This window comes from Peromyscus eremicus, chromosome 16_21 (genome assembly GCF_949786415.1).
Source record: "Peromyscus eremicus chromosome 16_21, PerEre_H2_v1, whole genome shotgun sequence".
Lineage (NCBI taxonomy): Eukaryota > Metazoa > Chordata > Mammalia > Rodentia > Cricetidae > Peromyscus > Peromyscus eremicus.
The window spans coordinates 8818954-8962003 of record NC_081432.1 but is presented as its reverse complement, the minus strand read 5'-3'; the positions used below and the strand labels follow the sequence as shown (position 1 = coordinate 8962003).

The window sequence follows — 143050 nt, the reverse complement described above, 5'->3', positions numbered from 1 at the left end:
TTTTCTGACGGTCTCGAGGGGTCATGACCCACAGGTTGAGAACCACTAAGTATAGACGGCCCAGATTTAAGCCAGGCATGAGAGGATAAATGTTCTAGAGTAGGATGTTCAGAGGGGAGAGGGACAGCTTCCAGGACTGGGGGGTGGAATATACATACACCTTCTGCTTTGAAGGGAGAGGCCCCAGGGGAGAAAAGGAGAGGAGTTTTGGAAGTAGACGGTATAGCCCAGGTAGTGTATCTGATGCCACTGAACCATGCACTTTAAGATGGTACATGTCCTGTTCTCATATATATATATATATATATATATATATATATATATATATATATATATATATATATATATATCAGAACACCTTAATCCCAGCACTTGGGAAGCCGAGGCAAGTGGATCTCTGTGAGTTCAAGGCCAGCCTGGACTGCAGAGTGAGTTCCAGGACAGGCTCCAAAGCTACACAGAGAAACCCTGTCTGGAACAAAAACAAAAGCAAACAAAGAAGCAAAATAGCCAAAGCATAATTCTGTAACATTTTCATTATAAAAATGCTAAATTCTCACAGGCGGGGCTAGAGAAATAGCTCAGCAGTTAAGAGCACTGGCTGTTTTTCCAGAGGATCCAGGTTCCATTCTCAGTACTTACATGGCAGCTCGCAACTGTCTGCAACTCCAGTTCCGGGGAACTGGTGTCCTCTTCTGGCCTCTGCAAACACTAGGCACACAAGTGGTATACACACACACACACACACGCACGCACGCACGCATGCACGCACACACGCACAGAAATAAAATATAAAATAAAATCTTAAGCAACAACAACAGAATCTCACAGGCACACATACGGAGTTGGTGTAAGCTATACCACACTGTAACAAGCAGGCAGCTTCACTGGGATCACACACATGCCAACCCTGCTGCATTATCTCAAAGTGAAGTTGAGGAACCGTCCATCGTTTCTATTAGTGGTGTGCCTCTGAGTGGAAGGCGGCTAAATAATTTAAGTGTGGAAGGTCATGTAAGGATGTCAATGTGAACTTGAAGTGGTTTACAGGATCAGTTAGAGAGTTTGAGGATGGCTGGTTTGTTTGGTCAATGTTTCCTGTTAGCTATTTGGAATTCTTGAGAAATTAATATGTAAGAAAATTTAGAACACTACAGGAAGCTAGTTCCCATTAAAAAGCCTACTGATAAGAAGTAGGCAAAGGCAAAGAGCCAGAGCCCAGAGTCTCTGAGAAAACTGCCTTGAAAACTTGCTTAACCAGCTGAGCTAGGCTCAAACAATTAGTTGGCGAACATTCCAGGATGTATGTGTGGTGACAGCAGTAGAGACACATAACTTCCCTGACCACCATATGGGCCATAAAAATGTGTGTGACAGAACCATTCTATCACACCCCAAATTCTGGCAACCCTGATCCCCATCCCAACAGCACTTTGTTAGGTTGTCATACTGGTGGTAACAAGGTGTCCCTTTGAGCTTGGCTTCTTTCTTCCTCATTGATGTCAAGATTGTGTTCATCATTGGCGGTGAGGGCTGGGGACGTGACTCAGTTAGTAGAGCATTTGCCCAGCACACAGGCCTTGGGTTCCATGCCCAGGGCCATATACACCAGATGGAGTCGCTAGCATATGCCTGAAATCCCAGCACTCGAGAAGCAAGAAAATCAGACACTCAGATCATTCTTGACTACGTAGCAAGTTCTGGGCCAGCCTGGGCTACACATGCCCTGTCAAAATAAAAAGGAAGGAAGGAAGGAAGGAGAGGGAGGGAGAGAGGAAGGAAGGAAGGAAGGGAGGGAAGGAGGGAGGGAGGGAGGAAGGAAGGGAGGGAAGGAGGGAGGGGGAAGGGGGAGGGAGGGAAACCTATTATTGTGACTGAGGGTGTTTAAGAAGTTCCAGCACAGAAGTTTCACAGAGGAGTCTGCCACTGAACAGATGCGAGGCTCAAACCTGCCACTTCAGCCTGGTGGTGACAGCATGGAGCCTGAGGAAGTTCTCGGCAGATGGCACCAAGGTCAAGGACAGTGACAGCCGAAGACACTGCAGAGCCAGGATGTGTCTCAGAGCTGTTCAGCCTGCCACCGGGGCTGTGTGAACGATCCTGAGTGAGGGAGTCCTGCGGACATGTAAAGTTACCAGCAGCTAACGGTGACTGCGCCTCTGAGGCAGGGGCAGGGGAGAGTGAAAAAAAGTAAAGACGGCAGCCTTAAAACTCTATCAGAACAGCAGAAGGGACACTGCTAGTGTAAGACATGGTGGAGAAGGGTCTAGTTCAAGGCCAAAGCAGAGAATCCTCACGGCTTGAGGGGTGTGGAGGGTTAGGGTTCACGCTGAACCTGCCCCACAGAGCCAACTCATCATTCCCCGTGAACACATTTGTAAATTTCCAATGTCAAGGTCTGATCTCTCCCTTTGTTACTTTAAGGACCTCAGTTCTCATGTTCCCAATATTAGATCTGAGTTTTTAAGTGCTGCTCATCTGTTGTTAATTGTGGTGGGTTATTGTCTCCAAACTCTGCATTTTTTTCCTAACTGGAATCAGGCATTTGGTTTCTGCTTCCGAGGTCACCCGGCCCTGAAGCTTTGTTCCTGACTGGGAAACGGGAACCATTGCTCCTGCGCTCTGCAGCTTCAGAGCTGCAGCTAATTCCACATGGGAGACAGGGTCTCACTCTGCAGCTCAGGCTGGCCCGGAACTCACAGCAATGTTCCTGCCTCTGCCTTCCAAGCACTAGGATCATAGGCATTTATGTCTTCAAAGGCTGTCCTTGGGCTTCTGACAATGTGGGCTTATTTCCTTTAAACTGTTCTTGTGTGTGTGTGTGTGTGTGTGTGTGTGTGTGTGTGTGTCCACACTGAGGCCAGAGGTTGATGTCCAGTGACTTCCTGGACTGCTCTCTGCCTTGTTTGCTGAGACACGCTCTCTCACTGAACATCAGTTTGGCCAGCAAGCCCCAGGGATCCTCCTGTCTCAGTCTCTCCTTTGATGGGATTACAACTGCTTGCTGCTGTACCCCAGCTTTACACTGGGGATGAACTCAGGTAAGGGAAGGGGGGGGAGGGAGGAGGAGGGAGAGGTAGGGAGGGAGGGAGAGGGTGTTGTACCTGTGTTGCAAAACCCCTAGAGACCAAGGAGCCGGTTTCTGATGCAAGCACACAAGGGTCTTTTTATTGTTGGGTTCGAACCTGGGCCACTGCCTGGTGGATGGAGAGAAATACTGTGGCAGCCCCAGCTCAGGGGTAGGAGGGTTTTTAAGGGAAAAAAAAACAAAAACAAAAAACATAAGCCGGGAATTACATTACATGTCTTGGCTGTATTATTTATTAAGCGGTGCAATGTTAAGTGGCACAATGTTATTTATTAAGCAGCACTGTTTACCATGAGAGAGAAGTCACAAGGCACAACAAAATCCACTATAACAGTTTATTAAGGGAAGGAAATAGAAGGGGTGTGTATGGGCCTATGGAATGTCCGTGCAGGAAGAGAGGGAAAGAATAAGTGGAACCCACTTTCATAGGTGTCCGCCCCCAGCACATGTGCATATGGGCTTACGTATCTGTGCCACGCATACCCTAGGATGACTAGGCATCTTGCCTGGCTACTGGACAGCGTATATGTGGTCATGTAGCTGGGGGAGTGGCTAGGAATTCTAACAGGCGATTTTTGGGATTGGGTAGAAGGGATATGGGGCAAGGTGATATTTTGAAACTATTGGGTTAGACTTTTGGCTCAAAACCACAACCTGCTAACAGGACTGATTATCTGGATGTCTGCAAGGGCCATAAACCTCGGACAAGATGTCTGCAGGAGCATCTGGATCTTGTTAAACTTTACTGCCCTGTATCTGTTGGAGTTGTCATGGCACATTCCTGAGGTTCTTCCTGGAACCGAGTATGGCCCCCAGTCACCAGGTGGTCTAAGATGGTGGCCCTCGGGGTTGGGGATTTAGCTCAGTGGTAGAGCGCTTGCCTAGCAAGCGCAAGGCCCTGGGTTCGGTCCTCAGCTCTGAAAAAAAAAAAAAGACAAAATAAGATGGTGGCCCTTCCCTAAGATGGAGTCTGTAAAGTCAAGTCTAGGCCTTCATATTGCCTTCACAAGGGCCCAGGACAAAATATGCTCAAGGGAAGATCCCAATGACTCCTGCCAGACTCTGCCTCCGGAAACTCCTGCCAACTCCCCATAGGCTATTAAGTCAGCGATCCATCAAAGGCCTCATCCATTGCGCTCTTGACTGTGGATACTGTGAGACCAGCTGCCTCAAACTCCTGTTGGCTTCTCCTCCATCATGATAAAAGCCGTCAATGAAGCGTGCTTTTGTGTGATTCATGCCAGCTGTGGCCTTTCTGACTAATTTCACACCTAACAATAGGACATGGTGAGTCCTGCTCGGCTCCTGAACCCTCGGCAACCACCACAACATCCTCCTACCTCTGTGAGGCCACCCTTCCCAAAAGGACAACTAACGACTCACCTGGTCTAACAGGAGCCTGGGGAGCTCAGCCCTCAGTCGAACTCAGGCTGGCGGCATCAGACTCTTGGGACTTTGGCAGCGGTGGCGGAGACCACCCCAAAGGAACGTGAAGGAGACAGAAGTGACGACCAACCCTCCTGAGGAGAGGAACATGAGAGCAGTCTAGCATCCACAGAGGCGGTCAAAGTCCTCTCTTAAAGACCGTACACCTGGACTTTTAACCTTTATACATGCATGTATGCATTTAGATATAGGGTCTCATGTAGCCCAGGTTAGCTTCCAAGTCTGTATAGCCAAGAGTGACCTTGATCCTCCTGCCCCCGCTTCCCAAGTGCTGGGATTATACCTCTGGTTTCTCATGACGCTGGGGACTAAATCCAGGCTCTGGTGCATACTCCGTAAGCACTCTACCAACAAAGCTATATTCCCTGCCTGACCTTTGCCTTTTAACTTGATATTTTCATCTTGTTTGAAATTTTCTAGGCATTAAAAAGACAGGAAGCCTCCTATTGACTTACGATATGGGGTTGGGGATTTAGCTCAGTGGTAGAACGCTTGCCTACCAAGCGCAAGGCCCTGGGTTTGGTCCTCAGCTCTGAAAAAAAAAAAAAGAAGCCTAAGTTCTCTGGGTACCAAGGAGGGTCATTAGGTAGTCAGAATGTTCTGCCAAGAGACACATCTCTCTCGAAGGCAGGGTGTTGTCTTTCACAGGGTGGAAATGCTCTACAGGATTTGGATGTTATCACATCCTTAGCTGGAGGGTTGGTATGGGCCAGAGCCTGTTGGGCTCAGCGTACCTTCCAGGAGCTGCATCTGTTATCTCCGGCAGCTGTAAGGATGGCAGGTGAGAGAAAGGGTTGGGAGTTAATAGTTATTCTAAGTTCTGGAGATAGATAAGCCCCAAGGTAATTTGGCTTTAATTTTTTTTTTTTTAAATTTATCTTGAGACAGGGCCTCACCGTGTGGTCTCAGCTGGCCTCAAACTTGTGATCCTCCTGCCTCAGCCTCCCGAGTGCCTAGAGAACTTGGGTATCTTAGTCTGCAGCTTTCCAGCTCTCTCACCACACCGCTCCTATCAGCCCACACAGCGCCTATCCAGCTGGGCCTCTGAGGTGCACTTCAGTGCACACTCTACCTGTGAGCATTCTAAATGAAACATTAGAACGATTCTCCCAGTGTCGAAGCTGCCACACAAACCACCCTCAGGCAGGGTCTATTGAGGAATACAGAGCGGTTCAGGAGCAAGATACCAACACAAAGAGGAACTTAGTGAATGAGACCGAGAGGACCAGACAGTGCTATTCAGGAGACACTTACTTACACATATGGCTGGTCTGAGGATCCACGGAGGGGTTCTGCCCAGGGGATGAACATGACCGGGAGCCTAGGGGCCTCAGAGTAGAGTATCTCGGCTGTTTCAATGCTTCTGCCTGCATGGCATGCCACAAGGGTTCCATGGCAGCTCCTTGGGGTGAAAGTCCTGGGTGGCAGAACATTCTGGCCATCAAGTTTTTGGAAGCATAGAGCGGTAGGAGAAGGGCCTGCCCTTGACCATGGGGACTACAGGTGATGGCGACCCCACAAACATGAAGTATAGGCAGGTCAATGTCAGCAGGGTGATCCAAGTCTCCAGCTCAGATAAGACCACTGGGCAGTTGGCAGGTCCCCACCTGGTGTCTGCTGACCTTCCCTTTCTTCCCTGGGGCCAAACTCCTCTTATCCTCCCTGACCTAGGCCCCAGGGCAGGGACTGTGGCCGCCCAGCGCTAGTATGGGGGACATTTTGGGCATGCTGGCCCACTGGGAGCCATGTTCTGACATCTTCCGGGCCTGTCTCTTTTCAAAGATCCCAAAAAAGCAAGCTGATACCGCTTGACCACGAACCGGTGCCGTGGATTTCCTCAGGGGAATGGGGAGTGGCCAAAGAGGAGCGTCCCAGGCTGGGATGGAGCCTCCGTAGGCTCAGCAGTATATACATGGTGGGGACTATGGGGCCCAGGGCAGAATACGGCCAGCTGGCTGCAGGGGCTGTCTCTGCTGGGTGGTGACAACCTTCGGAAGGCACAGGGATGATGTGGATGCAGAAGTTGCCCAAAGAAGCAAGATTGGAGTCAAGAAAGCCCTGGGCCCAGATGGAAGAGGAGGATGGAGGGGGCAGCAGAGCCTGGCCAGATCAAGACCTCACTTCACAGAGAAAACCAGCACCGGGTGGAATTTCCTGGCCTTCTCCCCCAGTTCCTCCAGGCAGCTGCAAAACCGAAATGGCCAATGCCATCTGCAGACATTGGGGGTTCGAATAAGAATGGCCCCATAGGCTCATACGTTTGAATGCTTAGTCACCAGGGAGTGGAACTATTTGAAAGGACTAAAAGAAAGGTGTGGCCTTGTTGGAGGAGGTATGCCACTAGGGGTGAGCGTTTGAGGATTTAAAAGTCCATGCCAAGCCTCCAGTCTCTTCCTGCTGCCTGTGGATCCATATGTGAAACTCTCAACTACTTTGCCAGCACCATGGCTGCCTTCCTGCCCTCATGATGCCCTCATCCTCCCTGCCATGATGATAACGGACTAACCCTCGGAAAAGTAAGCAAAGCCCAATTAGATGCTTTCTTTTATGAGTTGCCAGGGTCATGGTGTCTCTTCACAGCTATAGAACATTGACTAAGACACCACCATAGAGCAAGGGGCATACGGGGGAGGGGGGCTGTCCCCTCCCCTCCATGCTGGGGGTACCGGCCTGGGCACAACTGCAGAGGACAATCCCAAGGCTTGACCCTGCTGAGACCCGGAAGAGGACTGGCCCCCAGCAGTGGGTTCTGAAGCAACAAGGAACAAATCCAGCCTGCGGTTGTCCCAGCTCTCCAATGGGCAGATAACGTACCAAGCACACAAAACACTCTTCACACAGCCATCTGCACCCACCTACTGCAAGCTTCAAGAGTCAGGTACCCAAGGGGACACTCTCTCGGCATCTCACGACCCCACACTGATGAGTTAATAATAATAATAATAATAATAATAAATAATAATAATAATAAAAACTGGGAAAGAGAGACGGGCAGTGGTGGGACGCAACTTTAATCCCAGCCCTCAGGAGGCAGAGGCAGGTGGATCTCTGTGGGATCGAGGCCAGCCTGGTCTATAGAGCGAGTTCCAGGACAGCCAGAGCTGTTTCACAGAGAAACCCTGTCTCGAAAAACAAAGCAAAACAACAACAACAACAAAAAAAAAAAACTGGGAAAGAAAAAGGAAATTTCAAACTCATTCTGGCCACTCACATTCCTGATGACGGTTTTGCAAACCGCGTCGGCGGCCACACCAGCCCTATCACGGTATGAAAAGAGCGGCAGGTGTGGTGGTGAAGGAGGCTCACACCAGCCACCCTTCAGAGAGGGGCTTTATTAAGAGAGTGCTTTGCGGCTGTGATGGCTACCCCTGGTTGTCAACTTGACTACATCTGGAATAAACTAAATTAACCCAACAGCTGGGGACACCTGTGAGGGACTTTTTTCTTAATTAATCGTTTGAAGTGGGAAGACCCACTTTTAATCCTGATCTTCTGAAGTGGGGTGATACACTTTTAACCCCAATCTTTCGAGGTAGGAAGATCCACCTTCGATCCGGGCCACACCTTCTGCTGGCGGCCTATATAAGGACACGGGACAAGGAAGCTTGCTTTCTTTGCCTGCTTGCTCTCGCTGGCAAGTCCATTCCTGCACTGGCATTGGAGACTACTTCTTCAGGATTGGGGTGAATACTGGAGCCCAGCTGAGACAGCCTTCTGGACTGAGCAACTACTCAGTTTTTAGACTTCCGTTGGGAGACAACCGTTGTCGGATTAACTGGACCACAGCCTGTAAGTCATTCTAATAAATTCACCACCCCCCACCCCGTGTGTGTGTGTGTGTGTATGTATGTATGTATGTATGTGTATATGTACATACAGGCATTGTGAGACCATTATGAGAGGCAGCCTGAAGTAAAAGTATGGCAGAAATCCACCAAAGCAAGATGTTTGGGGTGAAGGGCTTTCCAAGATACCCTCATCAAAGGGATATTCTTTTTTTTTTTTTTTTTTTTTGGTTTTTCGAGACAGGGTTTCTCTGTGTAGCTTTGCGCCTTTCCTGGAACTCACTTGGTAGTCCAGGCTGGCCTCGAACTCACAGAGATCCGCCTGGCCCTGCCTCCCGAGTGCTGGGATTAAAGGCGTGCGCCACCACCGCCCGGCCTTCTTATTTTTTTATATCTTTTGGGGACTGGATTTGTTTCCCCACCACCCCTCAGCCAGTAGAGATCTGTGTGTTCTCAGCAGGAACTGTCCGTCCTTCCTCCTAGGGGCCAAGGTGCAGGAGGGTGTGGTGGCTGCGTATGATCTGTCAGTGACCAGCCTCTTAAAGTGGAAGGCCTATGCTGTTGTGTGACAAGACTTTTCCAGGGAACAGCAACACACCAGATAGGATGGATAGGGTCAGACCAAAGTATGGGTACCACCAAAGTCCAACTTGGTGAGCCAGTGAGTTTTATTGGGGTTACTTTCAGTAGGGTAGGTGAGGAATCGCTTACAGGACCAGAAGAGAGTGGCATCACCAAAGTCCACCCCAGTACGGGTGACAGCTCACAAAGCTGGAACCTGGAGCCCACTTGGAAGCCTGCAGGCAGCTCAACGGATTGGAGAGTGTCCTTTCCAAGTGATTCTGGTCTAAACCTCTTCCAGGCAGCTGGGATGGGCAGCTGATCCGTCTCAGAGTTGTCTTTGCAGCTCAGTTTCCTTTCGTCTGAGGTGGGTGGGTGGGTGGGGTACGACCGACACCTCTCTGCTTTTATTGCTTACTCTGGTGGGGAGGGGCCTAGTGAATCTGGTCAGTTTCAGGGACTTCCTGAAGCTAGTTGGAGTTGTTTACCTTCCTGCTTAAGGAGCTTCCTGCAGGCTGGAATGTTTAATCTTGGAGGAAACTGCTACACATCACAAGCTCACACACGCTGGCACAGTGCACCTGATGTGTAAGCACATCCCACATGTGTGGCAGTCCTCCTTCAACAGAGCTGTTATGAACAGACTGCAGCCTACACAGACATTCTAATGATGCGGATTCTGTTCAAAGCAAAACAGCAGTGACAAGAAACCCAGTGTTTAAAATTGCCGTGTTTTAAAGTCGACTCTTCCCTGTTTGACTAAAAGCATATCTAGTACAGTCTGGGGGTCTTGATTGGATTCATCTTCTCTGTCAGTCAAAGAATTAAAGGGGAGATCTGGAGGGCAACAAAGAGCAGAGAGAAACCCCAAGCACCACAGACTCAATCAGCAGATCAAGAAAGGCATTTCTGGGGCATGAGGAAACACACACATACACACACACACACACACACACACACACACGCAGCACAGAGAAAAAGACCCTCTGTGTTGTAGCGTTCGAATCCACTGGGAGAAACCAGAGACAGCCTCAGTTCAGATTTAGATGAAATGAATTTATTCTTACTGCTAGCAGGAGGACAGCAGCCTTACAGCCACACAGCATGGGGATTTAAGGGGACATCAGAAAGGTGTGTATTACAACTGTCCCTGGAACCCACAGCCGGACAGGAAACCTGTTCTACTCAGCTGTTTCTTATTTTCCCGCTATATAGTAATAAAAAGACCATTTCATCCCTTTCCCATAGCGATAAGCAGATCTTACGGAAGCAAAGACATCTCTTAATGCCTCACAGGCCAATATCTTCTTCACCTGCAGGCCATAGGATCTCCCAGGTATTCCAGAGCAAAGGGTCACCAGCCCTTAAGAGATGCCTGTCTCCATATTATGTCTCTTGAGTCATCACGGGGGACCTGGGTAAATTAGTCAGGTCTGAGCACTCTAATGACCAGGATAGAGCAATTCATTTCTGGGCAGGTAAAAACTCAGCGCCATCGGGATAGGGCTGGCTGTCACGTCCTCACACTCTGCAGAGGGGAATTCAGAAAGCCATAAACCCCAATTTCTTCCCGAGGGCTGGGGGTTTTGAAGCCTCTGTAGAGCTCCCCCCTCCCCCTAATTTAGGGTTGGTCAGTTTGAAGAAAGCTAGGATGGTTAACTGGCCCAGAACTGTTATGTGTCATGTCTTGGTCCAGCCTTGAACTCGTTGAGCCAGTACATCAGCAGGGGGCCGGCTAGCGGGAGCCGGAAGTCCACATAGCCTTTGTTTTAAGCTATCAGGCTTTTGTCTCTGAAGAACCAAAGCACCTCCATTTCAAGCAAGCCCCTCACCCCAGCTTGAAACAGGCCTGAGTTTCAAAATTCTCAGAGCTTCTAACATAGGTCCCAGGACAAAGTCAGGATGTATGAAGAGCCATCTGGTAGCAACTGACTAACCATAGAATGCTCCAATGCCGGAGATGGTCAAAGTACAAAGTCAGGATGTTTGAAGGACTATCTGGTAAAAATTGATTAACCACAACATGCCCCAATGCTGGAGGTAATCTATAAAGTTTGACAAACAACCGGTTAAAACCACAAAGTAAGATAACACAGAAATTCTGAAAAGCCCCTAAAACTTGAGCCAATCAGAATTGTACCCATACTATCACCCCTAAATGATGTAACCTTGTGGTTTTTGCCTTTAAAACCTGAGCTTACAGGCTGGAGAGATAGCTCAGAGGTTAAGAGCACCGACTGCTCTTCCAGAGGTCCTGAGTTCAATTCCCAGCACCCACATAGTGGCTCACAACCATCTGTAATGAGATCTGGCACCTTCTTCTGTATACATAATAAATAAATGAATCTAAAAAACCTGAGCTTGCAGAAGGGCGGGCACCTCCTCCAGCCTCTACTGTGTTGGATGGCTTGACGAGGTCCCTGCCATGGCTTGAACTGATTCAATAAACCTTACTTTTGCATTTCGGTGAGTTTATGTCTCTGGTGGTCTCTTTGGGGGTCTCACACCCAGGGCACAACAGTCTCAAGTCAGGAGAATGAGGAAGACAGCCATCTTGGAAATTCACTACCTTTATTACCTGGCCACAGCTCCTCTCCCTGTCTGTCTGCCTACCAGGGGGTCTGTCTAACTCCTAGTCTCTCAAATCAACATCCTCAGAGATCTCAATCACTTGGAAGATAAAGCCTAAGAACCCTTGAGACAGTATTTTAGTTACAGTCAGGTGCTTTATATAAAATCTTTTCTTATGAGATCTATTTTTCACTGTCTTACACAATTGTATCTTACATTCCAGACAGGTTATTTTTAGGTCCAAAGGGAACACTCCAAAACAGGGCAAGCCCACTGACTTGCCTAAAATGACAGTCTTGGTTCAGCTCAAGCTGGACTATAGGATTGCTGGTGGCACTCACCTTCATCATTCCCCAAGAACCTGTGAAATGGGTTTCTGTCTACCAGGAAGAAGCACGATTGAGTTGTCCCTGTGGTGCATACCAAAGAAGTGGCACCTCTAATGGAGTCTTCATCGTGCTAAATCCGATGGTTACTCATGTGTCATAGAACATTTTGGTACAAACTGTTACAGGGTGTCCACCAGAGATGACTACTCAGACACAGTCTTTATTCCAGCCAGCTAGGACTACAGTAAGATGTTGGGGACCCAAGTGTAGCCCTGAGTATTTATACCAAGGAGCTTTTAAAGGCAAAGACTACATCTTGGAACATCGCTCTTCAGCTGTGGGGGAGGTTTGTACAAGCAAGCAGTTTTACAGAAGCTAAGGTAAGTTAGCTGGGGCATCTTGGCATCTGGTCCTAGAATAGAGTTGGTAATCTTCCATGGAATTCTTCATCAAGGAGATCAAATTCTAGTGAAACTACCTGAGGCCTGAATAAGTCAAATCATATGGATGGAGCCTTTATTTCCCGCTGGTGAGGTTGTTCTAGGCGGAATATCGGGAAGCAGCCAATTCCCTCAATTTGTTTTTAAAGGCAAAAAATCACAATTGTGATGTATACAGAAAGGCAACTCTGGACATCTGCAGCAAGCAAGCATTTACAGAAGTGGAGAGACAGCAGTTAAGTGGTCAGTCAGCTAACCTTTAAGTCAAGGTCATATTGTATAGGAATTTATGGCTGTTCTATGTGACCAGAAACCAGTTTACCCAAGATAGCTTTAGCAATTAAAGTGTCTTAGGAATACTTTCAAGAGATGGCATAATCAGCAGCTCACTACTCTTGAACATGAAATGGCCTCAGCAAGAATACAAGATGGGGACTCTGCACTGCCCTTCCCTGTCACATTAAGTGAATGTCAACTTTAACCACACAACAGAGAAACTGAATCTAATATTGCCTTTTTTTGTGAATACTGCTGGTTTTATCTCTTAAAAAGTTAATTTTATAGCTGGGCAGTAGTGGTGGCACACGCCTTTAGTCTGAGCACTCAGGAGATAGAGGCAGGCAGATCTCTGAGTTCAAGGCCCACTTGGTCTACAGAGCGAGTTACAGGACAATCAGGGTTACAACAGAGAAACCCTGTCTCAAAAAAAAAAAATTTATTTGTCTATTGTGTGATCACGTAAGTGCGTGTGCCACAGCATGCACGTGGAGGTCAGAGGACAACTTGTGGGAATTGGAGTTCTCATTCACCATGTGGGTTTCTGGGAATCAAGTTCAAGTTGGCAGGCTTGGCGGCTTGATCTGCTGAGCCTCTCACCAGCCCATAAGCTTGCTCCTTCCTTCCTTCCTTCATTTTAATTTAATTAAATTAATTAATTAATTTATTTATTTATTTATGTATTTATTTATTTTGAGACAGTGTTTCTCTATGTAGTCTTGGCTGTCCTGGAGTTCACTATGTAGACCGGGCTATCCTCAAACTCACAGAGATCCTCCTGTGTGCTTGGATGAAAGTGTACCACCATACCTGGCTATCTATGTATTTTTAAGAAATCAAAGTTTTATTAAGAGGAACAGTAACAAACTCCCTAAAGCAGAAAGGGGGTTTACCAAGTCAATCGCCTTAATTAGTTCAGATTTTAGTTAGGGTCAGGTCCAAAGGGTACCCCACTCCCACCCCCAACACACACACTTAAAAAAGGGCAGCCTCCTGACTCATCCAAAGTTGAGTCTAGGCCCAGCTCTGTAAAGATGTGCTGCTTTGCCTGCCTAAGGCACCTGATTGGTCTAATAAAAAGCTGAATGGCCAGTAGCTAGGCAGGAAAGGGATAGGCAGGGCTGGTGGGCAGAGAGAATAAATAGGAGGAGGAATCTAGGCTTGAGAGAGAACGAGGAGGAGGAGGAGGAGGAGGAGGAGGAGGAGGAGGAGAGAGAGAGAGAGAGAGAGAGAGAGAGAGATAGAGAAAGAGAGAGAGAGAGAGAGAGAGATGCTATACCTCGGGCTAGCCAGCCAGGCAGCCATCAGCCAGACATGGAGGAAGCAGAAGAAGTAGGACATACAGAAAGGAAGAAAAAGAAACAAATGCAATGGCCTAAACGGCTGGACAGAACCAGAAATGAAAGACAAAGCCAGGAGCCAAATGGCAATTGCTAACAAAGGCTCAAAAGGAGCACCAAGTGTTACCGGACTTGGGCAACCCCTACAAGCCACGCTCCGCCACTATCCTAGATAAGCACATTCAAAACACTGAATTAATTGTGAGAAGCCCCAAGCTGATGGGAAGGCAAACTGGGAGGTGTGCCGATTGGGGAAAGCTCACCAAGAGTCAGACTTCCTCAAGAGTCCAGAATCCAAATTCTCATCTCCTTCACAGAGTGTGCGAAGACAGCGAAGTCCTTGGGATAAAGTGATTCGTGCTGTGGGATGATCTTTTGGTACTCTGTGACTATGTATTACTCTCATTGGTTAGTACTAAAGCTGTCTGGCCTATGGCAAGGCAAGACAAGGTTAGGCAGGACAATCAAACTGAGGACTTCGATGAGGAGGGGCAGCATCAAGAGAGACTGGAGTCAGCGGCCCAAGAAACAAGATGCCAGAAGACCCGTAAAGCCATGGCCATGTGGCAATACACAGATTAATAGAAATGGATGAATAATTTAAATGTAAGAGCTAGTTAGTAATAAGCCTGAGTTACTGGCTGAGCATTTTGTAATTAAAATAAGCTTTTGTGCGTTTACTTGGGACTGGGCAGTCGGGACAGAAAAAGTCAGCCTCTGTTTACAGACTTGAGCAACCGCGTGGACTCTTCAGTTTTTCCTCTCCACCTGGGGCCAACTTGCTGACAAATTCTTTTCTCCCAGCCCCAACTTGCCAAACTGTCATCAGACTTGTTAGGGCCACAACCCCCCACAGACCAGCACCGGGCAGTCAACCTCGACAGGCCAGTTAGAGAGACAAATCACAGCGGGAAGCAGAAAAAAGATCCGATCGGTGTAGTCACATTGAGAAGGGGGACAAGGAGGTCCCGCGGCCCTCTCCCACCTAGTCCATCCTTGGGATCCTGACATCAGGTTTAGGTTTAAGTAGAAAATGAGACAGCAAAGTGTGGGTCAAGGTGTGGTCCTGCCCATCATCACGGTCGGGACTCCAGCCCTTCCTGCAAGCTGATCTGAAAAGTTGTCCACATGGTGTGAAATCTCTTCCTGGCAGACAAATTCCCTCTGACTGGCACCAGGCTTCAGCCTTTTCCTCCCCTCAGCGTGAGATTCCCGGGGAAATTCCATTTCTTGGGGTCTTTGTCTCTGAAGGGAGGGGCAGTGTCTCCTCAGAACATCTTTTGAAAACACACACACACACACACACACACACACACACACACACACACACACATACACACATGATCCTATCAGGAGCAGAGTGTGGAACAGAGGATCTCCCCTGCCAGGTACAGGTTATTTTGGTTCTATCATTTCATTCTATGGCCTCCAGTCTTGCCTTTTCAATGGGAATATTTTTTCTGTGCCATTGACTATGGAAACCTGTAACTTTCAAGACATGTTTGTAATAGGTGCTCACAGAAGAGACTTAGGACTTTTGGTCATTGTTAGAATTGTTAATTAAAGACTACTGTGACCTCTAAAGTCAGGCTAAAGGTATCTTACACTATGAGATGGGGATTGTAGGGTCTAGGTAGAATGCTATGATTTAAAGCAATGTGGGAGCTGGTAAGATGGCTCAGTGGTTGGGAGCACTGGGTGTTCTTACAGAGGACCAGTGTTCAGTTCCCAGCACCCACATGGGGGCTCACGACCATCTGTAACTCCAGTTCCAAGAAATCCAACCCCTTGGCCTCCACAGGCGAAGCACACATGAGGTACACAGACAAAACACCCATACACATAAAATAAAAATTAAAGTGATGTGTTTTGGTGTCTGATTGACAAGAGGTCTCGGGAGTCGTGAGGACCAATCTCTTTGTCGACTTAATGAGATTTCGGACGACCCTGGAAACACACCAGGGTCAGTGAAGGCTTTTTCAGAAAAATTTAAAGAGGTGGGAAGGCCTACCCTGAATACGAGTGACACTATTCTACAGGCTGGAGCCCTGGACTGAATAAAAAGGAGAAAGTGGGCTGAACACCAACATTTCCCTCTCTGCTTCCTGACTCAAGGAAACAGGACCAGCCCCCACCCTCTCCTGCTACCAAGCTTTCCCCACGATAGACTACATCCTCAGAAAGAGCCAATACTCTGGGAAGCCAAACCTTTCCCTCCGTGAGTTGCTTCTGTTAGGTAATTGTCAGCAGTGAGAAAAGCAGCTAACAGAGCCAATGAGATTCCCGTTTCTGGGGATGAACTGTGGCAGCTGTCAGGAGGATGGTCAGAGGTCCCACAAAAGCCAAACTTAGGGTTCTGGAAGGCCAATGTGTTACGGTCGTCCAGGCAACAGAAAAAAACACACTTGGCTTTGTGACCTCTCAGACTCTGTACTGTGAACCTTCCTTCCTTCCTTTAGAGGATAACTCAGAATTGATTACTTCAGGCTGGAGGTGACTCAGAATACGGACGGGGCAGGAAGGGGCTGGGAGTCTGAGTGGAACTTGTAGGACGACCTTGGCAGAGGGACAGTCAGCAGAGACAAGGCGTTTTCTGTCTTGCTGGCAACGGCGGCGTTCTGTGGGCTCACACACGGAGGCCACGCTGGCCACAGGGTTAGGGTTCTGCTCTCCATTCACAGTTAGTCCACTGGGGTCGGGGGAGATAGCAGTGGGCAAGCCTGAGGACCCGAACCCGGGCATGGTGGCACAGGCATCTAATTGCAGTGCTGGACAAGTGGAGACAAGCAGACTCGTGCAGACTCTGGGGCTCAAAAGCCAGCCAGCCAGCTAGCCAGCTTAGCCTCCCTGGCAAGTTTCAGACCCATGACTGTCTTAAAAAAAAAGAGGGGGGAGATGTCATCTGAAGAATGATACATGAGGCTGTCCTGCCTCCACATGCATGTGCATCTAGGTGTACTTACATACACACAAAATTAAAGTGGTCCATTGAAATGTAGCAAGGTGGTGAAAGGGCGGGAGGAAGGAAGGAAAGAAGGAATTCTTTTCAAAAGAAAATGGTTGCATGACCAAGTAACCAGCTCTGCATCTGCAGGGCTGCCAGGAGCCCTCCTGAGCCCTCCACAGCCCCCCTCCTACTTTGCTGCCTTTCCTCACATGCCTGGCGCTGCCCCCCCCTTCCCCCCCTCCCTCTTCTGGCCACCTGCTCTGGGGCTTTCCTCCTGGTTCTGGCTCTGGGGTTTCCAGACCACCAACCCTTGAGTGATTTCCACTGTGGCCTGGTTAAGAAATTGGCAAAGAAATCCAAGCCAGCCTGGTCTACACAGTGAATTTTTAGGACAGCCAAGGCTACAGAGAGCTACTCTGTCTCAAACAAAACAAAACATAGTTACCCCTTCCTTATAAAGCCCCAACACGAAATAAAGTGCAGTTCTAACAAAGTCATCCCCGGGGAATCAATGAATTTGGGGGGCTTACTTACAGAACATAGGTGACCCCAAAGCAGGAACACTGGGAAGTCTACACCCGTCATGGATGTTGGCTTCCCCATGGCTTCACAGACAACTCCCTTTCAATAACCTCCTTGACCTGGATACTCTAGAACCTTCCAGGGCCACGTGCAATTAGGGAAAAATTACATACAAATGGCTGGGGCTGAGTAGCTGGAGTCTGAGGTGAGTGTCGAAAGACCCTCCCTACGCCCTCCTTCTCGGAGGAAACATCAGCAGTCCCTGGGCCCTACTGAGTCAGGCTCTTGCAAGCCGTCAGGGGTGATCTGATGAGAATGGTGGCTGCCATTTTCTTTGCTCTGGAAGACTGCATCCTACAACACCACGCACCGGCACCGGCACCGGCACCGGCACCACTGTGCATTCCCACAGGAATATGGGGGAGGGAGCCAGGGCTGTTGGAAGCATGAAAGTTCACAGGAACCCGAGAGCTAGCCAGGGATCTGGGGAGGCAGGGAGGGAGAGGATCCCCTTACCTAGGTACCTCAGGCTCCAGGCTCCGCTCCAGCTGGCAGACACGCCGGCCGCTTGTCCTCACAGGTGTGGAGGAAGGCAGGGCCCGGCCATGTAGGAGTCAACGGGAGGGTGCAGCACCATGCAGCAGGCTCTGCCCCTGCCGGCCGGCTGAGAGGTGCTCCTAAGCTGTACCCAGGGCTGGGAAGGCGACTGTGTTGGGAAACAGGGCTTTCAATGGAGTTACCAGGAAGTGCCCCCCACCCCCACCTTCCCGGAGAAGCTGGGACACCATGCCCACACTTTTGTCTCTGCAAGATGAGGAGGCTCAGAGCATAAAAAATGGCTGGCCATGTACAAGGCTTAGGGAACTGGAGGAATTCTGGGAATACCAGCATCTGTGGGGTGCAAAAAAGACAGAAGGAGAGCCACCAGGCCCCACCAACATTGTGATCTAGACTGCTACTGCAGAGGGCCCTCTCCACTGACCAGAGGCTGGACTAGGACATCGTGATCTGGGCAGTGGGGATGGGATAGGTGGGGGAGAAACATCCTCCTGAAGGAGGAGCTGGTGGGAAGGGCGTTAGGAGCAGGGACTCCTCTGCCTCCTTGGAGAAAGTGGTGTGGGGCCCCCAGGCGTCCCCACCAGCTCCGGAGCCTCCCCTCCACTGCGGTTTCCTCCCGGCGATCTGGGACCGACTTTCTCCCCACCCAGGGAAACTCCCGCACTGGCCTGGAAACCCCTTGCAGGAACACACTGTGCACCATACATCTGGCTGGCACCGAGAAGTGAGGGAGGGGTGACTGCTCCCTGTGCCCACCGGCCCTGGGTCTGGCATCTGGCAAGATGGCATCTTCTCCACTCCTGATCCAGAACATTCAAGTGAAACTGGGGTGGGAGTGTGGGGGGGGGGTTCGTAGCTGGTATCCACTCTGGGAGTTCTCTAGGGTGGGGACAGGAAGCGGCCAAGGCTACAACTTGTTCCTGACCTGTCCCCGGATGGAACCAGTGCTGACAGAAGCCTAGATAGAAACTTCACAAGGGGGCTGCACTTTCTGGACCACCCCTGTTCTGTCACACGGCACCTGTGACCTGGGAGTCACACCTGTCCCCTTCGGACTTGGAGCTACAGTGTAGCCTCCTGCCTGGCTTTGCAAACCCAGCAATGAGTTGAGGATGAAGATGAGTCTCTTGGGTCCAGAAAGCAGGAGCTCGTTTGTGGAACACCATAGCATACTTCTCACCACACCATAATGGGTGGGGTCTCAATTCAGACCTCGTGTCTGGAACCTTCTCTCAGCCTAACAGAGTCACTGGGAATGCCACAGTCTAAGTCCCCCACCCCTCCCTCATCGGACAGCCTGTTTTCTCAATGAGTGCGGTGCTGCACACAGTAGGCTCAGGCTCCTAGCCTCACCCAAGTCTGGATTGTGGCAAAGTGTCAGTTTCATGAAAGCTGGAGGTGTCTCCGAGACCATTTGCTGGTCATCAGTAAGGACTCTGGTGTAGTGGGTAGCCATTCCAGCTTTGATCTGGAAGTTCCAACCCCCATTGAGACTTCGGCAACTGTCACGCCTACAAGGCGGGGCCAAGGGAGGCACCTGGAGATCTGAGATCTGGATGGGCGCACTCACTTGGTTCCGGGACCTTGGACGGTGAAGGTGGGCCAAGCAGAGCTCCAGAGAACACCGCTGGACTGCGATACACCTTCCCCAGACCCCGCGACCTACCTATCCCTTAACTTATAAGTTACGCCATTAAATAAATCTCCTTTTAACTACGTGGAGTGGCCATAATAATTTCACCAATACTCTGGGAACCTCCTCTGCCTCTGTCATACCCAGAAAGGGGGGGGGCTGTGAGAATTAGGACAAGGATGCCTTCATGATCAGCCCTGTATGCTGCCCTGAGGTCCTGTCCTGAAGACATATGTTGGTCCTGCGCATGCCTCTGCCGGTGCCAATCTAAGAATACGCACAACTGTCTCAGAAACTGTGAAGTGCTTGGGAACATCGAGAAAGCACCCAACTCATCAACCTTTCCAGGTTTAAAAAGAAGTGCCATCCGGGCGGTGTTGGCACATGCCTTTAATTCCAGCACTCGGAAGGCAGAGGCAGGCAGATCTCCGTGAGTTCAAGGCAAGCCTGGTCTATAGAGTGAGATCTAGGGCTGGAGAGATGGCTCAGCCGTTAAAGGCTAGGCTCACAACCAAAATAGAGTGAGATCTAGGACAGGCACCAAAGCTACACAGAGAAACCCTGTCTCAAAAAAATGTTCCTAATGCTGCGACCCTTTAATACAGTTCATCATGTTGTGGTGAGCCCCAATCATAAAATTATTTTGTTGCTACTTCATAACTGTAATGTTGCTACTGTTATGAATTGTAATGTAAATATCTGATCTGCGACCCCCAAAGGGGTTACAACCCACAGACTGAGAACCACTGGTCTACAAGAATGTTCGCTGGGTCTCTAAAGGACACGGCCTTACTCTGCTGTTTCCTCTGTCCCTCTCTACTCTCAGCCAAGCCCACGAGGCTCATCTTCCCAGAGATGGCATGATCTCTCTCTCGTTTGTTAACCTGGCACTATACTGACCATCCCCCATCACTATACCCGGTCCCCCCTCCCCGCTCCCTACGCCAGCACCCCCAGAGCCCCAGGTCCTTTATCCACTGTCCCAGTATTTCTGCGTCATAAACCACTGTACCATGTAGCCATGGCTGAAGCACAAGGAAGAAGCGACTTTAGGTTAAAGAGGGGGTTAATTTACCCTTTGTTTCATCCCAAAGATTTGAGCCATATGGTTTGGATAACATGTCATGCTGAAAAAAACTGACAACCTCTGCCGATCAAGTGGTTTTAGCTTATGTAAGACAAATTCCTTTTGTGACGTTTTAGTTGGGCAAGAGATGCTTGAGTGAGAACTGGATGCATGCTAACACCTAGAGCAGTGGTTCTCACCCTTGCTAATGCTGGGACCCTTTAACACAGTCCCTCATGCTATGCTGACCCCCAACCACAAAATTATTTTCGTTGCTACTTCATAACTGTAATTTTGCTACTGTTAATAAATCATAATGTAAATATCTGATATGCAAGATACCCCACAAGGGGGGTTGTGACCCACAGGTTGCGAACCACTGACCTAGATGGATTTTTTTTAACGTAACCTTTCAGCCTAGAAATGAACAGAAGCTGTTTGTGCAGAGGGCAGTTCAGCAGGAAGAAACGGCCAGGCCAGGCTGGCTGAGCTTGTGTTCTGTCCAGACAGAGGAGCAGCAGCTTCAGGCTGCTCAGCACGCAGGGATGGAAGAGCAGCTGAGTCATCGGCCTGGCATACCCAGGCCTGGGTGATGCACCATGTGCCCAGGGCATAAGCAGGCAGAACTGGCTTACAGGGACCTTTGGATCTGTGCCAGCCGATCATGCCACAATCCTTTGGGAATTTAAAGGAAAACTGTGAGACTAATATGACAATAAGTTATTGACTACAAATTATTACAAATATTTTATGACTATGACAGGAACAACCTAGGCATGGCTGGCCAGGCACTGTGGAGAGCCAAGGCCGGACAGTGAAACCCTAGTGAGGTCTACCTCTCCTTGAGGCACTCCAGGAGCACAGAGAACCATTCACCTCCCCACATGTGATGGATGCCAAAGAAAATCAAACATAGCTGGGCACTGGTATGCGTGCGCTTTTAATCCCAGCATTTGGGAGGCAGAGGCAGGCGGATCTCTGAGTTCAAGGCCAGCCTGGTCTACAGAGCGAGTCCCAGGACAGCCAGGGCTACACAGAGAAACCCTGTCTCGAAAACCAAACCAAACCAAACAAACCCCCAGAAAATCAAACGTAACATTTCTATCCCTGCAGGAACGATGCTGAGGAGGCTGTCGGACTCCACTTCCCCACCAGAGAACCACAGGAACCCTGGTTGGGGATGCCTTCCTGTCTGAGATGACCCCCAGAGGTGTCAGCCTCTCTTCTAACGTCCTCCTTGTCTGAGGCAAGAGGATACTGCATGCCTCTGGTGCTTGAGGAAGTGGGGGTGTGACTGGCACATATCACAGAGAAGGAGGGACCACCAGCCTGCGGGCAGCAGTGATAACGGCCAGCATAGCATACTTCATCCATCTGAGCTCGACGTCACCACAGCAGTTCTGGGCTGGAGACTCTTCTAACACCCTCAGTGAGAAGTGAAGGAATCTGAGGCCAGTCAGGGAGGAGAGTTGGCCCCAAGTCCAGCAGCCAGAAGCAGGAGCAGAGGCAGAGTTCAGGCTGAGCCCTGGGCCCTGGTGCCAGCCCCACTTTCCAGCTGTTGTGGAATATTAGTTGAAGATGTGTTACATTTGTTTATGCTGTGGAACATTTGTTTAATGATGCAAAGATGCATTGCATTCTTTTCTGTTGCATTTGTTTAACTCTGTGAAGCTGTGCTTCTTTGCTTGTCTGAAACATCTAATTAGTCTAATAAAAAGCTGAATGGTCAATATGTAGGCAGGAAAGGGATAGGAAGAGAGAATAAACAGAAGGAGAAAAAGAGAGGATGGAAGGTTGAGAAAAGAAGGAGAAGAGGAGGATGCTGGGGTCAGCCACCCAGCCACCCAGTCAGACATGGAGGAAGAAGTAAAGAAGAGATAGACAGAAATAGAAGAAGGTAAAAGCCCAGCGGCAAAAGGTAAATGGGATAACTTAAGTTAAGAAAAGCTGGCTAGAAATAAGCCAAGCTAAGGCCGGGCATTCATAAATAAGAACAAGACTCCGTTTATTTATTTGGGAGCTGAGTGGTGGGACCCCAAAGAGCCAGAGGCCAAAGAGTAAAAACTAACCACTACACCCAGCCTTGCAGTAGGAAGCCTAGGAGTGTGGTCTGTCTTCCTCTACTGGGCTCTGCAGGGGCTTCCCTACTCCCCACCCCACCCCCACTGGCATAGGGGCTATCATCAGTGGTGCAGTGTTCTCTACTGGATTCCACAGAGGCTGAGAGCCCTCCCGCCCCCCACTAGGGCTGTGGTCAGTGCCCAGTTTGCTTTGCTGAGCAGGGCAGTCTCCCCCTCCAGGCTGGGGTGTTACAGAACTCCATCAAGTTCACTTCCTCCCGCCACCCGCCTTTATCTCATGGCTCAGGCTCCAATCTGGAGAAATAAAAGTCAGGCAAGTCCCTGCTACTTCCCAGGGAAGTCCCAGCAAAGTCCCCATTCCTACTCAATGTCAGTAGTGTGGGTAATTTTAGCCCAAGTGGGAAAGGGGCTTTCTTTGCTCTGAGAGGCTGGCAGGGCACACTGTCGGGCACATGTCCTCTGCAGGCTCTCCGGCTGCTGTCCAAGAGCAGCGCAGCCACGCCTCCAGGCAGTGGGAAGGTTTAGCAGAGAGCCCACAATGCCTAAGATGCACTGTGTATGTGTGGGAGCAACTGGACATCCCCTAAGCTGGCCCTCCATGATTAAACGGCACTAAAACACTCCCCTAGGGGAGAATGGTGGCTTATACCTGTAATCCCAGCACCAAGAGGCAGAGGCCACATGCTAATGAACTACAAAGCCCAATTATCTCTGGCCAGCTTGCCGCTGTGCCTCTCCAGCCCACTGGTTGTCACATGAGCTGTCTGAGGATACCAGAGCATCTGCCTCTTGGAGCAGGGCGTGCGCCCTTCCAGCCACCGGCACCTATGACAGGAAGGCAAGACCAGGAGCAATCTGGGGCGACAACATATGACTCGAGGTCTCCTAGGCTCCTGGCCATAACAAGGACTCAGTGGCAGGCCCCTGGCTGAAGACAGCAGCAATGGAGGAGCTTGGATACATCCACAGGTGATCTTGAAGGTCACACTGTCTCCTGGGGCTCAGCATCCATTAAGACCAATGGAAGACAGCTAGGAGGGAGCCTGCTTCTCCCTTCTTGGATCTGGGATCCTCCACAGGGCATCCTCCGCTGCCTGCAGGTTCTGTTCCTCCGTTTTTTATTTTCTATTTTTTTTTTAGTTTTTCGAGACAGGCTTTCTCTGTGTAACAGCCCTGGCTGTCCTGGAACTTGCTCACATAGACCAGGTTGACCTCGAACTCACAGAGATCTGCCTCCCTCTGCCTCCCAAATACTGGGATTAAAGGTGTGCACCACCATGCCTGGCTCTGTCCCTCCATTTCTGCTCTGCCTCATCAACCCCAAGGGTCCTGGCTTCAACAGGTCTGCAAGAAGTATGTCCCTGGGCCCTGAGGCAGCAGGGACAGACAAGAGAGACCCCATGGAGCCAGAACTGGGGTAATCCGACAAATCATTGTGAAGAAAGAGGGGAGAGGTAGTGGGAGAGACACCGAGCAGAGTGGTTAACAGCAGAGGAGGAATGGGAGGAGTTGAGAAGATCTTTTGAGACAGAGGGAATGATAGTATGAAGGTCCTGGGGCAGAGATGTTCAGTCCTAGAGTGGCTTAGGTCAGAACTCGAGAGCCAAGGTGGGGCAGGGGGCAACATACTCTTGGAATATGACCTGAGCTGAGTGTTAGGAGGCACCACCCCATGCAGAAAAAGCTTCTCCATGGGCAGGTCTCCCTTCAGGGCACCGGTCCTGCCAGCCAGTATTATCCCGTGCCTCCCGGCTGACCTGGAGACTCCACTTTCACACTCGGGGTTTCCCCAGAGCTGAGTCTGTGACAAGGAGTGTGTCTAGGAAAGTCCCTAGAGCCGAGAGCGAAGAAGGAAACTTCAGGCCAGGCCATGGTCAGTTGGACTGTGCAGCGATAGATGGGAGCTAGTTGGTGGTGCTGCCCGGGCACGCGCACCAGGATGGTCTGCAGCTGCCAGATGTTATGCTTCTCTCTGGGAGCACACGACCCCAGAATAACATTCCTTCCCCTTCCCCCTCACCGGACCCAGCAGCCTTCTAAGGTCCTCTCCTCCAATTTACTGGGGAGGGGCATGGTCCATAGCTGAAGGGCCAGAGGTAGTGGCTCCCTAGGGACTGGGGTGATGCTGTGAAGGGGAGGGAAGCAGGTATGTGCCAGAGTAGGAAGTGCCCTAACTGTCCTTCAGAAGCTAAGGAGGGTGATGCCAAGGCAACTGAGGGGCAGGGGGTCAGGGTCTGGGCAGCATCTGCCCACAGAGCCTGCCATGGCCGCAGAGGACATCACTCGTTGGGTCTGGAGGACATGTGCTCTTGCCTCTGGGCAGGGACAGAAGGAGGCTCAGTGGGTTGGTAATAGAAAAGCCTGAAGCAGTGGTTAATCCCAGCACTTGGAAGGAGCCAAGCGGATCTCTGTGAGTTCGAGGCTAGCCTGGTCTACAGAGTGAGATCCAGGACAAGTACCAAAACTACACAGAGAAACCCTGTCTCGAAAAAACCAAAAGAGGAGGAGGAGGAGGAGGAGGAGGAGGAGGAGGAGGAGGAGGAAGAAAAGCCTGAAACCAGGAGATACAGCTAGAGTCCATAAGGCAGAAGAGGATGTGAGGTCCCCTACCCCACAGGAGAGGTCTTACCTGTGACCTCAGCTAGGATAGCCTGATGTCGGCATCCAGCCCATTTCTCAGTAACTTGTGACCTCTGGAATTCCCACAAGCTGCTCTTCCACCATCTCTGGGGCACCCCATCTTCAGAATAAGTGGAAGTAGACAGGGCTGAGCCAGGATGGCAGGTCGGGTGTGGCCACATGAAAAGGGCCACAGGGATGGTGACTGAGGGCAGAGAGGGGGTTACAAGGCCAGACACCCAGGCTGTCAAAACAGGGAGATGAAAAAGTCAAAAATGAAAGGGCTAAAATAAGACGGAAACCCCCCACTCTATAAAGTCAGGCCCTGACTGCTTAGAGCCTGGCCCAGTGACTGCGATGCCTCACACAAAAACTAAGCCTAACCCCCAATGGCCCTGGTACTTGACCCCAAAGGGCCAAGACTTACAACCTCAGGATGGAGATGCCCTCTTGACCTCTATTCTTTGATGCCATGAATATGGCCCAGGAAGTGAGAACAGAAAACTTACAGCTGTAAAAATGGACCCATCCCCTCTGAGGGAGGCAATCTCTCTCTCTCTCTCTCTCTCTCTCTCTCTCTCTCTCTCTCTCTCTCTCTCTCTCTCATCTATCTGTCTGTCTACCTACCTATCTATCTATCTATCTATCTATCTATCTATCTATCTATCTATCTATCTGGAGTAGCTGAGTCTATCTATCATCTCTCTCTCTCTCTCTCTCTCTCTCACACACACACACACACACACTCACATTGCTTTCTATGTTTTTGCCATAATGTCTATCCGTTACTAACATTTTTGTATCTATTCTGGTCTGGTGAATACTTTTACCCCTGTGTCTTTCCAGCATGACAGACATCAGGAACCAGAGGCCACACGCAACTCAGACTGCTCCCCCCATCCCCCACTAGCCATGCTTGAGACTACGGGAAGCATGTCTGCACTGAGAGGCTGAAGGGAGAGGCTGTGTCTAGGGGTGTGTGCACTGGAATCTGAGTGTGCCTAGGGATGAAGTAGGGGTGCCGGGGCGGTCTCTCTTGGCCATTTTCACTACGGATCTGAGTGTGTTCCTTTCTGTAGGCTGGCCAAGGGTCCACAGAACCTCTGCAAGTAGAAGGAAGTGACTTACTGAGGCTGAGCCAGGACAGGGTCCCTCACAGGCTCAGGCACTTCCTGACGCTGCTGAAGAGGGAAGGATTCAGGACCAGAGGCTGTCTGGTTCAGCTCTACTCAAGGCTGCACTTGCTGTGGTCCCCAGAGACAACTTTGCGCACAGGAAATAGAACACAGTACAGGGGTAGGAACTCAGGGCTTCTCTCTGGGAAGGTTAGAAAGTTCTGGAATGGCTACACAGCTGTGTAGTGGCTCAGTGCCCACCAGACTGTCCACCCCCAAGCAGCTATGATAGACATGTATATTGTTACATTATGTATTTTTCATCACAATTTTAAAAAATGATGAAGAAAACAATTCTTTTCAGTAAAATATGGGGTGAACATCCAGCATTAGGAGCCATGGAGTCTGGCCTCAGTGTTGCCTCCCCCACCTACAGACTGTTTATGTGGTCATCTGGCAAGCTGGTGGGGGCTCCCAGGGGAAACAGGAACCACTTTTGTCGTGGGTCATGGGAGAGACAGCTTTTACTGCCACCCAGTCATCCTGAAATTCACGCCTACACTCAGCACTTAACACTTCCTAAATAGTCCTGAGACCAGGGGCCAGACTTCCAGCGACACTCAGCCAAACTCAAGAGCCGCAGCCCCGTGCCTGGGTGTCCAGAGGTTTGCCCTCCACTGCTTTCCCGGGGCACCTGCCGCATCCACCTGTATTTTTACAGGTTCAGTCCGTTCCATCCCGGAGCATGGCTGGTCAGGGAGCATGATCACTTGGTATCTCTGTCCACCTTGCCAACCCACTTTGGCACAGCTTTCTTCTGCTCATCTCCGAGAGAGGGGAACAGGGCCCTCCTGCCGTCTCAAGCCTACAATAAGGGCACTGTGGAGTGGCCTGCCTGAGCTGGGGTGTTGGTTGACACTAGTTCACTCCTGTCCAGGTTGGCTCTGTCACTGCAAGCCTGGCCTTGCCTGTCCCTCTAGCAGGTGCCCAACAGCGAGTTCGCAGGAGGCCATGGCTTAGAGTGAGCTCAGAGTGAGCTGTCGTCTGGAGGCCATGGTCAAGTCAGCTGAGGAGGCTGGATATGCACGGGCTCCACATGCCCAGGCTTTGGCGTTGAGGAGGCAGGAGGGGGTGGGGCTGAGCGTACCTTGGAAACTAGCAGGCTAAGGTGTCTTCTTGCTCAGCCCTTTGGGGATCCTTGCTTTGAGTCAGTCACACGAGAGCAGGGGAAACAAGTGACAGGCTGTTCTGCCACTTGCTCTCTGGTGAGTGACCACAGGACTTGGGGACGCCCTTCAGTGTCAACAGAGACATCTTGGCTGGGCCTGTGGCATTTCAGGACTTCAGAGATGGGATATGTCCTTGTATCAACCATCTGGTTCCCCTCTAGGGATATTTCTCCTTATTGCTGAGACGGAGAAGCTGAGGCATGCACAGCCTGCCCTAACAGCTGCCCAGAGGTCCCTTACTGAAGCGCTCTGGCCCTGACTACCAGGACAGATGGGGTGCTGTGCAGCCTCTGCTGGGCAGGGAGGCACCAGCTGCTTTCCCTCTAAGGCGAACCCTGTGGCAGTACTGTAGATGTTCTAGTGCCCCGTATTCAGAGGTACTTCCTGGAGAATGGCTAACTTCCAGAAGTTCCTGTGAGTGGGTCCCCCAGAGTGGGACTGGAGTTTCTGGGCAGGCTCAGGCAGCTGTGGCAGTTGTTTCATAACAGAAAAGCAAGTGTGTGGTCCAAGCTCAGCACTCAGTGACAGAGATTCCTGCCTGCTGTTGTGAGCTATAGACAGATACACTCAGGCCTGGCTGCCAACAGAAGGGATTTTGGTATGGCCGCCAATGCTATCAGAGGAGTTGACAACCCTGGGGCCTCTCCTTGCTTGGGCTCAGGGTTTCCATTGTACAGGAGGCTGCATTATTCAGGACAGCTGCAGGACAAAGATAGAGCCATTTTAATATATCAAGGACAGGGGGAATTACAACAGGGAGCTGGTGGGCTGCTGAAGGAAATACGAACAGTGAAGACACCCGGGTAAGGTCCATGCTGAAGGTGGGTCATGGACACAGACATCCAAGGTGTGCTGGGGAGGTTGATATCTCTTAAGGGTCTCGTTCTGAGGCCAGGGCTCTCTCTAAGCCGACCCAGCAATGGTCTTGTGATTCTGTGCTACATGGTCACATGCAGAAGCCCAGGGTCCAGGCTTCCTTAGGAGTATGGCTCAGAGGCTACAAGCCAAGTCACTTAACACCGTGGAGACCTGTCCCTGCTGCACAGATGCATGCAGGAGCAGAACAGCAACACAAGAAGGGGAGTAGGAGAGCTAGGTCCCCATGTCTGCAGTGGCTCTCCAAAGAGAAACGATTGCAAGCTGTCATGGTGGGGGTATACCTTTGCTATACAAGTGAGACCTTGTCACGAAAGGTCCCCCCAAGAGCATAGACTGTCAAAAAACAAAACAAAACACCCAGAACCAGGCATGATAAACCTTTTTGATTTGTTGGTTAGGAGAGTCTAATATACTTCCAAAAACAATATAGGCTATTGCTGTTGCCCTTGGCTGCCTCCCAGAGGTTGGAGGTAAAGTCTCTATTGATGAAAACACAATGCATTTTGGACACAGGACTTGGAGGATCCGAGATAAATCTGACCCTGAGGACTAGCTCTCCTAGTGCCAGAATGTGCTGTACGTACTGCCCAGGGAAGGAAGCAAGCAACAGTCCCACCCAGCTCTTATGCCTATAAACCACAATGACCAGCATAGTAAGGTATCTGTATGGGTACAATAGCGGCACTCATATCTGGGTGGTAACCAATAGCTCTCTAGTTAGACTTAAGGTTCGCTCAACTAGAGAGAAATCATGCCTGGTATTAGAAACCTACCTGGGGCTAGGGAGGTCATGGGTCATGGAGGAGAGCCTACTATTGCCACTTTACTAAGCCAGCGTATTTCCTAACTACATTCTAAATACTTAACCACAGATAAGCGCAGCGCTCCCCATTCATCAAAGATGCTTCTCTTTGCAATAGATGGAGACCATTACAAAAACCCAGAATGGATAGAAATGCAGGAGTAATTACTCATGAGTGCCCAGCCCCGATGGATACATCTACAACACAACCCTGGCATCTAAGGCATCTTAGGGAACGTGGCTGAAGAGAGGCAGAAAGACTGTAAGATGCCGAGGACCAGGAAGTCTGTTATGAGATTGTGTCTCCTAAAAGGACAGGGAAGCTTCGCTCTAGATATGTCAACAATATGGCCATCTATATGAGATCTGAACAATGACAGTATCTACAGACATGCTAACATGGAAGGGGATATCTCACAGGGCTCCACCCTAGACAAAGAACCACAGGCAACTAAGAAATGCTGAGAGTGGGAGAATTCATCTTCCCCAGAGATTATTCCCTTAATTGGCTATCTAATACCAACTGGTTAGCCCTGAACTCATATACATACAAGCAACACTAAGTGGACTCAGCAGGTTCTATTCATACATATACACAATTAATAACAATAAATAACAATGAAAGAAAATGAGACCATGAAACGAGGGGAGGGAACATGGGAGAGGCTGGAGGCAAGAAATGAGAGAAACAATATAATTCTATTAAAAAAAAAAAAAAAGACAAAAGCCAGGCCATGGTGGTATACGCCTTTAATCCCAGAGGCAGATGGATCTCTGTGAGTTCGAGGCCAGCCTGGTCTAAAGAGTGAGTTCCAGGACAACCAGGGCCATTACAGGAAGGAACCTTGTGTTGAAAAACCAAAATAAATAAATAAGAGGAGGCAGGGTGACAGCAGCCACCTACATCTCAGAGGGAAGTCACACAGGTACCCACAAGCTTTGAGCAAACACCCCACGAGAACTACATCATTCTGAAACCCAGAGTGAAGAAGAGGTGGTCGACAGCAGTGTGAAGGAGGCTGGGCCTGGCCCTGCCTCTGCTCACCTGTCCAGAAAGAGGCCAGCCCAAGCTCCCTGAGGCCCCAGCTCCCGTGGATCCAGAGTCCAACTGACCTCAGACACTCGAGGAAATGTCCTACTTCCCCGACAACACAGAACGGGGCGGGGCCTCTGTTAGAGCCCGCTGCCCTCTGTTCATGGCGGACTGGCCTGGGCCGTAAAGGGAGAGGTCGTAGAGTAGTGGGAGCTCACTGTAATGAGCTTTACAGACCCCCGGGGAGGCTGTGGGGCATTCTTGCCGAGGTCCAGGCCAGCTAGGTTCCCTGAAGGCCTCGAGGGAGGATCCCACTCCAACTTGACTCCTCATGCCCATGACACGTGCCCGTGTGTAGGTGGCTCCATCCTCCAGTACAACTACGTCCTTGATTACAACTTCTTCATTTCTCGGAAAATACTCTGAGGAGAAAGTCTTCAAGACCAAAATGTCCTTCTCAGCTCTGTCTTCACTAGGGAAGTTGCCCACTACTCCAGCATCAGCTATGACAACAGAAGCCCCGAGGGAGGCGGCGGGGATGGCTGTGGCCTCAATGGCACTTTAAGGGGGCACTGGGTCATGCACATCACCAAGAACAGGGAAGCTACCCCAGTGCATTCTGTGCAGCAGGTCTGTACACCAGGATGAGTACCATACGTTTTCTTCCTCTTACCATTTCCAGTAACTTGGTTATATCCTCTCCACAATCGCAACTTCATGCTGAACAGGGATGGGGAGCCAGCGGCTTGGGGCAGAGCTGCGGCAGGCCTTCTTTCCCTTCTCTCAGGCAGCTGGGGTCTCCAGCGGTTAGGAGACATCTGTTCCCTGCCCACTGAGATGCAGCACCTCCTACCTCCTAGCTCCAGAGTACACATCCCACTATCATCCAAGACATCCCAGCTTCCTGGGAAGGCCTCGAGGGGGCTAGAAGCCCCTCTTGGAAAGGGGTTTGGGGGTTGAGATTCCACTGGAGGTGATGGGCTGCAGGGCAGGGACAAACTCAAGTTTTGGGTTTGGTGCTCCGGGAAGACACTGAGATAGGCTGTCCTTTTTGGTTAAGAGATTTATTATGAGTTGTTAACATCACTATAAGACCACATGGCAGGAGCTCTGAAGAGTTTGGGGGCAGAGTTTCTTCTTGGAGGTTTCAGAGAAAGGGGAGGTCATGTACCAAATGATCGATGAGTAGCCCATAGGACATGCTTGCAGTCAGGTGTCTGAGTCTCACAAAGCTGCAAGGGAGGGGCTTGCGTTTGGGGGAGGGAATGTGACTTGAGGATGTAGGGAGACGAGGGGAGAAGGGGCCCATTTAGCTAATGTATGTCTATCTTATGGGGTGTGTCACCAGTAGGCCCCAATAGCTTGGAGTCTGGTAACCTAGGACCTGCATACAGAATTAGCTACGAGAGAGAAGAGGGACATGGTTGCAGATGGGTGTGACTTGAGCAGCCTCTCATGAGGAATCTAATCAGCTCAGATGCCCAGGGCGCGTCCTGGAAGTTTGGGAGTCAGAGTTTCTGGCCTTACCTTCAGTTTGGTGGTGTTTGATTTTGGTAGGTCACTGGGCCAGGGAACCGTTAAGAGGAAGCTGGTCTCTGTCCTGGGGATAAGGCCAGACCTAGGGTAGGAGGCACATGTGTGTTCAGACTCCTTCCCTTCCCAGTCAGGGAGGCAAGGTCCCTACTTGGGCAGGTGATCTGGGAGCCCTGGACCAGGGAGGATGTCTCACCCTCTGCCTTCTCCTGGAGTCACCAGGGTCTGGCTGCAGCTCCAGTCCAGCAGTGCACCGAGGGGTACAGAGATCAGGCTGTGTCCTGCTCAAAGCCACTCCACGATGAAGGGTACAGTGGCTTTCAGGCTGTCCTTCCCTGGGAGATCCCATACGACTGCCACTGCAGAGGAGGGATGGCTGCATTTGCTGGACACAGAGACACGACCTGTTTAGCACCACCCGTGAGGCAGAAGCAAGACGGAACCACCGAGGCTGGCGAGACGGCTCAGTCAGTAAGATGCTTGTTGTGCAAACACAAAGGTCTGAGTTCAGATCCCCAGCACCCATGTAAAGGCTGGCTGTGGCAGTGTGCACCTCAAACTCGGAGCTGGGGAGAGGCAGAGACAGGTCCTGGGGCTGGCTAGTTAGCCAGTTTAACCCAATTGCTGAGCACCTGGTTCAGAGACCCTGTCTCAAAAAATAAGGCGGAGAGCAGCTGTTCAGGAAGACATCTGACATTGACCTCTGACCTCCACACACATCCACACTTAAACACACATAAGCATGCTCAGCTACATGTGCATATACACAAAGCGCCACCTATAAACTTATAAACGCAGGTCAGGGACATATAAACACATGTCTGTGTTCAAAGCCCATCAGCAGGAAGGGTGCCAGCAACTTCATCTGGATCCCGGGAGGAAGACACTTAATGCTGTGAAAGAGATGGAGTGTCAAAGAACAGATAAGGAAAAACTTCCAGACTCTTCCTGGGGCTTCAGCTTAGCCTGGCCCTCACTATTTGTCACTGCTTACTCAAACTGTCTCTGTCTGTTTGGATTTTTTCATTTTATTTTGTGGTTGTTTTGCCTACATGTGCACCACATGTACCAGATCCCCTGGGGTTGGAGTTACAGATAGTTGTCACCAAGCACGTAAGTGCTGGGAATTGAACCCAGATCCTGTGGAAGACCAGCCAGTGCTCTTAACCACTGAGCCATCTCTCCAGTCCATCTGTTTGGCCATTGGACCTGATCCCATACCTTGCTTCCAAGGCTCAGTTCAACCCTACGACAGCGTGGCCACTCCCCACACAAGTTTGTTAATGTGCCACGATTCTTCTTATCTCTATCCGCCTCTGTCTCCATGAAGCCTGTTAAACTCCTTGAAGTCAGCTGCTGCTGCTTTGACCCTCTGCGGCCATTCTGCAATCCACACATCTGTGTGTAGGTTGAACCATTGTGTGATGTGTAATTGTGATCCAAAAGTTAACAGTAGTGATCAACACTGGAATGAAAGAGTCTGCCAACAGCCATCAAAAGAAATCAGGTCTACTTGGCAAACTGCTGCCAATAAAGCCAATCTAGCTGGCACATTGTTCTGACATTGTGCAAAGACACCGATGTGTCCCTCAATTTTTCTGGGGATCCAGTCCATGTGCTCTGCTTACTCGCTGTCAACTGTGTCTCTGGGGACTCATTTGATAAAGAACTGGTCTTACACTCTTGTCCCAAATAAAAAGAGCCCCTGGCTGGGAATCCCCTGTAAAGATCAACTTCCTCTCCAGACAGCGTGGTGACTGTGGCTGTCTCTCTGTCACCTGCTCTGTGGTCAAGTAGCATCTGCCCTGTTCTGGCCCTCCATAGAAACTTCTTGGTCAGGTGAGGGGTCAGGAACCATGGGAGGCTCCTGAAAGCATAGGATCCCTGCACACCACAATCCAAGTGTCCAAGCAAAGCCACACACATGCTGGCCTTCCCACAGGTGACCACCCTGCTACCCCCACTGCAGGCTACTGGGAGAGTGGCCTCCTTTCCCAGAGCTCTTTGTTTTCCTGTCCCTGATCCATTACCCATGACCCTGTCGCCAGCATCTAGCAAGCAATGCTGAGACCACCAAGACTTCTCTAGATAGTCTCTTTCTCCAGGACTGTGGGTGGGGTGAAGATGGTGGTCCTGTCTACCTTGCTAACTTACCTCGGGTCCCCTATGGGATCAGTCCTGGCCAAGCATACCTGTCTCCTCCTCCCACTTCCTTCTGCACCGCTCATCTTTCTTCTGTAATCCTATCACGTGCACTGGGAATCCCTCACCTCTCTGGACTTCTGAAGAGCGGGTGCAGAAGAGCTGGTAGATTCATCACCCTGCTTGGGATCAAGGCTCATATGAGGGAATCCCCATGGGCACCTGGGGGCCTCACAGAGGTGCCTTATGCTCAGATGATGCCCTTCGGAAGTGTCAGGTCTCTTCTGAATGTGCCCACATTCCTGGTTTCCTCATATGAGTACCTTAGAAGAGTAAACCGAAGCAGACCCAGCCACACAGAATGTGTGCAGAGCTGGGCATGAGGCCCGGGGGTGCTGACTGGTAGGGGGAAATCAATGCTGTGGCTGAAGCACCAGTGTGTGCTTTGCTATGGTAGCATAGCAAATGAATTCACAGCCTTGATCCAGACAAATCAACAGTCTCCCATGTCACATTTTGGTCCAAACAGGCTCAATGGTAGCTCCCAGACACTGTCTGGAGTCTTGGGGGACCCATGGAGGCCAGAACACAGCCTTTCTGTGACAGACCCCTGGAACTTCCTGTTTGAGGCCATGTCAGAAACACTAAAAGATGCTTAATGTGAAATATTTTAGTACTTCTGCTATTTGGCTCAAACCAGGAAGTTCAAGGATGCATGACACAAGACAGAAAACATTAAAAGAGCATTTAAAAAGTGCTGAAAGATGCTGCGATGTGAAGACCATCCCATGAGTTCCCATCCTTGTCTGGAACACTAACACTCTTCTCTTTCAGAGCCAGGAGCTAAGGACATACATGGTGCACACGTCTCTACAGAAGCTGCAAGCGGAGTTGAAGAGTGAGGGGGCCAACAGTCCTTCTGTGTGGTGGTTTCTTTCAGGAAGTGCTGGCCCTGTCACAGAGCTGGGGCTTGGCTCAAGTCAGCTGGGGAGTGTTGCTATGTCATCTGGTGAATCTGTCCACAGATAGGTCCACACAATCTAGGGGCTCCAGTGGCTCCTGAGAAACTAAAATTAAGGCCATGACCCAGCACCAAGGGCGTTCCTGGCAATGTCTGTCCTGTGAAGCATCCCAAACCACTGTCCTGCAGCCAGTCCAGGAATGATGAGTACCAGGCAGTAGATGGGACACAGCCTCACCTGTGAGGATCCAGGCACGGGCATTAGGTATAGATGAGGACCCCACTGAGGTCCCTCCTGTGAACCATGTGTCTCTGACATGCACCCCACTCATGCCTCAGTTCTCTTCTGTGAATGGGCTCATCTGTGTTCTCACAGAATTCTCACTAGAGACATCATGTCAAGCTCAGTGAATGTGACCTTCTCTAAAGGCAGATGGGACTGAAATCAGATTACTTAGGACTTGAGTCCTCTAAGAGGGGATATGTGGATATGGAGGAGGCCATGAAGATATGGAAGCCATGAGGGGATAGAATGATGAGGAAGTAGTGATGGTGAGTAAATGGAGATGATGAGGAAATAGAGATGATGAAGAAATGGAGATGATGAAGAAATAAGAGATGATAAAGAAATGGAGATGATGAGAAAATGGAGATGATGAGGAAATGGAGATGATGAGGAGATAGAGATGATGAGGAAATGGAGATGATGAGGAAATGGAGATGATGAGGAAATGGAGATGGTGAGATGGAGATAGAGATGATGAGGAAATGGAGATGATGAGGAGATAGAGATGATGAGGAAATGGAGATGATGAGGAAATGGAGATGATGAGATAGAGATGATGAGGAAATGGAGATGATAAGGAAATGGAGATGGTGAGGAGACAGAGATGATGAGATGGAGATAGAGATGATGAGGAAATGGAGATGATGAGGAGATAGAGATGATGAGGAGATAGAGATGGTGAGGAGATAGAGATGGTGAGGAGATAGAGAAGATGAGGAGATAGAGATGATGAGGAAATGGAGATGATAAGAAAATGGAGATGATAAGAAAATGGAGATGATGAGAAAATGGAGATGATGAGAAAATGGAGATGATGAGAAAATGGAGATGGTGAGGAGATAGAGATGGTGAGGAGATAGAGAGGATGAGATGGAGATAGAGAGGATGAGATAGACATCAAGAGGAGAAAGAGGCCATGAGGACATGGGGGCCACAGTCCGGACAGTGCTGCTCCACACTAGTGGATACCCAAGATGCCCTGCAATCACTGAGAAGGCCTAGGATGGTCCTCCACAGAGCCTTGGAAGGAGTTAGCCCTCTGACATTTCATTTAGGAGAATCAATCTGTAATATTGTAGGAGCCTATGATGCCAACATGCTCATCTTGTAGGTACGTGGCAACTGAATCAGTTAAAGTTCATCTGTTGCCTGTGAGCAACATGGGACTGGCAGGCTCCTGCGAGCCTAAAGGATCAGATGAGAATGTGAGCTAAACCTTGAGAGTGACCAAGGAACCGTGGATAGACCTGGCAGCTGGGGTGGAGGGGAACTGTGGATAGACCTGGCAGCTGGGGTGGAGGGGAACCGTGGATAGACCTGGCAGCTGGGGTGGAGGGGAACCGTGGATAGACCTGGCAGCTGGGGTGGAGGGGAACCGTGGATAGACCTGGCAGCTGGGGTGGAGGGGCTGGAAGCTGGCCCAGAAGGACCCAGATGGGGGACCCACATTCACTCAGCCCCCCATTTCTTCCTGTAATATGTCCACATCACTTACATCAGGAGTCAACACTGGGCTTTGAAGCTGGCAAGTTAGGGACAGAAAGGGTGTGCCATTTCTAGAGTACTGATTATCTGTACTCCCCCTTGACCCTCATAGAAATCTAGAAGTGGGTTCTGTGGTTGACACACAGTCCCTGGACTCCACTTTTCCCAAGTACCTCATACATGTCCAGACAGTAGCCTGAATGAGTCAGACACAACCCTTCCAAATGACTACCCAGAAAACAAATGTGAAAAGAGCCACTGCTACGTGGCAGGTTCTCTGCGGGCATTGCTACGTGGCAGGTTCTCTGTGGGCATTGCTACGTGGCAGGTTCTCTGTGGGCATTGCTACGTGGCAGGTTCTCTGTGGGCATACACCAGAGGCAAACAGCAGCCAGGTTGGAGATGTGTCACCACCTGCAAAGGGGTGCTCATGTTACCACACCCACTGGCTTCAGCTCAGGCCAGGAGGGGTGGTCTCAGGAGCAGAAGCCTCACCCCTATCTCCCGGAGACCCGGGGCACAGAACCCCAGGTGTTCAGTCACCACAAACAGCAGCCGTTAATTCTCTGGCAGCCTCTGTTTCTCCTGCCTTCTCAGTGCACAGTGGTGAGAGGCTTGTTAGAGCCCTGGCTGCTCTTGTTACCAGAACACCACCAATACATGCTTAGCTCTGAGGTGATGCTCTCTCCATCCCTGTCCCCACTCACTCTCTGCTACTCCTCGTAGGGGCTGAACAACCTCTGAAAGTGTCCGGCCTGGTAGCCCTGGCTTTCTTATAGTGCACTTTGGTCTAAGCAGACAATTCCTACTGTGGAACAACAGACAAATGGTTTTTGGGACAGAAGACAGCCTGGCCATTGTCTGCCATACCCCATCCTGTGGCCTACCTAAGAACATACACACATTTTTACTTACATCCAGCAAGCCAGACACCCATGTTTCCATGCCTGTAATATGGCACTAGGAACCATGCTTGCTGGCCTTGGATTGTAGGATCTCTCTCTCTCTCTCTCTCTCTCTCTCTCTCTCTCTCTCTCTCTCTCTCTCTGTGTGTGTGTGTGTGTGTGTGTGTGTGTGTGTGTGTGTGTGTGTGTGTTGTTTTGTTTTGAGACAGGGTTTCTCTGTGTATCCCTGGTTGTCCTGGAACTCACTCTGTAGAGCAGGCTGGCCTTGAACTCACAGAGATCCACTTGCCTTTGACTCCTGAGTGCTGGGATTAGAGGCGTGCGCCACCACTGCCTGGCTCCTGTGTGTCTTGGTTTGCTTTGTGTTGCTGTGATAAACATTATGACCAAAAATAACTAGGGTAAGGAAGGCTTGTCTTACCTAACACTTCAAGTGACAGTTCATCACTGAGGGAACCAGGGCATGAACTGAAGGAAAGACCACAGAGGAGCGGTTCACTGGACTCTTCCCAGGCTCATGTTCCACCTTTCTTACACATCCCCGAACCCCTGCCTGGTGGTGGCGCTACCCACGGGGCTGGGCCCTCCTACATCAGTTAGCAATCATGAAAACGCCCCACAGCCACGCCCACAGGTCAAGCTGGTGGAGGCAATTCCTCAGTTGAGGTCCCCTTCACAGGTGTGTCAAGCTGACAACCAAGATTAGCCATCCCACCCTGATCCACCTCTAACCAGGAGACCCCTTGCTGTCTCCTCTGGAACTCCCTTCCCCTGGCCCCTCCTCTGGTCCTCCCTCCTCCTGATTCTCAGTACCCAACCCCAATGGGTGAGAGCGATGTAGCCAGTGGGCAGCTGCTGGCAGTATACCCTGGCTCACCTGGGTCCCTTAAGTTCCCAGAGTTCTGCTTAGCCTGAGGCCTCTTCTCTCCATCCCACCATCCCATCCCTTTTCCTCCCACCACCATCCTGGATGGGCAGGTGTCTGGGGACCCGTTGACACTTGGCATGGGGCATCTGGAACAAGCACCCAGCTGCCTGGTCAGCTGCAGCAGTGTGTGCCGTCACATGCTGTGCTGGGACCCAAGGCTGAGCAGGAATGGCCCCCGGGGAACCACAGCTCATGGGGACAGATAGATCCAGAGACCTGAGATCAGCAGAGTGAAGGGAACCCATGGGTTTCCTGTCTAGGTTGCCTCCTGGTATATAATGTACTCCTCCCAAACTTGGTGGCTTCAAGTAGCTGTCTTTCCTCTGCTCGAGATGCTGCATGTCACCTAGGCGCTAACTTTCCCCAGCAACCACAGCTCCGCGGTCAGTCACTTGGCCTGCAGCATTGGTACACTCCAGCCTCTGATCACAGTGGGGCCTCAGGGTCCCAGGGCCTTGTCTCTTAAGTAGCCAGCAGGTCATTGGGCCAAAGTGAGAAGGAAGGAGATTGAAGACATGGCTGGTACTGCCAAGGAAGATTCAGGCTCTTCCCCACCCTACAGACCATCCCTTGACCCCCTCCCTCTCTTCCCTCCCAGGGCTGGAGAGCCAGGAGAACAGCACAGGCCCAAGAGGGAGTCCTGGGAGATAGATATCAGAGCCCCAAAGGGAGCCTTCGTTCTGTAGCCCTGAGGCAGCTCCAGGCAGCAAAGGCCAGGGCCCCATCCCAGAACTGGCAGAACTGGCCTGAACTGAGTTCAGGTTAAGAGCAGTCTCAGGACAGAAGACCTACAGCGAGACACATGGCATGCTGGGAGCTGAAGCCACAAAAACAGCTCTTCCCATCAGGCTCCAAGTGAAAATCAGCTGGAGGCCCCTCAATATCCTGCCAGGGGCACCATTGTGGGGACAGGTCAAGTGGGGTTAGAAGCAACAGCCTATACAGCTGCAGACAGTAAAATCAGCCCTCAGCACCAGAAAGAGGTATAGCTGGACCAGCACAAACAGAGAGCTTCATATGCTCACTGTAATGCACGCGCCTGTCCCCCCTCCCCCGGAGTTACACTAATCACTTCAGAGAGAGCCAACACCAGAGCCAGGAAGTATCAGGAATAAAGTGACCCTCCACAAGAATAAAGGGCTAGGGTTAGGTCAGCTCCCCAGAGACACAGCAATCCGTAGCATGCATGGATGGACACGTGCCTAACAGTGTCAAGCCATGAGGCGACGTTGACAGAACCACACAGAGAAGCAGATACACCCACGTGTAGTCAAGACTGCAGCGCCTCTCCAGCGGAAAGGAAGTCAGTAAGGCCAGTGCTGAGGTCAGCGTCGACCGCAGTGGGCAGCTCTGAGGACTGCGTCCCCAGTAGTAGCAGAAATGCATTTTTCTCTAGCTTTTAAGGAACATCCATCAGTACAGACCACATTCTGGGTCATAAACATCCCCGACTTAAAGGAATAGAAATCAGACGTGGTACATCCTCCGATGATCACAATGGAATTAAATTCCACAGTTGGAAAATCCCCCAAACACTTGCAGATTAAACAACACACTTATAAATATCACATAGGTCAGAGAATTTGGAGATTTTTAAAAACATTTTGAACTAAATGAAAATGAAAACAGAACTTAATGACAATTGTGGGATGCAGGGCAAACTGTGGCTTGGGGGGAATGTCTGCCCTGGAATGTGGGTATCAGAGAAGACAGAACCTAAGTCAGTGTCTCAGGACACCAAATAAAGGAGACGAAATTAAATCTAAAGTCAGAGAAGAAAGAGACCAGGTGGAATCAACAAAGCCTAAAGCTGGTTCTGTGAAGAGATCAATGCACTCATTCAGTTTCTAGCCAAACTAACGCCAATATCAGCAACAGGAGCGGTCACGATGGACTGCGAACACCACGCCCACAAACTGACAAACTGCATAAAATAGGTGAAATGGACCAACCCTTTTAAAAACACACCCTGCCAAAACGCATACAGAAGAGACGACAGTCTACAAAGGTTCCATCCATCTGTCTATCTAGGTATTTATCTATGTATCTGCCTAGCTAAGAAACTGAAGTTACTATCAACCTTCCAAACTGAGAGGCTCACTGCTCAATTCTACACTTTTGGGAGGTCATTATGCAATTTTCGACTCTCTCTTTTGGAAGGCAAAAGCAGAAGGAATGTGTCCTAGCTCATCTGTGAGGCCCACGTTTCCCTGATACCCAAAGCAGACAGACATTACAGAAGAAGAAACTGCACACCGTCATCTCTCACAACGACAGATGGCCAAGATCCTTAGCAGTGTTAACAAATACAAGCCAACACTGTATGAAAGGACTCACACATCATGACCAAGAGAGACTGCCCAGATGTAAAGAGCCGCTTCAACGCCAGGAATCTGGGGTAGGCCATCCACATCAGAGGTTAAAGAAGAAAACCACATCAATATGAGTGGTAGAGGGGACATTCCTCAGCTCAATAAAGACATCTGAAGAGCATGAACAGCTAACATCACGTAATGGTGAGAAAGTAGGCAGGGACACTACTCCTCTTCAATGGCACACTGGATATCCTAGCCAGTACAGTAAGGCAAGAAAAGGGGGGAAAACACCCAACAGATTGAGAACTCTCTTTGTAGATGAAATGATTATCTATGTAGAAAACCAAAAGGATGGGCGTGTGTGTGCATGTGTACACACAAACTCCCCTACCTACCTCTGCTGGAAGTAAGAAGCAATACAGGAAGGTTGCAGAGTATAAAGCCAATTGCTTTCCTACAGGCCAACAACAAACAGCTGGAATTTGAAGTTTAAAATACAGTAACATTGACTCTAGTACCTTCAGAATCAAACACTTCACTATAAACCTAACAGAATACATGCAAAATATAAGGAAAAAACACAAAACTTTGGTGAAAAAAAAAAATCAAAGATCTAAGGAAACAGTTAATTCCATGAGCTTGGACACAAAGGCTGTGTTTGTCAAGGTGAGGATTCTGCCGGTTTATCTGTGCACTTGACACAATCCCACCCGAAATCCCAGCAGCTTATTTTACAGTGAACTGGTTCTGTTCTGAAGTGTGTACTGAAAAGTCTACATGTTGATGAATGGGCCAAAAGAAGCAACAGGGCCTGACTTGGAGACCTGCTGTGACGTCTAGTCGAAACGATAGTGTGGTGGTGGCAGATGGACAGAGAGCCACGGTAAAGCACTATGCATCCACAGCAGACCCTTGGAAATACAGCCAGCTGACCTTGACCACAGGGTGGATGCAATACAGGGAGGCAAAGAAAGTCTTTCCAAGAGGTGGTGTTTGTGGATATCCACATTTTATTAGTTCCTTTTTTGTTTGTTTCTGGATCTAACACCATTTCCAAAAGCTTCTTAGGAGTTTATTTTGGCTCGTCAGTCCAGACAGGAAGGCATGGCAGTAGGCAGCCAGAGCAGGAGACTGGCTGGTCACTTTGCATCTACACTCTTGGGGCAGAGAGAACAGGAAGTGGGGTGAGGCTATAAACCCTCAAAGCTCCCCCCATGATGTACACCCCCCAGCAAGGCCGTATCTCCTAAAGGTTCTGTAATCTCCCCAAACACCACCAACAATTAGTGACCAAGCATTCAAATACCTGAGACTGTGGGGAATGTTTCTCACTCAAACTACAACATATGGGGCTGAAGAGATGGCTCAGTGGTTAAGAACACTGGCTACTCCTCCTCAGGACCTGGGTTCAATTCCCAGTACAAACATGGCAGCTCACACCTGTCTATAACTCCAGTTCCAAGGGATCTGACACCCTCTCACAGACATACATGCAGGCAAAACACCAATGCGCATGAAATAAAAATAAATTAAAAACAACAAAACCCACCGCATAATGCAAAAACAAACAAAAAGCCAAGAATATAAACATAGATCTTCTACCTTCATATTAGGTCAAATCGGGCTACAAACCTAAATGCACAATGCAAAGCTTGGAAAGCCCCAGTTGATGACAGAAGAGGAAAGCGAGATGATTTTTTTTTTTTTTTTTTGAGACAGAGTCTCACGTAGTCCAGGCTGGCCTCCAATTCACTATGCAGCCGATGATGACCTGGAATTCCTGATTCTCCCAATTGCCTCCAAGTGCTGGGATTTCAGGCATTTGCTGCCACACTTGGCGTATATGATGCTACAAATGTGATGTCAAGTACGTTGGAGTGATGGGTCCATAGTCAGGAGAGGACAGCAACAGAAGAACCAATGGGAAAAGGTAGTGTAGGGAGAAGTCCTCGGAAGCCCCGAGAGCATGCGCATTGTTAACATGGGCATGGCCATGTCAGGAATGCTGAGGCCTCAGTCTCAGAGGTGTGGCAGAGTCTTACCCAGGTGAGGACCAAGAGGGTTGGCAAAACTCTCCTTGGAGTCCAAACCTGAGTGTTCATGAATGATTGATCAGAATGTACACAAAGTAGCAAACGCAGCTTCCTCCTCACAGGTGTTTACAGCCTGAGACTGCCCGCCCACAGACGCCTGTGGAGACTAGCTAACCCTTCCCCCTGTGCCGTACATAATAAACAGGATGAGGTTCCTGCTGGCCGCAGACGTCCTCTATCAGAGTGTGCACACCCACACCGGACCCCAGCTTTCCTGTGTGTGTCTGCCCTTTCTTCCTTCTTTTGACACCCCTTAGTCAGGGTTCCAGGGCCCAGGCTGCAAGGGTCCAGAGGACGAGGTAGGTTCTCAGGGTGGCTGGAGCAGGTGGGGGTGAAGATGAGAGGAACATCTGGAGCAGGTGCAGCAGTGGGAGCCCCTGGGAACTCAGCACGTCCTCATTTTGAGACTTGCTTAGATGGAGGTACCTGTGAAGTAGACCTGGGTGGCAGGCGCCGTAGGGTTCCCAGGAGGGCTTCTGAAGGTGGTCAGGTGTAGGATGTAGGCAGGGGACAGCTGAGCAGGCCCTTGGCCTTGGTCAGCTCTGGGAACCTGCAGAAGGTCCTAAGGCTGGTCGGCTGTGCCCCCTGGTGGTGATACCTAAAATCACAGCCTTGCTAATGAGCCTTGTAGACCTGGGTTGGCATGTCTCTAGGGACAGGATTTATTCCAAGAACCTGGTCCTCAGGGGCATACTCTGTCACTCACCCTGGCTGCTTCCTTCTTGGTGGGTCCCGACCCCTTCCCTGACCTCCTTGTCCATGTGTCCACTCACACCTTCCAGGCTATCTGCCAACAAGCCCTTACCAACTCCATGAAGGCAAGGATCGTGGTCTCTTATCACATGGCACATGCCTGGCAGACAGTGGGGACTGAAATCATTTCTAGGAGCCAATAGCTAACTTCTTGCTTTAGGCCCCATTGAGGGCTTTCTCATCACCCAAGAGTACCGTTCAGCATGGCTCTACCTGGCCTCAGCTACGCACACCTGTGGTCTCCATCTCCTGTGAAGCTGGATAGTCCAGGTCAACATCTCAGGGATCTGGTTTATGCTGGATGTGCCGGGGAAGCACAGAGCGTTGGTCACACTTGGTCACTTGTGAAGTCAGGGAAGATGTGCATGGGGCCACTCTGAACCCGGCAGCACATCTGAGCACATGAGCAGAAACTGTGCCCACAGGGACCCAGTGCATGTAGCTACCAGCACTGACCTTTCCCTTGGGGGCTCTCTCATGAGTTCACTTCTCTCTCGATTACCTGTCGTGTATGAGAGACATGAGAAAGGGCAAAATCCAGGCAGCAGGTCACTCCTAAGCTCTAGCTCCACTTGTAGGCATATTATTACATCCCTGAAACACCTAAGGGCTAAGGATACCCAGGCCACCTGGTAGGGCCTGAAGTGGGCACGGGTTCTGGGGGCACCACCACCCTGTGGGGGTGCTCAGAGGCCATTGTACCCTTTTCTGCTCAGCTGGCACAGCACAGGGGAACAAGCAGCTGCCGGTCTGAACGTGATGGGGTGGACACTCCCTCTGTAGAAACACACCTGAGCATGCCGGCCCCTAGACACCCAAGGAGAGTAGGTGGAGGACAGAAAACCCATGGCCGTTGCTTACTGAAGGACTTGTTAGTAGACTGCTTACCTCTAGTTGGAGAAGAGGCAGACAAGTGCAGCAGCGACATCAACAGACACTCTGCCCAGGGGATGCCCAGGGGGGACAGAGGTGACTGATGTCAGCAAACACCCCAGCAGACACCCCCCCCACACACACACACACACCAGCTGAGATCCTGACAGCCCTAGTGCAGGTGAATACGTCACCAATTGTGGTGGGAGAAATATCGCGTGCACTCTGGGCCCTGCTGGAGAGAGACTGCTGACGAAAGCAGCCCAGCAGCCTGTAGCCAGGTGTGGTGCTGGAGCGCGGGAGACCCATGAGGACGCCCATCAGTGCTTACACCAGCCAACTCAGTACAGCCAGGTGGCCCGGCAGGCTAACAGGAGGCTGAAGGAAGAGTATCGGGGAGGTGGACGGGCAAGGCTGTGCTGTCGTCATCAGCAGGGGAACACACGTCACAGGGCGGGCGCTGCCACTCTGGGTGGCCTAGGGTGGACTGGAGCGGGCAGGACGCAGGGGCTTGGAGGGGGATTGCACTGGCTCTGTAATTCCACTGTGGAAACTCACGAGTTGTATGCATACATGAAGCTTCTACAGGTTCACTTCTGAGGACAGGGGAGGGCAGACCCAGGGGTAGGCTCTTCAGGTGCCCTAAAAGGGGGCTAGTAATGCAGGTGTCATGGGTGCATGCCATAGCTCCTGGTAAGAGGCCTACAGGCCCAGACCACCAAGAATTGTGGCCCCTGGAGGAATCAGTCTGAGAAGTAGCAAGGGCCACTCTCTCCATGCTGTAGGCCAGAGTGTGTCATCTGTAGCAGAGTATGTGTGTGAGTGTGTGTGAGGGAGGGCTGTTATGGAATAATCTTTTTATACACTGTGAAGATGTGTCTTTGCCAAGGCCTTCTGATTGGTTTAATAAAAGAGTTGACTGACCGGTAGCTAGGCAGGAGGTATAGGCAGGATGGCCAGACAGAGGATGCTGGGAAGAAGAAGGGAGGAGTCTGGGGAGTCCCAAGCAGACAGAGAGAGAAGCAAGATGAACATGACAACTGTGTCATGTGGCAGAGGGTAGATAAGAAATATGGGTTAATTTAAGCCGGGCGGTGGTGGCGCACGCCTTTAATCCCAGCACTCGGGAGGCAGAGCCAGGCGGATCTCTGTGAGTTCAAGGCCAGCCTGGTCTACAGAGTGAGTTCCAGGAAAGGCGCAAAGCTACACAGAGAAACCCTGTCTGAAAAAACCAAAACAACAACAACAACAAAACTTAAGTACCCCAGTCCATCTGACCCAGGATTGTAGAACATAAGTGCTTCAACCAGATCCTCTGGAAAAGGTGCGCTCGGACCTTCCAATGGGAACACACAAGTGAGGCAAGCCCCCCTCCACTGAAGCCCTGCTGCTGCCTGGGGCCATGGAGGGGCTCTGAGCTTCCTGCTGGTAGAAGGAGCTGGGTCAAGCCCAGCAGAGACGGAGGCAAAGCTCCTTCTTCAGGCAGAAAGCGTCTATGCTTCTAACAGAAAGGCACTCCTGTGTCCTGGCTGAATGGAGCCCAGACAGGCCGAGTGTGGCCCAGGCAGCGTTACTTCCCTGTGAGTTCCAGCACCTTCTTCACCATAGCCCCAATGCCGTCGTGGATGTGGTGGAGCGCTGTCTCACACATGAAGGCCGGGGTCGTGACCACCTTGTTTTTCTGGTCTACATGAGCTTCGTGCGTAGATGTTAGGGAAAATGCAGCACCGGACAGGACCACAGGGAACTGTGGGGAATAGGCCTGCCTGCCCTCACTCAGCCTTGCTGCTCAGTGACATCACACTAACGAGTCTGCACCTGCTGAACCGCTGTCACCCAAGGGGAACTAGCTTCTGCCTCACAGGTACTCAAGAGGAAGAAAATGTGACAGCCTGGGGGTGGGGTGGGGTGGGGTGGGGCAATGCCGGCATGCTGACCCCACATGGGGGGTAAAACTCACCTCGGCCAGTTCCAGTTGTGGAAACTGAGGACCCACTAGAGCAAGCCAGGAGCCCCGCCCACTTCTCCCATACTGGTCCTTCTGTGGTCACCAGCAACAGCTCCTAACCCTCCAGGCCCCTGAGTCCCACCTAGCCTACACTCTTTGGAGGCCACCTATCCTTGTGGGGGCCAGGCTTCCCAGCTATGTGCTCCAGGCTGAGCAGTCTCAGTAGGTGCAGAAACGTGGATCTTCCCTGGCCACGTGTGGAGCTAGCGTTCCACCAGCCTGCCTAGGGCATACCAAGCTAGCTCCACCCCATGACACTGGCTGGCCCTGTCTCTTGCCCAGGGGTTCCCTTGATGTAAGCCCAGCAAATATAATTCCTGTAGAGGCTGTCTGCCACGGGCACCCTAAACAACCAAATGAATGGGACCTAATGTGCTACCTGACACCACACTGACCAGCTGCCACAAAGGATATGGTCACACCCTTCACACAGTGCTTGGCACCCAGGGCTTTGATGGCTTCTGCAGTTCCAGCATAAGGCCACTTGCCACCTTCCTCTTGCTCGTGGCCCACGGTGACCTCGACACCTTTGATCACTTTGGCAGCGAGAACAGGTGCGATGCAGCATAAGCTGAAAGGTTGAAGAAGCTGTGTCAGCCCAGGGGGCCCACTGAGAGGGAGGACTGACAACAGTCTGGTCCCCAGACGGGGCGGCGTGGGAGTCGTCAGGCATCAGGACTTGAGCAGCCTGGGCAGAGATGGCTATGAGGGAGGCTGAGGGGTCTGGGAAGCCAAACTCTACACTGCCATCTGGCTGTCCACTGTCTAGATCAGCGGTTTTCAACGGGGGTGGGGGTGGGGGTGGAACGACCCTTTCATAGGGGCCACATATCAGATCTCCTGCATATCAGATATTTACATGACAATTCATAACAGTAACAGAACTGCAGTTATGAAGTAACAGTGAACGTAAGTTTATGCTTGAGGGTCACCATAACATGAGGAACTGTGTTAAAGGGTCGCAGCGTTAGGAAGGTTGAGAACCACTGGTCTAGAGTGTCTAGCATAGGTAACAGCCCTACATGACCTCATGACCCTGACAAGTGAGCTGCCCTGGCTGGACATGGTGGCATGAGTGATAATCCCAGCACTCAGGAGGCAGATGGATCTCTGTGAGTTCAAGGCCAGCCTGGTCTGTACAGTGAGTTCCAGGCCAGTCAAAGATATATAGCAAGACTCAAATCAAACAAAAAAAAGGTGAGCTGCCCTGACACACAGGAGGTGGGCAGCTGTGCCTGGTGACCATGGGCTGGGCTCACGTGGCTGCCCCACCCAGGGGCCAATCCCACCTCCACTGCACCCACCACACTCCCATGCCATCACTCCTCACAGGCCGCCGCTGGCCTTACTGGGTTCCAGTGCTGGTGGAGCTGCCACGGCATGAGCTGGCACGACAAAACCCTGCCATCCACCCTCTTGAACCTCAGTGTATCACCTACCCGATGGGCTTCCTGGCCCCATGGAACTCCTTCAGGACACGCTCTACTTCCTTGTTAACCTTACAGTCCTTCCCGTCCACGGCAAACGTGCTCCTGCCATGAGGAAGAGGCTTTGCTCAGGAGTGTCCCCACAATCTCTGAGTGGCCCCCTGGACACCAGAGGAGCTGCCCACAGTGTGGCCACATGCCAGGTGGACAGCCTGCTATCACACTGAGTGCACAGCTGCGGATCTAGCTTCTCATTCACCAGCCAGCACGGTGGAAGGCAAGAGGTGGGTGGCGAGTCTGTGACCGCACTCTGCCTTCAGAATCCAGGGGCAGCAACAAAAACAAAACCTCAAAAAGAGGGTTCCAGACAAAGAAACACAATTAGCCTAGGAGTAGCAGCCATTAGCACACTGACAGTGAGTGACATGAACAAGCGCCCCTGTTCTTCCTGGGAGTATAATGGCCAAAGGCGGCTGAGCAGTTCGGGAGTTACTACAATACCCCGAGAGATGGCCACCTGGCAGAGCCTAGAATTTCACATGTGTGTGCACCTTTGTGCCAGAACACAGCTTCCGGGCCCTCCAGTGCTGTGGCCTGGAGATCTGGCTCTGAGGGACCAGGCTCACCATCAGGTGTTACTTCTGTTAGCCAAACTCACCAAATCTTTCCACCCTTTAAACTCTTATCCCCCCCCCTTCTCTCTCTCTCTCTCTCTCTCTCTCTCTCTCTCACACACACACACACACACACACACACACACACACACACACACACACGCCCTTTTAGGACGCTGTGAAAAACAAGCAAGGCTACAGGTTACAAGTCACCTGAGCCACCGGGCTGACTAGTAACAGGACGCACAGCACCTTGGCCACCATGTGGAGGAGTCTACATCACTGTTGAACAGTTCTCAACTCGGCAGCAGACCACAGATAAGTACATCAGGCAAAGCAAGAACAAGCCCCTCCCACGCTGCTGGCAGCGATGAACACACCCATATACTTGGGGCTTCTCTAGAAGGCACACAAGGATGGCAGCGGTGCCTGGAACCACTGGATTCCCATCGTGAGCCTGACACTACTCACTTGCCCTGACACACGTGCACACACGAAGTCCATCACTTTTCATGTCGAAGGCTAATAAGCCAGCCACCCATGACCTCATACAAGCTGAGCCTCAGTCACCTTTCACCCACATGGGCCCACTAAGGGTTAGCCACCTGCTGCCACACATGCGTGCTGCATTTCAACGACAGCTGCAGCCACCATCTAGCATGGCGGTCTCATGGGTTCAAGAGCAGCGTCAACGAGGGCCTGCCACTCTTCTGCAAAGGTCAGGAAGACTGAAGATGGCAGCTACCTCACGGGCTAGTGGGCTCAGACACAGGTACAGAGGCTCACAGACTCCTCAAGTCACATGGAGACTCAACACCAAGAACCTCACGTGCTCCCGAGCCCACACTCCTAAGTGAACAAGACGGACCAGCTATGCCGGCAGACATGGCTTCTAGACAATCTTCCACGAGGCAGGAGTTGACAGGTGGAAGTCATGAACACAGCTCAGCTTTCCAAGAAACAGTGGTTCAGGTAGAAGGGGGAAAACCCCAGGGACACCCATGCCCTGCCATGCTGTTGTGAGGATGGGGCACACAGGCCCTCGGTTAGGGCTGGTTTCAGGACAGAGGGGGTGGGTGCTACCAAAGAGACTGGAGGTGTGCAGAACCTGGAGAAAGGGACATTTTGATGGCCCAACCAAGCAGTCAGAGGGTTCAGATTAAGAAAGCTGCATTGGTGACACTTCAGAGCATGAAGCCCTGTGTCCTTCCCTTCTGGAAGCAGGACACCCAGTGAAACACCTGGGGATACTGCAGAGCCTGCTCGAGGCTCTCCCTGACAACCAGCCGGGTGGCCACCTCTCAGACAGGGTCATGCTGAGGCTAGAAGCACAAAGACTTCCATGAATGCTCAAGAAAGAACCAACGGGAGCTGTGGAGAAGAGGACCCCAATGCAGAGGCTGTCACCTTCAATTTATTTGCTATTTCCCACAGCAACAGCAGCTCATATAGCAAAGCACAAAATGTTTTGTCTTTCCTGTTGCCACAGAGTGGAAGAGGGTGTCCTGCTTACTGCTCTACTGCTGTGAAGAGATGCTGTGAGCAGAGCAACTTAGATAAGAAGGCATGTTTATAGTTTCAGAGTGCTAGTCCACGACCATCATGGCAGGAAGCATGGCAGCAGGCATGCATGCACTGGAACAGTAGCTAAGAGCTTACATCTGGTCTGCAAGCTGGGGGCAGAGAGAGAGAGTGAGACAGACAGACAGACAGACAGTCAGAGACTGAGACTAGGTGGACCTGGTGTGGACTTTTGAAATCTCAAGGCCCACTCCCCAGTGATACACATCCTCCAACAACACCACACCTCCTAATCCTTCCAAAACTGTTCCACCAAATAGGGACCAAGCATTCAAACATAAGAGCCTATGGCCATTGTCATTCAAACCACCACAGAAGGAGGACAGCTCTGTGTGAGAACTGGCACTTGCAAGGACAAGCAAGCAGAGTTTGCTGAGACCTGACTCACAGCATGGAGGTCAGTAGACTGCCCAGCCCACCTGGACAGCTTCCAGGCACTGGAGTGCTCCAAGGAAGAAGCCAAGAACACCCCGCTGGGCTTGCCAAAGTGTCCCCAGTCCACCCCTTGTAAAAGAGTAGACACAAGTGTGGTCTAGACCCTTACACTTGGGAACGTACAGGTTTTTGGCAGCTCCAAAGCCTCCAGGGAATATGGCGGCATCATGGTTGGCAGCATTGAGCTGGGCCAGGTTGGTGATCTTGCCTCGGGCAATCCTTGCTGATTCTGCCAAAACATTCCTGGAAAGAGCACAGATGATACAAAGGATTAGTGTGTAAGCAGGGCCAGGACACAGGCACCACTGGGGACTCATCTTGAACACGGCTCACAGTCAGAAATGAGCATGCTCACACGTGGAGACCAGTGCTTCCCAATGAGCACATCCAGGCAACATCTGGAGACAGTGACAGAATTCTAGTGCCCTACAAAAACAACAAGCCTTGCAGGCTGGCCCCAGGATCAACACAAGGATACCCAAAATCTGGGGTCAGTAGGAACTGGAGGCCCAGCAAGTATGCACAGCAGACAGAATCCAGTGCTCCTCACCAGAATGGTTGTCTAGGAAACTACTTTTAAGGATGCCTGAAGCCACCTGAACATCAGACACAGCAGGAAGTTACTGCTACCTTATCTAGGTTGGTATAACAGAGGAGGAGGAGCAGATTCAGGGACCAGGGTCCTGGACTGAGAAGGAAATGGCAGGGATCCCAACAGGCAGCCTTGGCAGTTAAAAGTTCCCCTCCCTACCCATTCATTCTCAGCCCTTAAGTCACAGCCTTCAGGGCCACCCTGTAGCCAGGCCTCAGATAAGAAATGTTGTTGTGCTGGGCATGATGGCGCATGCCTTTGATCTCAGTACTTGGGAGGAAGAGGCAGGTGAATCTCTATGAATTCAAGGCCAGACTGGTCTACATAGTGAGTTCCAGGCCTCTTAGGGCCAAACAGATCCTATCTCAAAAAAACAAAACCCAAAACTAAACAAAAAGGAAAAGGTAGCTGCAAATTAGCTAAAGAGAACACACCGCCACACAGTGACTAGGAAGAACAGACCATGACTTTACATCCAGAGGAAGTACAACAGTGGCTACTGCCATTCCCGTAACACTCACTGGGAGGTCAGAGTCACTGTGCCCATGGCAGTGTATTCCCAGAACAGCTGGATGACAGCTGCTTTGAGGGACATATGCATAACCAAGAAGGCTATATGATAGAAGCTGCATGTGGGACTAGGGGTCCTGTATGGTCCTTCCCCTACCCATACCTGCTTTCACTCTCAGAAGGCTCTCCCTTGGTGTGGTCAATCACATGCATCTGAGGGACATCAGGAGCAAAGATCTGGACCTCAGCCCCACCTCGGCTCAGGTGTACCAGGATCCTATGAAGAGAAAATCCACAAAGGTGTCACTTCTAAATGTGTCCTCCAGACTCATGCCAAGATGATTTTACAAATGAATTTTCACCAAGTGCGCGGGGAGGGGGGGGCATTCCTAATTTATAGGACACCTTGCTGCTTTTATGAAGCCATGGCGGGCTCTAAACCAGTACCTACCACTTACAGACCTCTGCAAGGTGAGGGTGGAACCAGAAGAGCATGTAGGCATGTGTGTCAAGTGGTCTCTACAATTCATTTTACCAACTGGTGAGCGGAGGCGGCTGTTCATTCAGCAAGTGTTGCATTTTGGGTTCAGGGCCCCAGGCTGCTACCAGGTACTCTGCCTTCACCCAGGGCCCGGGTGGCATCTTTTATGTCTTGCCTGTGCTAATTATGAGTTTGAACTGATCACGATGTGAACCCACTGCATTTGGTTACGCTTCTGCCTTTTAAACCAAGAGAGCGTTTACATCACAAACTTTGAGGACTTACGCAGAGGCCTCGTGGATCTCGGTTCCGTCATAGACTCCGCAGCCCGACAGCACCTGCAAGAGGAGAGGCGCTGACGAGGACGAAGGGCCCAATACGAAATCACCAAGGGGAGAGGAAGGCTGAATCCCCTCAGGGGCCCACCCTGGGAAGGTAGCGGGTCGACCTCAGTCTGCGGGGAGCGAGCAAGGGGAGGGAGTTGGCCTGGGAGCCTGTCTGGGAGCCGCGCACTCACCAACGCCACCCTGGCCCCGGGCCGCGGTGCGGAGCTGTGAAGGGCTGCGCGCTGGGAGGGAGCATGGTGGCGCCCCGAGAGCGGTGCGAGCGCAGAAAGCAGCCTCGGCGCCACCAGAGCCCTGACGACAGCCATAGCGAAGGACAGACAGCAGTGTCAGGAGAGAAGCACACGGCACAGCGTTGCTGCGTGCGCAGTTGGGCGGAGTCGCTCCTGGCCAATGGAGGAGCGCGCTGCACGCCCTTTCCCTAGAGGTGGGCGGGACCACGCCTGCGCAGTGATCGACGGAGCACAGGCGCCGCAGCGCTTCGTTCGGGAGTGGACTAGCGGCTGAGCCCGGCCGCAGAACACGCCCCGTACCCCCCCAACCCCCGACCTAAGGGACCCATAAGAGGACTGCATCTGCCCAATGACCGGCGGAAAGTGGGACACGCCCCTCCCTGGTTTTGAGAGGCAAAGGCAAGCCTGGGCAGTTGCCAGCGTAGGTTAGGACTTTCCCGTGAGTGTGCTAGTGGCCGTGTCCCCGCCTGCCTAGTGTTTGAAGGGCACTCATCTTGGAGCAGGCCACCCCGACTGCCTTCTGCAGCTCCATTCTGTGCAGTCACCAAAAATGCCCGTGAACTGATTTTAACAAAGCGAGTTCCAGGAAAGGCGTAAAACTACACAGAGAAACCCTGTCTTGAAAAACCAACCAACCAACCAACCAACCAAAAACAAAAGAGGAAGAGCTGAGCACCTGTGCTTCCCTTTTCACATTTTTATTTGTTTTCTCTGTGTAGCCCTGGCTGTCCTGGAACTCACTCTATAGACCAGGTTAGTCTCGAACTCAAAGATCTGCCTGCCTCTGCCTCCTGAGTGCTGGGATTAAAGGCGTGGTGGCTGCAGTTGATGAAAGGCTTGTTACAGTTCAGTGTCCATTGGGGTAATAACCAGACACCTTTCAAAGTTTCACTTCTCCCTTGCCACTGTGAACACTGTCAAAGGTGGCCTGGCTTCTCTCAGCTCCTGGGGGTGATCGCCAGCATAGTGTTTGGAAATCAGCTGCCGGGTGCTTCTATCTTAACATGGCAGCCCTTTCATGTTTAGGAGACACATGAAAATAGGCCTGGGGTGTATAGCATATGTAGAAGCCAGGGAGCATACAGATGTGGGCTTGGTAGCCCAACACTTATTGGGAGCCATGGCAAAGATACTCAATGGAGCCAGGCGGTGGCGGCACACACCTTTAATCCCAGCACTCAGGAGGCAGAGGCAGGTGGATCTCTGTGAATTTGAGGCCAGCCTGGTCTCCAAAGCGAGTTCCAGGAAAGGCGCAAAGCTACACAGAGAAACCCTGTCTCAACCCCCCCCCCCCCCCAAAACCTCAATGGAGTGTCAGGCAATTTGCATCTGGCTGTCCACAGGGGTGGAGATGGGCTTGGTTACCAAGGAGCAGACCTATAGGTACTCCAAAGGGTGACTGAGCCCTGGTTCTGGTATAATAATTAAACTTGTTAGAGGTGGGCGATAGCTGAAGTATGGCTCAGTAGCACTTGCCCGTCATTCCCCGAGCCCTGTTCCACATTCAGCACCACATACACAGACAAAAGTGGTAAGGCTTCATAAAATTGTATTCACTACTGTAGATGGAAATCACAGGAGGGCACTAAAACAAGCCAGGGCGGCCAGGATCCTGCCCCTGGGCAGGCAGAAGTGCCTCCCCCACTATCCCAAGCTACACACAGAAACACTGCAGGAACAGGAAACCTGGTAACACCAGGCTGAGCTCTGCTTTCTCTCCACACCCACTGTTCAAGTCTGAATGGGTTCCAGGTGACCAGGACAGTGTCAGGTCATGGCTCAGCCTGAGTGTAACAGCAATGGCTCTAAGTGCACCAGGCGTCACACAGATCAATTCTTGTAGCCTGGACACAGAGGCCAATGGTCTAGTATTCCGGCATGAGAGTTGGGACTTGTGGGTCACTTCACTGGTGGTTGACTTGGTCAACCACATGAGCAGGAAGTATCAGTAAGGCACCACTCTGGCATGAAGGGACCAACTCCTCTCAAACATAACCTGTACACACTGGCACAGATCTGTACAAGCTTCCCTGGCCAGCCTTGGGTTGTCACATACACCCTTCTGGGTCAGCCCAGCACACTTTCTGCCTTGCTCTGTCTACATATAGATATCCCGGGCCACAGGCCTGAGCAGAGAGCCACTCTGATCTACCCTGCTTACTTAAAGACAATGTCTCACCCAGGACACATTATAAACGTCAGAAACTCCAAGTTGAGAAGTGAAGTCCTCACATTAAAAAAAAAAAGCTTTTCAACCTTAAGTTGGAAAAAAAAAATTCATTCTCAGAAGTTCATATTAAAAATATAAATAACTCTGACAGGAAGTTTGCAAGTCCACACTTCTAAAAAAGCATTCTGGGCCTACAGCATACATGTGCCCACTGTATCCATCCTGGTCCTGGACCTCAAAGGCTGGCTTGCTGCCTCAGGGCAGCATGTGCAGTCTCACAGGAAGTCCCGGCTGCAGGCTCTTGAGGCCTCTGGCATCTCTCACTTCCTGGGCTCGGCACAGTGGTCCCATCTCCATCGGTCACTCAGGCTGTGAGGTGGTGGTTCTACACCAGCATTCCCTCTTCTTCCTCTTCATCTGCAGCTCTCCTGAGTAGGTGCAGACTGTCATCATCAGACGTGTCTGTGTCCTCTTCTGTGTCTAAGGGTTCCAGGGTACGTTTTACGCCCCGCTGTTTGGAAATTGCCAGAGCGTACTGGATGTTGTAGCGGTTCCAGTCACAGCTGGGGACACAGGACATTAGGTCAGCATATGCATCTCACCCTGCCAGCAGGATTAGATGCCACTGTTCCCAAAAATTATCTCCTCCTTTCTCAGGCTGATTCAGTTCCTGCTGCACCCAGTGTAGAGAAACATCTGGCTGCTCTCCTTGCTGGCCCTTCCATTACAGCCATTTACAGAGCCAGGGGGCTGACTCTCCACATTCACAGGACCTTATCTCCCAGAGCCATGGTTAAGGGCAGAACCCAGTAGAAAGGAAAAGTTGCACCTTGCACTTGTGGGTGCTATGGCCATATATACAGGGCTGCCTCACAAATCTACACAAAGCCAGTAATGCCTAAGCCTTAGCAACAATATTAGACCAGGAGCAAGGCCTGGAGGAGGAGACGGAGATGCAAGAGTCTGTGGAGTCAGGGATGCATCGGCCAGGGAAAGGCTAGCTAAGCAGACCGCCACATCCTAGCATAACCACCTCCAACACCAGCCTTCCTCCAGCCAGGCAGGAAGAAAGGGCACAAGGAGGAAGGGCTTGCTCTAGACTCAGAAGCATTGTAAAGATAATCAGGAGGACTATGGGAACCACAGTGCCCAGGTGCCAGCCTCTCTCAGGGACCCTGTATGGAGAGACTAGTAGACAGGGATATTCTAAGCCTAGCTAGGACACATGGCAATTGCTCACAGATCACCAAACCACCTGGAGGAGGAGGCTGAGGAAAGGAAGGATGGATATGGGATTGTTCTAGCTAGCACTGTCCAAATACTGTAGTTATACACTGGCATCACCACCACACCAGCGAAACCTGCACACACTGATAGATCTCAAGAATCCAGGCTGCCTGGCAATAAGACCTGTGGCCACCTCTTACTGCCCAGAGGTGATGTGTAAATCCAGGCCAGGCTGCCTGGTCCTGCAATTGTGAAGTGTCCAACCCCAGGGTGAAGGGCTCTCACTACACCTCAGGCCTGTCCCACCTCCACCTGTCCAACTGTGGCAAGTGTTCACGGTGTCCTCACTTTAACGTCAGACACACCCACGGGTAATCATCACACTCAGATCCCACTGTGAATGGCAAATGGACTCAGTTCACCCAGCAGAGAGCAAACACACGCATCTCTAACACCAGGATATTTCGGCCCAAATCAGACACCACAGGAAGCAATCTTAACCAGAACCAGCTGCTTGAGTCCTGTCCTGCCCCACCCTGCCTTATCCTACCCTGCCCTGCCCTGCCCACCAACCCCAAGGCACATACAGCTTGGAAACGTCATCCAGATGTCGCTGGAGGCCCTTCTGAAGGAACTGAACTACAGGCAGCAACTGTCCCGCCCTGAAAAGAAGATGCTGTCAGTGTGTGTGTGCCGGGAAGCTTCCCTGTGGCCATGACCAAATGGCCGGGTGACTTGACCCACAGGAGAAGAGCAAGAGGGAACCCATTCTATACCTGGACTTCAGCCGCTGTCCATGTGACATAAGTAACTTCTGGGTCCATATAAGGTAGAATTCAAGGTGCCTAGATACTTCAAAGGAGGCAGCTAAGAACTCAAGTACCTTCTCTACATACAGCTCAGGAAGGGAAGCGCTGACAACATCAACTGCAGAAAGAAGAAAAGCCGCGATCAGTTGGCAAAGAAGTTGCCAGGAAGAATGGAGACATCCGGAGCTCCCCTGTACTAGCGACCAGGGCTGGCGGTCCTGGCTTACTTTCGTCCTGTGGCACAGCCTCCAGGACCTCCTGTGCCAGTTTCCTCTCATTGAGCCGGAAGGCCATGAGGATGGCCCGGGTAAACTCCCTCTGCCGTAGTGCCTCACGGATCCGCCCAGGCGTCACACTGGTGTCCAGCTCAAATGGGTCGAAGAGCATCTGGGCATCCAGAGAGAAGATGAGGAGCCCTTCTGTGCTGGTGGCTGCCCAGCAGCGCCCTAGGGAGCAAGCAGCAAAGGGACTCCCTCAACTCTGGGAAGCTCATTTGCCCCACTTCAGAGTCGACAGACTGCTGACAGGCACTCTTCCAGGGCTGTAACTGCCCAGCCAGAGCACAGATGCCCATTGCCTTGGCTTGTCCCAGGAGTCAGCAGGCTTCCCAGAACAGGGCAGACCCATAGCCTTGAAGGCCATAGTCTGTGCTGCAGTTGCTCAAGCTGCCCACACCCAAGGTGTGCCCACACACTGGGCATAATCAACAGTGGCTCTATCTTAGAAAAACCAAGGCTACAAAATTGTGTGACAGGACAGATAGGACAGATCTGGGCCTCACGCTGTGGTTCATGGACAGCTGGTCTACCTCCCAATATGGGAAGTGGGATACGGGGTGATCATCTCCGAATGTGTCTGACACAGAATGACAACACACCATACCTCACCCTGTCCGCTCCACTAGTGCTGCAGAGCACTGGTTCAGGACCCCAGACCTTGGCTATAATAATGGAACACACAAACCTGGCAGGCCTCGGGCCTAGGCAGACCCTTGAACACGGAGGGACAGAGGAAAGGTGGGAAAGGCACTACCAATAGCTGAGGTGCTGAGACTGCCTCTGAGGAAGGACATGTGGACTGTCAGCTCCTACCCCTCCAAGAGCAGGGCTTAGGATCCCACTATAGCTCATTATGGTGTGGATGGAATTTCACAGCTGTTCACATCAAGAACCACGGTAAACATGTGGCCAGTCATTTCCTACTCACAGGACAGCAATGCCTAGAGCCTGCCAGCAGCAACACAACACTGCCCCTACCCGTGGGAACAAAGGCCCTAACACCTATCAGAATTGGCACCTGCTTATGAGGGTTACCCAGGCTCACCAGTGGGAGAGAAGCGCAGAGAAGTTACCCTGATTTCAGGTTTGAAGTGTCTAGAACTCATATCACCTGAGGAGGAAAAACAAGTGTGCTTACTTGAATGCACTTTTAGGCCAGCCTTCGGGTCCACTGTGCTGCCCAACGGCAGTCACAGGGACCTACAAAGAACAGCTTTCCCAGAGTTCAGGAGGGAAGCAGCCCTTCCAACCACTTGCCAGCAGCCCGAGAATCGTCGTAAGTGCTGTGGTCTCACGAAGCCGGCCATCAGTGCACAGGTCTGAGGGCATGAGCTCTTGAGGGCATCCACTGGCCAGCAGAGCACTCTTCTGGTTCAGAGGTCTGCCCAGCCCAGGTGGGTCTGGCTGGCCCAGGGAAAACCTCCATAAAGGTACTCCAGCTTTTCAACTCATGTGTATTGGGCCAGTCTACCTGGGACCTGGGTGGCTCCTAGCACCGAGTCTCTGGAGAAACAGATGGGGCCTTCTCCCATATGAAGCAGCCCAGGCATTGCAGGTTCCAGCCAAATGTCACAGTGCGGAAACACCGGACTCCTCACTGCAGCCTCATGGAGGGAGCAGCAGCGTCATCAAGGAAAGTGGGTGGTCGGCAGGGAAGGGCTTCTGCTCACCTTTCCTTACACCTGGCAATGGAACTGCCACGCCGTTCTCCTCCCCGGCATCTTGATCAATGAGGGCCAAATTGCCAAACTCTGTCATCTTTCTTCGGTTCAGAAACTCCTACAACAGAAGCCGCCCTCATCTCGCTCTTGCCCATGTCACCAACTGTGCCTTAACTGGCATGTGGACCCTAGCCACAGAACCTTCTTCAGAGCATGCACACATGCTCACACACAAAGACACCACAGGCCTGCTCAGAGCCCTCAGCCATATTCCTGAGGCAGACCGCGTATGAGGAGGCTTGGGGCACAGACTGGTAAACAAGGAGGGCAGATATCTAAAGGGTAGAGAGGACACAGGCCTGTAATACTGGGGCTGCACAGAGGGCCAGGGCCAGGGCCAGGCAGAAAGCTGTACCTGATCAAGACCTGCCTTTGTTCTCTGCCTTTTTTACAGGGCTCTGAAGGAGCCTCTAAACCTGAGCCAGTTTATGCCAAATGCTCCTGTCTTCCAAGCATCCTAACCAAGTGGTATCAGTACCAAAGACGGTGAAGGTGCCAGGCCCTGGGGGGTGGAGGGTCTTCTGGGCAGTCAGGCCAATACAGCCTTCCTGCTTTGCCACAGCCATAGGCTATGTGCCGACACCTTGGCCCACTCAAGGCCCACGGAGCCAAAGCACCTGCTACAAGGCCCGCACTGCTGCTTACCTCCATGGCGTCCAGAGAGAGGTTGCAGGAAAGCTCAAACCTCTTCACCAGGATCTGCTCCCGCACGTGATAGAGGCACACAAACTTGGACATGCCTCCCGCCAGAATGTTCTGCCCATCCGCAGAGTAACACAGGGTGGTGAAAGCCCTGAGTGGAAGACAGTTTCTCAAGCACCAAGCACTTGACATGTGGGCTCAAAAGTCATCTGGAGCAGGTAGGGACCCCACAGTGACACCCCAGGAAGCAAATACTTCTCACATTATTGTTGCTCAAGATTCCCTGACCAACCTCAGCAAAAAGGTAAACCTATGAACCCAAACCAGCACACACCCAGATGGCCCCATCTAACCACTGGAGACAGCCTAGAACCGGTCCAGAACTATGTGGTTCTAATCCCAAAGGGGCACAAAAAGCAGTACACGTACTAGTGGCCCTCTTGGCCTCTCTGGGACCACCACACCAGGCTAATAGCAATGGCTTGCCAAGTGGAGCACTCTTCCTGCATATGGAAAACCCAGCAAATCCACGGCGCTTCCATGTTGGGTTTGATGTGGACTTGCTTGGCTCTCAGAAGCAGCCTCTTTGCTATAGAGGCTCAGGCCCCACCTACCTCCACTAAGGATTAGGCAGTCTCAGAACGTATTTAGCAAAGAAGCTGGCCCAGGGGCCTCTGTGCCCTGTGCTGGTCGTCCCCCACTCTTGCCAGAAGAGCTGACACTCACTTGCCCTTGGCTGAATGTTTGGCTGTGATCTTGTCCAGCTCCTTCCTGCCTGTCTTGAGGTCATGCCTGCCCTCGATGGAGCCCATCTGTACAGCGTTCTCAGGGTCCCAGAAGGTGATCTGTGAGTTCAGTGTGGCCACAGCCAGCTCTGCACCATCAGGCCGAAAAGTCACAGCCAGGGCTAGAGAGAGACCAACATCAGGTCCAGGAGAGCAGGGAAGCCCAAGGTGCAAGGATACCCCTTGAGAGCAGCACCAACCCTGGAAGGCAGCCCAGCCCAGCTGGGAACAAACCAGCACTACTGGCTACCTCAGTGATGATGCAGAGGGGGCTTTGCTAAGACACACAAGTTTGACAGAAGGGCAGCCAGGCTCGAAGTGAGTCACGACCAAGATTAGCCTGAGGCAGCCTAGGGTGACAGCCTCAGGGCTGCAGTGTGCCGATGCTGCAGGTGACAGACCTAAGGCCAGATGCGGGGCAGGAAGCACACAGGTCTCCCGATAGCAGCCTGCTCTGGCCACTCCCAGGGACTCGGGTTTAGCTCTGGAAAGCAACGGGGCGCATGACAAATGCCCCAGGCTCCAGGCCTGATGCAGCCCGCCGGTGGACTAAACAACCGGTTTTCTCTGGTCACGACACCAACCTTGGGGGCTGCTTAGCTGCTGCACCTGGGGGGGGGGGGGTCTAGCATCACTCTCACCCCCCACTGAGCTCATGTCCAACACGCAACTAGGATCAAGGAAGAGGCACACTAGAGAAGATCGAGGCTGGACGGTGACAGGAGAAAAACAGCTCTGGTCCTGGGTCCTATCTGCAGAGCCCAGCCACAGCTCACCATCAGAGGTCAAAGTCAAGGTCTCTTTGGTTCTCCAACTGTCAAACATGTCCCACAGGCGCACGGTCTTGTCCCAAGAGGCACTGGCCAGGATGGACTTCATTGGGTTAAAGCAGAGACCACTGATGGGCCCCTCATGGCCAGACAGAACCTACAGAGGCAGAGGTGGGAAGGGCTGGGGTGCTGATGCAGGCTGTAATGAGGGAGTGCGGGAAGCCCCGAAAGGCCAGGCTGAACCCTCTGTCATCAACTGCTGCTGCTGCTTGTTCCATGGAGGTCTGTGCCTGGCTCTGCACCCAGGTCCGAAGCCCAGCCCCTGCACTGCTTTTGCAAGGCAGAAAGAAGTGACAGCCCTGCCCACCTGCCACCCAGCGCCTTAAGTCCACGGTCCAGGGGACCAGATTGCTCTTACATCAAGAAGCCTGCCTGTCTGCATGGACCACACAAAGATCTCGAAGGAGTCCTGCGCCCCTGCAGAGACGATTTCTCCACTTGAATCAACAGCCACACAGGAGAACTGTGTGGGGCGTGGGGACGTGAAGGTGCGGAAATTCCGGTACCTGAACAAAAACAAGGTCAAGGTAGACTCCAACACACACTTGCACCTCTTGAGTGCTTGTCCACACAGGAACTGGAGCCCTCGTGCCTGGAGGGTGGAACTCACCTGTGAAGGTCAAAGGCTCTCACGGTTCCATCCGAGGAGGAGGTGACAATGACATAGCCCGTGGCGGTGAAGGTCACACCAGTGACCCCGCTGGAGTGCTCCGTAAAAGTAACAAAGCAGAAGCCACTGAGGGTGTTCCATACCTTAACCTATAGTGGGAGCGTACGGAGCCATGAATACAGCCACCCCAGACCCTGTCCACGCAGCCTCACACACAGGCATAGCGGCTACACCAGGTGATGGCTAGAGAGGCCACCTGCCTCCCACGGCTCCCGTCACCTGAGTGGAGACTGACGGCATGTGTGCAGGCCAATGGGAGCTTTAGCCTGAGGCAGGCCCAGCAAGCGCCTGCCACTTCAGATGCTGGCCACTGGCACTGTTACAGTCAGAGTCAGAAACAGGGACACTTGGACTCCCTCCATGCAAAGTCCACTAAATGGTTAAAGTCATTTAGGGGCCCATTGGGGCTGTTAAACCCGAGAAATCAAGGCCAAACCTCCACCCACCTGGCCTACCCACAGCTCAGCCCAATGAAGCCAGTACCCACCTTGCCATCGTCCCCACCAGTGACGATATACTGCCCATCAGGGGAGTAGGCCAGGGATACCATGCTGTTGAAGTGGCCTTGCTGCTTGAGCACATAGGATTCACTCTGCCATTCCCACACCAGCAGCTGGCCCAGGCCTGTGGGTACAGGAAAGCTGAGGTACTGTCTGGACACCTACCCCTAGCCTCTGCACACAGGATGGGACAGGGTATCCCCAACTACTCCTGCAACGCAGTCAGCTGGGTCTGGGCTCACCTTGAGTATTCATTAAGAGCATAGGCCTAAGGCAGCCCAGGGCATGGGAAGTGGTCCCACTATCTGCAGCCGGCAGGTGGCTGGACTGGCGCAGAGGGCAGGTCCAGGACTGCTAGGCAGGGATATGGGCACCTGCTGCAGGCCAAGACCAAGGGGCCATTGAAGGACTGACATTTAAGTATGAGCATGGGTCTCAGAAAAGCAATAATCTGTAGCCTTCAGTGACTGTCCTGCCACACACCCCATCTAGAACGGCTGTGGTTCTACTCCCCAGGGGAGCTGGTGTCTACTACAGAATGTACAGCGTGGCACTCTGGGGCCTCACAAGGCCCAGTCTTGCTTCACTGGGCTCTTAGCAAGGCTCAACTTTAGCTCGTCTTTAGGGCAGGGAAACCAACCTGAGCAGCCAAAGGCGATCCAGTCCCCAGAGCTGTTGATGGCAACCGAAGCAACCCTCTGATCGGAGATACTGGGTAGACGAGAGCATAGGGAGGGAGGGTGAAGAGAAGTGGGCACCCTGTCCACTGCTGCACCCTCTCCCCCTGCAGGAGCTCAGGTCCCCACACACTGGCACCTGCCTGCAGTCACTTGAGGAACTAGCACTTAACACTCCCGAGGTAAGAACGGAATGAAAAGACCCAAGGACAGAATGGACCCCCATGCCCCAGACTGACACCTGTGGCTGGAGCAGGGGGCGCAAAGGTTGGTGGGAAGCTGCTCTGCACACAAACTCACCCTGGGCCTCACTGCACATGTACAGAAGCATCCCAGTGAGCCAGACTCACCTCAGGGAATGGATGAGGTTGAACTCTGGGAGCTCATGCAGATGGAAGACTCCAGACGCAAAACCTGTGACCAAGAGATGAATCTTCTTATGGTACGCAGCGGCTGTCAGGTTGTTAAAGTCTCCTTCTTTATTCAAGAAGTACCTGGATCAACAGACAGAGGGACAAGGGCTCTGTCCCCAAGCTCAGGGTGGGTCTGCGTCTCCACTCTCACCCAGAAGCCTGGGACAGAGGCCCACGGGGAGCAGGGTGTGCAGCCAGACCCACTGTCTCCTAGCACACCTGCCTTCTCTAGCGGCTCCTTTCTGCATGTGAAGGACCATGGAAGCACCCCTACGTTTGGGGAAGGCGACTTGTTTCCTGAGTCTTCGTCACAGGTCCCACCCAGCCCTTTCCTTACTGCCCACAGACAGACTCCTTCCTTCTGCACTGGCACCTGCCCACAAGCACAGTGGATGCTCTCCCACTAGGATGAGGCCAAGCACACCCCATCCTGGTCTATGTCCTGACTCTACTGGGACATCCTGAGACTTCACAGAGACATTAAGTCCATCCAGACCTCCTCTTCCACCTCTGTCTGACATATTAGAGTAGCTCTTTCCCATCCTGGACATTTTCATCTTCCAGTTCAGATGCCATGATGGTCCTGTCCTTCTCTACCTTGGACAGTGGCTCCCATCCAATGCCAGGTGTCTTCAAAACAGAACTGACATGACTATTCCTTTGCCCATAGCCCCACTATATTGCCACTGTCACATCACATGGCCAAACAATCCCCCCATACCTCTCAAATGGAAACCTGGTGATATGTTCCCAGGGCCAAGACCAGAGCCCAGCACATAGTGAGTGCCAAATAAGTGAAGAGAATGGTAAAGGCTGGAACAGCCACAACAGGGCAGGCTGCGGTGAAGTATGGCTACCCCAGCTATTAATTCTGCTCTCAGGTGACCATGACCAGCCTTTGTATATGACATCAGTCTCCTCAGGCCTACCTCCCCTCCTGCCAGACTATGAGGCAGTAGGTCCTCTAGTCTTTGGGACAGGGTCTTACATCTAATACTTAAGGACCCCAATCCAGGCTCACACACTCAAGGGCTTGTTCTCTGGACCTAGGTTTAGGTCCTCCCCAGTAAAGTCCCCACTTGAGGAGTATAGACCTGGAATACTCAGCCCTGGAGACCTACTTGGCCAGCCGTGAGTACTTCACTTTCCCAGCCTTCTCCTGCTCGGCTGGCATGGCCTTCCCTCGGATGGTGGTTTCTCGATTCCCCTCCTCTTCATCCTCCTCCTCCTCCTCCTCTTCTTTCTTCTCCCTCTGAAGTAGGTCTGCCTTCCAGCCCCTAGGGGCTTTCAGCTTCAGGCCCTCAGGGGGTGTGTCACACTGCCACACACACAGGGCTCCATCTTGGCTGAGTGAGTACAGCTATAAGAGAAGCACCTGGGCTGGAAACAGACCACTCATCTGATGCCCAGGCCCTTGTATCAGGTGCCCCCTCCAGTTTAGCTTTTGGATTACAGCTCCACCAAGGGCCATCTGACCAGGGCAGTGGCCAGGGATAATCCTGAAAGATCCCCAAGAAACCTAGAGGCAGCCTCACAGAGGCTTAGACTGCCAAGCTAGGCAGGCAAGGGACGTACGTACATCTAGACTGTTGGATTCAAAGAAGCAGGCCACAATGGCATCCTTGTGTCCACCCAGGGCATAGTAGATGAGGTTGTCCCAGCGTTCAGCTCCAAACACCCAGGTGGACATGTCTTTGCTTCCAACCACAAAGCACCTGGGACAGAGACACTTTCTCAGAGCCCACGACAGTGCTGCTCCTCTTGTGGCCACACAGTCATAAGCCCCTGCTTCTCTCCGAAGGAAAACTTGGAGACCACGGATGCCCTGTAAGGGGCTTAAAGGACAACTCAGCCTATGACTGTGGGTCTTTCTGGGAATGGGAGCTGCTGCCTTCCACCCTAGATGTCTGTTAACTACACAGTCACATGCATGGGACGGGCTTGCTGCTGTGCAGAGGCAGCACCCTGCGGCAGGGCACTGACAACGCAGTCTCGGCTCTGTGCTTGCTGGAGGTCTGGACAGTGTGCAGGAACAAGAGAGATCCTGTGACTGCCACCAACGTCTCCCTAGCACCCAAGACAAGCCCAAAACCCACAGATGACTTCAGGGTAAGGACAATCAGACAGTGTATGAGGCAGGAACCAGTCCTCGGGAGCTGGCTTGGGTCTTGACAAACTGAATGGGAACTCTTGTTTCTACAAAGATCTGCATTCTATTAGGAGGTTTACAGTGGCAAAGAAGAGAAGAAGGAATACTGTAGCCCTCACTTAGAGCCAGGAGCTCAGTCTACTACTGGCTCCTCAGCTGGAGGCTACACCTAACCAGAAGAAGGCACATGCACAGTTTAAAATGCAGCCATGGCTTATAGAAGGAAACTGCACTCTCCAGGGACACATGGCCCAAGGTGCCCCCCAGCCTCACTTGGAGTCATCTGTCCAGTCGATGCACGTAGTCTCATCATAGGGCCCAAAATAGGTTTTGTCCAGAACAAATGCATTGAATTCTCGCTTCTTTCCGGGGGCATGGTACATCTGAGCAATGTTGCCCTTAGTAACAACAAATTTTCTGCAGAAAGAAGAAACAGGGTCACAGGTGATATGAGGGGGGCATATGATATGACATGAGCTGACCCAAGACCAGTGCCCTGTATCCTGCTCTTTACAGAGTGGTACCCACAGCAACATCCAGCCAGGAGACTGATGCTCTTACCTGCCATCAGGGGAGAAGGAGATGCTGTGCACGGAGCCTTTGAAGTGAAAGTGGTGTAGCACCGACCTGCAGACCAGGCTGACTAGCAGAGCGTCGCCCCCTGGAAGAGGCCACAGTGAGACCATGGCCACCTGACCCCAGATGCAGCACATCTGCACTGAAGTGCAGGAAGCTGTGGTGTATGGGACATGGGTTTCCCGGACCCACGCTATAGAGTTGAGCTTGGCTGTGGTGATGCCCTTGTCACACAGCACAACGGACACAGGGCCACCCCAGTGCCGACCCACACTAAGATTGATTACCTTCGTCAACGATGATTGCAAGGCGACCATCTGGAGACAGCCCCACACACTTGATGTTGTACTTAGTCGCCAGGGGCAACGTATCTGATCTGTTGCTGAGAAACACAAACACCCCAGTGCACAGTTGGTCTCGTGCTCTCGGACAGGGGAGATGGCTAGACTAAGAAGATACTATTTAAAGAAACAGCGACATAGAAGACCTGACTAGACTCTATAATGTCATTCCCCGAGTCATCACCAACAGGCAGAGCAGGTTCCACTGCTGCCCCATCTGTCACAGTCTGGAAACAGAGGCCCAGAGCTAGCCAACCAACTGATGAAACAGCACAGAGAGCACAGCGGCCTGAAAAATTGAAGGCTCTTGCCCAGGCTACCCAGGGTCAGCCCACAGCCTCTCAGACAATCCAGGATGGGGTAGAGTTATTCCCAGCCAGACAGGAAGTGGGTAGCACATTTGTTGGGACTCACAAAGCTAAACCTGACCTCAAGCTGCCAAGCTGCCCATTCTAGATCTGATCATCTGAGTAGGGAAGCCAGGAACCATCAGGGCTACTGAGCAAGGGTCCAGGGCAGCCTGAACTCTCCAAACCACTTGGCCTCAGGTCCTCAGAGGCTTCTTCCCGATAGTAAGTGCTCACCTTTGAGATAACCCTCCTACCTGCCACCACCTCCATAGAAGAGGTAGGGTCCCTTGCCAGGCACTAGCTGAAAGGCACATGACTTTTCCTTTCCCTTTAAGGGTAGTGTGGGTATCCTAGACACTAAAAGGAAGACTGGATATCCCCACAGGCAACTCTACCATGACCAGTGGCCTCCTAAATCCAGTAGCCCTGCAAGCCACAAGGAGGAAGGCTCAGAGGACGGCTAGCCTTCATGTGCAGGCTCTAACTGTCATTGCTAACATTGCTTCTCCATACTTACTTTTTAAGGTCAAACACAGTGACTCTATTTCCCACAGGGCTGATAACAGAATTTCCATCGCATGTGAAATTTAAGTTTCCACACCGATAAACTGTACCCAACAAGTTCGAGAACTGCAAAGAGAATGAAGTCGTCTTAACACAAAGAAAACAGTGTCAACTCTCTGAAATGGTGACATCTGGGCAGAGGTGGCAAAGTGCCTGACCCCTAGGCAGGACAGGAGCCCAACCTAATTCTCAGGAGCCCAGGGTTCCCACTAAGGGTAAGAAACTCCCAAAGAAGGAGGCATTTGCCAGGCACAGAAGGACAGGCATAAGATCCCCATTCCAAGAGAAGCTAGTCAATGAACAGGGCTCCAGAAGGTGCTCACCACACCAATGCTATGCATCAGCACCCATTCAATTATCAAATGCAAGCATCGACATCCAGCAGACACAGCTCAATGCAGACACCTGGACCTTGTGTTTTATGTCCAATATGAAGAGAAATGGCACATAGGCAATCAATTAGACTGATGTCCGAACACAGCAGCCCAGGAGTGCAGTCAGGTAGCTGATTAGAGGGACTGCCTGGACTGAAACCTTGGCAGGACTCAGCCAGGCCAGGGCCTGGGTTGTAGGTGGACAGCTATGCAACGATGTAGCAATAGGCAGAGCTTGGCTCCTAAGAGGTGTGACAAGCTCAAGGCTTGTCGAGACTGCTCCTAGGGCTGGCGGCTCTGGAGAGAGCTAGCTGTGGCTTGAGGTTTGGTGTTAAGGGCCTTTCAGCAGCCACTGCTGCACTGTCTGACAGGATGAGTGAGGACAAGGCTGAGACCCACTCTGGAGGGAACCGGGGCTTCAGTGTGACTGGGAAAGGAAAAGGAGCAACAGCTTGCGATGGGCCGACCCACCAGAGCTTCCACAGGCAGACTTCACTATCTCCCGCGTCCGCCGAGCTTTCGCTCGCCCTCCCGCTGCCCCCGCCCAGGCCGCTGCTCACCCGGTAAGCGAACTTCATCCTGCATCCACACGTGCGGTACCTGTCCTGAGCTACTTCCGGAATCCGAACTACCTCCGGCGCGCAGAACACGCACTTCCGGGGCGGGACCACGACCACAGCGGCCGGAGAAGCCCCGCCCCCTCCTCGTCGCCAGCCCGCACTACGCAGGCTCAGAGAGACCAGTAGAACCATGGAGAACCAAGCTTATGTCTGGGTCGCGCTGCGCAGCTGCTGCGAGCTCCCGGGTAGGAACTATGAAAGCCGGCAGATCACCGCACACTCGACTGTGCCCGAGCCATCGCAAAAGAACCAAGTTCAAACGGACTTTCTTCTTAAAATGTGTACTTTTAGAATTTTAATGCTTACACTTTTAAACGATCTTTGTACAGTGGCTTTACTCTGACATATTACAGAATACTGTGAAGATAGAACCAACTCCTTTATGTCAAGGTCAGCCTTCACCTTTCCTAGCCCGAGTCCCAGAGAACAGCTGCCAGCTGTCTTACAAAGAAGGGTCTTCCTGAGAAATAAAATTTTTTTTTTTTTTTTTTTTTTTTTTTTTTTTTTTTTTTTTTTTTGGTTTTTCGAGACAGGGTTTCTCTGTGTAGCTTTGCGCCTTTTCCTGGAACTCACTTGGTAGCCCAGGCTGGCCTCGAACTCACAGAGATCCGCCTGGCTCTGCCTCCCTTTTAAAGTCACGTAGGGCTTATTTTAAGCATCATGGTTGAAGGGAATCACACTGATCTTCCCAGTTCTTTCATAAAAAGTAGCATAATTTTGTGTTTTTAGATAAAACTTGGCATGTTTAATTTCATTTTAAAATTTAACTTTTTTTTTTTTTTTTTTTGATTTTTCGAGACAGGGGTTCTCTGTGTAGCTCTGCGCCTTTCCTGGAACTCACTCTGTAGCCCAGGCAGGCCTCGAACTCACAGAGACCTGCCTGCCTCTGCCTCCCAAGTGCTGGGATTAAAGGCGTGCACCACCACCGCCCGGCTTTAACCTTGTTTTAAACCCTAAAGAAAAAGCCAAGTTATCTCCTCTTCATAAGATTTCTATTCTTGTCTGAAACTTGCAGGCACCCACTCTAGGCTGCACAATGGAGCTGTAGGCAGGAGACATTAAATACAATTCCCACATTAGATCAGAAGTTACAGTCCTTCCAATCACAGGAGACTCCAAGAAATTATCAACGATTATAACTGACTTTCTTTCCTGCTGCCTGTAGCTACACGCAGTACCAGCTGTCTGTAAACGCTGGTGTTCTTGCTTCTGAGACACACTCCCTCCCTATCTGGCTTCACAATGTCTAACATCTGCTACATCTTCACCAAACTAGCCTATCTCACACATACCCTTACAACAGAATCCAGTGACAGTCTCCTAGCTCCTCTACAAATAGAAGGATGACTTTGGGTGATATCTCCCATCTTGAAAACACACACATGTAATTTCTGGGTAGCTAGAGGGGAGAAAAAAAAAATCCCTTGACAGATTTAATTTCATCCTGTTTCCAGACTGACAGAACTACCATCAACATTTTAGATTTCCTGTTGTTTTGTTCTAAATATATGTAATTACAAATCTCCAGAGAACTCAGAAATATGAAAGCCAAGGCGTGGTAAAAGCAGACTTCGACTCCACTCTAAAGATGAGCAGTACACCACACATGAAGAGGGAGATCTAACAGCGCCAGGCGGAAGCTTTTCTGAAGGAGCAAGTCTCAGAGACCTCCTCATACACAGACTTTGACATCTGCAGGGCAACTCTCAAGTTTTACAGCAAACAGATTTCAGAGGGCTATAAACATCCAGTAAGTATGAAAGTTCTAGTTTGCATAACTAGCTTGCCCAAGTTTATTAGTTTTAAACTTCAATAAAGTAAGTTTCAATAAATATTTATTTTCGGTATGCATTCCTCCAATTCCTGCAAATGAAAGAGATGGGAGGGGGCGGGAATAACACCATCCTTTATTTGCTGGCTGAGTTAAAAAGGAAATACACTAAATACTGAAAATGTTGGCTTGGTTCTCCTGGCTTCTGCCTGTGTTCCTGATTCCCTGTGCCCAAGCTCGGTCCCTGGGGGACAGCCACTGCTTCCTCGTCCAGCTCTGCGTCTCAGGTTCCACTCATGTAAGTCACGCCAATGAACCCAGAGCACTCTATCTCATATGTACAAAAATACATCACTTCGGAGGAATGAAAACGTTTAATACATACAGCATGTATTTACAAGCTATGACTTCCACACCAGTAAAAACAAACACACATTTATTTTGTCCTTGATTTTTGGTGCAACTTATACACAAACATTACATCAGTTAGTCTGTACTCTTAAAAATAATAAATCAACAATATATACAATCAAATTTACAACCAAAAGTCAATGAACCCATTGGTACGGCATGACTGCAACCCAGTGGACCAGCAGAGGCTCCTCCAGGCCCTGAGTCCTTCTTTACGACTGACCAGAGCACAAGAGAGACCTCTCTCATCTTCACTCCGGATGGAGCATCTTCAGTTCCAAGACTTAAGGTGCAAAAGATGTCGATTATACAGCTACAATACATGAGCAGACTTTAAAGTGAGAGAAAACATTTTACCCCCACATCCAACAATTATAATAAATATAGATTTAATTCCAAGTGCATATGATATTCAATCAACATTAGGGAGAATCAGGGATCCAGAACTTTTAGCCTAAGCCATGTCCACATCACACTTCCCTGTGCTCTGGTCGTCTCTCCAGTACCTTTCATGTGGCTTCTACAGATGGACCTTGTGATCTGCCAGGCATCCCAAGGCACAGAAGGGGTTATGTTCCCTCCCACCCCACCCCGGCCCCAAAAGGTGTTACTATAAAACCATAACTAGGGAGTCTGGAGTGTAGGACAGTGTTTCATCCCTCAGGAGGCCCACAAGTTGCCCAGAGTATGGGCTGTGTGAGCAGAAGGGCACATAGTGCCATAAGAAGACTGCAGAGTCTGCTGAAGGTCCACCTGAAAAACGGAAATGGACAGGGAGCCACCCAGAGAAAGGCTGTGGGAGGAGACCAGTCTTGTGAGGAGGGTTCGATGAGTTGGGGTACCAGCACGGGGACAGGGTCAGGGCTGAAAAAATGAAAACGAATCCTGTGTCATAGACAACATGAGGTGATTCTCTACTCCACTGAGCAGCTGAAGGACACTGTTCTCTGCTGTGTCTGTAGCTAGGCAGGACTGCCAAAGTCTGGTTAGAACTAGTGTGTTACCACAGACCACAATTCAGCCACATTCCCTAAAGTGCACTCACGGCCACTCTTGACTTTGCTGGCCCATGGCATCGTCAGGTAACACTGACTTCCAGGACATGGTCGTCTTGACTGGGAATGACCAGGATCTGCATGCCAGTGCTGGAGTTGAAGACCTGGCCAGCGGGCAGTGCCTGGAGCCGGGGCATGGGCAAGCCTTTGTGCTCGCTGCTGGAAGCTGAGTGTGTGCTGCCTCTACTCCGCATGCTGCTGCAGTCCAGCTGGTCATCTAGGTGCTTGTCCACTGACAGGCTGTCATTTTCTATCCAGCTGTCTGTGGAAGACACAGGAAGTCAGACCAAGCCACTGCAGCCAGCATGAGCCTGGGGAAGGGGGAAGTCAACCTGGGCTGCTGTGTGGATATAGAAGAGTCACCTGAGTTTCACATCGTTACACAATTACTGTGGTTTTGAAACTAGTGCAACAGACTTCGGTTTGGGTATTAACTTCTACTGGCCATAAAAATATGTTTTAGCTTTCAGTCTGCCACATGAAGCTATAGCCTAGTCAAATACAGATTTTATCATTAATTCTAAAAGGGCTCTGTCTACAGCTTTCACACTATGTTCAGTAGAAATCACACTTCAGATTCTGACTCTGAACTGGCAATGTGGTTTGGTCCTTTCAAGATGACAGGTAGTGGCAAAAAGGGCAGTCCCGGTCAGCCCCCCCACCCCCGCCCTGCCCCCACCACGGCTGGGGAAACATCAGGACAGCACTAAGAACACTGTGCAGCCCACAATTTGGGGAATCCCATCTCGTCTACATCTGCACTTCATTTATCTGTCTGTCTGTCTATCTGTCTATCTATCTATCTATCTATCTATCTAACTATTTATTTCAAGGCAGAGTTTCTCTATGTAACAGCCTTGTCTGTCCTGGAACTTGTTTTGTAGACCAGGCCTGCCTCTGCTGGGATTAAAGTGTGGGCAACCAAGCCTGGCTACATCTGTACTTTTAAACAGGCTCTGTGCGGGTGGTTCTGCACAGTGGGGGTTGGAGGTGAAGCTGTGCTCAGATGCTCAGTGGGTCTGGGCAGTGAGTGAACTAACTTGCAGTACTTTCCACTTGGGATGGGTTACCAGGCATGACCCACTTTCTGTTAGGAGGGAAGCAGCTGCTCTTCTGTAAACTCCTTACCAGCATCCAGTTGAGAGGCGTGAGCAGAGTGATGGGGGAGGTACTTAAACAGTCGGACATCAGGCAAGGGGAGGTAACCAGCAAACAGAGGCATCACTTCCATATGGACTCTGTGAGTGGCCTGGGCAGCCACAGGCATGGAGATGACACCACAGCTCTTCCCACACACAGCCCAGTTGCTGCTGTTGTCCACAACTGAAATGAGGAGGACATGGCATTTGTACAGACAGCAGAGTGGACCCCCTTCTAGTGAGCATGCGTTCGGATAACTAAGGCACACCACTGTTTTAGTGCAACACTCAGTTAGTTCTAGTTTAGACAGGGTCACATTAGATGCAGACAGAAAACACCTTTCCCATCAGATAAGTGAAGTGTTAAATGAGGCTGTTTGGAGGTGGCAGGAGACAGATCTGTCTGTGAGTAATTGCAAAGACCAGTGTGACCTGTGCTGTGGTTTGGATCTCAAAATTCCCAAAGGCTCCCGTGTCGAAGGCTTGGTCCTCAACTGGTGGTACTACTGCAGGATCATATCACAAGGATGCCAGTGATAAGTTCATGCAAATGGCTGTTAGGAGGTGGGGTCTGGATGGACGAAGGTCACTGGAGATGTGACTTTGAAGGGTTTCTCTTGTCCACAGATCCTTTCTCTTCTCAGCTTCTGGTGTGTCATGAAGTGAGCAGACACCTTCATCATATTCCCCAGCCTCCATGTTTCTGCCTTGCCTCAGTTCCAAAGCAATGGAGCCAACTGATGGTGAGTAGAACCCACTGAAACCACTAGCCAAAGAAAATGTGTTCCTCTGGATTTCACAGGCGTCTGTCACAGTGATAGAAAGCTGGCCAACACTGCCTGGCTCCTGGCCCTGGGTGTGACCCTTCTTGGAGTGAGAATAGTGACACTGGCCTTCAGATGCTTCCCAAGGATGTGGAAAGGTGGCACACACTGCATCACTGTGGCACATCTTGGACACAGCAGGACCTAAGCATGTGGTAGCTTCATCAACATAGATTATTTTGTTGTTGTTTTAAAACAGGGTCTGCCTGGTCTGGAACTCACTATGGGGACCAGGCTGGCCTCAAACTCACAGAGATCCTCTGTGATGCCTCTGCCTCTGGAGTGCTGGGATTAAAGGTGTGCGCCACCACTGCCCAGCTGATCCACATGCTTCTTAAAGTCACCCCGAATGATCTAGGGTGATCCTAACCCAGCCCGGGGCCAGGATGGTGAGCAGGAACAGATCCTCCCCACAAGAATCAGACAAGCAGCAAGGATGACGGTAATGATGCCAGCCAGTGCTACGGAACAGGCAGGGAGGCAGGTCTCAAAGTACGGCTGCAGGGTGCCCTGATCTCCAAGTGAGCTCCAGGCTGCTGCCTCCATGCCACACTCATGTTGGTCCTGATGAAGGCACAGGCCATAGTCACCATCATATCCCTCACATTTTTCACCAGTATGGAAGAACTTCCTCCACAAAGCAGTCACACTACTACTGTGCAGTCTCAAAAGCAATAGGAACTTGCACTGGCACAGCATGGCCACCAGGCAGCAGTCTTCAAAGGCCCACCACCTTCAAAGGCACTTGGGTCAGGCCCGGTCTAATTCCATAGAACCACAGACACAGGCTGCCTACCCTCACTCTGACCCTTGCCAACCTCTAATCCATCCCCCTTCCTGTAATGCTGTCACTTGAGACTGCCCCCATCTCAATGTGTAACCTCTTCAGAAGAGGGGTAAAGACATCCAGTCAAAACACCATGTGTAACCAGAGTCCACTGTTTTACCCATCATCAGTAGCTGAGGACATCTGAGCTACTTCAGCCTGGTGCTTCATGCTTTTCACATTCTCAGCTGCAGGATGATAGCAGAGAGCAGAAGTGTGTAGAGTGTTCTGCACTGTGTGCTGAACTGGGCATTCCTCACAATAGCTCGGTACATGAGATAATGACTTGCAAACTAGCAGATATTTTCTTGGAAATGAACCACATGAGGCGGGCATGGCATGTCAAAGAAAACAGCTTAGAACAAGGCATGGTGATTCACACCTGTCATTTCAGAACTTCAGAGGCTGAGGCAAGAGAACTTCCATAAGCTTCAGGCCAGCCTGGGCTACAGAGTGAGACCGTCTCAGACCCCTCACCACCACCCCCACCCCCAAAATCCCCAGTTAGTCTTTATCATGACTGAAAAAACTTGGGACTTTAAGCAAAAATTGGAGTTAGCGAAGCCTGAATGCAAGCTGTATGAATGCCTCTGCACTGGACAGCCCCAGCTCCCCGTGCAGCTGAGCTACTCAGATGTGGATTCTGATGCTGTGAAATGAAATACGTCTACAACTCGAAGATGTGTACACTTGGGAAATCGCGCACTCATGGAGCTACAAAGTGACACCTGGCCAAAGATCCACTCAAAACAGGACAGATGGGAAGGCCGCATGAAATGAGCACTTCAGACTCCAAGCAGTGGTGGTCTGTAAAGGCTTCCTCATGTATTTCAATTATACACTGTTTCTCCTCAGAGTGGACACAGACAAGGCACAGAAATTCAGTTACCTCTGACTCAGCTAGATAGCAAAGAGATGAAAGACCCCACACCATCACATGTACTGTTATTTTTCTACTTGGGAACAGTGACTTTTCATGAAAAATATGTTATGTGTTCACTGTACTATTTTATTGTTATTGTGTGTTTGTACACGATGATATTCACACTGTGTGAATCAGGCACACACATGTCACTGCACACATGTGGAGATCAGAAGACAGGTTTGGGAGTCAGTCAGTTCTCTCCTTCCAGAGTGGGTTTCAGGGACTGTTAGACTGTGCAGAAAGCACACGTTTACTTCCTGGGCCTTCTGCCAGCCCTGCTTTATTTCATGTGTATATGTATGTTCCTATGTGTGCACATGTGGAAGCCAGAGGTCAACTTTGGCCATCATTCCTCAGGCACCATTCACCCTGCTTGGAGACACAGCCTCTCACTGGCCAGGATCATGTTAAGCAGACTAGCCTGGCAGGCAAGTGAGCACCAGGGTTTGCCTGTCTTGGCCTTCCCACACTGGGATCTCAAGTGTCCGTCACCATCCTCAGCTTTTCTATGTAGGTTCTGGAGACTGGCCTCAGGTCCTTGTGCTTGCTCTTAGCGATCAAGCCACTTCTCCAACCCTGACTTTGAAATAGAATCTCAAGGAGCCCAGGCTGGCCTAGAATTCACTTTGTAACAAAGGCTGGCCTTAAACTCCTGATTCTTCTGTATCTGTCTCCCAAGTCCTGGTGTTACAGGCATGTGCCACCACACCTAGAACACGGGTGTTTTGTTAAAATAAATTCTTTACATTACTATTAATGTATGTGCATGTATCACAGGCATATGCATGACATGGCATGCATGTGGACGTCAGAGGACATTTGGGAACTGGTTCTCTTTCCACTGTGGGCCATCAAGTAGGAGCGTCAATGGTAGGTACTTTTACCCACTGAGCCATTCTGCTGGTTCCACTGTTGTTTTAAAAATAATAAACATTTGATTCATTAAAGGGATTTTGAGAACTGCAGGGCCTGGAGAGGGTAAGAGAGGGTCGTGTGTGGTCAGGGGCTCTAGCCGCTGGGAGAATGCTGAAACAGCATTAGGGCAATGGTGGGACTCCAAACCCTACACAGAAGAGCAGATGCATCCATGGTCCTGAGTCCCCAGACTGCTGCACAATGCTTGTTAGAATACACTGTAATAACAAAGCTGTGTTCAGTGAGCCCAGGACTTTGTTGTATCCTGAATCTATCAGGCAAATGCTGTGATTCTAGAACACTCTCTTCCAGGACGCCACATTTCACTGAAGGCCATGGAGCATCACACCATCAAGAAGAGCTTGAGGCCTACCTTCGTACATAAGCTTTGTGGAAAAATATTCCTCAGACTCCACGAGGGCTTCATCCTTGTCCACATCCAGGAGGTCGGCGAGCCGTGTGATAGACACCTCCAAGGAGCAGAGCGAGCCTGTCCTACAGTACTCAGCCCCTGAAGCAGGGAGGATCTCAGCTCTCACATTGTACAGTGTCTGGAAGGAAGGGACAGACAAGATAAGGGACTGCTTACCCGAGAGGCCAGAGGAAAGGCTGCTGAGGGCCAGGGCTCTTAGGTGCTTTTGAATACAGGCATTTTCAAACATGGGAGCAAGGGCAGTGGAGTAATCCTCCATGTGTCTCTCCCACATCAAGGTTATTAATATTTGCTTCATCTGCTTGATCTAAGTATCCATTAGGGTTTCTAAATCCTGCCTAAGATATTCTGAAGCAAATTCCAGACAACTTGCCATTTCCTCTCTTATGTCAATACTGACTATTACTAAAAAATAGATGTTTTTCTTACCAAAACACAACATCATTACCAAAACTGGTAAAATTAACACAAACCCCTGGGTATCATCTAATTTGGTCTATAACCTCCTTTTTCCTTATCCGCCTCCTTCTCAAAGGCTTTTCATACAAACCACCCAGCACAAACCAAGACTCCTGACCTGCCTGCTGGTGTGCACAAGTGAGAAACATACATCACACACGGGCAGTTCCAGCGCAGAAGCCAGGCACTCTGCACCTGGCATGTGAGGAGCCACAAGGCATATCTCAACAGAGTACAATGCATTGCTATTCAAAGGAGATATCTGAGATTGAGAATTGTGTTCTTCTGAAGATTCATGGAAAGATGACAACTCTCTGGGGATTCACAAGGCCAAACCAGTTCTCAAACACCTTGGTAATGACTTTCTTATCAAACACTCAATTAAGTCTGATCAGAGAAAGGCAAATGTCCATCAATCCGATGGGCTGGTCTCCTGCTGCTCTTCCATTATGGGGCATCGGGAGCTGACACATGCAGACATGAGAACATACATCCAGCCCTCTGACTGGGGTGAGGTGGGGTGCTGCAGAATGCTGAGTAGCCCATTCACAGAAGCCAGCTCTGAGCGTACTCAAAAGAGATACAAGGTTGCCTGTTCACATGGCAAGCATCGGAGGGATCCACTGGGTGGAATGGTTTTGACCCTACCAAAGGACACATTTCCTAAGGGTTCAAAGTGCCATCGATGGTGGCAGTGGAGCTGATCCCTGCTTTCTGGAGAAAAGCCAATGGCTGCAGGAAGAGCTTGCCCTGACTGTTGACTCTGCAAGTCTGTGACTAGAACCAGGGTTTTTCATAAAGAAACTACCAGCCGTAGCCAGTGGCGTCAAACCGGTCTGTGGCACAGTCTTTTCAACAAGCAGCACAGTGACAACTGATGAGTCACAGAACAGAGTGGCACACACAAAACTTAAACACGGGGGGGGGGGGGGGGGGGGAATCTTTGGTTGGTGTGTAAAATGGATGAAGAAAATTTTCTTAATGAAAAAAACAAACAAAAACCTTAAGCACAAGTACCAAGACTATCAAGCCCTTAGAAACCTTTCTGACCTTGACCGCAGCAGTGATAGATTCTTAGATCTGAAACCGGAGACTCAAGTGTCGAAGGGAGAAAAGTTAGATTTCATCAAAAGGAAAAACTTCTGTGCTTCCGTGGATATCTCAAGAGTGAAATGCTAACTGAAGAAGGGGTACATGTTTACAAGTAACACACAACAAGGGACAGGGACAGATGCCTGGAATATACCGAGAACTTACACTCGAATAATGAAAAGCCAAACCACTCCATGTCAGCAGACAGAGGACTCAAGCCAGCATCTCTCCAGATGACCTGTAACTACAAAGCCATGTACCACCTGGCCTCCTGGGAATCCCCACCCCACCCGACACACACTCTGCACCACTGCAGGATGGTTTTGACCAAGGAACCAGCAGCTGCAGTGCTGTGAGAGTGCAGAACCAGGACTCCTGGAGAGCTGTTGGAGTCCAGCAGCTTTTCAAAAGCCTACCCAGAGTTACATTATGAGCCAGCTCCACTTGGGGGTACTTATTCAAGAGAACCAGTTATGTGTCTATGTGTGTCTGCATAAGAACCCACGAGTAGATTTCCCTAGCATCGTTATCACAGTAGCACATTATCAACATGGAAGATCTGGCCACCGGAAATAGATGGACATGTGGTCCATCTGCAGTGAATAGCATGTAGCTAAAGGAATAAAGTCCTGACGTGCTTCCAAATGGATGAGCCTAGAGGACACTGCTAAATAAAGGATGCTAGTCACATGTCACATGATATTGGGGTGGGAAACTCTGAGGAAGTGTAGATCCACAGACAGACCTGCCTGGAGCTCACAGATTCACCTGGGTAAGGAGGAAATGAGGTGTGGACATGGATGGGGAGAAGTTCTTTTGGGACACAAAGTATTCCCCAACAAGATCTGAAAAATGGTCACATAGCTGAATATAAGGACATGTTGAAATGCAACTTTAAAAAGGTGAGCACTGTTACACACAGAGACACCTCAACAGTTTTCCACACAAAGGTCCTATCTGATTCTTAATCTTAAGAATACATTTCAGAAAGCAACCCAACAAAGGCTCGTGACTAGAACCTTGTACTCAGCTTGCAGGACCCCTGAAGGCAAGGCTCTGCACACTGGGCATGAGAGGAAGGCAGAAGCCACATGGACAGTGAGCAAGTCAGACCTCTTCCACACCAGTGAGTCCTGACTGCCAATCTTCACCTATCAGAGCCGAGTGACGCACTACATACAAACAAGCCACAACACTGGTTATGTTTAACTCTCTGGCTAACGTACAGAGTTGAAAACATGGGCTTCAAAATAGACTGATTTGGTTCGAGGGAGAGAGAAAAAGAAACAGTGTAAGAACTATAAACACAGATGCCTTTCCACCTGCCCAGCACACGGTCAAGGGACTGTGTTGACTGAACCAACCCCAACCAAGGCCGTGTGCCCAGCTCCTGGCCATTCAGAGCAGCACACTCAAACTCCAACAAGAGGTGGACTATGAGAAGTGACGCTGTCCTGCAACACTTGCTGTTTTGTGTCTGAAAGCAGTGCCTGGGGCAGGAGCTCAGGATGGAGATGAAATGGCTTTACCATGTCCCCCAGACCGTTCCGATGACACAGGGGGAGGAGGGCAGGGGTCTCGGTCACACATCATCAGCATTGTCGGAGCAGGTGTACCCCAGGAAGGACACAGTACCACAGATTGACAGGCATGAACTTAGCTGCTCAGAGGTCCCAACCTTCCTTGAGCCGTGGCTCCAGGATATTGAAAGAATCCCCCTGAACCTCAAGACTATCAAGAACATGAAGTGGCCCGTGCTTCCAGCCCACACTCCATTTCCCAATAATGCGTTACATACAAAAAAGTTCTCCACGTGAAATTCGTAAGTGTAGGGCTTCAAGGGGACAGTCAGCCGCTCTTCAGAAGCTGGGGAAAACCCCACAGAGAACTGGCAGTGCAGAGGAGGGGGAGGCTCCTGCGTCCACGTCAACTCCCAGACAAAGAACACGGACTGCTTGCTGTGGATAAGCTGCAATGAGAAGCACAACTTTGGTCACAGTGCTGGGAGCCTCGGGGAGGACATGGGCCTTCCAGTTTATGCAAAGGGGCATGTATCAGGCAGTCTGCTGGGAGCCTGTGGGTTCCTGTGCTTTATCAGCACTTACCACTGCCTCAGTCCTGCCTGCCTGGCCTGACACAGAGCCTGGCCCCCAGCTGGTAAAAGGAGTCTGTTTTATGACTTCCTACACTCTCAGCATCAGAGATCATGAAAAGGAGCTTTCAGAATCATTATTTGTACATAGCAAGCTCCCTACATGGCTCCATAATGGGGCATTAATGCCACTGTCAAAGCTGGACCAATGGCACTATCCGGAGATGGTGGAAACTTCAAGAGGTGGGTTAGTAATTGAGGAAGGACATGAAAAAAATACCGGGGTCCTGCCTGCCTTCCTCTCTTCCCCCTGGTTCCCATAAGGTAATGGCAACCGCAGGTCTGCTCTACCATGCTTTCCCCTCCATGATGTGCTGCCTCTGCACAGGCCCCAAAGCAACCAAAGTGACCATGGACTAAAACCTCTGGAACCAAAGAAATCTTCCTTCCTTTCCGGTGACTGCTCTCAGGCACTGTATCACAGTGACAGATAGTTAACATGACTATCACCCAGTTTACATCCATGGCAATCATTTCCTATTAACATAAAATAACTCAGAAACAAGTCTAGCCAGACATATGGCCTAAACACCAGGGTCCATACCTACAGGCTCAGGGACAGGTTCAACAGAGATGTGATAATGGCCAAATAAGTATCAGTGGGGTAGCCTGAAAACGCTGAAGCTACCGTTACGTGACACCAGGAATCCTCTGAGCAACAGCCAGCAGCACTGACTGTCCGAAAGCACACAGGAAGGGGCAAAACATGCCAGGGAGCGAGGGCCCAGACGTGAGCTTCTCACAGCAACACAGTACGGTAGGCCTTTACATACAGCAGCGCAGGACCACACTGTCTCAGGGTGACAGCACGCACACAATCAAGGTCACACACAAGCCTCTGTTTACATAATCCCACATGGGGCAGGGTGAGCTCAAGGGCGAATTCTAAAATGACAAAGGCATTCCTGTGCCCTCTGCTGTCCCTCGGCCTTCCAAGCTCACCTGTTCCACAGATGAACTACGCAGGCATATGGCACCAGTGCAGCTCTGACCCAGGCCCTCCTTGCTGCCCGTAAGCTCATCCAAACCAGCTGCAGGCTCTGCTCAGGTCTCCTTCCCTGACCTGCTGAGAATCTGGCACTCAGACCAGAGCACAGTTACCTGCTGAGACTGTGTGTTCAGGGGTTCCAGCCTCAGGTCAGCAGCATGACCCATGTCTTCCAGACGACCATCGGACAGCTCAAAGTCCAGTTCTGACAGGTTCTGGACACGGACTTGCACGTATTTCCTAAAACACAGAAACAAAGTGGGTCACTCAGGACTCTTACTCCCTATGTCTCGACTATGTGAAAGGAAGCCCGTGCTTGAGGGAATCCTGAAAGAACACAGGAAGAGTGACTGGTGTCGAGGCTTTCATCCAGAACACATTAAAGGTTCGTTTCAAACAGGCAGTCTGGGAGACAACGGACCTGAGGACGGTGAGCTGATGTGTTGCACTGTGTAGTGTCTAAGAGCCAGTGGGTTTCTTGGAGAAGCCTGACTATCCTCCCCACTTCAGGTTCTCCCTGCTCACTTCTTTATCTGGAGAACATTGAAAAGCAAGTCTTTAAGAAAGACTTAGAATCAGCATGGGAACAAATCTCTGTGCATGTCCAAGATGGTTGGTTGTCCACATCAGGTTAACTGAGGTGAAGTCCCACCCTCAATTCAGAGGTGCCACTCCATGGACTGGCATCCCAGCCTGGATAAAAAGGAAGTGGAGCACTAGCCTTCATCTCTCTCTGCTTCCCAACTGTGATACAACATGACCGGCTGCCCACTGCTCTGCTGCCATCCCGTCCCTGCCATGGTGGACTGCATCCCCCAGAACTGAGCTCAAATAAACCCTTTCTTTAGTTGCTTTTTTTTTTTTTTTTTTTTTTTTTTTTTGGTTTTTCGAGACAGGGTTTCTCTGTGTAGCTTTGTGCCTTTCCTGGAACTCACTCTGTAGACCAGGCTGGCCTCGAACTCACAGAGATCCGCCTGCCTCTGCCTCCCGAGGGATTAAAGGCATGCGCCACCACCGCCGGGCCCTTAAGTTGCTTTTGTCACAGCAACAAGACAAGTATAATTACAGCTGGTTTTTCAGCTGCTTCAAAAAGGCAGCTGTGTTCTTTTAGAGATTACTGAGGTTTTCAACCTTGGCATGGAATGTTTCTCTGCTGTGTGTTACATGAAGAGCAAAAATACTGGTGGTATAACATTTCATTCTTTTTTTTCTTTTTTCTTTTTTTCTTTTTTTTTGGTTTTTCGAGAGGGTTTCTCTGTGTAGCTTTGCGCCTTTCCTGGGACTCACTTTGGAGACCAGGCTGGCCTATAACATTTCATTCTTATAACTTACCCAAATCCCATCAGTCCGCAAGAAAGAAGGACTGTTACAGTGAGAGGTAAGGGTCAGGTGGTGCCAGCGCTGTCATTTAAAGCAGGAAGAGCAGACACTGTATGGCCCTGACACTATGCTGTCACCTCTAAACTCGCCCTAGGTTTGATGATACCTCTAAGGTAGGAGTGCTCAGCTAGGCAACTGGCTCCTGCTGGAAGACATCATCATACCTGAAGGCATCTAGGGCTGGGATACTGGTGTAGTGAGAGCACCCAGACGTGCTGCTGAGCACTCTGCAGAGTATGGAACAGCCAAGAAGCACAAGGCCCCAAGTATTAGTGCTTTAAAAACTCTACCCTGGAAGTAGCTGACAGTTACCAAAGGTGCTATGACAGAGAACTAGCTACACAAAACTATGAGGATGCACTGGGCAGCCCAGAACATACCACCTTGTAGAAGTTGGACAAGCGGAATCTGACAGTAAGTCAGTAGTTGAAGATCTTGTTTTAACTTCGGCACAGTGGCTGTGTCCTAATCTACTGCTATTTCAGCCAGCAACTGCAACTCCGCAGTTACCGGCCTGCTTCTCTAGCAGCAGCCTGGCCACTCAGGCTACAGCCTGGCATGAATTCTGTTCCCACAGGCACTGGCCTTGTCATTGCCACTAAAGGTAGCTTTACCTAAATTTCTATCGTTCTATTTATAAATAGACTCACAATTCAAAGGCTGGGGTGAGAACCTGCGAGCTCAGAGAGGCTGAGTAGCTGGCGTCTCTGAACGACTCCTGCTTCTGCTCTGCCAAACCAGAAAAACCCGTGCTGCTCCAAATCTATCCCTACTACTCCCTGAGTCTCTTTAGCTCTCCCGGATGCCCTCTGATGTTCTGTGATTACTTTCTGTCAACTAACTCAGCCTCCTACCCAAGGTTAATTTTATTTAATCAATGCAAATGCAAACTTGGAGTTCACAGTATGATCGAATAACCCTCAACAAGATCTGGTTTAGATTTCACCTAAAACTTTATACTGACATGTCAGCTGTGAGGCAGAGGAGAAGCTGGGAACATGGCCTGGGGACCCAGGACACAGGGAGCTACTCTGGTAATGTGTAAAAACCCCAGTGACACACAAGGACAAGCTATGCACCCTGTCCGTTCAGGGGGAAGAAGCAGAGCTGACCCCATTCCATCCTTACCGAGTTCCAGCAGAGAGCAGAGAGTGCGTGGTCCTGAAGGGCACACTGAATGTCAGTGCAATGACAGTGGAGTAGATAGACCACGGGCAATCAATGGACACCTGTGAAGAAACAGAGGTCCCCTTTAACCCACCGGCCAGCAGCACAACTCTGCCACCATCCACCCAGCTGCACAGTGGCTTTACTGTGGTTCACCACCACTGTCCTGAGAGGAAATTCTATTAGACATATTTTCACAAGTGAAAAGGAAAACAAGGAGCTGCAGAATCACCCAGAAATGGAGACAGAATTGGAAATGGTCCCAGAACACCAGCTCAGCTCCCAGCACAGGCATCCTGGCAGGAAAGAGCAAGACCACCCATGTCTCACGCATCTGGGGTCAAGACTCCAAATGCACCTCACAGTGCAGCATGTGTCTCAAGGCTCTAAGCAACCATGAGCCACCGGAGAGCAAGCAATCATGCAATTACTTCACCTGCCTGACAGAACCCAGCTAAAGGCCAACCAAAGTGAGGGTCTGGTGTAGACAACCAAAGTGAGGGTCTGGGGTAGACAACCAAAGTGAGGGTCTGGTGTAGACAACCAAAGTGAGGGTCTGGTGTAGACAACCAAAGTGAGGGTCTGGTGTAGACAACCAAAGTGAGGGTATGGTGTAGACAACCAAAGTGAGGGTCTGGTGTAGACAACCAAAGTGAGGGTATGGTGTAGACAACCAAAGTGAGGGTCTGGTGTAGACAAGGAGAGATACTCCCTAGGGGCGGGAGAGGAGCAGGTCTTGAGCTTGCTTTTATCTACTGGGTGCAAATCACATCTCCCACTAACGGAGGATGATGATCTTTACCTTTTGCATTCTCTGCACAGGGTGCAGGGAGAAATTTCCTAACTACCCTTGAGAGACTGTGCAGTGGTTTGAATGTAAATGGCCCCCATAAGCTTGTGTTTGAATACTTGGTCCTTAGTTGGTGGAACTGTTAGGGAAAGATTAGGAGGTGTGGCCTTATTGAGGAGGTGTCGCTGGAGGCAGGCTTTGAGGTTTTAAAAATCTACCATTCCCAGGTAGCTCTCTGTGTCTCATGCTTATGGATCAAAATATAAGCTCTCAGCTACTACGCCAGTTCCACGCCTGCCTACATGTTGCTATGCTCCCCACCATGACGGTCATGGATTCTAACCCTCTGAAACCATAAGCCACAAATCAAATGCTTTCCTTTATAAGCTCTCTGGGTTATAGTATTTTATCATAGCAACAGACTGGAAGACTGGAAAGGAAAATCTCTTCTACAGAGACTGACTATTTTATATCTTAAGCCACAATGCATTTGAAGTGATGTTGTCTGAGGCCTGTCCTACTGTTCCTGTACCCACACTGCACAATGTGGGAGGCTCAAAAGGGGCCACAGAATTGGAACCTGCGGCCCAGGAGGCAGACACACCTGGCAACACTCCATGGGCTGATTTCACATGCAGCACCTTTGACCAGAGCAACCATCTCTCTGAGTAACTGTCAACAAATGCCAGCCCCAGAGACTACTTCAATAGAGCTGGTCCTGGTCCTGGCTGAGTTGACCCAGGGCCCGTGTGACACAAACCCCTGCAGCCTGGTCATAGGATGTATGGGTCCACCCTCCTCCCAGTGTCATGATGCCTCCACTTCAGTCAAGTCAGAGCCTCGATGTCTTCTATGGCAGCTGCAGCTCGGATGAGCACACAGGGGAGCACAGACTCCATGCTCCTCCTACCCAGACAGGCAGAGGCACAAGCCAAGACCTCTCTACCTTGTGATCTGTGGTGACCATGCAATGGTCAGTTCTCTGAGTGTCTTTCTGCTTCCTGTGGGGCTCTGGTGTCCCCAGAATACTGGTATCCCCACCAGCTGCTGGAGCTGAAGGTAAAGACAGAACCTCCAGCTCAAACTCGATCACGTGGTATGCAGGTGCAGTGGGAAGACCGATGCTTGTAACCTTGTCAGAGGACTGGATCCGGAGTAAGGCAGTGGAGCACTCTTCTGTGGGAGACAGAAAGTTACCTCATGTCAAGTAGGGAATAGGCACAATGGGAGGCACTGCTGAGCCTAGAGAAGCACCCCGTGGAACATGGTCCAGCTATAAACTGCACTGAGAGTGTCTAGCAAGGCTGGTAGCATTTGGCACTAGTGAATACACCATGCTCAGTATATGTCCCTATATGTATGCCCCACTCAGGTGCTAGCTCAGGCCATCGACAAATGCTGACCTCAGAGGACAAGACAAGGTGCCACAAAAGGGTCAGGACAGTGATGCCTGTTTATTCTTCCATCCTCGACATGTGTGAATACAAGCGCACCAGCACCTGCCTGCCTTACCTCTTGAGTTAGAGTAGACCACGGCTCTGTTCTCCCCCTGACACAAGATGAGCATGGCTTCAACATTGCTGAGCTGGAGGCTGTCACCATTTTTTACTGTATAATGGCCGGTAGTGACAGTAAACTTGACTTTCTGAGGAATGCCCGCCAAAAGGCTATCTAAATGAAACAAGACAGCAATTAGGACCACTGTCCCCCAGAGAGCAGCTGCAGGAGCCTGGGGAGGTGAAAAGAGCTTCTCTTTCCTTCACTGCAGGTTGTTAGCCCTGGGCACCACTCCCCTGCCTCCCTTTTCCTCAGTGTCAGCCACAGGACTCGGCAGGACTTCCCTAAGGACAAAGGACACTGTGCACTCAAGGGAAGAGGGTGTCTCCTGGGCTCCAGAGTGAGAGATTATGGTGTTCACCTAGTTATCAAGTCAGACAGGCGGCTCCAGGACAGAGGAAGGAAGCGGGCATTGGAGCTGCTCAGAATGGAGCAGGTGATTCCCCAGGGCAGAGGAAAAGGTGAGAGGCCAGAGACAAGAAGGAAAGGCAGGAGAGGGAGCCAAGGCCATGGCAGAAGGGGAATGAGCCAGGGCTTCCTCGGAGCACAGCTCACGCTGTCCCCCATACATTTCCATGGAAAAGCCCCTAGAGACTGCTGTGCCTGACCCTCCAGGGCACTGCTGGTTGCCCAGGCAGAAGTTGGGAAATGAAGAAGTAGAGAAAACTGAGGTGATTTAACAAAAAAAAGAAAAGAAAAAAAGAAAGAAAGAAAAGAAAAAGGAAAAAGCTTTCCTTTCTGTGTTTTTCCTTCTGTTTTAAATAAGAGGTCGATTGTGGCTCACAGCTAAAGTCAAGGATTTGCATCTGCATCTGCTGATGGCCTCCTGAGGCAGCCAAGGCCTTGCACGGAAAGATGGAGTGTGTGGTTCGTGTGTGCACGTGGTGTGAATTTGGATGAGCATCAGAAAACTAGTCCTTGAATTTGTTTATGTATGGAAGAAAACAGCAAATAAAGGTGTCCCAGAACATGCACATGGCAGGAGTCATTTGTGAATGCTGCTCCTTCTACTTTGAAAGCTTACCAGCAGGACAGAATCTCTGGGTTTCTTAGGGCCATGCTGTGGAGTCAAGCCCACTCAGAACTTCAAAGAGGAAACCTGATCAGAGTGTGAACTACACTCTGTGTGCTGCCACCAAAAGGGAGCCAGTTGTACAAGTTCCCTGCAGAATACCGTGTCTCACTTTCAGGTACACCATGGTTACTATGCATGATGGCCAGCAACCACAGGACAGTGGCTTCCAGGCCATTTCCACTACCCTTTCTTGGAGTCCCCTGCAGGTAGACAGCAGAGGAGCAAGGAGCTGTGGAAAATGGTATATGAGACCCTCCCTGGAGCCCTCTGTAGCTTCCTGGGTGGCTGCAGGTTCCACTCACCAGCCAGTGGTTCCACATGCAGCTGAGGCTCCTGAGAGTATACATCGTACTGTACAATGGGGTGGATGTGTGCGAGGACAAACCACACAGGGCCCACCGAGGCCCGTAGCTGTCGCAGCGTGTATGTTCCAGGTTCCTTGGCCTAGGGGCAAAACAAGGCACTTGGAAAGACGACACTTCCTGTGTTACAAGTTCCCCAGGCAGAGATGGTCTGTCCTCTCACTCCAATGCTACCCATCTTCCCTGCAGCCCTCTGTCCTGTGCATCACATCTGCACCTATGCGGCTCCAACAAAGCTCTGGCTCTCAAGCCCTTCTGAGCAACTGCTGCTTCTGATTCAATATTAGCCTCTAAAGAGGTAGACACAGGGTAAGGACCTGTTTATGGCACACTTCTGGGAAGGTAATGAGGGAGACACTCAGCAGGTGTGAGTCCCACTAGGGCAAGACCATATCCAGGTGAGGCAAAAACATCTTCCTCAGACCCTGTCCTCCCATGTGGTGAAACCAAAAGGGCATGCTCCATCAGAGCAAAGTGCACAGTCCTGACAAAACCAAAAGGGCATGCTCCATCAGAGCAAAGTGCACAGTCCTGACATCCGTGCAGCCACCAAACGGAACAGCTTACAGGACAGGTCACCTTCAAAATCTCCTTAACAGCCAAACTACTGTGTAAGTACAAAGGTTGAATCTTCCCTAGGATAAAGAAAAACCTGGAAGCCTCAGAGGGCCTCACAGTGCTCTCAGGTTCCCTTCCCGTCTCTGCCAACTTGAGAGCCATGTCCTGAGCCCAGCCCAACCCATACCTGGGTCCTGAATGCTATCTTGTTGGCTCCTGGTTGCAGAGTCACACTGTTGCACCTCAGCACATGGGCCCCATCCTCCAGGGCCAATCCTGAGGGTGTCTCTAGAGAGGAGCCACTCTCCTGCCTCCTTAGGAGCATGTGGACATTCCTACAAATAATGCCTGTGGTGTTCAAAGAATTATCAGAGGGGCTTCTCTCCAACATCTCCGACAACTCCAGGGCAGGCAGGCTGTTCTGAGATGCAGGAAACAGGGAGGCCTCGGCTGGGAAGGTGATGATTCCATTGGAAGTCTTGTGCTTGGTCAGCCACTCAGCTGTCTTCCGGTAGTTGTTTTTTTCAATACTAAAGTGGACGTTGACAGCAATCTGGTCCACGTGGACAGGGACAGGCATCTGGCTGCATACTGTTATCTCCACAGTCAGGACACCACCAGCATGGACCACGGCGTTGGGAGGGTCAAAATGGAGATCCTTTAGCCGTGCAAAGGAGTGCATGGGTAGCACCACCTTGTGACCTGCAAACACATACTCCATGTCCCACACTCCAGCCACTATCTCCTGCTGGCAGTGGGAGACAGTGTATTACCAGCTCAGGACCAGGGATGTTTATTTACAACAAAGACTGCAAGCTTCCCAACCTCCCCAATTCCTTACACCACAAAAGCAGATTAAACAGATACTTCTAGAAGTCTGGGAATGAGCAAATTAACAGCAGTGAAGATTTTCACAGCTGTTTTGGCAAATTTAGGAGGAACAAAGAACAACCGCTCCCTCAATTTCAAACTCAAACTGGTCAGCACTCTGACTCCCAGAGTTACCTACAAGGGACCCAAGCATCTTCCCAAGCAGCTCTTAGAAAGTCTCTAGTGAAGAAGCCCAGTGCTCCACCATGCCCTCAAAGTCAGTCCTGGCGTCTGCCAGACTATGGAGACAGCAGAGGGACAGCTGCCTCCAGTTTGGGGATGGGAGTTGGGGCAGCAGACACTGAAGATGGGTGAGAGGCCACAGTGTTCCTCTCCACACGTGCCTTGGTGGTGTTTGGGAAGAGTACATGGCTACAGAACCACAGAACAGGAATAACAACATACTAAAGGAGATCTGGGGATGGATTCCGTGGAAGTGTGTTTAGCAGGTGTGAAGCTGTGGCCGTGCGTTGACTCATCTAAAAACCAAGCAACCAACCAACCAATGAAAGTCTGCCCTAGGTTAAAGCAGACTTGCCACAGCTGATCTAAGAACAGGCAAACACTTTTGGAACTTGCATTCACACAAGGGACCAAGAAGCAGGAAGGAATACCCTCACTGCCATCACTCCCCACACAGCAGTAAGCAGAGAAGGCACACCAAAGTCTGTAAATCAAACCACTGTCCTGATGCTGCAGAGAACGCCAGGCAGGTGGCTCTGTTAACGGGAGGGGCAATCCACCTCTGCAGTCGGTGATCACACAACCAGGAGCCAGAACCTTGTGAACTCACTGTCATACTCAGCAACTGCTACAGACTGATCTATGCAACCCAACCCATGCACATCTTGTGGTAAGTAAAGCAAGCCCTAGCCCCCAGAACAATGGCTACGAACTTGGCTATGAACTTGGCTATAGGTGTTTGGGAGGTAATTAGACTAAAAGAGGTAAGTGGCATTTACAGGAAGACACCCTCGAGTGCTTGCTGTCTTCTTCTGCATTGTATGTGAGGACATGGCAAGGAAGAAGCCCTCACCAGAACATGACCCTATTATGCCTGTCTCCAGAACTCAGAAACAAATGCCTGCTGTTAAGTCCCTGTGCCACAGCGTTTTATAATGGCAGCCTGAAGCGAGTAACACAGGATCTCTCTGAAAAGGGTGCTTGGTCAACTAAACACAAGGAGCAAAACTTGTCAGCTTTCATCTGGCTGCACAAAATTACCAAGTGAATTCCTCCAGTCTAACCTTCCAGAGTCTGCAACTTGGAGGCTCCCAGGTGGAAGCCCAGGAATAGACTCTAGAAGGTGGACTGGTCTGAATGACAGCTGGCTCAATGTTTTGGAAATAAAAAGAAATGGTGTGGTGACACATGCCACACCCAATGAGCCTTGAAAACACTGAGTCAAAGAAGCCAGTCACAAGAGACTCCATGTAATGGGAGTCCAAAGGAAGCAGAGGTGGCTGCAGGGGCTGGAAGGGGAAGGATAGGGTTCTGTTCTAGGTGACGGAATGGACTGTGGTGGTGGATATGTACATCTGTGCATACACTAAAAGCCACTGAATTGTATGCTTCAAATAGGAATTCATGATATGTAAATTCTATCTCAATAAAGCTGTTATATTTAAAAGGAAACAGTCAGGGTCTTAAAAAATTGTTCTAAATCAAGGAAAACTGAGACATATAACCAAACTTAATACATATGTCAAGAATTAAGTGATATGTGGCTCTTCATTGGATTCCAGTAAAAAGAATTTAGACGGGTCTGGAGAGATGGCTTAGTGGGTCAAGTGCTTGGTGTGTGTGCATGTGTATCTCAATTCGGAACCTCAGCATCCACATAAGAGCCAAGCATGGAGGTATGCATCTGTTACCGCATCACTGGGAGCAGGGACAGGCACATTCCAGCAGCTCTATGGACCCCAGCCCAGTAACAGAAAATTCTATACTCAATGAGAGACCTTGTCTCCAGAATCAAGTGGAGAAGTGAGTGACAAAGATATCCTGACATCACTCCTGGCCTACATACACACACAGACACACATACACACAGACACACACATACACGCACATACAGACACAGACACAGACACACACACAGACACACACGATAATACATACTTAGCACTTGAGAGGCAGACGCAGGAAGACTGTTTCTACTTCAAGCCAGCTGGATCTACATAGTGAGTTTCAGACTAGCTAGGACTACCTAGTGAGATCATGTCTCAAAAAATAAAACATAAAGATTACAGCAATTCATGGAAGCATTCTCGAGATAATCAGAAAGACCTGAGTCCGGGCCTCCAGCTAGGTATCAGAGCTCTTCAGTCCCTGCGAATGCCTCTTGTGTGATAAGGAGTCCGGAGTCCTTGTGTGTTTCACAGATGCATGCTAACCAGGTGAAGTCCACAGCTTCACTCAAGTTTAGCACAGAGAAAGAGAGGAGACCGACGCACGGCCGCTGCACAGGCAGGTGGTAAGGCTCCGCTCCTCCTCCTTTCATCCTGTATGGAAAACGCTGTGACACATTGGCCACCGGTCTCACCTGGGTTGTCTTCTTGCTGGCTGGCATAGCTGAGGATCTCCTGGCAGAAGTACTTCCGCTCCTCCTCTGTCAGATGATGGTCGCTGGCTAGAAGGCTGCTGGTCTGCAAGTAGCTGAAGTGGAGAGTTAAGGGCCAGGAGGGAGAACCTCCCAAGGAGGATGATGGGTTTTGCAAAAGGGCTTCAAATGGCCTCTCTTGCCTTCAAAGTACAGGCCAAAGGAGAGCTGTCATTTTGTCTAAACATTATTAGAAACTCAAAGATGTAATAAAATCTTCAGCTTTAACAAAAGAGGGAACACTTGGGTCTATGCTCTACGGGACCCCAGTGAGGCAGGGCCTCTCTTTCCCCTGTGACTAGGAGCTGTCAGCACACTCGGTGGTGAGCAATGCCATCATATAATCAGACAGTGACTTCTTGTTTCAGGACAACATTGGACTCAAAGGATACTTTTCCATTTGCCCAAGATGTTTTTGGCACTCGGCTAGCTGCTTCCTGGTGTGTGTGACAGGCAGGGCCCAGCCCTCAGCCAGATAATTTTTCAAAGCTCCCTGAAGATACATCTCTGCCTTCTGTGGCGACCTTTTCCTCCTTGCAAAGTTAGCAAACACAAGCTTGTTAGGCATCACAAGGCCAGCAATGCAAACTCCACTGACACTCACATGCCCACAGTCTGGCCACCGTCCTCCCACAGTCCTTCCCACCGTCGCTCCCATCTGAGCAGTGGACTCACAGTGATAACATGCTGTTGCTCTGCCATCTTGACACTAGCTAGACTTCAGGTCAGAGGGTAGGAACACTTTCTTACTGGCAGGTGGGACAGCCAGAGCTGGGAGAAGGGAAGGGCCTGTCCCTAGCCCTGGAGGCCAGCCACAGCCTTGCTGCCATACCACACTGAACCCATGCCAACCGTCTATGTGGCCCAGCTTAGGTCAGCTATGACAGGGCAGACACAAGCTGGTATCAGAGACTGAAAGCACCGAAGATTAGATAAGCAATACCAGGAGAAAGCCTTCCTAGGTCCAAGGAAACTGCATCGATGCTCAGAATAAAACCAAGTAAAGTTTACAGCACAAATTCACCAGGGCCTATTATACTCCAGGGAGACTGGGGCTCCCATTCCTTCCCCAGAGGTTAGAATGCTGGGCTAGCCAGAAATCAATACTGCCAAGCTCTTCAGGGCATCCTTGGGAAGGAATTCCAATTTCCACTATTCTAGACATAAATTAGAATTCATAAGTTTCAAATTAAATGTTTCTCAAATTAAGTAAAATTTAAACTTAGGAAAATACATTTTTTTTCTTGATTCTTCTGGTGCTCCTGCAAATCCCAGTTATTTTGTTTGTGTTTAAAGGTCCAGAACTTTCCATACCTCTTCATTCATAACCTCTAGTGCTAGAAAGCACTCTTTATCTCCAATAAGCCTACAGAGTCTGGGGAATCTTAACAAGAAGAGGGAGGCCAACTGTCATTCAGCTAGTATGTGGCCAAGCTGAACCGGGTCTGCAGGTTCTAACTAGCAGGCCAGAGCCTGGCATTGGATTGTGTGCCTCTGGATTCTGCATCGGTCAAGTGCATTAAACTCCCAGCACCCAAAGCCATAGTTTCCCCCAGATTCAGGAGTGCACCACGACTCCTTGAACTGGCTCACAGCTCTGTCCCCACCATGAATGAGCTAAGTGAGGGATGGCTGCTCCAGAAAACTTGGAGCCACTTAGGCATCTACAAGCCCCTACCTAGCGATCCATACCAGTTCTTGTTTCATCTACTAAAATTACTTTAAGTACAGATTTCAAAACTCTGTTTCAAATACACAAGCTCCCCTTCCCTTTATAATTGCTATCTCTTACACTGCATTGAAACTGAATCCCACTGTGCCAGGCTAAGCTTGCCTTTCCTCAGCTGACAGTTTTATCACATGCAAACACTAATGCTAGCAGGTGTCTGTGCTCACTCCAGCTCACCCTCCCACCTACAGCCAGAGGGTTTGTGATACACTCGAAAGAAATACGACATGACCAAGTACTGTTTACCGACCTGGAAGACAGGCTCTGCAATATTTCTCATTATTCATTAAAGTTAATTACAATGTTTTGTGCATCTGTATCTGGATATGTATCATTAAAGTTAATTAAATACAACAAGTCAAAGATCAATAACAACCCTTAAAGTAATAAGCCAAAACCCTCCCCATGTGGTTCTGGAAAAAACTCAGAGACAAATGATGACTGGCTATTGGATTCTGCCTGTTCCCATCTACCAAGTTGTGCAAACGTTACTCTAACTCTATGTATAAATCTTCTCCTATGCATGTAAAATGCTTAAAATCAAAGAAGTCACCATCAATTACATGTAAAATTCTGCCAAATCTTTTCCAACGAGCTTAGCAGATCGAATCCTCCCAATACTTGTATACATCTCAATGGTGGCATGGGACAAGTCCTGTGAAAAAGCAAAAAAAGCACAATTACGTACTTGAGTTTATTTTTAAGGTTTTTTTACTTTTAATTATGTGTATGTGGGTGAGGGTATGTGCATATGAGTGCAGGTGCCTGAGGAGACTAGGAGCATCGAATCCCACCTGGAGATAGTGGTACAGGCAGGACTCAGGTCCTCTGCACAGGCAGTAAATGTTCTTAACCACTGAGACCTCCCTTTAGACCTGTCCTTGAATTTTTAGGGCACACCTTACATTTATTTTACCCAAAGCTGCAGCAGGATACTGTGATTAACAGTTTTCACCTGGTATCTCCTTCCAAAGTGTCTCATGACATGCCAGAATTTCCATACAAAGGCAGTAACTTGGACGGATGTTATGAAGCACATGATGAAAGATACCCTGAGCTCACAAGCATAGCCCACCTCACTTCCCCGCTGCTCTGTCGGTGCACCCATCCTGACACTCTTCCCACCAGCTTATGGAATGGGAGCACCATCCCAACAGATGTGCAGAGGCTTCCCACTTCATGGTCTACCTTCCACTACTTCCTAGAGTCTCTCGAATTTAACCTTTAAAACCAACCATGACAGCTCTGCCAAGCACAAATGGGGACTTTTGACAAAGAAAAGTATTCATTTCTGTTCTTACACATCCTATTTACTAAAGGGGAAAACCTTCATTGAGCAAAATTTTAATTATTTCAATGTTGTGTTTGTGCCTAATTATGATATCGGGGGCACTAACATGTGAACAATTACCCAGTGTTTATACAGAGTTCCCCAGTGTACTAAGTGAACTACCAGGGCCAACAATAAGGGTCTAAAGTAGCAGCTCACCCAATTCAGAAGGCCATGCAGAAGAACCAAACCAGCTAGGGCTGAGTGGCTCTGTGGGCAGAGTAGGGACTCTTGCCATACTTACCAAGTAGTGCTTTTCAAAAGCTTCTACTGATGACAGTGCTTCCTGGAGTTTCTTGTAAGGACTCTGAGCTGTGTTGGCTGAAACACAAGGGTAGTAAGTGTCCTTATGCTGCAGCGCATAATGGTCATATGTATTATACTCCATTTCAGACCTCAGGGTGGTGACCTCACCTGACTCTTATGGGAATTGCAAAATCACAAGCTTTATCAGTGTGACCCACATTATAATGTCTATTTCTTTCTACCTTAGGAAACAGCCTAGAACCTTCCCTTAAAACTGTTCTCTGAGATTAGACTCAGAACCATGCACTCCGAACACTCGGATGGGGAAATGACTGTGAATGGGGCACACAGACCCACACACTTTCCCACCTGGCAGGGTGTGCTCTCACTGTGGGCATTCTCCACTATGCTTCAGCAGCAATCATACCTGTTTCAGGTCTCTCAGCTCCTAAGCCCGCCAAAAGATCAACTGTCCTGTTGAGATCTTCTGAGTTGGGTCCTTTTTCTGACACAAGTCCACATAGGTACCCTAAGGACTTTAGCTGTTGAGAGAAAGCCATAATTTCAGTTCATTTGCCTTAAGTCAGTAGGCAATCCACAAAGGAAGTAAATATATAATCCTGACTCCCACTCATTGTGGAAGAAACAGCTTTCTTATCTAAATGATTCTTGTCTGAATTTTATACCACATCTTATGGGATTGTTGCAAGCTCACACCTTTTCCAGGTTAGTTCCAGAACAGAGCTGAGGTTGTGAATCTTCTCTCTGTCATTTGGCTAACTGTGCCCCACTTTTTGAGCTACTGCTCCGTGGGCACCCCTCCCCACTGTGCCCTGCCCCCGCAGTCCACTCACAGCACAGACTGGCCCACCTCTGCATTTCTACATGCCCATTGCACCTTCTCACCTGCCCATCCCTGACACTGACACTGTCTTACCTGCCATCTGCTAATGAAGCTGGCAAGAACTAAGAAACTACGAGCCATGGCTGTGTCCAGACACACTGTAAGGACAGGAGAGTATCCAAACCTGTCTAAAAAAGCTAGGTTTCTCCAAACAGCCCACGCTGTGTGCCACCAGGCACCCTTAGAGACAATACAAACCCTTCACACACAGTAGCAGGTACCTTTTCCATTGCATAGCTCCACAATCCCACCATGTGAGCAATGTTGGAGTCTATCTGTGCCCGGTCACAGCAACCTTCTATCCTCTGCAACACCTCCAGACAGCTCAGAAATACCCAGCAATCCAGAGCACCGGGAGGGACAGAGACCTATGAGGGCACAAGTATGGGCACATAAAATTGCTGTAAGCACACACCTATGTGCTCATAGATTTAGCTCTCAGACAGTGTAACATGGCCATGACCCACAAAGTTACAGAAGGATAACCTATCACAAGCTTTCATCAGAAGCAGGCCACACTAAGGGGTCAGCCCTAAGACCCCATAAGAGCATGCCCCTCAGGATGGCAGCATCTTCACCTCTCATGCTAGGGTGAACAGGGAGGTTCTTCACTAAGAGGCATCATCACTACAGGCTGCAAGTCTGTGAGCCTAAGTGAACATACCATCTCCCCTGTACACACTGGGAAAAGAAAGACCTCTGGAGCAGGGCAGCACAGAGAACCATTATAGCAGAGTCCCTCCACCAGTGTCATCATAGGTGTCTAGGAGAATTATGTTTCACTGTGGAGTATTATTTCTCCTACTTACTTGATTACATATAAGAAAAATAATTCATTTAAAAAGAAGAGAGAGAGAAAGAGAGGCACCATATAGCTGGCTTAATGGGTAAGAGTGCTTCCATTGAAAGCATAAGGACCTGAGTTCAAATCCCCAGTAACCAAATAAAAAGCCAGGCATGGCTGCACATAATCCTCAGTAATGGAGGGTGTAGGGTGGAGACAGATAGATCCTGGGAGCTCACTAACCAGTCACCCTAACCAAAATGGTGAGTCTCCAGTTCAGTGACAGGCCCTGTCTTTTTACTATTATTATTATTAACTGTATTTTACATAAAAGAGTGTTTTGTTTTGTCTGTATGTGTCTATATACCACGTGTGTGCCTGGTGCCCAACGAGGCCAGAAGAGGGCACTGGATCTCTTGGGACTAGAGTTATAGATGGTTAAGGGTGCTGAGACTTAAACCTGTGTCTTCTGGAAGAACAGCCAGCACTTTTAACTGCTGAGCCATCATCTCTCCAGCCCCAGGAGACTCTGTCTTAAAGAAATAAACTGGAGAGCAATAGGCACACAACCACAAACATGCACTCTCCTTACACACTTGTCCACAAAATACATAAAGTTTTTCAGATTGTTTCAAAGACATGTTGGGCCTGTCATTTAGTACTGTATGGTATACAAGAAAATGTTCCTGTATTATGAAATACTGCCTTACCAACATTTTAGCTAATGAAGTAAATTCACACTACGTCTTGAATCTGAAGTGTCTTCCATAGGCTCAGGTTTTAAACTATCCTCCAGCTGGTAGCATTATCTGGGAGACTGTGTTACATTTAGGAGATGGGGTCTAGCTGGTGGAGTAGGTCACTAGGGGCAAACTCTTAAAGGTTACAGACTGGCCCCTGGTTCTGGCTACTTCTGTTTCCTGATCCTCTGGGATGTGAGGAACCTCTATCAGACACTCTCAGTGTCATGATGAAGTGAAAATCTCTAAAACTGTGAGCCAAAAGTATTTCCTCTAAGGTGATTTAGTCAGTTGTTCATAGGAAGGGTAATGTGACCGATAGGACTCTCCACATGTTAACAGGGCCTTACAAGGACTAACCCTCTGGAAGCCTGCAGCAGGTCATGGGATGACATGCCCCTGTGGTGGATGAAGGTTATTTAATAATATCCTACGGCTCTGGGTAAGACACTTTGGAGGTCTCGACTGAGAAATGGTGCTGTGGATCTGACATTCTTTGTATGCACATGTGAATTTTCTCAGTGAAGAGGTCACTGAAACACCATCTTACTAAAGTGTGTATGATTCCAGGCAGTAAAGAGATCAGGATCCCCTAGGTGAATTATCCTCAAAAGGATTAAGATATTACTATCACTGCAGGTAACAATTCAACCCCTCCCTGCCACTCACTGGCTTCCTCACACACCATAAGGTCCCACTCTTCCCAGGGTAAGTGGGGAGAGGAGCCAACTCACTTCTAAGAGCTTCAGCTCCTGCACACAGCTGTGCAGCAGCTCCAGGGCACGCTGAGCCACCTCCCAGGGCCGCTGCAGGAAGAGGAGCAAGGTGCACTGGCGGGAGAACAGGTAGCTTCGCAGGTCCAGCAGTGTGGCTTCTTGCCTCTGTATCAACTCCCGCTTCTCCATGTCTATGGGCTTGCGGAGCACCAGTCCGTTCCAGCTCTTCACCGGCTGGCAGAAAAAAGTCAGCCAGTTGGCACCATCTAAACAAACACACATCATGAAAGATGCTGACTGCAGGTACTTCACCTAACTAAAGCTCCTGCCCAGGACCTCCAGTCTCAGGCAGGAGCAGGCAGCTTTCCTACCAGGCACCACTAGACCCCTGCCCCACCAATCAGCTAGTGCTTTGAGAGGGGGTGGATCCCATAAGCACACCCATTGGGATCATGGCATTGGTGGTAGAACACAGTACATGGCATCCTACCATGCCCAAGAGGTCCTGTGAGGTATACAATGAGTAAGGCAGCCACCTTGATGCTCACAAGCTGTAGAGCTGGGGGCACCTCTGACCCATGTCAGTAAGCCAGGGAGAAGGCACTGGGCTGCCTTACCTTACCTGAACATCTGATAGTTGCCTTCTTCACTTCGTAGATCCTCCTACAAGCCCCCTTAGTGGAGGTACTGGAGGACAGGATGAAGGACAGGGAGGAGGGTGCAGCACCCAGAGGAAAGGCACTTCCTTTAAGCTTCCCAACAAGGTCCCCAAGTCTAAGTTATAGCCTTGATACTAAATATGATCTTAAAATAAGAATCTATGGAGCTGGAGAGATGGCTCAGTGGTTAAGAGCAATTGCTACTCTTCCAGAAAACCCAGGTTCAAATCCCAGCACCCACATGGCAGCTCACGGCTGTCTGTAACTCCAGTTCTAGGGGACCCGACACCCTCACACAGACACACATGCAGGTAAAACATCAATGTACATAAAATACAAATAAATAATTATATAAAAAAGAAACTATAATAACTAATTTCATCTGTATGATTTAACCTCACAGCCACTCCATGCTCAACCTGGTGACTGACATCCTTCAACCACAGCTTGTGGCCTCTCTAACCACAATCACTGTGATCATCTAAGTGGAGCTGCTGCATTGAGCCTGGGTGATACCACACAGGCAGTTCCCTTTGTCAGAATGGGTGTTTTATGGTCATTCTCATGTTCTTCTTGGGCCTCTGGACAGACAACACCTTCCAAGGGAGGTGGTCTCAGCCATTCCTTTTCCCAAATTCCCTTCCACGCCCATGACTATTGCTGCTGCAGATAAAGATGATTTCATTCACATTCACAAGGGCCACCCCGTGAGGGCAGGATTCTGCCTTGCTCCTAACTGCATCCAGAGCTGTGCCTGGCACCAGGTGGCCCTCCAGAAGTCCATGATGAAGCAATCCTTTCATTCAGCTACAAAGCTTGGCCTGGGCTTATTTTTAGATTTTAAATTGTTCCACATTTATTTCTAAACTGAGGAAAAACAAAGAAATTGTGTGAAGTGTAAGAATAATTTTATATTCAAAAGAGGTGTGTATATTATATGGATGCGTAACATAAAAATGAATGTGAGAGGGGCTGGGGAGATGGCTCAGTGGTTAAGATCATTGGCTGCTCTTCTAAAGAATGTGAGTTTAATTCCCAGCACCCACATGGCAGCTCACAACTGTCTCTAACTCCAGTTCTGGGGTATCTCATATCCTCACACAGATATACAAGCAGGCAAAAGCAATGCACATAAAAAAATAATAAATCTTTTTAAAAAATGTGAGAAATAGTTTACTTTCTAATTCCTCTAATTTAATTAGCAAACGTCTTACTTTGGCTATAGATTAGCATCTGTACATTAGCAGACTAAGACATTCAAACTATTACATCAGGATTGGTCTGGAGTTGGGGTCAATGAGTGACACTTTGAGACCCATCTCAGAACTCGGGCAGGCCCAGGTAACCTGACTGTCCCAGTTAAAAACATGTGTAGCTCAGCCTAGATTGGGAGGGCAAGGAGAAAACAACCCCAAGTGTAGTACTAGGGGACATCTGAGCAGACTCTCAGGAGACAGCTCAAATACTGTGAACCTATTAACAAACTTGACTGGGCAGCTTGGAGGGATGTCATGACAGTGTTAACAAGAAAGAAAGAAGAAAATGTCTCAACAAGGGGCTAGAGAGATGGCTCAGTGGTTAAGAGTGCTTGCTGCTCTTGCAGAGGACCTGAGTGCAGTTCCCAGCACCCACATCAGGTTAGCTCACAATTGCCTATAACTCCAGCTCTAGGGGATCCAATGCCTTCTTCTGGCTTTCTTAGGTACCTGCATGTACATGTACATACAGAAGAGACATATGCACATATATGTAAATTTTTTAAAAACCTTTTTTTCTAAGAGTCTCACTACATGATAGTGTTTCTATCTAAATAAACAATGAAAGCAGGATGGCTACCAGCTCTTTCTTTCTTTTCTTTCTTTTCTTTTCTTTCTTTCTTTCTTTCTTTCTTTCTTTCTTTCTTTCTTCCTTCCTTCCTTCCTTCCTTCCTTCCTTCCTTCCTTCCTTCCTTCCTTTCTTTCTTGTTTTATTTATTTGTTTTATTATTATTGTTTTGTTTTGTTTTGTTTTTCAAGACAAAGTTTCTCTGTGTAGCCCTGTCGGTCCTGAAACTCACTCTGTAGACCAGGCTGGCCTTGAACTCAGAGATCCGCCTGCCTCTGCCTCCTGAGCACTGGAATTAAAGGCGTGCGCCGCCGCCGCCGCCGCCGCCGCCGCCGCCGCCACCACCACCACCACCACCCAGCCAGTACTTTTATTTTTGTGTATATGTGTATACCTGTTTGTATGTGTGCACATATGTACATGTCCCTGTAGAAGATGTCTAGAGATCAATGTTGGCTGTCTTCAATTGCTCTCTTATTTTTTTAGGGCAAGGTCTCTCACCCAACCCAGAGCTTGCTGACTGGGTAGAGTGGCTGACCAGTGAGCCCCTGCCACAGGACTACAATGCACCACCACACCCAGGTGAGGATGAGTTCTGGGGATTCAAAGCCAAGTCCTTGTGCTTAACTGAATGTGTGTACACACCAGCGCAAGCGCTTTACCCACTGACTGACTCTCCACCTTTCAACTGTTTTCTTTGTGTGTGTTTTCATTGTGCTAATTTTGTAATCTTAAAAGAATTTAGAACTACTTAAGCGTTTGAAAGGTCAATGGTGCTACTGCGATGGTGTCACAGTAAACTCACAGAAGGAACTCTGAGGACTGCAGACAGTGAAGGACTACTGTCTTTCCTCAGAACTTTGCAACCTGAGAGTAGCTTTGTAAGTGAGTTTACTACTTGAGATTCCTCTAAAAGCGACAGTGACTAATTCTTAATTATCTCTCGTTTTACTTCCAACAGGAAAGAGAATACCCCTTATAATGTGCATAAACAACAGCAAATGATTAATTACAGGACAAACAGACTAGCTGAAATGAAAAGCAGGGAAACTGCTGAGCAATGGCGTGGTGATTGAAACATCTACTCACCCCCGGCCCCAAAGTTGACCACATACTGCGAGAACAGGGCATCCAGCTCATCGTACTGTACCAGGGCATCTTCAAACTGCTGCAGCATCTCAAAGACAAAGGCAAGCTCCTCCTGTCACCAAAACCACCAGTCAGCTCCTGAAGCCACATGAGGCATGGAGAGCAGACAGTGCTGTGGAAGAGGCTCAGCTAGTGATCACAAAGCCTCCACAACATCACATCAGTACTCACTCACATAGGAGGGTGGAGAACACAAAGGAGAAGGGAAGAACCAAGAACAAGTCTAGCCTTCCAGCAGCACTGGACACAGCTGGTCACAGCATACCCATTCCCAGTGTGACATTGCATCACAACCCAGCCTCTCGCTCTTCCAGGCACACAGCTGCCTCTTCTCTTGACCTGGAACGTTCACTCTTCCTCCTAATCTCCACCCAGCTTACTCTGGCCTCTCTTACTCTGGCCTCTCCCAGGCTGTTTGTTTGCCCTGTCCAGACAGGCTTCTGCTCGAGGCCCTAGCACTCCTGACCCCGGGCTGCTGATGCCTTCCTTCTCCACTCTGACCAGTTTACAGTAGATTCGAAAAGTGATGTGTGGACATCACCCTGGCACTCATGTGTGCAGCACAAACAGCTGCTTAGAATCTGTTGAATGAAATAATGAACAAAGATGGCCATGGGAGATTTTTTTTTTTCCGATTACTATCATTGTAATTAAATTTTGCTTTACTGTAAAGAAAAAACCAGAGGAACAAACACATCTGTGTAAAGTCACACTGATGCACTCAGATCCACTTCATGTGGCTGCAATCACTGCTTACAGCCTAGTGCCCCACATGGCACTCACTGGAAAGGGATCAGAAACACAGATGGAACCCACAGCCCACTTCAGATCCAGGCTCCAGCCTCATCAGCTCTCCCAGTTGCAGCTGGGCTGACCAGAAGTCTGGGCCTCAGGTTCCTCATCTGGCTCCTTATCGGTTAATAAAGTTCCCCATGCAGGGTTTCTGTGTGAGCATTAAACTCCTGGCACAGTAACTAGGCTGTGAGTTCAGCTGTTCCCTGTAACCCGGAGGGAAGCTTCAGGGAAGCAGCTGGCTTGACCTTCGAAGCCTGGGACCCCTCTGAGAACACCGCTGGATTCTCCTAACTTCCCTTCCCTCCCTCCTTTCCTTTCCTCTTTGTCAAGAGCTTTGCAGGCTGAACGCTGCAATAAATTAATCTTTTTCAATTGTGATATTTGATTTTTCCTTTCAAGATAAGCTCTCACTACTTGGCCCAAGCTGGCTTCAAACTTCAAACTTGTGATCTTCCTGCCTCCAGTCTCTAATACTAGGATTACATGCCTGGCTGGTCTGCACCAGCTTAACTATATAGCAGTGTAAAGTACATCCACACTATGTACAAGCAACATCCACAACCTTTTCATCCCCACAAGCTGCAGATCTGTCACTACTACACAACTGACCATCCCCTCCAGGCCTTGGTAACCTCTCTTCATGGCCACTCCAGGAAGCTTGTCTAGGAGCAGCATGCAGCAATGTCCTGTGCAGGCTCCTTCCACTGAGCACAATGTCCTCAAGCCATGGCATGGCATGGCTATGTTGGGTTCTTTCCTCCTTCACTCCATGGTTGCTTTCTTACTTTTAATCTGAACTACTTTTAGACTTAGAGAAATGCTGCCAAGAAAACAGTGGTTTGTACAGAACTCTTAGTCAGCTTCCTGCCACATTAACACCTCATGTAACTGTAGTACCATTCTCAAATTCGGAAATCACTGTTTGTACAACAGTATTAACTAGACAGCCCTTACTTGAATTTCATGAAATCCATCCATGCACCTAACTGACTCTTAACTTTATGGGTATGGGTGTTTTGCTTGCGCGTATGTCTGTATACCATGTGCATGCAGTCACCAAGGAGGCCAGAAGAAAGTGTCAGTTCCCCCTTGGAGGTGAAGTTACAGACAGTTGTGAGCTGCCACACTGATGCTGAAAATCAAACCCAGGTCCTCCACAAGAGCAACCAGTGTTCTTAACTGCTGAGCCACTTCTCTAGCCCCTGTATCTAACTCTTCATTCACCCACCAATCCACCCACTCTTCTACTCATCTATTTATCTATTCATCTCTCTATCCACACAGCTGTGCAACCATGTATCCATCCTCCCATCCATCTATCCACCTGCTTACCCAGTCCATCTAAGCATGTATCCATCCATCCATCCACCCATCCACCCATCCATCATGTATGATTCAAACTGACCTCCACCCTAATCCAGGCAATTTGTCTCCATCTAGCCATTCCCCTTCCTTGTCTGTAATTCCCAGACTAAGCTTAATAAGCTTCAAAAGTAAGGAGACAGGGCCATCAGAAAGCTGTCTACAATCATATAGAGAATGATAAGCACACTCAAATCTCTTCACCTGTGCCAAACCTTCCTAATATCCCTTAGATGCTTCAGAATAAGAGATAAAATTCAATATCTAATCAGAATGGGTCTTCTATTTATTCAAAATATGTCATTTCTTCAGCAATGAACACATGACTGATATCTAAACATGAAGCTTAGTTTTCCCAGTCAAAAGACGGTGAAAAAAGCAGAGAGAATCCTAAGAGCAAGACTGTCCCTGCATTACTACAGCTCTGCACCACATGGAACCCCCACACCCATACTCCTATGCACCCAAGAATTTTCCCCTTCAAAAACAAAAGGTTGATTGTAAACAGCAATTTCAAAGGCCTAAATAATTTGGTGAATTCCAGTAAAGAACCAGCTTAACACAATCCTTTACTGGAGCCTGGAGTCATGGGACGTTCCCAGAAATCATCCCTTAATCCCAGTATCTGGACAACGGTGAACCACCACACCCTATCAGTCATTCTCCAATGCTGGCACCTCTGCCTAGCTCACAGCAGACTGTAGAAGTCCCTGTGTCCAAACAAAACAAAGATGAGCCCAGGACCACAACTAAGTAGAGCAGTGTTGAGCTGTGAGGCATAGGAGAGCTACAGAATCCTGGCGATCTGCTTACAATGGAAACACCCACTCTGTGCTACATGGTTGGCTCCTAAAGCCAGTAGGAACTAGCCTGAGAGCTGCCTTGTGCAGTTAGGAGGGGGCCAGTACCTGAACCATGAAGTATTCACAGAAGCTCCAGCCTGGCTCTGTTCTCTTTTCCCTCAAGGTCCGCATGTCATCCTCAAACTTGCCAAGGTTTTTGGTAAAAGACATGAGCAGCAACGTCCTGAGTTTGGTCAGGAAGGCATTCCAGGATTCCTGAGTTCGAGAAGAGTCCTTCAAAGGGTCGGAGAGCACAACACACCTGCAGAGACATGAAGGGCAGTCTGGGAAAACCTTGGGGTACAGCACACTTGCTCAGCTGAGCCTCCTTCCAAATCCCACTGCCTCTCCTGCTCTCCTTCTTCCATCCGTGGAAACCTGACAACCGTTCGGGAGGGCCAGGCACTCTGCCGGGGCCGGACGCTCTGCCGACGTTTCCAGGACAGGCTGAAGCAGAACGGACAGGGGTCAGAGTGGGACTGAAAAGGAGGGAACCTGCAGGCTTGGTTGTGACACAGGAGCCACACCACCCCGGTTCCCGACCCTCGTCCTCACTTCCCTCACAAACCCCAGCAGCTTCTTCTGCCGACAATGAAACTGAGGTACCTCAACTCGGGATGGGAGGACACAGGCCAACTGCAGTCCCAGGCTTCAACTCGCCTCCGTTTGGGTTACTGAACACGCCACACTCTTCTCTTCCCCAGCACTCTTGTTCACCTGACACCTCTTCCACACTGAACCCACTCCGCGGGTCACTCAAGTAGATCCTGGGAGACCCCTGCCGTGAGCCCTAGCCCTCCCCATAGATATGCTTCTACACTACACTCCAACTCTGGAGGACAACATTAAGACACAGGACAAAGAGATGACAGACAAGTGTGATACAATTCAACTGCAAGGCGACTGTGCCCATGATACAAATAAACCTGAACTCGGAAATTACTTTAAAATCTTGACATAATGGACATCAATAGTTCTTAAGAAAAATTTTATCAAGTTGCTAGCAAACAGCAAGATGAACCAACTCTGTGCTCCAACACATCCCCTTAGGGGACAGCAGCCTCCAGGCAACCACCAAAAAAGGTAAGGGAGCACAGAAAAGCCATCCCTCCCATCACCCACCCAGTAGGCACTCATCTCTCCCAGAAGGGCCGAAGCCAGGGCCATCCATCCCTGAGGTCATCTCCCAACAGGAGCTGCTATCCGCCAGTTCAGCACTTATCCTACAGCACTCCCAGGAGCTGCAACTGCCAACACCTGAGCAGCAGCACAGTCTCCTGGAGTCCCCACACTGCAGGGATGGAAACCGACACCACACTTACAAGGCAGGGCTCTCCCTCAGCAGCCCGCTGCCTACCCATCAGTACCCACACTGCACTGCACTATCATTCCTTTACTCCTTCCTTGTTAGGACTTTCAACTCCCACGATCTCTGGGTTATCATCTGTTTGTATTATCAGAAAGGCAGAGCCCGGCACTGCTACTGATGCAAGGGAAGAAGACCGATCAGGAGGCCAGTAGTGTCTCCCAGGGCCCAGAACACTGGAGCAGCTGCTAACAGGGGTACATGGGAGGAGGAGCTCCAAGGAGGGCCTCATACACTGATGCTACCACTCTTTCAAACAATCGCTGAGTCAACATCTGACTCAGCAGTCTTTTGCCAAAGGTTTGAAGAATGCACAGAACCTGTAGACAAGTAATTTCCCTTTAAAGAGTTTATCCTAGGAAACAGTTAAGGACATTCACAGTATCCGAGCTGGAAAGACACGCACAGTGTTATCTATAATAACAGTAAGCAAACAAGAGCCCAACAGTCCTCGAGGTTTCTATAAATAACATATGGCTTATTAATGTAATGCACTATTATGTACTGACTAGCAATAATGGGACAGGGATATAGTTCATGGAAAACTCACAATGTACTAAGTGACAACAGCTGGTATCAATGTTGCACAGAGAATGACAATGCTCTAAAGACACACAGAGGAAAACGCTCTGCCCTAGGCTGCTCCCCACTTACTTCATACAGCCTGCACTTCCTGGCCCATCCCTGTCCCAGAGCACCTCCCTCAGGCCCCTAAAGCAGGTACACTCTTATAGGCTCTTGCAGTATGGGAACCCTCCACTGGTGGAAGTGACCATGGAAATGACAACCTGTAGCACAGGGCAGGGTCTAGGTTCCAGTGCCAATCTGTGAGACCCAGCTATAAGCACACAAGTCAGCACACAGCCAACTGGCCAACTGGGCACAAGGAGAGAGGAAGTTCGAGCACAGATGGGCAGTAAGCCATTGCATTGAAGGGATGAAGTCGGTGTTTTGCAACTTCCTTCCAGGAACTTTTAACAAGTGGACTATAAACAGAGAAATGTGTGTCCCACAGTTAAAAAGCTGTTTAGGGAATTCTACACTATTCCAAGACTGATCTTCCCCAGGGCCACTTGGTCCAGAAGCCTTTCCCCCTACACTGCACACCTGGAGATGACCTGCTGGGCCAGGAACTGCAGAGGATGGATGGGGGGTGGGGTGCCCAATATCTCTCTGTAGCTTTCTAGACTGGCTGAGTCAATGGTTATCACTGACATCAACCAAAGGGGGTAAAATGCAAGACACACTTACCTGTCACTCTGTTTATTACAAAAGTCATTTCTTATTTTGTCCACAATGGAAGTTCGGGGAAGGATGTTGGTTTTGTTTTTTTTCTTGGCATCATTTTCAACTACCACTATCAACCAGTCCACAGAGCTATGAGCTTTCAGAACATTCTGCCACTTGGTGAGGTCATCTTTTACCGTAGCTTTGTACACTTCAGTATCCTAAAAACAAATAAGTCACTGTGAAGGCAAGCTCCCCAATGCACAGGGTATCAATAACAAAGAGGCTCTAGCCACAGAATGTTAACACACCAGGGCAGCCAGAGGGTGAACTGGAGTGGGAAAAGCCCAGAGCCCCCCGCCCCCAGCCTCAGCATATTCTGGCACAAAGGTATGAGATACAACACCACAGGCTTAAGGGCTGAGGAGGTCACCCAGGGTGACACTGTCCATGAGTGAGGAGGAGCTTTGGTCAGGGTTCTGTGCCCAAGCCTCATAAAGCTAACACTGTCATAGGTCACCCAGGAGCCTAGCCTCCTGACGACTGCCCTGTAGTCCTCTGGGGGTCCTAGGGTCCTGATCCAACCTCAATGCCCCTTCACTTCTCCACATAAGAGCCATAAGAGAGCAGACCACCTCAGCTCCCTCATACTGTCCCAGCTCACAGGAGCTGGCAGAAGCGCTCAACCTGTACTCAGTTCACTTCTCTCTCAGGACTAACCCAAGTAGTAAGAGAAAGCACCCTCCCCCACAAAGCCATGGTCAGAGAAAGCACCCTCCCCACAAAGCCATGGTCAGAGAAAGCACCTTCCTCCACAAAGCCATGGTCAGAGAAAGCACCTTCCCCCACAAAGCCATGGTCAGAGCAAGCACCCTCCCCCACAAAGCCATGGTCAGAGAAAGCACCCTCCCCCACAAAGCCATGGTCAGAGAAAGCACCCTCCCCAACAAAGTCAAGGAGCCAGCACAGATTTCCTCTTGGTTGTTCATCTCTAGTGCTCCCAGGTATCATACTTACAATTCCATTTACACTTAGCAAATCTAAAACCAAGATGCAAAGACTGGGCTTGGCTTTTGTGAAGCACTTGTCTAGCATATGCCTTGGGTTCAACAACAACAAAAGATACTTAAACACAATTCAAAGTTCTGATTTACCTTTTAGAAACAGCTGTTGTTTAAATACACACACCCCTTTTAAATGGATACAATTTACTTGTTTTTATTTTCTGTGACTGGATGAGTGTTTGGCCTGCACGTTTGTCTGTGCACTACATATGTGTCTGGTACCACAGAGACCAGAAGACAGTGCTAGATCCCCAGCACTGAAGTTACAGACGTTGTGAGCCACCTTGCCGGTGCTGAGATCTGGATGCACAACCAGTGCTCTTAATCGCCTGGCCTCTCCTTTACCACTTCCCCTCACTGTCTCACTCCAGGGCTCTTTGGATTTTCAGCCACTCCTACTGCTGATACAGACATGTGCGGATATTTTCGACCCACCAGAAAGCTCTGTTTTCAGGCCTGGGAAATGGCTCAGCAAGTAAAATGACTTGCCACCCAGCCTGATGATCTGAGTCTGATCCCTGGAATCCAGAGGGTGGAGAGAATCAAGTCCTAAAAGTTGTCCTCTAACCTCTTCATCCATGCAGTCACACACACACACACACACACACGTGTGCGTGTGCGCACACCACACCAACCAATTGATCCCTTTCAGTCCCTCTTTTGACTTCAACCACTAGGGAACTCTAAAGGCAGTACTTAAAATTGTTTTCATAGCTTTCAAAAACTATGTTCTGGTTTAAATTAGAAACAAATACAACCCAGAAAGATCTTTTACTTAAAAACAGAGGAAAAACCAATGTGCAAAAACATGCATGTGGGGCATAGACATATATGTAAATAAACATGCATACACATAAAATAAAAATAGATCTTAGGAAAAACTGGCAGGTAGGCAAAGCAGTCACAAAATAGCATCTGTAGAAGCAGGGAAGTCAAACAACAGAAGGAGGCCCCAGGATGGCAGAGGATAGAGCCAGAAGACAAACCTTCATGAACACATGTCGTGTTCAAGAAGACAGTGGAAGACTGAAGTCATGCCGGCAGGAAGCAGAATCACACAGGGAATGTTAGAGATAGGACAGCAATGAGTTCTAGAACAAAACCACACAAGCAGACTGACAATGCAGAAGAAAGATGTGTGACCACCAAGACAAGCAGCTGTGGTTATCACGCTGAAAAGAGAAATGCCTAAAGCCCCTGCTGAGTCCAGTGCATTCCCACAGGGTTGCAGCATCCATCCACCCAGTCATTCTCCATTTCCATGTTACAGAAAGGGAGAGACATTTTAATAATAGTTGAAGAATGACTTCCAATTTTGATAAAAATTGTAAGTTCATAAAGCCAAAACTCTACATAGAGAAATATAAAGAAATCTATCCCAAAACATATTGTAATTACTCCATTAAAAACAATGATCAAAGCCGGGCGGTGGTGGCGCATGCCTTTAATCCCAGCACTTGGGAGGCAGAGGCAGGCGGATCTCTGTGAGTTCAAGGCCAGCCTGGTCTCCAAAGCGAGTTCCAGGAGAGGCGCAAAGCTACACAGAGAAACCCTGTCTTGAAAAAAAAAACAACAAAACAAAACAAAAAAAATGATCAAGAAAAAAAGTGTCTAAAAGGAAAAAAACCATGATTTGTGCACAAAGCAATGGAAACAAGAGGAACTATTTCTCATGGCAAATGGAAACCAAAAGCCAGGAATCAGCTTTTCTGGAATCAGGAAGCATCTTCAAGAAACTCTGGGAAGCAGCTGGAGAGATAGATCAGTGGTTAAGAGCGCTTACTGCGCTTGTAGAGGACCTGGGTTCGATTCCCAGCACCCACATGGCAGCTCACAACCACCTCTAGCTGCAGTTTCAGGGGATCTGTGCTTCTGACCTCTGTAAGCTCCTACATATAGGTGATGCACATACATACACTCACACACACATACAAAATAAAATAAAATAAAATAAAGAAGCAGCAGTTCTGGAAAGAAAAAGACAGACAGCTGTCAAACTACAATTCCCTATGCTGTGAAAATATCCTTCAAAAATGAAGTCAAAACAGTGACTTTTCATACATGAGAGCTGAAAGAACTGACTACATAGAGATCTGCAGTGTGAAAATAGTTGAAAGAACCCTCCATGCCGGGCAGTGGTGGCTCACGCCTTTAATCCCAGCACTTGGGAGGCAGAGGCAGGCGGATCTCTGTGAGTTCCAGGACAGGCTCCAAAGCTACACAGAGAAACCCTGTCTCAGAAAAAAAAAAAAAAAAAAAAAAGGGAATGAACACACTTAAACATGCAGCTACTAAGAGCACCCAATGGAAACCTGTCTGGGAAAGGTGAAGGACAGGCCTCCTTGTTTTTAACCACGCTAGACTTGTAAAAATTGACATAGTAACAAGTATCATGAGGTTCCCGGGAAGTAGGGACCAGGACCAGGACTGGGAGCCCTGGGCTACAGCTCTCCCTTGAAGTCTAAAGGAAGCCTCTGAAGTCTCAGTGCCACACTCTGTCAACTTGCTCCAGACGACCTCTTACAATAAACAATCAAGACTCAGGTGGAAACGGTACTTGTATCAACCTGACAACCTCAACTGGATCCCTAAGATGCACATAGAGGAATAGAGAATTGATGTCCAAAAGCTTTCCTCTGACCTCCACCTATGTGCCATAGAACATTCACACCGCACGCACACGCGATAAAATAAATGAATAAAAAGCCAAGTGTGACAGCACAAGCTGCAACCCTAGTACTCTGGAGGCCAAGGCAGGGCTGCAAGTCTGAGGCTAACATAGCATGAACTGCACAGGGAAAGCTCGTCTCAAAAACCAAACCAAACAAACATCAAAACGCAAAAAGCATGCTCCTTATTAGGATAATTTTAATGAAAAATGAATGTCATTTACAATGACCACAGAAATTAAACTAAAGTAAGTGGGGGTGAGGGAGTTGGACGATGCAAAGCTCCTATCAAGCTAAGGCTAAGACCACAGCAAGGCACAAAGGAATACAGAATCACATCATAGTTCTAGATTCAAGAAAACTTACCACTATTAAAATTTTTCTTCAATCACTAATGAATTAAATGACAATTTCAATCAAAACTCCCACGCCTCTTCTCTTCCCTCTCTCTCCCGTACTTCTTCCTGTCTCTCCTACTGCAGTTCTAGCTACCACTGGGTAAAAACTACTCCAAATGGCAGCAGCTTCTAGTGCCACAGTGCTCACAGATCTGCAAGCAGAAGATGAGGTAGGGCAGCTTCACGTTTTCGGGTTGGAAGAGAGAATACAGTGGGTGGGTCTCTAATGGCCTGGCTCCCTCCTCATGGCCTTCTGAGAGCACAAGACTTCCCACGGCACAGTGACTGGGGTCTAGACAGCAGACAGTACAGACTGCTTTTAAAACCACAGCCCACCCAAGCTGAACTAGAGGATATAAAGACCCGGCCTCTCAACCAAGAAAAGTCCCTGGCACACAGAAAAGAGCATGTGGAGCAGGGCATACTGGAACAACCATATTCAGAAAACAACTTATACACTTGACATACAGAAGAGACAATGTATATCAGCAAATAATTATTTCAAAAGAACAGACAATACAATAGGTAAGAAAAGCCCGACTGCCCTGCAACAGACAACAGTCAACAGAGCTGAAATATCCACAGTGGTGTGCACACAGAACATGGTTTAAATAGAGTTGAGGTTTCTAATAAATGGAAAAGGGAGAGACTATTAGGAAATGGTGCCCTGCCAATTTGCTGCCCATTTAGACAAGAAGATTGGATGTCTAGACCCTCAACCCACAGCTCCCACCTGCAGAAAAATAATTTGCAGTTTCCAGACCAAACCCAAGTGACAAGATACAAAGTTACCCAAGGAAACCAAGGGAAGATCACCTCTTAATCAGACACTAGACCTTCCTGGGTAGGACACCTGATCTAGGAACCATGTTTGGCAAACTACACACTTCACTCCATATAAATTAAGCTAGCCATAGTACATGTGCCTGACACTGCCTATCCCCCTATCTCAAGGAGGATGCCAGAGGATTGGAAACATGCCATCACTAGACCATGTAAAGACAGGCCACCAGGACACAAGCCACAACACAAGGGACTCTGCAGCACATGGAAGAAGACAACTCTTATGGATCCACATTTTAACAACACAATCTGAAAAAAATGGAGTCACAGAGAAAAATGAAGTGGCACAAAACAGAAATAGTATAAACAATCTTTTGTGAACACAATGCAATCAAACTAGTCAAGTTTAGCTGTTTTTAGAAACTGAGAAAATACTTTCTAAGTAGTCCTAGAAATGCTCAGGAGTCAGAGGCAGGAGGATCTCCGTGAGTTCAAGGCCAGCTTAGTCTATACAGCAACTTTCAGGTCAGCCATGGTGACACACAGTGAGACTCTGTCTTTAAAGGGAAAAAAAGGAAAAAAAAAAAAAACTAGCTAAAGATTAAATACAAACAGAAAATAGTGAATTTCTTGGGTTGGGAAGATAGCTCAATGGTATAGCACTTTCCTATAATGTGTGAAGCCCAGTACCCCCAACACAAAAAATAGTAACAACAATAATAATAATGACCATGTCTGAAAAACAAGACACTAAGATGTATTTAAAGTAGTAACCAGAGGAAAGTCTGTAACTTTAAAGATCTATTATCACTAAAAATTTAAGAATAAAAACATATACATTTTAAACTAAAAAAATAAACAGAAGAATAAGCTATATGAAATGAAAGCGGAAATGAGAATGGAGTAGAAACATACTAACAGTAAATGAGATTAATAAATTAGTTGTGGCTCTCTGACAAACTAACCTAATCAAGGAAAGCAAGCACAGACACCCACAGTAAGAACCAGGAGCCCAGGTTAGAATGGACCACTTGGTGCAGTTCAATGGAAACAATTTAAAACTTAACTAAGATGTGCAACTTCTCAGCAAAGCACAGTCTATCAAAATTAACAAACGGCTGAAACAGACCAACTTCATGGAAGGGAACCCAGAAGTATTCCGGCAGTTCTCACAGGACGACAGCTAGCTGCCTCAGTCTCTCACACAGAACACCCACAACTCCAGCCAGTAGCTCCTTTGCAACATAAACGGTTTCAGAAAGAGACCATAAATGGAAACTTCCAGTTCCTTTTCTGACTCAAAGATTTTATTGAGGGGCTAGAGAGATGGCTCAGAGTTAAGAGCATTTGCTCTTCTCCTAGAAGACCCGAGTTGGTTTCCCATAACCACATGGCAACTCATAACCATCCTTAATTTGAGTTCCAAGGCACCCAATGCCCTCTTCTGTCCTCTGTGGGCACCAAACATGCATGTGATACACATACATACATACCTGCAGGCAAAACACTCAAACACATAAAATAAAAATAAATGTATCAGTACTTAAGCCTCATAAGGATAGCACAAAATAAAAGCTACAGACCAACCATGTGTGAACAGAGCAGAGTCCCAAGGACTCCAGTGAGTATTCTCCAGCATCATGCTGAGAAAACAAGGTTGAGCCAAAGGGACCTACACCAGGACTACAGGTCTGTTTTGATAGAGAATCATGCCTAGAGATCAATGAACTCGCAGATGCACAGAGGAAATTGTGGGGGTTTTCTACCATTCTAAAAAGGCCTTTTGGAAAGTCAATTTACATTTCTTAGTGTCAACTCTTGAGAAAAAAGGGAGTAGATGCTGTTTCCTTCATGTGAGCATGTGCCCCAGTCCTAGTAATGGAGAAAAGCTAGGGGCATTCCACAAAGAAGGTCAGGCTGAGGCAAAGGTGGCCATGACCTCTCAACAACCAGAGAAACAATTCTATCAGTTAGAACTGAAAAAGTAGAAGGGTCTCTCCCCTCCCCTGTCTCTCTGCACATCACATGATCTGGACTTAGGGACCAAGAAAGTCAACAATAAAACTAATGCATACAATTAAAGAAGTCACCAAGGTTAATACAAATATAAATCAATAGGATTCCTACACATAGAAAATACATGTAGGGCTGGAGAGATGGCTCAGGGGTTAAGAGCACTGACTGCTCTTCCAGAGGTCCCGAGTTCAATTCCCAGCAACCACATGGTGGCTCACAACCATCTGTAATGAGATCTGGTGCCCTCTTCTGGCCTGCAGTCATACATGCTGTATACATAATAAATAAATAAATCTTAAAAAAAAAAAAAAAAAAGAAAATACATGTAATGAAGCCCAGGGGAAAAAAAAAGTAATGTACTTGAACTGAGATGCATCTCAGTGTTACACACTTGTCTAGCACATGCAAAGCCCTAGACTTGATTTCCAGTACTTCAAAAAATAAATAAAATAAAAATAAATCTGACATTATGGATAAACGGTCATGGAGGGAAACGTTCATAGGGTAAGTCTGGCATGGCCGTCCTACCTATAAGGCAGCTTCTGGCTACATCTGGGGTTTGAACTCCAGGAGGGCTCCCAGAGTTCTATCAGGGCTATACTGTGTATATGTGGTTAAGAACAGATCTGCTTTCCTTTTCAAGCTCTGGTAGGTAGAGCTTGTGTGACCATCCTCAGTAAGAACCATAAATTCCCAGTCTTTACTGAGCCTGCCTGGTAGACAACATCTCACACTCATCCCCCACATCCCATGTGACTTCCTAAGAAACAATACATGGGGCAAAGTACGGGTGCAACCAGGCACAGGCCTCTAGAGCCCTGTCTTATTCAAGTTACAAAACACTGCTGTAGCCTCAAGTGCAGGCTGAAATCCCAGAGGAAATGACTTCTGTATTCGCACACTGCTAAGTGCTTATTTTATTACTTAGGCCGGAAGAAATAACCCTCAGAACTTCCCCTTAGTTCATGGGCAGGAGAATCCTATCTGAGCTCATGAATACACAATTACAAAACACAAGTGAAAGCTACAATGCCAAGCAGAGCACAGAACGGGGCCTACCAAACAGAGCAAGTCCTGGGGAGGAAAAGAAAGGGTCACGACAACCCAGGGTGAACAAGTTCAAGAAGATTAAACCCTACAGCTACTGGGGTACACAGTCAGAGCGTGGTGACTCAGGGAGTCCCCAGGAAAGCCACAGTTAGGTGAAGCAGGAATACAGGGACACCACCACCTGTCTGAGGCCCCAGACAACACAGCAGCAAGAGAGCACAGTCCCTATACTGGATCCTGAGGTCACACGTCCACTCCTACAGGCTTCTGCCCCAGCCAGTACTTACACAGCACTCCGTCCAGTAGATGTGGAGGAAGGGGAAGGTGAGCAGGGCTTTGTTCCCTTCTTTGGGCAGCAGCTCCTCCTTGAACTGAACAAAGTTGGATTCCAGGTGAATCATCTTTGGAGCTCGGCCATAGGACCTAAAACAGTTTTTAAAGTTACTGAGAAAACAAATGAACAACACAGATGGCAAAGCAGTGCTGTGACAATACAGAACTCATTCACGTCCAGGACTTCAAAACCATGCTAATCGTGAATTAAAACTAGCCAGAAATCCTGCACGACTATTACCAACAACTCTCACGTCAAAGCCCCTCTCCAGAAGGCCTTTCATTTGTTCAAGAACACAAGGCAGATAAGCTCAAGGGTCAGCCTGAGCAAGGCTGCCACGACCTTGTGAGAACGGCACTCTGGCAGGGACACCTACCCTAGGCTCACTCTAAAAAAGGAAGACACGTGTCCCAAGTGTCAAAAGTATAGAAAGTTATTTCAAAAGTCCTAATGCTTTTGTGACATACTGAACTACTGGTGCAAAGGGAAAGATTTTCGTTTGCAGGACTCAAAGTAAAGAGTGGCACAAGCCTCCCTTTCAACCCAAGGAAGCAGCCACAGAGCCCCACAGGCCACCTGCAGCTCATCTACACATAAGAAGCCCCTGCTGCTTCTGTAACACGAGTCTTTCCCATGTTGTTCTGTGTTTAACTAATGGAGGCTATCTACATTAACCATGACCATACTTATATTCACACTTGTGGGCTTTCTATTTGCAAGCTCTCTACTGTCTGTCTTCTGTGAGATTAACTAAATTTCCTTTTTGCATTGTTTTGTTCTGCTGGCTTCAAAGTTTACAATCTATTTCCTCAACTTCTCCAGCTGTTTTTCTTCTCCCCCAACTATGTCTACATTCTGCAGCCGTTCCTGCTGTCTCCCTCTTCCTCTGCTGCTGCTCTCAGGAGTCCTCCAAAGCTCCTGTGTGGAGACTTAGTCCATATTTCACTGATGCTGAGACAGCCCTCTATGTAGTAGCACATATAGTGACCCCATTTCAGGAACGGATAAGCTGCCACTGAGGAACAGGCCCATACTTATGCAGTCAAGGGCTCTCATCAGAAGCCAGCCCACAATCTCAGCATTCCTGGCCTCCAGAACAACAAGTCAAATCAATTTCTGTTCCTATAACTGTCTCAGCCCACAGTGCTCTTTAAAAGCCCTGTCCCTGGGAATATTGACTAGTTAGTCCTTTGCACTCACTGACTGGGGCTCCAGGAAAGGGAAGGAATAAATCCATGTTGTTTCTCTATGTTGTTTTTTCCCCATAATCTTCTCTTTGGCTTAATGAACACAGTTCCTCTTGTGTCTTTCGGAAAGTTAAGGAATACACTTCTTTGACATCCTTTACAGATCACACCATTTCTTCGGGGATTAACCACCCACTCCCAACGTCAATTGGCTCAACTGCTTTCTTTCTTTAACAGCATCAGGACTTTTCAAATGTTGAATAATTTTTCTCAAAGGGCACTCTCCAGCACGGTGTATTTGTTATATTATTAGTGGCCAAATGAGACACCACACTCAGTCACAAAAATACTAGACACTCACTAGAGAGCCAGAGTAAGACAGGCCCTGTGACCACACTAATCTTTCGTGTTAGTAGGGCAAAGTGCATAGTCTGAAAGAAGATGACCGTAAGATTCAGACTTGCACCAAGATGCACACCAATTGGAAACTTCAAATGCTCTGACAAAAATCAGGTCACCCGGACTAGCCAGTTTAAATCCACACATCTTCTACAAGTGATAGCTAGCTTACCAGGACAATTTCCCAACCAATAATTGTGTCTGGGCAAGTGACTAGGCAAAACCCCCATCCTGCCCCTCCCCGCAGACATGGGTGGGAGAAATGGCAACCAGAGGAGTTAGTTACTCAGTGAGCTTCGACCTGCCTCCGCCTTCTCTTCTATTTTTCATGCTCGATTCCAAGCAACGCCTTTCTCTAGTTTCTCATCCTTCAGAACAGTGTGAGAACATCGTGGGGACACACACCTGTAACCTCAGCACCTGGAGGCAAGGGCAGGAGGATCATCACAAATCTAAAGCCAGCATGGTCTACCCAGTGAGCTCTAGACCAGCCGAAAATACAAAGTGAGAATGTGGACAGGAAAAAAAGAGGCTGGGGCCAGACAGAGAGGGGCTCTGGAAGACAACTGCAGCCCACATCTTCTACCGGCAGGTAGGTGCTAAGAATACTGTTTCCTCTATAAACACCCTACACTTTTAAGGCACTGGTTAACCAGGAAAAAAAAATCAGTCATAATTTCTACAAAATAAATCTCTAACTCCAAGAACTATCATCTAATGTCTAGAACAACAATAATTCCCATCCAATGTGCAAGTCCCTGGGTGCAGGTACAGCACCCAGTATCACAAAAAGAAAAATAAAATCAAAAGCCAGAAGTGGTGGTTCAGCCTGTAACCCTAGTGCACTACTCATTATGTGGAGGCAGGAGGAATACGAGTTTGAGGCCAACCTGGGTTACATAGCAAGTTCAAGGCCAGCATGAAGTGCCTAACAAGATTCTATCTCAAAAAACAAAAACAACAACAACAACAAAAACAAACCCACGATGAGGTTAGGAAAGTCAAGGCCCGCACCAGGAACACAAAACAAACCACCCTTAAGGAGTCAGCCCTCCAGGGCAGGAGGTCACCCTGTCCTTTGGGCTGCACTTCAGAACAGAGGCGCTTACTGTCTGACTTACTCACTCGGCACCTGAACTACATGGAGAGTCCAAACAGACACCATACCTTCTCCATTCCATTGGTTCTCGTGGAAGCTGCTGGGAAAGTGTCGGATAAATAGAGGTAAACAAATTCTGATCTCCAGCACCTGCAAGGAACAAAGTGAAGTCCAGTTATGCCATTTTAAGAGAAATACAGCAGAAATATACTTGAAAGTTTACAATGTTGATACTCTTAAGCAAATTATATTCAGTAGAGTGGATGGAAAAGCAAGGCTCTTTTGTGCCTAAATATAAGTGACTAGTTTCAGGAACCAAGCACTTAACCTGCCTGGTTGAATGAGGCCCCTCACAGTGCCTCCACAAGGAGCTATGGCTCTCACAGAGAATGAGCTGCCTTGGAAGCAGTTCGGCCCAGCCTCCTGGGCTCTGTGGCCACTGCTTTCTAATATCACAAAGGAGCCGAAAACTCCACACAAGCAAAGGAAGCTGAGAAGTGAAGAGGCCGTTCTGCCCCGGGATGGTCACTCAGAGCTAAGAACACTGAAACACATCAAGTCCATGTGATTACGCAGGGCATCCATGGGGCATCCCCAACTAAGAGGAGAAAACGCACATGACCCCAACACAGACTGGGTACTTAATCTGTGAGCCCCTGACCCTGGCGAAGTTAGAGGTGAGCAGGTAGAGGCCTAAGGCTGGCCTGGGAAGATACATGTGTCTGACTCCACACTGGTGCTCTGCATGACATTCAGCTTGCATCCTAACTTTAACAGAACTGAAAAGTCCATGTGGCTCTCCTGAAATGACAGCATGACCACAGCATACACGAACTAAAAAGGAACTGTTTACTACAGACAACCAAACTGTCATACCCAGGGTCCTCTTTAGGAGAAAGCACGCTCCTAACTGCCTTCATTGATTCTGAAGAGGAGATTGGGAATTGATGTGAGCCATTAGTACACTTGCTTATTTTGCCATCATGAGCCGAAACCAGATTCTGAGGATTACACTGCAGTATCAAATCTCTGGGGAGAGAAATGGTGTATCTGGGCCCCTGGAAGCAGCGGCTAGCGTGGTGCTGGAAGGCTGACTGCCTGGTCCTGGCTAACAGCATATGCCTGCATTTTGTGCTTCCTGTGGCTTGTGCACTAGACAGGAAAGGGAGGACAGCTCCCCAGCAGGGCCAGGGTGTGGCTAAGTACGTATGTACGTACGTGTGTACACACACACACACACACACACACACACACACACACACACACCACCCCCCTCCCCCAAGAGAGACCTGGCAGAAACCATTCCAAGTCTGCTGTGCTTTCGCCCTGTTCATTTATGTGCTAGTCATCCCAGAAATCAGGAAGAACTCCCCAGGCCATTCTCCACAGGAAACCACTGCACAGAAGGGCCTGTGAGTACAGCTTGGTCCACAGCAACCCTTCCTTCATTCTGGAATCGACTCGCCTTTACCTGTGTCCTGATTTAGAGTTACAGGCCATGTACCTGCCGTATGCAAAGCTATCATCTGACACACCGTAGGATTTGACCTGCCATAACACCTGGCTTTCACTCCTATCAGGAAATGAGTTTTGTCTTCCAAAATCCAAACGTCCCTGAAGTCCTAATCCCAGCTCCTCAGAACAGAGTGAATGATCAGGTCTTTGGAACTGATGATTCAGTTGGAACTAAGTCTTAAGGGCAGGCCCTAATCCAACTTAACAGTGTCCTGAAGAAAAAAATGTAAGCTCAAGGAGCCACCAGGGATGTGAACAGAGGGAATGGTCTTATAAAGGCAGGGAGAGGGGGCTTAGAGCCCAGCCTGGCACCATGGATCCTGAACACTTATCCACCCCTGGGCAGTGGTCCTTTGTTACGGCAGCCCTAGTGCCCCTCACTTTGATAAGAAGGGCAAAGTCTTCCGAGCCACTGAAGCTCCACAGTAAATGGCTAAGACTCTAACTACAGGGTCGAGGAGATGCTCAGTTACACAGTGCTTGTCCCACAAACATGAGGACCAGAGTTCCGTCCCTAGAGCCCATGTTAAAAGGCTCTCATGGGGCACATGCTTATAATCCCACCATGGGAACCAGGGAGACCCTGAGGCTTACAGGCCACTCAGTCTTCTAGGCCATGAGGTGAGTTTCAGGCCAGGTAGAGACTGTCTCAAATAACCAGGTAAATGGTTCCTGAGGAATAAGTGCATACTTACCCACACATGTGTCTGCACCCACACACACTTGTGCACACGCACATGCAAAGAATATGAAAACGAGCCATCCTAAGTTTCTCAGAGCACATAGTCATTACTAATTATATGATCTTATATATTTATAACAGCATTACAGAAACGAGAGGTGCTTTCCCCAACACCTGAAGGCAAGTGTTGGAATGTTCAGAAGAATCCAATCTCTACTCCCAGGGAGGAGATGAGCAGCATTTCTTTCTAGCTCCCTGAAGCAGAACACCAGAGAAGGAAGAGTCTCTGGATCACGAAGACCTGGCTCAGCGCAGCTTCCTCAGAGCAGCAGGCTGTGACAGGCAGGCCAGCCGCTCCGAAAACAGCCCCCGGAGCACAGCTTCCAAGAGCCCTGCCCAGAACTCGGTTCTACTGTCCTGATTCAAGGGGCTGTGAAAAGAGCCAGCTCAGGCCATTTACTAGGAGGACTTACCAATTAATGTGAAAAGGTCATCTGAAACACTGCCATGAGCACAGTCTCCTTCCCTGCGGACCCCAGTGCTCCATCCGAGCTGAGAGGCAAGAGGCTGGGTCGGGAGTACAGGACAGACCTGACTGATGAACAGACCAACCCACAAGCAGCTACAGGAGTGTGCTCGACCCCCTCCCTCGGCTGAAGCCCCTCCAAGCACACTGGAACCAGACTAAAGGGCAGACGCCAAAGTCCTCAAACATCCGGTCAAAGTAAGGAATGGCATGAGATGGCTGTGCCCTGTACAAGGGCGGGCACTGCCTCAGTGTGCTGTTTGAATCATCCAGAGTCCTGAGGCTCAGAACAGAAAACCGCCCACAGGAGAGCAGAGCTCAGACATCTACTGATACAAGCTACACTTGAGGCTACCCCAAGAGCACATGTTCCTGGCCTGCCCATGCAACTTAAAACTCTGTACACTCAGAGAAGACGAGCGCTAATTATACTTGGGGGCGGGGAGACAGCATCTCTTCTCATCGGACTAGGTGTCCCATCACCAGGTGAAAGCAGAACTCTGGATGGGGTTCACAGACAGCAGAAAGCACATCTCACAGTTCTGAGGCCTCAGAGGCACTGTTCGGTGAGGGCTTCCAATTCTCCTTGTTCAGTGTCCTCCAGTGGTGGAAGGTGTGAGGAGTTCGTGGGCTCTTTGACAAGAACACTAATAACCTTTGTAGGGATTCTGGCCCAGCACACCTGAAACTTCAAGCCAGCCTGTGGAGGAGGGTCACTGTATAGACAGGAACTGAGGTGGGGGTGGGAGAGTGCTTCCCAGCAGGCCATGGTCAAGCAGCTGGTAAGAGTCAAAAAGGCCTGGCACCACGCTCTTCACGGTCAGCACCTGGACCTAGCAGATTGTGACAGGAGGAAGGTCTCCAGGAAGACCCCCAGTGCCTACTGACCCTGTGCTATTCCTCAGTAAACCTTAGAGACAGGAGCCAAGCCATGGACAGCCCAGCTGTTTCTGAGGAGACTCTCCTCAATCTCACCAGCCATGTCTCATTTTGAAGGTCAGATTGCTCTAGGGGCCACTCTGCTCCACAGCACTCACAGTGGGAGGCAGGGACAGACTTTAGCTAAGTTCCACGGCTGGACAGTGGCATGGCTGGCGGCACTCAGCCAGGGCTGAGTGCGACTCGGATTACCAAAGAGCCCTGCCACCAAGGGAGGACACACAAGAATGAGGCTGACCTAAGAGGATCCTCCAAGAAAGACCCCAGGGTTCCACTTCTGAACAAAAGAGTCAAAAGAAATGCACACTGTACCTGATACCTGCTGACTATAGACCTTCAGAAATTGCTGTTTTCTACACATGCTTTCGCAGTGAGCAAGAGCTGCAGCCCAGAAAGAGGCAGCTCCCACAGCTGGAACACCTCTCTGGAGGGCCAGTCTCTGAGCCTAAGCATGCATGTTCTTGACCCAACAACCAACACACATTAATCCTCCTCAATGGCATTTGCTAAGACAGACCCTCCAATGGACAGTACAACAGCCAAGGACACAGTCTGGGACGTTATCTCAGCCTGCTCAACAACTCCTAGTGGATTTGCTGTAACTCACCATGTCAGCCCTATAATAAAAAAGTCACTAAGAAAAACTTCACACTAGGAGCTATCACAGGGAAATCTAGTATTAAACACATAACCTGCCCCCAGTGGTCCATCAGTGACCCTGTCCCTTCGACATGGGCTGTCCCTATGCCTATCCCATCTAGCGTTCCTCCTGACCCCCACTCTGGTCCCTGCATTTCCACCTCCAAATCACATCCACACAGGCACACCACATATGTGCACACGCTCATGCACAGGCACACACAGGCATAAGAATGCACATCCCCACACAAGCCCCAGTTCCTGCTCTAGGCGACAATCACTTCCTTCAGTAGGAGTGATGAGAGGGAACACAGTATGGTGCCTTAGAGGCCACAAGCTTTATGCCGTGAAGGTTTGCAGAAAAGGAAATTCAACTGACACAGAATACCAGCCCCAAGACACAGAGTGCCAAGGTCTTTTTCTGTATACACCTGCACCACCTAACTAAGGAGACAACAGCCACCTTCAACAACTCACAGAGCCTAGGCTAATCTGGAAACTGAACAATCTAAGGAAACAATTGGATAACTGCATCTCAACATAACACCATGAAAAGCCGGCGTAAACGATAGACTTTTAACATTAAACTTTATTTATCATTATTGTGTGTGTGTAAACTCTCACATACATGCATTATGTGTGCATGTGACCACACATGCCACAATACCCATGTGGAGGTCAAAGGACAACTTTCTCTTCTTCTGCCTTTAATAGGTTCTGGAAATTGAACTCAGGTCATCGGGCTTACATCGTCATGAGTGCCTTTACCTGAGGAGCCATCTTGATGTTTCCAGTTTGTAGGTCGGTTTTTTATTTTTTTGAGACAGGGTTTCTTTGTGTAGCCCTGGCTGTCCTGGATCTTACTCTGTAGACCAGGCTAGCCTTGAACTCACAGAGATCCACCTGCCTCTGCCTCTGCCTCTCAAGTGCTGGGACTAAAGGCGTGCACCACCACTGATGGGCTAGTTGGTAGGTTTTTATGTCAGAGCAAACAGGAGCACTGTGGCTGCCTGGGTGGACGGTGCAGGTGGAGAAGAGCCCTGCCTGAGACTAAGGGGTTCCTTGCTTCTTTTCTTGCTCTCCCCTCATCACCCCAAAGTCTTTGTCCAAAACCACCCTTCTCAATGGGGTTTACTGCAGCTTCAAGACCGCACGATGAAGGAAGAGAAGAGCCTGGCAAGTCCAGCCATGTTCCACAGCACCTGGCACAACCAGGAACAAGACAGATACGAGCACAGTAAAGCCCCTCACGCTGGGCCCACACCCCAGGGACAGCACAGTGCAAGGCACACTGAGGAAAAGGAGAGCTGTAGGAACCAGCTGAGTCAGCAACCTCTCACCTGAGAGAGGAAAATACAGAATATTCATTCCGTTAAAAATTTTTAAATTACATTAAAAAATTATTGGGGGGGGGTCATTGCACCTGAACCATGTGTGCATGTGGAGGTCAGGAGACAGACTGCAGGAGTCAGTTCTCTCCTCCACTATGTGGGTCTCAGGGATCAAACTCCAGCACTGAGCCACTTACCCACTGAGCCATTCATCAAGCTTATGTTATTTCAAATAGTGGAATAAACCATTTATTAAATCTGCAATGGGATCCTTAGGTAAAGGAGATGCCAGGGTAGAGGGCAGAATTCAGTTGTCCCTTAAATCTGAGAGACTTGCCCCAGGAGCCCAATGGACACCAAACTCTGCCAATGCTCAAGTCCCTAATATAAAGTGGTACAGCACTTGCACAGATCCTACACACGTTGTTCCACACACTGTAAATACTCTAGCTGACTGCAGGCCTGATCTAACGTAAATGCTCTGTATACTGATTACACATAGTCATGAGTTGAGTTACAGATGCAGGGGTTTCTTCCCCCCCAAAAAAGAAAGAACGTATAGAAGATAGAATAGTTGAGTAAATAAAGCCTTGCAATATTGAGTTTTTACTCTGACCATCTTTAAAATAAAAAAGACCCCACTGAAGAAACCTAGTGACAAGCATCCAAGTCAAGGTAAGCTTCTAGACTGCATTTATACTGAAAGGAAGCAGGGCTCCTTGGATGATGGTGACTGTGGATCCGAGGCAGGAAGCACAGCAAGCCGAATAGTCCAGAACCTAGCAAAGTGCCCTGCCTCAGAGACGGAAGCTCTGAGTGGTCAAAAGTAAAAGTGTACACACCAGTGCAGCAGCAGCAAGTGGCCAAAAACACCAAGGTTGCTCATGACACTGGAAGAGCCAACTGTCACTGGAGAGAACAGTGAGCCAGGTCTCAAGACACTCTGTGAGGGGAACAAGGCATACTAAGTACAATAAATCTGCATGTATAAATGCTTTTAACTCAAGTATTCCTACTAATAAATGAGGAAAAAATGTTCAAGTTAGAATCTCACCATTTTACAACCTTCAGGAGTTAGTGGAGAGACAATAAGATATTGTGCACCTGCTGATGGAGGAACACACCACCAGTAATGAGACAGTCTGGCAAAGGCAAGACAACAAAAGAATAAAATGTTGAGCTCACAGCTAAGGCTGATCAGACAGAGAGAACTCTGAAGGACAGCTGAGATAAGGCTGCAAAAAACTGGAAGGCAAAAGGAACAGGGGGGCAGAGGTTCTAAGAGAATGACCTTACTTTAAAAACTTCATTTAGGAGGCTGGAATATGGCTTGGCAGTTAAAAGCACTGTATGTTCTTCCATAGGACCTGGGTTCAAATCTCAGCACCCAAACAAGCTAACAACTTCTGTCACTCCAGTTCCCAGGGATCTGACACCCTCTTCTGGCCTCTGCCGCACTGCACGAATGTAGTACACAGACATAACACCCAGGCAAAACACCCATACACATAAAATAAAACAAGTCTTTTAAAAAGACCTTTATTTGAATACTAATTCAAACTATGCTTTTTAAAGAGTTAAGACACCAGGAGGCCAGGTATGGTAGTGTACAACTGTTACCATCCCAGCACTCAGAGACAGAGGCTAGAGGATCATGAGTATGAAGCCAGGCTGGGCCACATAGCAAACATCTGTTTCAAAATGACACAGTGAGTTAAAATTCACTATCTCATATTTTTAAAAACACTTTAAGTATAAATTCTGTAGCTATGCTTTTAAAAGCTCATATCTTTGAAGATTTACTTTTATTGTTTTAAAAATTTGTGTGTGTGTGTGTGTGTGTGTGTGTGTGTGTGTGTACACAGATGCAGCGAAGCATGCCTATGGAATCCAGAAGAGTGTTGGGGTCCCCGGAGACGGAGTTACAGGTAGTTGTGAACTGCCCAACATGGGTCCTGGGTCCTCTCTTAACCACTGAGCACTCTTCCCAGCCCCTCTAAAAGGGTCTGCAGCTCTGATAAGTCACTGTCATCTTGATCAGAGAGAGGTGTTGACCCAGAGGCTGGACTCATATCTGTGTACCTTCTACAAAGAGGGTCACTCCAGAGAGAAAGGTCCTTATTGCTTTCAAGGGAAGCCATGTTACCAGTAAGACCCCTGATCCATCTCAGATAAAAAGAGCCATGGGACTCCTCCTAAGTCCCTTGAGTAACTCCTAAGGAGTCTTGACTGACCAGAACAAAGACCATTACAAATTCAGGGCCACCAACATGGTCTTATACACCCAAAAGGAGAGCATAGCAAAGAGTAATCTAATTAGCAATATCCCAAAGCAAGTTTCTACCAGCACTGTCCAGACTCTCATCCTGACCTGGGCCAGCCAGGGCCTGGCACTTGTAAAGAGGCATCATTCAGGTGGCCACTTTAGCCAATGTAAAAGGCTCTACAGAGTTGTCAGGACTTTATCTATCTGTCCAGGGCAAAATCCTATCTCCCACAAAGCACAGGAGAGGCAAGAGAGTCCTACCAAGTGGTAATCAACTAAGGACCTGAACTGTCTCTTTAAGAGACCTTACCAGAAACTGGCTCAGATTCCTTCTACAAGCCCTTCTTGTACAGGACACCCTAACCCCTTTGGGGGCAGGCATGGCCTCCATCTTTCTGGACTACTGAATAACTCCTGTGTTGTTTTGTTGTTGTTTGTTTGTTTGTCTTTGTTTTTGGTACACTTGGGTTTCCTTACTAGTTTTGTATTCAGACTTTTTATTAACATTTTGCCCTTTATTTTACACACCGACCACAGTTTCCCCTCCCTCTTCTCCCCCCATACCCTCCCAACCCACACACACTTCCATCTGCCCCTTTCTGAATGGAGACTCCTGTGCTTTAACCTCTTGTAAATTTTGTGTCTTCTAGGGTTCAACAGTTCTAGCCCATGTGACACTTTGACAATATTCACCCCCTGGCACTGGATGCCCCACTTCCCATAAGCCTCCTGGACTAGACAATGCAAACCTTCTACCAAAATTACTCTAAGTATGGTTCTCTTTTCATGGCCTGCCAGGAACTCATGCCAGAGTAATCAGCTACAGACAGGGCCAAGCGTGCATCTCCCTTGCTCGGCCCAAAGAAGCTACTAAAGAAGAGACTTCCAATCAACCCCCTCAATATTGGGTTCATGGCTCTGCTGGGGCAGAGGGTGGCAATGTGAAGGAAGGCCATGATGGAGAGTTCAAAAGGGGGAATGTGTCACCGATGCAAGCCTAGTCAACAGCTCCATTCCACCCAAACTGAGGAAGAGGCAATTCTATACCACAGAGCTGCTCCATCTGCATGGGGGAAATTGCATGTACAGTGGTTGGCCCTAACCACACACCAACCAATCAGGCCTGTCCTCGTTTACATGCAGGAATCACATGCCAGGAAATTGCAGCCTAACCAAAATGTAATTCACCCTCACTACACAAGACTCCTCAACAGCTCATCATCTTACAAAGGTTATCCTTCTATTCTCACAACTGCTCTCTGCCATGTGCCAAATCAGTGGTTCTCAACCTGTGGGTCACGGCCCCTTAAGGGTCACATATCAGATATTTCCATCCTGATTCACAACAGCAGCAAAATTACAGTTATGAAGTAGCAGCAAAATAATTTTTCCACAACACGAGGAACTACACTAAAGGATCACAGCATTAGGAAGGCTGAGAACCACTGCTAAACGAACATGTTTTGTTCTAACAAAAGGAAAGAGGAGCTAGGGAGATGATTCAGTGGATAAAGGGCCTGCCTTGCTGGACATGGCCAAAGGTAGCCGTGGTTGTTAGTGGGGCCTGTAACTCTAGCACTGAGAGATGGAGGGTGGCGGGGGACAGACAGATCCTTGGAACACCATGTAGCCAATCAGCAAGTACAAGGTTCTGCAAGAGACCTTCTCTCAAAAGATAAGGAACAGAAGACACTCAATATCAACATCAATCTCTCTTCTCCACACACGCATGTACACACACAAAAGGAAAAAAACAAGACATTAAGAGAAAATACCTTCAAATATGTAACTGAGAAAAAGATGTATTATCTGGAAAATAGAATTGAGTTACAAATTAAAATGAACACTTAATAAACATTTCACTAAGGGTTATATGTGTGGGGCACTCGTCATCTGGACACTGAGGCAGGAAGAGCTCCAGGTACAGGCCAACCTGGACTATACAGTCACACAGTAAGGCTGTCTCAAAACAAACAAACAAGACAGAGGAATCTTCCCCTACAGGGAAAAGGCAGACAACAGCCTGTCAGTGAGGATGTGGGAAGCTGTACACTGCCAAGGATGTTAAACAGTATAACCACTTTGGGAAGAGTTGGCACTTTCCTAAAAAGCTAAACATAAGCTCACCATGTGACACAGCCATTCTCCTAGAATCCTCTATGAAATAAAAACACATGTCCACGCAAAGACGTGCAGTAGAATTCAAGAGCCAAAGTGTAGAAAAAATCCTAATGTCCACCAACTAGTGACCATATAAACAGGAGGCAGACTGGTCACACAGTGGCTGATTGGCAATCAGTGGAAGAGGCTGCTGACAGCAGGATGAACTAATGTACAGTGTCTATCAAAGATGCCAGACAGACTCCATAATGTGATCTTGTAGATTCCTGGAGTTCCAACCGCATCTTCTGAGGCCTCTTCTAGATGCCAGGTGGGTCTCCCCAGCACAAGGCCAGCCCATTGACCAACAGGCCTTGGTTCTGCTGTGATGTTCATTGTGCGCTAACTTGCAGTAGAGAAAACTTCCCTAAATGCAGCTGCCACTAACTTTCAAATGCCCTTGGCATACTGGTTAGATTTGCCTAACTGGATTAACATGTATTCTCCTGCTTAAAAGTCCACACAGAATGGGCAAGTTCAGTTTACCTAAGAACAAGTAGTCTCCAAGAGTTTTCTACACTGCTCTTAGTGTACAGAAGGAAAAGAACATTATAGCATCAGAAGTATCTACCTCATGGAAGCAGTAAAGGACACCCAGCAGGATGTTCCCTGAGAGAATTAGTACTCACTTATTTAATCTACTCCACAAGCAGACTCAGCACCCAGTACTTGCCAAGTGCTATTCAAGGTGCCAAGAACACAGCAGTGAAACAGATCAAGCCCCCTAGTCATGAAGCTTTACACTCTTTACACTCTAGCCTGGTTTCAATGCAAAAAGAAACAATAACAAAGACAAAAACAAATATTTATGTTAGGAGCTCTAAGCCAAGAAAAATGGGTGAAGTCAGTGAGATCCCAAACACAAGTGAGGTGTGAGAGGCAAAGCAGGCCTAGAGGTCAGTGACATTTGAACAGGTTCCAGAAGGCAGGCAGGGAACCATTATGTCCCCAGAAGCTGGGAGAAGAGGGAGGCAGAGAATCAGAGAGTGCCACAGAGAGCACCAGGCCAGGGGCAGGGGCAGGAGCAGGGGCAGGGGCAGGCTCTACAGCTCCAGGCAGCCAGAGGTTAGTTTGGGAGGGGGTAGGGCTCTTGGGAGGCCTTTGAAGGTTACTCTGTTTCTTTTGGTTTTGGTGGTGCTAGGGTAGAACCCAGGGTCTTGCACACACTAAACAAGTGTGCACCACTGAGCCATACCTTAGCCTTGGGAAAGTTATTCTGAGAAGGTGCTGTGACAGCAGCAGGGCCTGAGCTGGGGAGTTGTGTGTTATGCCTTTTCTGGAAGGGTGGGTGGATATTGGGAGGCCACTGCAGGAATCCCACAGACAGAAAAAAGGGCCTATGATGTGGGGCCCACCATAAAGTTGGGAAAGATGACTGGATCCTAGCCTTATTTCAGCCGTAGGAGGGGGAAAAGTCAAAGCCATCAATCCGTAACTTAAAAACAGATACTCTTGTAGACCAAGGTCTGTGACTAGAGTGACAACTTGTGTTGTGAGCAGACATAAACAGGGCGTGATCAGGGGAGGACAGGCAAGAAAAGGCGGGACACAGGAGAACACTTAGAGGAGGATAGGAGGAAACAGACACAGAAAGATGCCAGGCAGACTTTTGGCCTGCAGTCTCTGCCCTTCTTGTCTGCAGATGGGGCACAGAGCTCAGCAGGTAAGAAAAAAGATGTTGGAGATCAGCCTGTGACACCTCATGAAACTCCATACTCACATTAAATCATATCATTCACGTGAAGACACTGTCTGCCAACAAAGAACTTTCCCAGTACAACAGCCCTCTGTGACTGCTACAACAGGCCAAAGAGATTACTAAATACAATAACCAGGTGACATTCTGTGACATTCAAGGCACTGAGACCAGAAAAAGTTTAGGGATCTCTTCTTAGCTAGCTTCTTTTGCATATATTCATTCCTCTAACCTCATATCAACTGAATTATCCATTTCACAGCTGAGGTCCCCCAAGAATAAAGATGATCGCCAAATGGCCTGGAAAACACAAGTACTCCTAACCAGCATGGGCAGAAATGGCACACCTACAAAGCCAGGCTTGCTGAAGAGTCCTGTAACCTCAGTTACTTGAAAGGCTGAGGCAGGACAATTCCAAATTTAGGACTAGCCTGGGCATCTTAGTGAGTCTCAAAAAGTAAAGACAGGGGTGGATATATAGGCAGCTCCACAGCTGAGCACTTGCTGGGCTCCATTCCCCCGCTGGAGAGGCAAGGCAGGTAAAACATGGTTTCCTCTTCTTGCCTGCCCTGCCTACCAACCCCCTCAGGCCCCTCCCACTGTTCAGTCACTGGCTACTACCTGATCCCACCCACACCTATGTTTACTAATTTTAAGAAAAACACACTTCACAGTTACTTTGTTTTTGTACTTTCAGACTGGGTAGGAAATCCAAATCTATAACTTCTCATCTACAGGGGAAAGTCCAACTCCAACCAGGTACAAAACCCTGCAGAGCTGCTGGTTTCTGCTGTCTTCTTTCTCCTTCAAAATGTATAGCACTAGATCTGTCCCTAGAGCAAGGTGGCCACCTGGAGAGAGGACCATCATCTCTGAGATGTTTCACCATTCCAAGGTGACCACACGTGCTCCATCATGGAGGAAAGCTACAGACAGTGGGCCATCGACTGTCTCTGTGAATATGCACACAGTAGGAGAAACATGTCTCTCCTAACATCTCTTGGGTCAGGAGCCTGTCTCTCTTAAACAAACTTGGTTTTAGGGGCAGGAGGAACTAAGCTAAAACTTAAAATGTAAACAAATGGATTGGCTGGATTTCAGTATCACTGAGCATTTTTCATGATTAATAAAATTTATGGTAAGCATCGAATTTTTCTGACTAGGTGATTCACCACCCCAAGCCCCTGCAGTTTCCACACAAAGGCTCCAGTACTAACAGATCCTCTGCAAAGGTAGTCTCTCTCTACCACAGCCCACCAGGCAGGATGTTAAGAATCTCCCAATTATGGCTAAAACCAACTAAAACGGCTCTGTAGCCTCAAAACATTAAAATAACTCAGCAGTATTTCCAAACAACAACCTCTTCTGTTTCCCCTTAACCTCTGAGAACTTTCCATTCTTCACATGCCCACAGTCCAGCACTGTCCAAAGGAAAAACTGAGGCTAGGAAGATAACTCAGCTCATAAAATGCTTGCCAGGGAAAGCATGAGGATCCAAGTGTGGGTCCTAAGAATCCATGTGAAAAGCAAGCCGTGGTGACATGCTTGTGATCCCAGCAATGTGGAAGTGGATATCGGTATTATTCCTATAGCTCACTAGCCAGATAGAATAGCCTAACTGGTAAGCCCCAGGTCTCAGTGAGAGACCCTGTATGAAAACAAACAAACAAAAAGCCAAGGTAGACAGCCAAGGTGGACCACCTCCTGAGACTGATTTCTGTTCTCCACAGGTAACGAATCTGCACATACATGAACATACACACCATGATAAACACAAACTCTGCTTTCATCCTAACATGGACAGACTGGCTAGGAAGGTGTTCAAGGAGATCTGAAGGAAGACTTTTTTTTGAATAAGACGAAACAGATTGGGGAGCAAACACTAAGAGAATTATAATGCGTAGTACTGGAGTGCTGTTAAAAGCGAACTGGCCTTCGGGTAGATGTCTGAACTGCTTTCACTAGCTTCTCCTTCAAAACATAAAAAGATGAAGAAGGAATGAGGTGAAAATAGGATTAGTGACTGCCAAAGCTCCAGCCCCAGGAACATAAAAATGGCATTGAGTGTACACCGTCAAGTTGGAATTTCCAAGTGTCAAAAAAAAAAAGAAAGAAAGAAAGAAAGAAAGAAAGAAAGAAAGAAAGAAAGAAAGAAATCTTTTTATTTTAAAGAGATTGCTTTACTTTTCTCTGAAATTACTTTGTTTTCTGAAATTCCAATAAAGAGTTGCACCTTCCAAATCGGGGACACCATCAGCACACTTTCTTATGATGCTACCTCAAAGCCATGGGAATTCCCCCACCAACAACCCAAACTCCAAGAGGCCTGCAGGAAGGCACACTGCACCCTGCCACTGTCCTACACACAGGAAGGCAAGAAACTGAATATTACACATTTCCAAGCACTAACTACCAGAGTAATTAATCCTTCCCCTTTAGTCACAGCTGATGCCTCCGAGCTTGGAGCTTTACCTTCAGAAGGGTACTGATAAAATGCCTATCAAAGTTAAAATGCCTATGCTCAAAGTTAAGTAAGGGTCGGGAAATACAATCAGGTAAGTGGATATCCCTACAAATAGGAAGTACTCATCCAGAATTCCTATTGTGTATGTACTTGGGGGAAAAGTTCTCAATACCCGGAACACATTGAATCCAAACATGAACTGGGTGCAACTTTCCCGAGGGGACCATGGAGCACCTGGGCAGGGTGGGGCAGCCTCAGGACCAGCTCTGCCACATCTGTCCACCTGCCTGCAGGTGAAGCCTGGCACACCTTTCTTTCAGTTGCCAAGCATTCTGGGGAGAGGGAGGGAGCTACTGCTGAAATATGCAAGTCTCCCAACTTTAGGGAGACACATCCACTTCCCTGAGAAAGCTCATCTAAAGACAAAGCAATGACAGTCTTTAAATATGAAATATCTAGGAGGCTACAGGAGGGAGGCGCTGGGAGGAGTATGCCCGTTCGTCCAAGGGCCCAAAGGAGAGAGCAGAGCAGGGTGTGCTGTAGACCTTGGGAATCCCGGGGCCTAGCACCTAGCACCAGGTTTTGCAAACAGTGCTTCCTGTTTACAAAAAGTAGCTTCAGAAGGTCACATACATACTGAACTACCAACAGCCAAATATCACACCTGTGATATTTGAGAGACTATACTTACACCTGTACTTTGAGAGACAGCACGGCAACCTGTCAAAACGTCAACTAACATGTCAACACTTCCCGTGAGTTCGTGGTTTGCAAAACTACTCAATTCTTTTAAGTTATGCTTTTTAACTAAAGAGAAGAATTTTCTTTTTCTGTAGCAGAGAAACAATCCGTGTGTGTGTGTGTGTGTGTGTGTGTGTGTGTGTGCATTAAGTGGGAGAAAGAACAAGTGCAGAAGAGGCTGTCCGAGCGGAAACTCGCTGGTAGCGCAGCCCAGATATCTCATGAAAGAGCCTGCAGGCACAGGAAGGTGCGACCTGACAGAGCTGGGTCCCTAAGCCGCTTGGCCGGCCACCTGCCACTCCGGCTTGTCAGTTACTAGAGGAAGAGCACCTGCGCTCTGCGGAGAGCCGGGGCCTGCCCACCGGACTGCGGTCAGTGCGCAGCTCAGCCGGCAGAAGAGCCGACCCGCGGGGAAGGCCGGCCCGGTCCCGGACCAGCAGCTCTGACAGCAGAGAGCGAGCTGGTCTGGACCGCCCCAGGCAGGACCCAAAGCTCGGAGCCCGCTGCACAGCGGGTCGCAGGTCACCGGTGGAAAGGTCGGAGATCGACTGTGTCAGCCTAGGTGGGAGCTGCCCCGCCCGGCCGCGCCCCCCGACCCGGTCGGCCGCACTTACAGGTGACGATGGGCTTGTTCTCCATGGTGTAGACCACCGGCGGCTGCGGCTCCTCAGGGGCGTCCATGGGCGTCCGGCGTCACCGGCCCGGCCCCCCGCCCCCCATGGGCACCCGAGGCCGCGCGGGGCCCGCTGAGCCCGCGCCTCCGCGCCTCCGGCCCCAGGCAGCTCCTAGCCGACCGCCCGCCGCCGCCGGCCGCGTCCACTTCCGGCCCCGGCGCCGCTGCGTGACCACTTCCGGGGCGCGCGACTTAAAGGGGCGGGCCCCGCCGCCGCCTGCCCTCCTACGGGGAAGGCCGCGTGCCAGGCGGGCGGCGGGCGGAGCGCGGCGGGGCTGCTGTAGCTGTCGCGGGGCTGGAGACGCCTCCGCCTCGAGGCTCGGGCAGCCCCGAGGGCTGCAGGGGGACAGCGGGTGGTGCACCTGCCTGCGCTCCGTGACTCGCGCTTCTCACCTGCCCAAGATGGTGACCCTTGGACCCTTGACCTCGTCGTACCTGCCTAAACTGGGTGACCCTCGGCCTCGCACCTGCAGGTGCTTCCTGACCCTCATCCTCGCTCCTATCCGTGCACCTCCCCTGCCACCCCTTGCGGGATTCCTGGTATCTCCAAGGGAGCTTCCTCCTTTCTGGCCTCTGCAGGACGCCTCAGAAAATCCATCAAAACCTTGGATCGGTTTTTACCTCTGAACGAGCTCAGCGGCGCTGTGCCAAGCTGAGTCCCTGCTCACTTGTTAACACCGATTTGTCAAGTGTGCTAAATCAAAGCAACCAAGATCGAAAGCGTTCCCACCCACCTCCCTACAACTCAGAGTTCTCTGTGTACACCCGCTTGCAGGCCACCTTCCCACTGTCCTTTCTGGGTGTTTTCACGGGGTCAAGGACATATTTCACCTGCAGTCAACACTCAGCACTAAACTTGGCTCACAGAATATGGGACTATGCTCTTCAGTGTGCCCCCACCTTCGCCAGTACTGTCCACCCGTAGCTGGTACTGCTTTGAAGCCTCTGGGTATTGGGAATGCCGCAAAAAATCAAATCTTACTTTGAACCTCATAAAAGTTTCTTGTGCAAGTAAAGCAGACCTATGGGAGCTTTTGCAAATAGACTTCAGTGTGCATATGGAATGTCTGAGCATGGCTTAACTGTTGAGTGCATGTTGGTGTAGGCTTTGGGGCAACTGATTCGGGAGGCTGGCGGAGGCTGCCAGGTACAGCCTAGAGAATAGGGCTAAGCAAGCGTAGGGGTCCTAAGACTCTGTAAATGCTCCAAAGGTTTTGGCCCCTATCCACCTAAGCATTTGTGGGATGTCCATGCAAAAACAACTCTCGCCTCAAATGGAATAAGAGATGGTTTATTTTGGAACCAAATTTGAGTGACTACCCCCCAGGAAACAAGGGTTTTGAGGAATCCTCTGAGGCATCTCAGAGGAGGTTACCCCAGGTTTCATGTCTCCCCCATGGAGGCAGTTTGAAGAAGTTTTGTAGTAGCAGAACGTAGAAAAGTCATAAATCAAGACAATTTAAAATACATTGGTGGTTACATCAGAGACTCACTGACAGGACAATGAAGGAATCTCTTCTCTTGGCCTCAAATGACATTCTTAGCTTTGGAGTTGGTGGGAGCTAGTGGTCTGAGAAGTTAATAGGTTTCAAAAGGTTTTTAATTTATTAGTCACAGGGTGCTAGTTCTGGCATGGGCAATGAATGGCAATTTAGGGAGCCAAAGCTAGGCTATAATAAAATAATTAGGCTCTAGACCTGCAATGTTACAACCTCTCTCCATCACTGTAGTAGTAATTAGTCGATCAGTCTTTGCAGACTTAGCTCCTTCCCTGGGACTCTCGTTCACAGGAATGAGCTCCAGTTGGGCCTGTCAGGAGCAACAGGGACCTTCAAGCCCAAGCAGCAGGACATTCAGCTGAGACACTAGAGTAAGGACCCTGTCACCAGGCCACAGGCTCCCTCTGCAATGTGACAGGAGGACTTCTGATTTTACATGCCACTACAGTTTTTGTCTCTTACCCTGCTTTTTGTTTTTAGCAGCCCTTTAACAACTTAAACTCAAGTCTTAGCTCAGGGACTCCATATCAAACAAAGGCTGTGGCCAGATCTGGCCTCAAAGCCAGAACTTGTCTGTCCCTGCCCTCCAATAAAGCCTACAGCAATGACTTGATTTGATCTGATCAAGTTTGGAGATGGAGTCCTGCCAGTTGGAGGGATGGGGGGTGGGGGAGTGCACCTTGAAACAAACTTACAGGAGCTCCCAAGAGGGAAGGTTAATGGAGCTGTGAGCTAGAATGGAAGACAAGACTCAAGGGTAAGAGAATCCAGAGATTTTGCAATGTATTGCTTAACAAAGTCCAATGTGCACCAAGAAATGACTAGACAGAGCAGGAAGTGTGAGGCCCCACTAAACAAACTTCAACAGAAAGCAGCCACCATGACCCAGAGACTCTGTTTACAAAGGCCAAAGCAACTATTCAACATATATTTTAGAAACTAAATTAACATGCATGAGGAAAGGCTGACAGGAGAGTAACAAAAGTATTTCCCTTTTATCATTTGTTTTTATGTGTATGGGTGTCTGTGCATATATGTCTGTGCAACACGTACATGCCTGGTGCCTGAAGAAGCCAGAAGAGGGCACTGGATCCCCTGAGACTAGAGTTACAGATGGTCCTGAGCCACCATGTGGTTGCTAGAAATCAAATGCAGGTCGTCTGGAAGAGCAGCCAGAACTCTTAACCACTGAGCCATCTTTTCAGGCCTGGAGAGGAAGTATTTTAAAAGAATCAAATGGCTGGAAAGATAGCTCAGTGGTTTAAATCTTGCTGCTATTGCAGAGGACCCAAGTTCAGTTCCCAGCACTCACACTGGGCAGCTCACCACCCCTGTTAACTCCAGTTCCAGGGACTCTGGCACTCTCCTGGGCTCTCAGGGAACCCTCACACATTCGGCGCACGCACGCGCGCGCGCGCGCGCGCGCGCGCGCACACACACATAAAAAAAAGAAATCTTTATTTTTTTTTAAAGAACAGAATTCTAGAGCTGGAAGATGTGGTAACTGGAATGAAAGTGTGACTGGGTTGGATGAGAGGCAACTAGAGATGACAGGAGGAGGAGGAGGAGGAGGAGGAGGAGGAGGAGGAGGAGGAGCGGTGCTGTGACCACAGGTGGACAGAAAGCTTTCAGTCCAAAGACAGAACCACAAGAAGTAAAAACCTCAGAGACCAAAGGGGCGTGGAGACTGGGCTGGCTGCCGTGGGACAGGAGTTACCAAAGGAGAAGAAAGTGAGACCAGGACGCGGAAACATTTAAAAATAATAGAAAAAAAAAAAGGCATAGTGAGAGCTGTTTATGCACAGGTTAGAAAACTTGGCAAAGCTGGGCAGTGGTGGTGCACGTCTTCAATCCCAGCACTCAAGAGGCAGAAGCAGGCAGATCTCTGTGATTTCCACGCCAGCCTGGTCTATAAATAGAGTTCCAGGGAAGCCAGAAGTGTTACACAGGGAAACCCTGTCTCAAAAAAAATAAAATAAAAAAATAAAACTTGGCAAAATCTGAGTGGGATACTGTGGTGGTTTGAAAGAAAATGGCCCCCAAGGGGAGTGGCACTGTTAGGAGGTGTGGCCTGTCTTGCTGGAGGAAATGTGTCACTGTGGAGACTGGCTTTGAGGTCTCTTTTCTCATGCTTCACTCTGTGTGACAGTCAGTTGACTTCCTGCTGCCTTCTGGTCAAGATGCAGCCAGCACCAAGTCTATCTGCACGCTGCCATGCTCCCCATCATGATGATGATGGACTGAACCTCTGAAACTATAAACTACCACCTCAATTAAATGTTTTCTTTGTAAAAGTTGCTGTGGTCACGGTGTCTCTTCACAGCAATAAAAAACCCTAAGACAGGTAAATACAAAGATAATATTTGGAGATGAAGAGGAAAGTTTAAGGAGGCCAAGAAATATGGATATTACCTTCGAAGGCATGATGATAAGGGTGGGCTAGCTTCTTATCAGAAGCCAGAAGTCTGAAACCAGGTGGAAATTTATTTTATTACAATTTTTATTCATTTATTTAGTGTATGTGTGTGTGTGTATGTGTATGTGGGGGGGGCACATGTATGTGCCATGGTGTGCATGTGGAGGTCAGAGAACACTTTCAGGAATCAGTTCTGTCCTTCTACTCCAGGATCGAACTGAGGTTGTCAGACTCAGCAGCCAAAGCCTTGACCCACTGCGCCATCTCCCCAGCTCTCTGAAATATTTAAAATACTAAATTTAAAATATGTCAACCTCAAACAGTATCACATACAAATTATTCTTCAAAATAACAGGAAGTAATAAAGATGTCTCAGGTGGCCTGAGGACATATTGTACAAGACATAGAAGACCTCCTCAGATGGGGAGGGTGGGGATGATACCAGCTGAAGACCGTGATGCCCAGGAAGGAAGGCACCAAAAACAACCAACAAGCCAGGTGGTGGTGGTGCACACCTTTAATCCCAGCATTCAGAAGTTCCGGGACAGCCAGGGCTACACAAAGAAAACTTGTCTCAAAAAACCAAAGGAAAGAAAGGAAGAGAGAGAAAGAAAGAAAGAAAGAAGGAAGGAAGGAAGGAAGGAAGAAAGAAAGAAAGAAAGAAAGAAAGAAAGAAAGAAAGAAAGAAAGAAAGAAAGAAAGAGACAAACAATACATACAAAATTCCAGGCTAGTCTTCCTCACTTTTTTTTAAAAAAAGTTTTATTTATTGTTTTTGCATCCCAACCCAAGGTTTCCCTCCCTCCTCCCAGCCCCCTCCCCATCTACTACTCAGTACCAACATGGCAGCAACCAGCCATGTTGTAACTCCAGTCCCAGGAGACCCTACACCCTCTTCTGGCCTCTGTGGGAACCAGGCATGCATGTGGTGCACAGACAACATGTGTAGGCAAAACACCCATGCACATCAAAAGAGAAAAAAGGACAGAAGAATGAAAACAAGAAGTGGGCTGGAGGTGGCTACACAGCTGAGCAGGTGCCAGGCCCTGGATTAATGGCCAGCACCACAAAAATAAATATGTGTGTGTGTGTGTGTGTGTGTGTGTGTGTGTGTGTGTGTGAGAGAGAGAGAGAGAGAGAGAGAGAGAGAGAGAGAGAGAGAGAGAGAGAGAGAGAGAGACAGACAGACAGAGACACAGACAGAGAGACAGAGAGAGACACAGAGAGAAGAAAACCATAGGCTCATATGCTTGAATGCTTGGTCCTCCATTATCAGAACTATTTGGAAAGCATTAGGAGTGTGGTCTTGTTGGAGTAGGTATAGCTTTATTGGAGTAGATACACCACTGGGGGTGGGCTCTGAGGTTTCTTTCCAAAGCTCACATCAGACTCAGCCTTGCTTTCTGTCTCTGTCTCCTGCACAGGTCAGATGCGAACCCTCAGCTACTGCTCTTGTGCCATGCCTGCCTGCCTGCCTGCCTGCCTGCCTTCCACCACGCTCCCTGTCATGATGGCCATGGACTCACCCTCTGAAACTGAAAGCAAGCCTCCCATTAAGTGCTTTCTTTCACAAACTGCCTTGGTTATGGTGTCTTGTCACAGCTATTTGGTACCTCAGACACTGCTCAACATACACTAGCATTATTACGATGTATTCACTGCTTCTGTTGCTGTAACCAAGTACCCGACAAGAAGCATCTTAAGAGAGGGAAGGCCGGGCAGTGGTGGTGCACGCCTTCAATCCCAGCACTCAGGAGGCAGAGACAGGTGGATCTCTGTGAGTTGGAGGCCAGCCTGGTCTACAGAGTGAGTGCCGGGACAGCCAGGGCTACATAGAGAAACCCTGGAGAGAGAGAGAGAGAGAGAGAGAGAGAGAGAGAGAGAGAGAGAGAGAGAGAGAGAGAGAGAGTTTACTTTTGCTCATGGTTTGAGAATACAGTCCACCATGGCCAGGAAGGATGCCCCCATGGCGGCAGGAGGATATAGCTGAAACTCCCCACATCTCAGCAAATCAGGACTGGGATGGGATGGGGGAGTGACTAAGCTCAGCTTGCTTTCCCCTTTTTCCCTTTTAATTCACCGGGGGGACCCCAGGCCCTGGGATGGTGCTGCTCACATGGAGGATAATTCTTGCTCAGTTAATCCCATCTGGAAAAGTTAACAAGACACACCCAAACGCATAGCTCGTCAATGCCATAGATCACCCTTTCTTTCTTTTCAATTGAAAATGGATTCTTATCTCATACAATATATCCCAAGCACAGTTTCCCTTCCCTCCATTCTCCACCCCCACACCTTCCCTCTCCCCCAGATCCACTCCCCCTCCCCCTCTCTTCAGAAAGGAACAGGCCTCTAAGAGACAACAACCAAACATGACAAAACAAAATACAGTAAGACAAGGCAAAAGCCCTCGCACTGAGGCTGGACAAGGCAATCCAACGGGAGGAAAAGAGTCCCAAGAGCAGGCAAAAGAGCCAAAGACACACCTGCTTCCACAGTTAAGAGTCCCACGAAACCCACCAAGCTAACAGCCACAACATATACAAAGAGGACCTGGTGCAGACCCCTGCAGGCCTGGTGCTTGCCGATTCAGTCTCTCTGTGAGCCCATGTGAGCCCCGCTTAGTTGATTCTGTGGGCCACGTTCTTCTGGTGTCCTCCATCCCCTCAGCTCCTACAATCATTTTACCCCCTCTTCCTCAGTATTCCCCAAGCTCCGAGGGGAGGGATCCGATGGAGACTTCCAATTTAGACTCTCTCTCTCTCTCAGAATAATGCCTAGCTGTATGTCTCTGGAAGCCTCCCTGATTTCAACGGGACAAGACATCAATCTGGTCTTCTGGCAGGCACAACCTATGGGGTTGTGAGCCGGGGGGTATCCACCCAAGGGGGCTGGGACACAGCAATAAGTGGGGGGGGTAGTCAAGAGGGGATGGTCTTTGGGATCCACAGGAGGCATGAAGTGGGGGAAGGGAGGCTGCAGCTGGTGTTCTGTTGTCTGGCTGCTGGGGGGAACAGAGAGCCCCTAGATGTTCCTTAATCTGTCAAGTTGGCAATTAAAATTAACCCTCATCACACCCATTACACATCAGGAAAATGAAAACTAATGAGAATGTGAGGGGCTAATGGTGTAGCTGGGTAGTAGAATGTTTGTCTAGTAAGCACAAGGCCCTGGGTTCAATTCCCAGCCTCTTGATTTCTCTCTCACATACCTCCCCGACCCCCATGCTATGTCACATTCACTTTAATAGCTAAAATAAGATAAAATTCAAAGTTCCTGGGAATGAAGGTGTGGGTCCACACCCGCTCTCCGTGTCTTTTGTCCGTCAGGACAGGCAGTAGAGTCCAGCTACCCTGAGGAAATTCCCACAGCTGCTCCTTGCGAAGATATGAGCCCTGGCTTGGTGCCAGGGTAGTGCCACGTGGACATTTTCCTTCTAAAGGGAGAGATGGCTAAGGTGAGCCCACTGTTTGTGCTAGGTGGCACTCTGGCTCCACTGGGCTGGAAGTGGCCTGCTGGACCACTCTCCTGTGACAAAACATCTACTGGGGCCTTTCTGTCCCCATAGGGACTTAGAAAATACTTGGACTTGGCACAAAGACCGGCCCATTGATCCTTCCCTTTTTCTGCTAGAAAATGCTGCTACTCCCATCAATCAATACCTGTGGGTTTTTTCCAGATCCCTTTATCATGAGGCAGCACTTTGTTTTGACTGGTTGGTTTGGAAATCTGGTGGGCCCAGAACTCAAACGGTCTTTCCCGATAGCCCATGATGTGCTAAATTATAGGTCTGGATACTATGCGTGCTTTGTGGAAGGGAAGGCTTTGCTTGCCCCGCCCCCAAAGGTCAGGGTCAAAAAGAATGGCAAGTCAGCAAATGTTGATAGCAACTTTATTCATGGTGGCCCCAAATGGGGTATAACATAGATGTCCTTCAGTGGGTGGACAAACTGTGACCCAGCTGTAACTTAGAATACTACTCAGCAAAGAAAAGGAATGGACTCTGATGCCTGCAACCACCCGGGTGAGTCTCCAGCGAGAATACTAAGAACCCCCTAGCCTAAAGGTATATGTGCAGTTTCAATCCTGAATCGTTGGTGGGAAAATAAAGACCAGAGAGATGGAGAGATCAGTGGTTGTCAGGGAATGTGGGGGGACAATGAAAGTGGGGAGGCTATGAAGGATAATGTGTGGGGTCCCCCTGGAGAGGAATGGTCTGTATCAGAACTCTATTAATGTCTCTCTGTGTCTCTGTCTCTGTGTCTCTGTCTCTCTGAGTGTCTCTGTTTCTGTTTCTCTGTGTCTCTGTCTCTCTCTGTGTCTCTATCTCTCTGAGTGTGTGTCTCTGTGTGTGTGTGTGTGTGTGTGTGTGCGCGCGCGTGCGCGCTGTGACCACCATGAGTAGCCTTCACAACAGATTTCCGTTACTATGATGTTCATTCAGCCTTCTACCAGTCCAAAACCACAGAACATGGCACCCACTGATGATAAGCTGAAACCTGTAAAACTCTGAGCCCAAATAAACCTGTCACCCTTTAGGTAGTTCTTCACAGGTATTTGTCACAGTCATGGATAACTGCTGAACACACCTAGGTGGAACACTGTGCTGCAGTTTTGCTAAGATTTGGCTACTGACCCCCTGGGGTAGGGGGTGCAGGGGGAGCATGGTCATAAGAGCCCATTCCTCCTCTGAGAACTGCATGCCAATCTGTATGATCTCAAAATTCAGCTTAGTGTTTTATTTTATTTATTATCTATTTATTGCTTTTTGAGAAAGAGTCTCTATATGTAGCCCTGGCTGTCCTGGAAATTACTATGTAGACCAGGCTGGCCTCAAACTCACAGGGATCTGCCTTCCTCTGCCTCCCAAGTGCTGGGATTAAAGGCGTGCACAACCATGGTTGGCTATCAGCTTAGTATTTTGAGAAGCCACCCAACTTTGAAAACGGTATTGTGTTAATTTCA

General features: G+C 49.3%; 3 protein-coding genes and 1 long non-coding RNA gene across 4 annotated transcripts; 1 reads left to right on the top strand and 3 right to left on the bottom strand.

The window, feature by feature from the left end:
• Nucleotides 1-46050: 46050 nt before the first annotated feature.
• Gatd3 (glutamine amidotransferase class 1 domain containing 3) lies at nucleotides 46051-52965 on the bottom strand. The gene is made up of 7 exons (XM_059281571.1): nucleotides 52760-52965; nucleotides 52528-52580; nucleotides 51925-52038; nucleotides 50783-50902; nucleotides 48042-48134; nucleotides 47017-47173; nucleotides 46051-46293 (listed from the first exon to the last, which is right to left on the bottom strand). The coding sequence occupies exons 1-7, from the start codon at nucleotides 52892-52894 to the stop codon at nucleotides 46165-46167; spliced, it is 801 nt and encodes a 266-aa protein (XP_059137554.1). The 5' UTR covers nucleotides 52895-52965; the 3' UTR covers nucleotides 46051-46164.
• LOC131926246 (uncharacterized) lies at nucleotides 52551-67624 on the top strand. The gene is made up of 3 exons (XR_009383457.1): nucleotides 52551-52677; nucleotides 63242-63310; nucleotides 66207-67624. It is a non-coding gene; the product is annotated as an uncharacterized LOC131926246 (long non-coding RNA).
• On the bottom strand, nucleotides 54743-68525 carry Pwp2 (PWP2 small subunit processome component). The gene is made up of 21 exons (XM_059281569.1): nucleotides 68456-68525; nucleotides 67475-67587; nucleotides 66554-66648; nucleotides 66252-66351; nucleotides 65964-66107; nucleotides 65121-65256; nucleotides 64663-64901; nucleotides 63479-63622; nucleotides 63092-63162; nucleotides 62439-62575; nucleotides 61892-62040; nucleotides 61640-61787; nucleotides 61228-61378; nucleotides 60393-60573; nucleotides 59670-59817; nucleotides 58974-59082; nucleotides 58349-58414; nucleotides 57253-57471; nucleotides 56993-57143; nucleotides 56804-56878; nucleotides 54743-55552 (listed from the first exon to the last, which is right to left on the bottom strand). Exons 1-21 carry the CDS (start codon nucleotides 68471-68473, stop codon nucleotides 55375-55377), a joined length of 2772 nt encoding a protein of 923 aa, XP_059137552.1. The 5' UTR covers nucleotides 68474-68525; the 3' UTR covers nucleotides 54743-55374.
• Nucleotides 68526-71566: 3041 nt separating this feature from the next.
• On the bottom strand, nucleotides 71567-134242 carry Trappc10 (trafficking protein particle complex subunit 10). Its single transcript, XM_059281485.1, has 23 exons — nucleotides 134112-134242; nucleotides 118607-118688; nucleotides 115807-115942; nucleotides 107564-107760; nucleotides 105013-105208; nucleotides 101888-101999; nucleotides 98334-98581; nucleotides 96297-96443; nucleotides 95599-95713; nucleotides 95170-95246; nucleotides 94159-94250; nucleotides 92259-92399; nucleotides 91810-91922; nucleotides 88582-89096; nucleotides 87777-87918; nucleotides 86355-86513; nucleotides 85789-86018; nucleotides 84014-84114; nucleotides 81619-81745; nucleotides 80164-80334; nucleotides 76755-76932; nucleotides 72881-73075; nucleotides 71567-72014 (listed from the first exon to the last, which is right to left on the bottom strand). Exons 1-23 carry the CDS (start codon nucleotides 134176-134178, stop codon nucleotides 71776-71778), a joined length of 3780 nt encoding a protein of 1259 aa, XP_059137468.1. The 5' UTR covers nucleotides 134179-134242; the 3' UTR covers nucleotides 71567-71775.
• Between the last annotated feature and the right edge of the window lie 8808 nt (nucleotides 134243-143050).

What these genes read in the sequence shown, in the direction of transcription:
- Gatd3 (XM_059281571.1), bottom strand. Translation starts at nt 52,894, where the DNA reads ATGGCTGTCGTCAGGGCTCTGGTGGCGCCGAGGCTGCTTTCTGCGCTC. An exon ending in GGGGCCAGGAAGCCCATCGG is followed by an intron (nt 47,174 to 48,041) that starts GTAGGTGATACA and finishes TCAACCTTTCAG; the next exon opens with CTTATGCTGCATCGCACCTG. An exon ending in ACTGTGTGAAGGGTGTGACC is followed by an intron (nt 46,294 to 47,016) that starts ATATCCTTTGTG and finishes ACATCTACGCAC; the next exon opens with GAAGCTCATGTAGACCAGAA.
- Pwp2 (XM_059281569.1), bottom strand. An exon ending in CTTGACTTTGACCTCTGATG is followed by an intron (nt 60,574 to 61,227) that starts GTGAGCTGTGGC and finishes GTCTCTCTCTAG; the next exon opens with CCCTGGCTGTGACTTTTCGG. An exon ending in GGACAGCGGCTGAAGTCCAG is followed by an intron (nt 56,879 to 56,992) that starts GTATAGAATGGG and finishes TCTTCTTTTCAG; the next exon opens with GGCGGGACAGTTGCTGCCTG.
- Trappc10 (XM_059281485.1), bottom strand. Translation starts at nt 134,178, where the DNA reads ATGGACGCCCCTGAGGAGCCGCAGCCGCCGGTGGTCTACACCATGGAG. An exon ending in GATTTGGCAGAATTTTACAT is followed by an intron (nt 92,400 to 94,158) that starts GTAATTGATGGT and finishes TAACTTTGCAAG; the next exon opens with GAGGAAAAGGTCGCCACAGA. An exon ending in TGAACACACAGTCTCAGCAG is followed by an intron (nt 80,335 to 81,618) that starts GTAACTGTGCTC and finishes TTCTCATTGCAG; the next exon opens with CTTATCCACAGCAAGCAGTC.